The sequence below is a fragment of the Zalophus californianus genome, chromosome 10, assembly GCF_009762305.2.
Source record: "Zalophus californianus isolate mZalCal1 chromosome 10, mZalCal1.pri.v2, whole genome shotgun sequence".
In the NCBI taxonomy this organism is placed as follows: Eukaryota; Metazoa; Chordata; class Mammalia; order Carnivora; family Otariidae; genus Zalophus; species Zalophus californianus.
In genome coordinates this window covers 12,591,264-12,735,442 of record NC_045604.1, presented here as the reverse complement: position 1 = coordinate 12,735,442, position 144,179 = coordinate 12,591,264, and the positions used below count along the sequence as shown (strand labels likewise).

At 41.7% G+C, this 144,179-nt stretch overlaps 2 long non-coding RNA genes across 4 annotated transcripts; one reads left to right on the top strand and one right to left on the bottom strand.

Moving 5' to 3' along the window:
• Positions 1-30,344: 30,344 nt before the first annotated feature.
• Positions 30,345-102,326, bottom strand: LOC113933021. Of its 3 annotated transcripts, XR_003523213.1 has the most exons (5): positions 102,128-102,326; positions 90,844-91,087; positions 89,787-90,041; positions 30,932-31,019; positions 30,345-30,475 (listed from the first exon to the last, which is right to left on the bottom strand). It is a non-coding gene; the product is annotated as an uncharacterized LOC113933021 (long non-coding RNA). The 3 variants fall into 3 exon arrangements; XR_003523212.1 differs by lacking the exons at positions 30,345-30,475; positions 30,932-31,019 and adding an exon at positions 87,315-88,616; XR_003523214.1 differs by lacking the exons at positions 30,345-30,475; positions 30,932-31,019 and adding an exon at positions 87,315-88,616 and having other exon boundaries at positions 102,161-102,326.
• Positions 102,327-133,365: 31,039 nt separating this feature from the next.
• LOC113931756 lies at positions 133,366-142,943 on the top strand. The gene is made up of 3 exons (XR_003522857.1): positions 133,366-133,480; positions 136,956-137,128; positions 142,795-142,943. It is a non-coding gene; the product is annotated as an uncharacterized LOC113931756 (long non-coding RNA).
• Positions 142,944-144,179: the final 1,236 nt, after the last annotated feature.

The following is a 144,179-nucleotide window of genomic DNA, read 5'->3' as shown; positions in this document are numbered from 1 at the left end:
TCCTCATCCATAAAATGGGGGTTATATCAGTACCTCCCTCTTGGAATAGTTGTGAAGATGGGGTTAATGCCTGCAGAGTAACTAAGCTTTATGGTTGGGACACAATTGTTAACCTGTACTATTTCTACAAAAGAGAGAGAGAGTGAGAGGAAGGAGGAAGAGGAGGAGGGAAGAGCAGAAGGAGAAAGACAAAAGAAGAGAGGAAGAGAGAGGGCGAAGGGGAGGGAGGAGGGCGGAGGGGGGGGGAGAGAGAACTCTCCTCTTCATATTTCTGTGATGATGGAAGAAACTTGAGCTGAACATCTTCAGCAGTGTCACAGCCAGGAAAAGTGAGATGTGCTTTCAAAGAGGGAAGAGGGAAGCTGTGCTCCCTGAATAGTGATGATGTACCAATTGTTGCACGCAGCATCTCACTTTCCAAAGAAGCACACACTCACACTCACAAGCTCCGGTGACCTGCCCCCATGTCACTTTGGAACTGAGATTCACACTCAGGTCTACTCCTGCCTACAATCCAACTCCTTTCCGTGCCACCACTCTAAACCATTCACCCGCAGCTGGGGTGGCAAATTGGATCTGAAAATCATGTGCACTTTCCTTTCCTGAGCATGCTCTCCTGCCAAACAATGCCGGTGAAGAAATATTTAAGCTGCAATATTAGTACCAATTAGTTGTATGATCCCTACTTTTAAACTCAAGCTCTGACATACTAAGGAGTTAGAGATTTGGGTGGTGGTGATGGTGGTTTTAACGTCAGATGCTGATCAAAAGGAGGAACTGAGCTTCTTGGGAAACATTCTGATTAAAATTAAGTTTCAGATAAGAGCTGTCTTTCCAAATACCTCAAACTCTACAGGTTTCAAATTAGTCTAGGCATTTGATGGCCTGCAGGCAGAAGTCCAGAATCATGGGCCCATTTTTGTGGATCTGATGAAGCATGGAAGAAAGACTGTCGGAGAGGTGTTTGCTGCACATGAGGCTCATCAGTGGGTCTCTTCTCCAGCTATCTTGCCACAGATTGAAAGAGCCTCCGAGCTGGTCTCCCAACCTCTACTCTGACAGATATTTTTCCATGTTCACTATTTTATCCCTAGTATCTAAAACAGGCCCTAGTATGTAATAGGCACACAGTATTTGTTGAATGAATGAATGTATGAATGAATGAACGAGTACTTGTATACTTAGGATCAAGGGCAGTGTCTAGGTCAGAATAAATACTAACCAAATGGAAATGTACTCTCATTCCTTCTTATAATTTAGTAACAATCCAATTTTGACCCATATAGTGATTACATTTAATTTTTCATATAGTTCACTTTCAGGGACAGGAAATATCTTTTGCATCACCAAAGCTTTGTAGTGGTCATCTGCTACAGGTTCTGAATTGAAAACTCTTCTCTTGGTATGGGTCACTTTTGGCTTAACTGTCCTCCACCACCTTCCATTAAGGCCAGTGAAAATCAATTTTGAGAGAGAAGAGCAATGTGCCCTTCAAACAGCTGTTTTCATGACCAAATCCCACTTCAACTCTTTCAAGTATTGTCTATAACACTCACAAAAGAAAACAAATCTGTCTTGACACAACATTTTGACCAAGTTCAATGTGGTTATTCATGTTATTCCAACTTTTTTTGGTAGAAAAGATAAACATGGTCTCTGGAAAAAAAAAAAAAAAAAACATAATCAAAAATCACCACCCAGGGCCTTCCAAGGCCCAGCCCTGGTTTCCAGATGCTCTCTGTTTTCAGCTTGGTTTAATTAAAGCTCCACATGTCAGCAGCCCATCAGCTTCAGGTGTGATTCAGATTGCCCCAAAGCATCAGAAAGCCTGCCAAACTACCCAAGCATGAGAGCAAAGTTGAGAAATGTACTCCCTAGAACAAAGCCCATCATTACAAGGGGAAGGCTTGTTGGGAGGAGGAGTAAAGTGATTATCTCCCTCCCTGCTTTGGATTTTGAAACAAAACAAAGAGAACTTGGTTCATATTCAGCCTGTGTCTTAGATCAGTGACAATGCTCTTGAGGGAGGCATGAGACGTCTGAAGTCTAACTCCTGGTCAGACTTGGCTACCTCTCAAACTATGGTCATGGTATGCAAAAGATGCTAAGAACTCGAGTGCATCTGTACCCTTCCACAATAGAAAGCTCACAGCACACTTGTTTATTCTTCTTCTTTTTCCCCTTGGTCTGTCAGACCTGAGCTTTTTATAGTGCCTCTGGGTCTGCAGGGAGACCAAAAAAAAAAAAAAAAAATGCAATTAGCTAACAGAGGTTTCTGGCTGCAGTAGCCAGAAATTGAAAGATAACTCCCAACATGATCCAGTCATAGATGAAAACCAAACTCTTGGGGGGTGGGGGGGGGCTCTTTTTGAATAAACAGGGCCCTTGCTCAAGACCTGAAGCCCAGAGAGCACAAGCCTGGCAAAGACAGCAAAAGAAAGTATGAAAAAACTCCCCCAGATCCATGATATGGAATATGGAGCCCCAGGTTACATGAATGGAAAGCTTAGCCACACTCTTAAGAATTTTACTTCATGAGGCTAAAACAAATGTAAAACAAAAGTGGTGCCTATGCAAAACCAGATAGACAATTCCATCTCTGTAATTCTAGAAATCACCAAAAATCTTTTCTCCACCACATTTCCAAGAGCTGTACCCAGAAGGGTCAGGTACTGTGTGAACACGGAGTAGCTCGTTAACATTATTTGATCTACAGACTTCCAAAACAATAGATTGGAGGGGCTCATGCTTTGGACGTAGTGAATTGTCTTCTGATCGTGAAGAGAACAGCTGAGCCTTTGGCAGCTCACAGTGATTCATGTAGGTGAAGAGGGGTCTCCTTTGCCACAGTTTTTATGGGATCAGTCACATCTTGAAACATGTTGAGAAGAATCTAAAAAACAAACACACAAACAAAAACCTGAAACTCCTAGAGTGGCCTTGAGGCACAGAAGATGGAGCAATATGCAGCTAGGTAGGATTGCTTATTATGGGGATGTGGGATGCAGTTCCTCAGAGAACCCACAAAAGCTACCATACTAATCGGTGTTGAAGTATTGGCTCTTCATTGCTCTGCAGCCACCTCTCCTTTGCACCCAAAAGACCATGCTCCCAATCTCTCTCTGAGCTGCAACATATTCTTGCAGAGTCACTGGCCTTCTTCCCTAAACTTCATGCCCCTCTGTGTGAACCATTGAGATCCTCCAAAAGCTTCCTTTTCTTCCCCAGCACAGCTTTATAATCCCTTTCTGTCCCACTGGCTCAGATTACTTTAGCAAGGCCCCCACTAATCTCCAGGGGAAATGTGGGCACCTGACTCTTAGTGCATAACCCAAATCAAGTACATCTGAGCCTCAAGTTCAGCTGCACTCCCAGGGCTGTTCCAGGTGGGGCTCATGGCTCTCCAGCAGAGCAGCAAGCAGCCAAAAAGCAAAACACCAGCCTTTCCCTTGTACGACCCCAATCTCAATGAATGCTCGCCCACCAAGGGGAAAAAAAAGATCTCATCATAAGCAATACCTTCGCATTTCCTCTCTCTCTTCTCCCCTCATTTTTTGTACAGGAGGGAAAAAAAAGCAGCCATGATGGGCAGGGAAGTCAAGGTTGGTTCAACCTCTCCTTCCCTAGGTTCGGTAGTCAGATTGGTTATTGCGTCAAAGTATAAAGAATGTCAATTCAGAGTGTGAAGGGTTTAATTGCTGCTGGTTTTCGTTCTGGGACATTAGCATCCAATTCAGAGTAACAGAAAACTATCTCACACAACATCTTGTACATATCTGTTCCCCATTCTATGAAATCAATAACACAATGTTGGTATTAGATCTATATAACTCTGTCTTAATATAGATCTTAGACTTATTCATCCTTTGTAGAAAGCAACAAAATTAACACATTAACAGACTTCTGGTGATTAATTAACACTGTTTTTTAAAAACTATTATCACTCTTAAAAATGTATCTATATATGTATTGATAAGCATATGTATTGAATATTTTTATGTAAAAAAAAACCATCGTGCAAGATACTTTTTGTTTGACAAATTTTTTCCCAGGTAATTATATATTTAGGTTTAATGTATTCTCCACAAACCTAATAACCTGAGAACTAAACCCAAAAGAAAAACAAAAAACCATATATATATGGTTTATGTGTGTATATATTTATATACATAAAATGGTTAAATTGTAAAACCTTGGCTAACCCAACCAGAAGGGATATTTGACAGTGGCAACAATAATAGTTAAGATAAAGTTGGTAACTGCTACATATGTGGAAAAATATTTCAGACACTGCACAACTGACATTCTTCTTTCTACCCCCAAATCAAAAAAAAAAAAAAAAACTATTTGATTACTTCCATGGTTGCTATACAGGAAAGAAAATCACATTCAGGAAGGGGGAGAAAAAAAACATTTCTGCATACAGGCAGCAGACAATTTGGCAGAATGAGGATTGCCGTAAAGTGAACTTTCTTAAATTTAATAAATGCATGGAATGGACCTTCTTCTTAACAAATTAGGAACCATTAAGACTAAAGGTTTGGAGAGTTGTATTAGAAACAATTCTTCATAGATCTCTTGCATTTCTTCACATTTTGCAAGCAAGTCTACCCTTTATTCTATCTTTTCAAAAGATTTGTATGGTAAATATTCTTGTAATGTAGAGATAATATCTTCCACTGGAGCAAAGAGCAGATTTGCGTACAGTCTTAGACTATAAAGACAGTGTTTCCCTCTGAAGGAACAGGCAGTCATGCTTACTGTCGAGTATAATAAAGTTAATGTCTTCCTTTAGAACAAAGAGCAGCATGCTTACTACCCAATAGAAAAGATTTAAGTTCCCTAAACTCTTGATTTTCTCTTGCAACCCAACCCATTGAGTGGACAAGTATCATCATCTCACCCTCTGGGCATTTCCCTCTGGGAACTGGGGTTTAGGGAACTGTGGCCAAAATGCCGATGCTCTAGATGCTGCTAGTGATATGAATATAATAAACTTTCTTTTTTTTTTCTTTTTAGATTCCACGTTTAATCATATGGTATTTGTCTTTCACTATCTGATCTATTTCACTTCTCAGAGTACCCTCTAGGTTTATCCATGTTGCAAATGGCAAAGTCTCATTCTTTTTTATGGCTGATAATATTCCAACGTGTGTGTGTGTGTGTGTGTGTGTGTGTGTGTGTGTGTGAATGTATACAGACACATATATATATCTTTTCTTTATCCATTCCCCTATTGGTGGACATTTAGGTTGCTTTCAGATCTTAGCTGTTGCAAATAATGCTGCAATAAACACAGGGGTGCATATATCTTGATCTGAATGTTTTCATTCTTTGGGTAAATACCCAAATGTGGAATTACTGGGTCATACGGTGTTTCTATTTTCAATTTTTGAGGAACCTCCATACTGTTTTCCACAGTGGCTGTGCCAATTTACATTGCCACCAACAATGCACAAAGGATTCCCTTTTCTCTACACTTGCCAACGCTTACTATTTTTTGTCTCCTTGATACTAGCCATTCTGACTAGTGTGAGGTAATATCTCATTGTGTTTTTTATTTGCATATCCTTCATAATTAGTGATGTTGAGCATCTTATCATGTGTCTGTTGGCTGTCTGTATGTCTTCTTTGGAGATGTCTACCAGGTCCTCTGCCCATTTTTAATTGGATTTTTTTCTCTTTTTTTGGTGTTGAGTTATAGGACTTCTCTGTAAACCAGCCAAATCTCCTTTAAGCTCATTTCTTTCTTTGAAAAACTGGCTAGGTCAGTAACAATCAACACACACTAGTAACATTCTCTTTTCCAACCTAGAGCTATACACTTTGTCTTCACTGTGTCTGCTTTCCAAACTCTCCTAGGATAATGGTTTTCCCAAATGTTTCACCATTGAATAGCATGGGTCTTTATCTTCCCAGATTTGAATGTCAATTTTCCCACCTCCCATTGCCAGGAAACAAAATGCTAAGTCAGTGTCACATACTTTGATACTGATAAAATCACATCACCTTTGGCTCCAATTTCTACGTTAATTAAGGTAAACAGTAGCTTCTGTGACAGATAAGCCCCTAAATCTCAGTGCCTTCACAAATTTCTCTGGGCTCCAATAGCCGACTGGCTAATGATGGAAGAGAGAGTATATTCTGTGTGGAGAAAGATTTTTTTGTGGACAAAACCTGGATGTTGTACACATCATTACTACCCAAATTCTCTCAGCCAAAATTCTGTTGTGTGGCCATCCATAGCCACAAGGGATACTGGGATATATAGTTCTGGCTGTGTTTCTAGAAAGAATAAGAAGTTTTGATAAAGTTATCAGTTTGTTTATGAATATTTTTATGTTGTGGCCAATTCTGCTTCTACAACCTCATAATTGCTTGGAATTGGGTAACAAATATTCAGAAAATAAGGACCTACTATAAATATTAGAAAATAAATATTGGTCCAGTAATCAGTTACAAACCAAGCTGTGCTGGAGGTGAACTTTTTTCTTTTTCATATTGTCAGCAAATAATTGAGTCTTTATTTTGTTCCCCGAATGGTGAGCCATCTACCATATCTGGCTTCATTCATAGGGAAATCCAAGAGACAGACCTATCCATCCTGCTTGTTTTATCCCCCCCACTTGTTCTCATGCCTTTTCTATTCACCAAAGCTAGAGAAAAGATATTTAAGGTTTACAACTTTCTTCACACTGGGGTGTCAATCACTGAAGTGACTTAACATGTAAACTATCTAGCCAGTATTTACATTTCAGGCAGTATGGGAATGGTTTTGTCTTTCTGGAATTTCAGGAGACCACAGTTTTGCTGTCTGAGAGAGCCATGCTGATCCTGAAATCATATTTTGCAAGATAATCTGGCTTCTTTAAGTATGAATCACATTTCAAGGTTTCAAAGGACAGAAGTAACAGTGAACCGATTTCCCTGACAACCCTGCCCGGCAATCTAGCATACCAGAATTCTACTCAGCGGTCATGTTGGAGTGAGAAGAGTTCCAGTAGGAAAAAAATAACTTTTAAAGGGGCACCTGGGTGGCTCAGATGGTTAAGCGTCTGCCTTCGGCTCAGGTCATGATCCCAGGGTCCTAGGATCGAGTCCCGCATCAGGCTCCCTGCTAGGTGGGAGCCTGCTTCTCCCTCTGCCTCTGCCTCTCTCTCTCTCTCTCTCTCTCTCTCTCTCTGACTCTCATGAATAAATAAATAAAACATTTAAAAAAAAAATAACTTTTAAAAACTCTATTCCTATGCTGCATAGTTTTCAACACCTACTGACCTAACATGGCAAGCCAACACTTTAGCAACACAAGGAAAGCCAGCAGCCAGGAGAGAAGGCAAAGAGACCCATGCATTAAATGAAGTAATACTATTCTACCCAACAAAGGACAACACACAGAAATTCAGTTGTATACATTCTGGGAACGCTGCGCATTCTGAACACAGATGGCCTATAAGCAATTTTCAGCACCTGTTAAGTAGCAGACATTAAAGTCGATGGTAGTATGTATGTTAACTCATTTCATCTTTTGCAGTATACAATATTGGTCTAATTTTTGTAGATACAAACAGAAGTTGAATGAGTTCCTAACATCACAGCTAAGTAAAGGAAGCACCATTTTAACTAAGCAATGGCAGCACCATTTCAACCCTATCCAGTTTAACTCTAGCATTTGTTTTTCCCTCTCTACCATGCCTTTCGTTATCCGACTTTCTAATAAACTTGGTGAGCTCATAAACCACCATCTGATTGCCCCCACTGTTACCTATCCTTAGTATGTAACTGCTGGAGACATAAAAGTCAAAGGCCAGAGCTTTCCCAGAGGATCTTTTGCTTCTTGTCAACTTAAGGTTGAAAATTCAACATCTGGTTTTCCCATCATGACAAAAAGGACAAAGCAAAACCAATATGCAATGAGAAAGGGCAGGAAAAGTGGGCTAAGAAATACCAAAAGGCCATCTGTTTTGAAATCTTCTTCCTATACTTAAATGAAGAAGAGTTTACCTAGATATTTTCAGAGATTGACTCTTACTGGAGGGGTGAGAAGAAAAGAGAATAGCAATGATGGAGAACCATTCAACATCTGATTGTGTATCTTATTCCTTTACCTATATAATCAAATTTGTTATGTATGAAGAATCATCTCCCTCTCTGTTGTAGAAGACATGGTTCAACCATGTGAGTTAAGGACAGTCATACTTCACCTATTTTACTAAAAGCCTTACAGCCAAGATATTCCAAATGGGTCCATTTCTTGCAGTATGAATACAGTGAAAGATAAATGAGGAGCCATTTAAATCACTGGAAATGTATGCCTGATGCCCCTTGCTCTTTAAATATCCAACATCAAGTTTCAATTATGCAAGATGAATAAGATCTAGAGACCTGCTCTACATCATCATGTCTGCAGTTAACAATTCTGCATTGTACACTTAAAGATTTGCTAAGAGGGTTGATCTTATGCTAAACATTAACACAATTTTTAGAAATCTAACACTGGATGACATCAAGAAGAGAAGCTGTCAAAAACTGGTCAGGACATTTCTTGCCTGGAAATTTGAGAGGTCTTAAGATTGTACTTTTAAGGGACCAATAATGGCAGCCTGCCTAACTGGAAATCTTCCTCTCTAATGTGATGATGAAAGGTTATTTTTAAAGAAGCTGGAATTAGATACTAAAGGAATCTTTTAACATCTTTTGTGAAAGCAGAAGAGTTTCTAAGAGGTGAATGTCAATCAATTTCTTTTCATGTCTGTAAAGATAAAATGAAGGGAATAGGCTTAAATTACAGTTTGAAAGCTTTCATATCAATCTAGAGAAGGGCCTTCTTGAGGATGATAAAGCACTGTTTAGAACACTGAGAAATGTAGTAAAGCCTCCATGTTTAGACATCTTCATGAAGATAAAATATCTGAGCTAGATAAGCATCCCTTGCTAACGTCAGTGGAAAAAAAACAAAATGTTTTCATGAGATTCCACCCAGCTCTGACTCCGTAAAATGAGTATTTACCAAAGATCTATCAAAGTAGCTGATTTTGAATATTTTCACTGTAAATTCAGGTTGAAATTTAAGCTAAAACAAAGCAATTCCAAAGCTTATTTTGATTACCCTTGGAAGTGACAAAATGAATATCATTACTTTCAAGATAAACTTTAAAATATAAATATGCCCATCTCACCACTGAAGCAACGGTCACTCATACTTCCCCACTCTGGTGTGCCGCAGACAGGTCATATTGGGTCAGAAAAGCCAATCATGCACATCTCTTTCCAACTCCACATTTCATGACTTCACAATGGTAGCTTGAAATTGGCCATGGTGTATTTATACCATAAAAAAATTAGCAAACACTGCAAGTCAGGGATTTGTTAATTTGTTTTGTTGTTGTTTTCAGAAATCTAATTGTTCAACATTCACCAGTTCATCATTGTGTCCCACTGTTTAGAAAGAGAAACATCAACTTTCTGCCCAACAGAAATTCTAGGTATGTGATATTTGACAAATTAATCACTCTAAATCTCCCTGCTTACTTATCTTTGAAATGAAAAAGATAAGTCCTGCTTCATAGGATTGTTGTGTTAATTGGGATAATTTGTGAGAAGTATCAAGCACAGTGCCTACAATAGGAAACAGTTGGTTGTGGCCAAGATGGGGGTGTACTAGTAATAGGCATTGTTGTGACATTAACAGTAGCAATCTTGATATAGTCTGGATTTTTAAAAATTTCTTTGAGGGTTGAGTTTTAAAACTGTTATTGTAAATTTGGAGACCAATTCTAAGTTTCTGAGATTCAAAATAAAATAGGTAGCACCAAATTCAATAAAAATTCTTTGCTTTTCAAACTATCTGAAATTTTCATACTTCTTAAATAATTGTACCTATTTGCATGGTTTGAGTGTTCTCATAATTACCAAATCATGAGTACCACCTGAAGAATTTCTAGGAGAGGTGTAAGAAATTTTCTTCTTATCCTTTTAAATCTGAGTGGTTTTCAAATTTTCATGAGCGTCACAATTATTTGGAGGGCTTATAAAAAGACAGATTGTTGGGCCCTACCTGCAGAGTTTGTGATTCAGTGAGTCCAAGAATTTGTATTTCTAGTTAGTACAAGGATGATGTTGATGCTGTCAGTTCTGGAACCACACTTTGAGAACTGGTCCTCTATTTGTACTCTAATATGAGTCATTATCCCTGAACCAAACTAGTACATGGCAGTGCCACTTACCTTTAGGATACTTGCTTTCCCACCTCGGTTTCTGTATCAGTTATATAATGCTGCATAACAAACCATCCCAAAACTTAGTAGCTTAAAAAATAAAAATGGATTCTTGTTAATGAGTCTATTGTTCAGCTAGATGGTTTTGCTGATTTGGGCTGATTTAGATGATCTCCAGCTGGGCTTAATCATAAGGCTGGGGTCAGTGGGCTGGAGGTTGGCTGGTCTAGGATTGTCTCACAAGTCTGGTACTTGACTGACATCCACTGTGGTGACAAGAGTGACTGGGCCCTGTGTCGCTCACCATCCAGTAGGATAGGCCAGGCTGGTTCAAATGGTGGTGTCAAGTGTCCAAGGCAGAACAGAGGTATTCACAGTACTCTTGATATCTAGACTTAAAACTGACATAATTTCATTCCCTATACATTCTATGACCCAAAGCAAGTCATAAGGGCAGCACAGATGCCAAGAGTGGGGAACTAGATTCTATCCCTTGATGGAAGGAGCAGCAAATTCACATTGCCAAGGGTGTGGCTGGAGGGAGACACAGAAAATAAGGGACATTTTGTAATCAATCTCTCATAATCCCTTCTTCAAAGAAAACACTGGTTAGCACATTTGGTATTCTAAGAAATGCCCAGACACATCTACATACTAAGGTAACAACAGCTTGGGTTCTCTAGCTGACACTCCTACTCCATAGTATGGCTCTTTGAGTATGCCTTACCTCTTCCTATATCCGAGGATGAAAAAAACACCCCCCCCCAAAATGGAGTTACCCAGAATCACATATTACAGAGCCAAACTTCTGCTTCCCAGGTGTAGCTGGATCCTATCCACTCCCACATGTGCACATCAACCACTTACCAATTGTTTTGGTCTTGGAAGAGGGATGTTACATAATAGGTTTACCACATAATTAAGAAATATTTTTCTTGGATCCCTATATCTCCCTCATCCACTTTGTCCTTAAATGCATTTTATATTTTAATAACATTTGCCCAAGACACTGCACTCAAATAAATTCAGAGAAGTATTTTTAAAAAAACACTTTGATCTAACTTCCCAGATGAAATCTTTTCAAAACCATTTAACTCTAATTTAGTATTAAAATGCCACGTATTGTTTCCTTAAGAGAAATAATGCCAACACTACCTCAGGAAAAGGTCAAAGAGATGAGAAGACCCAGTGAGCCATGTCATATTTATATTGCATATGGATATTTTTTCTTCTTTATTCTTCCACTATTGATATTAGCCTTTGAAAATGCTTGAAGTGATTTAAAATTATAGTTCTTTATTGGGATTTATTAGAATATGTATGGAAGCCAAAACTCATTTCTAATACTTTGTGCTCTTCTAGGAAAAGCACCCCTAAGTTTGGACTACAAATGGTAATATTGCGGGGGAAAAAATCCATAAATAAATGAATTACGAATGTAGCAACCCTGAAAATTTGCTGATGAACATTCCTATAGGGTCTACACCCTGGAGTGAGTAAATCTATAGGGTCTCTTCTCTCTTCTCCCCCACTTCTTTTTCTCTGAATCCCTATTCTCATACAAGTGAATGTCAAGGTACATCTTTGAAGAAAGAAAAAAAAATCACAAAAGAGCAGCGTATCACCTAACACAGGAATCTGTGAAAATGGGGAGGACCAGTCTCTCCCGTTTTGCTTTGGTGACTTGGAAAGGAATATATGAGCTCATTGTATGCATAGTGGATAGGAGTTTCCTTGGCTGCAACAACATTGCGAAACATGAAGCTCTATTTTCTATTACTGATCTCAAATCTGGATCCTCCATTTCAGCTCAGCAACAGAAAAATCTAATTTAGCCCAATATGATCTAACTCAAAACTCAATTTAAACTCAGTTATTTTCTTAAAGGAGTTTTTCCACTGCTTCTGTACTCTCTCACTCTCTACTGAAAGAATGGAGAATTTAGGCAGTCAGATACTAATAATAAAAGTCTGGGAGGGAAGGGCAGGGAGAGGGATATGTTCCCACTTTTGGTATGGCTTCGTTCTCATCTTCTCAGATACGTGGGCATTTGGCTCTATATGAAGGGTAAGGATTTGAGCAGACTTAGGCAGCATTTTAGATGGTCTAGAGCCATCTGAGTAGTTGGATCCCTGTGCAGCTACATGGCCTGAATGATCCCATAGAGGCAGCCCCTACCTGCAGTGAGCAGTCAGTCGTCCATGGAGTGTGCCCAATTTGCCAAATGACCCCTTGGATCATGTTCACAGCTAATATTCTCTATAGTCTGAGCACAGAGGAAACATGGGTCTTTGCCAACCACATAAGGACCTCAGGTTATCCATTGGTCGTCTCTTACCAACTTATACCACCATCTTTGTCAAGCTCCCCAACTTTGTGAGGATCAGTGTTAAGCCTCATCCCAACCCTCCATGGGACAACTGGTTTGTGTGTGAGGACAAGTTTAAGTTTTAACTAATTTTTTTGACATCACATTTATATGTGTAAGCAATCTAAGAGAAGTGAAATTCAGAGGAAAAATTATTGCATATTTATTTACCCAAACACTAAAGAAATCCAAATCAATTAATATATGGGAAAAACTTGAAAAATGAGAATTCACTCTATATACTAGCTATGAAAATGACCAAAAATTGACCAAACCAATGCTTATGACTGAACAAAATGTTCTAATTTCACTTTAACAGACTCACAAATAATTATAAATAATAATGCCAGAGAATTCCTTGACTACTCAAATTCATTATAGTAGGCGATTGAGAGTTCAGTAAAAACTCATCTCACTAATAAAGCTTGAAATGTGTGGTTATGTTTGCTAATTAAATCTAGAGATTTTGCTTTGCTATGAATTCCCAACCCTAAGGTTTATAGGTTAATTTTTATTCTCTGTTTAGTGAGCATTCATGATTTCTCTCTAGCAAGACTATAAGCTCCAGTGGGACAGTAAGATATCTTATTCTTCATATGCCCCAGCAACAAATATAAAACTGTATTTTAAATATATTAATAAATATTGCTAGTTACATGATTAATTAAAAACCTCAGATTCAGAAAATTCCTAAAGAAAAAAAAAGACCTCTTTTGACAGAATAGTCTTATATCTGGGTCATACTCTCCTTCTTTAGTCAACACTTCATCTCTAAATTTATTGAAAAAAATATCTTCCCACATTTGTGGAATTGGATTAAGATAAGAGAAAATAGTTGATGAGTGCAACATTTTAAAAGAAAATACAGTAACCATACAGATGTGGAAATCCCTATTCATGACTACAGGCTGATTAGACCATATCAGCTTGCTACTTGGCAGGAAATAATAAGTAATAAAAATAATAAAGACTCAACGAAACAGAGAACTGCAAATATACAGCAATGCATAGTTTATTTCCATCATGTGCCAGAAGCTCATGAAATAAATGACATAAGTTTTGTACATGGAGAGGGTTGCAAAGGAGAAAGGAAAACTTTTCATTGAAATCACTATGAATTTTTAGCAAATCCTGGAACAGTATTTCCCAATGAGTCTCATTTGCAAAAGTCATTATATGTATTTTAAAAAAGCTATTCATGGTCAAATGAGTTAGACAACATTGCATTAAATAAAAGTAAACAGGTTTCTTAACTATGAGACTTCCCAAAACCTTAAATATGCTAATGACACAATGAACCTAAGAAGGAATTATAGTTGTGTACATCTCCAAAACTTACTTTACTAAGAAACACTTTTCCTCAGAGAAGAAAGGTCTCTGTTTGTGAAGAAAAAAATCTAATCTGTGAAACCTAGACATTAAAAATAGTGTATATGTTTCAAACATGCACCATTTGTTTTAATGCTTCTAAGTATGTATTAAACTGATCCAAAGAGTATGAATACATGTGTCAAGTAGCTGGGTCTACATTATTCTTAACATTAAATCTTTCCAAATGTCTGGATGTTTGCCATTATTTAAATAAAAAAAATTTAGATGGTAAATTGAATTTTTCACTTCAGTTGTAGACACAACCTATATAATATGTACCATTTTTTTAAAAAAGAGGGAAAGAAAGGTAAGGTAGGGGATCTATTTAAGCCTTCGTTTTCTCATCTAACGCTTATGATTATAATAGTTTTTACCACATCTATTTTAACTCATTCATTCATTCATTCATTCAACCATCATTTAGGGCCTGCTATATACCAGGCATTATTCCAGGGCTGAGGGAAAAGGGATGAGCAGGGAGAGTGAGGTAATGCAGAAGGGAACAAGGTAAGTTCAGATAATGATATGTATGACCCATGAAGACAATAAAACAGCTAGAGAGAGGGACTAGGTGGATACTCTAGTTTGCATGATCAGGGAAGATCTCACTGAGGAATTCATAAGCAACATGAAAACTGAATGATTACAAAGAACCAACCAGTAATAATCAGAGGAAGAATGTTCCCAGCAGATGAAACAGATACCAAAGCCCTAAGATAGTAACATGCTTGGCTTTTTCAAGGATGGAATAACCTGGCCTGTGTGGCTGGAGCATAGTAGGGAGAGGCAGATGGAAGGTCCTAATTCAATGAGCTCCGTGTCAAAGCCTTAGGCTACTACCTGACCCATAGTAAATGCTCAATATATGAAGGTTAAAGTGATAAGGATGATGATAACAATGATGTTTTAGGAATAGAAATAGAATAAACTCCCAAATGTCAGAGTCAGGAAATTACGCTTTAGAGTAAAGGTAGGTTGCAGTATCAGCCAGTGGCCCTTGACCTTCCTGTCAAGATGTAGATGATGTAAGGATTAGTCAAGGTAAGTAATGCTAATAACAAACAATGCTGAAATCTCAGTGGTTTACAAAAATAACAGTTCTTTCTTAATCACAATCTGCTTTCAGTTCTCAGCTCTGCCCCAACTGGTACTTCCGTGATTCAAGCTCTTTCCATCTTACTGCTCCACCATCTTGGAATCTTTCAATTCTTGTGTCAAGCAGATAGAAAGGCGAGGAGAGAGTAAGGAAGCTACATTTCGTACTTCACCTTCTCCCAGAAGCGACGACCATGACTCCAGCTCATATTTCACTGGCCTGGATTAGTCCCATGATCCTACCTAGATCCAAAAGGGCAGAAAAACAGGGTCTTCCTGTGTGCTCAGGAGGGAAATGGAACAGTTTAGTGAGCATGATTGCATTGTCTCTGCACAATATGCTTAATCTCATGAGCATAGCCAGATTTTGGGGGAGGGGGGGAAACCTTCCTTGAGTTGGCCGAGAAGTAAAATACTGCAGCAAACTTGAGAGATTCAAAAATCACTCACTTCAGGTTATGGAAGGACTAAGCAGATTCTGGGTTATCCTACCCTTTTTCCCTTTTCTCTTTCATTCAAGAAAGTGCATCATATTGTCAGTAATGGCTTTGAATTAAGCTATAAAGTCTATTTTTTAATAAACCACTGGAAAACGTTCTATAACAACAAATTATTGAACAACCCTCATGACAGATTGCTACACAGTGCTGCATCTAAACATTATGGTTAGGAACTGCTAAATGTACCGTATCATAGTATAATATACACAACAAACATAAAAGACTGTGCTGGTCATTTTTCGGTTCATTTGGCCTTTCCTTCAGTGATTATTTACCGAGCACCCATTATGTGCCTCCAGCAGCCACATCAAAACCTTCATACTTCAAGAACATTTTTATCATCCCCATTCTGAAGGGCCAGCTGGAGTCTGTCCCTTCCCTATGGCTTTCCCTGATGACACTTTGACTGAAGCATAGAGAATTATGGGAGGAGTGGGAGATGAGGAGACAGAGGGCTCTCCAGACTTTCAGGTCTAAGGTGACTATGGAGAAATGAAGAGATCTGGGCACCTTTGCATGAGAAAGGAGGTAATAGAGAACAGTGTTTAGGAGCACAACAGTTTTTCAAATAGTGAGACATTGCACAAGTGACTTTATCTCCTTCAGCCTCAGGTTCTTTACCCATAAAACAGATGACAGGGTTATGGTAAGGATTCAATGAGAAAATGTGTGCAGAACACTTAGCTCAGTGCCTAATTTATAATAAGAGGTAAATGTCAGGACATAGTATGGTAGATGGAGGATAGATGTACATATCCATGAAACATGATCCATGGGATTAGCTGAGGTAACCGATGAACTTTATCCAAGAACAAACTAAGGGAAGGATGACTAACATGATAAAGAGAACAGACTGTAAAGAAACCACAGGGAGATAACTCAGTGAATGTTCTGCCTTGGACGAGGGCAGACAGGGAGGGAAGAGAGCAGCATGCGCAAGGCTGTCCTACAGGAGAGCTTAGGGTGTGACCTGTGTGTGCTCTATCCCAACCATGCTGCTGAAAGGAACCTTCTCTGAGCTCAGGCCACCCACTCCCTAATTTGGCCCAGTTCTGCCAGGATTCCTGATACAACACAGCAGTGACACCACCCACAGCCTGTGGTTAGAGCAGCCCTGAAAGAGAAGGGACAGACCTAGCAAAGAAAGGAAGGCACAGAGGAAAATAGGGTGCAGGCAGAAACAAGGTGTATTGGGGGCGCCTGGGTGGCTCAGTTGGTTAAACCACTGCCTTCAGCTCAGGTCATGATCCCAGGGTCCTGGGATCGAGCCCCACATCAGGCTCCCTGCTCATTGCAGGGAAGCCTGCTTCTCCCTCTGCCTGCCGCTCCCCCTGCTTGTGCTCTCTCCCTCTCTCTCTCTCTCTCTCTCTCTCTCTCGCTCTCTCTGTGTGTCAAATAAATAAATAAAATCTTTAAAAAAAAAAAAGATTGTGTATTGTTGTATTGATCTTAGCTATATTATTAGGTGCTTATGCTTGGAAGGGATAGGAAGCTGAAGTCTAGACAGTCTGCAATTAAACTAAATGCAATTAGTGTAATTAGATATATGTGAATATATAAATACAATTGATTTGTGGTATATTAATTTAATTACAGTACCATAAAAAGCCTGTGGTGATCACCTGACCTAATGGGCCAGGAGTCACAACTCCGGTGATCAATAGGAATCAAATGCTAACAAGCAAGTCAGATGGTCTCTAAAAATCAAGCAGGTATTCTTCCAATACTCGGAATCTCATATTGCCAAATTTATTTTAAAATCTACTCACTAATTTTTGACATTCTAAATCCGAGAAAACCTATAAAAATGTGTTCATTGCTCAGGAAACATGAGCCACAAAGAAGAAGCCCAGCATTCCATCCTATTTCCTCGAGTTCCTGAAATGATGCTTGTTTGTTTCACCCTTTCACTTTAGAGCCCTGTAATTCCAAGCATGTATGTCCCAGGGAGAGGTAACATATTAAACTGTTCTCAGTTGTTAAAAACTAGGTATAAAACTATTACATCAAATAATTCGAAACCACCTTAGAAAACAGAGGATAGAGTCCTGAGAGAATCTGCAAAAAGAATGGCTGCAGAGATTGAACCTTAGTAACCCAGAATCCACAGGAAGGCATCAACACCCGGGGAAGAGAGAAGAGCATAGAAGATATGGAGAAGAAGATCCAAAGGCAAACTTCTCTGTAACTTTGTGTGATCCAAGCCAGTACAAGAGAGAGGAATGTGTCTGTGAAAGCTGTGAAGGCTGAGCTCAGATCCCATCACAAAAACGGGATTATACAAACAGGAGAGGTATGACCCCACACACAGGTCTAAGAATGCTCTATTCCATTGAGAAGGTCAGTATTTTTATTCAATTATATGAGAAGCTTTGGGTCCTAGTTTATAAATACATAGAATTCTCCTGAGTGTTATAAACTTTTGTTATCTTTATCGGAATGCTTCCAGGCTGGTGGACATTTTGGTGAGTCCAGATCCTTCTAAAATCTTTCTGCAAGTCTGATTAAATCCATCTGGCTCTGATTAATTTACAATTAACCTGCCAAGTACTGTCTCAGAAGAACGGCAGAGTCCAAGCCTCTCTGAACCCTCATTTTGCTAAAACTAGATCTTAGAAGAGCGTGTGAAGCCCAACAAGAGTTCAAAGGAGGGTGATGTCAGTGGGGGCTGGAGGCATCAAGAGGTTCCACAGAGAAAAGGGAATGTGGGCCAGGCTGGAAGGAAGCAAGAATTTTATTCCCCTTTGTGGCCACCCCAGTGTTTAACAGTGTCTTACAAATGATAGATAGGTAATAATTATGTGTTGACTAAAAAGGAGGCCAATAAGAACTAATATACTTCTCAATAAATCACCAACAGAACATCTCCAAGATTTCAGTTAAACATCATCCCAAGGTTTCAGGACCCTATGTGACCCCAGTGAAAAAAATGTGCCTTCCTAAGCATCTAGCACCCTGCTGGGGAGGTCCATGGGGGCACTGACATTCCCAGTCACATCTGAGACTTTCGCCCAAATCAATTAATCTACAGTTTGAAAGTCAAAAATCCTCTCTTTATAGGGGATGGGACAGGGAGAAGAAAACATACGAATTGGTTGTTTGATTAAATTCATTAGGTATATTGGTGGGTTCTTGTTTTTTCTTCTCCTGATTGCAGTCTAACCTATTATTTCTCCGGGAGGTTTAGTCTCAGTATTCTATGCCCAAAATGTTAGGGGAAAAGAGGGAAAGTGTGGGGCAAACTCTCGTTTGTCAGGGATAAACATGAGTCCAGCAGACCTCTGATGTTGTCTAATGATAATGTCTACTTGCTCCTTTTTAAGAAGCTATTTTGCTCTGGTTTTGTAAAGATAATATGTTTCCTGAAGACTCAACGCTCCTGTGATTATCTCTTTTTTTCTACTGACTGTTGACAAATATGTCTAGTTTCATGTCCTCAGTGGCTCTGACTGAAGACTATTTTCTTCCCCAGCACTTCCAAGATGGCTCCCCATCCTTGGCCCTTTCCTTCTGCACTGGCACTTCCCAAACTCCTGCTTTCAATCCTCTTCTTCTCTTACCCTACATAATCTTCCTTATCATATATACTCTACTTTTACATTTGAGCCATAACTTATGGGCTGATGACTCCCAAATTATAGCTTCATGTAAATCTTACTCCTGAATTCTGGATGCTTAGTGGCTATATCCACCTGAAAGTTTCATAGGCCCATGTCCAACTTGAAGTCACTAATATTGTTCCTTTACCTACTCTTTTCCCTGTGTTTCCTATTTTAGAGAATATGAATCATCTAACCATCCCACAAACCAGAGACTTATGAGGACAACTTTCTCCCTTTTGCTCCCCCTTCCCAAGGTATCACCAAGACCTGCTGACTAACAGGGGACTACCTCTCAGAGCCACCCACTTCTCTCTTTAATGCCACCTCATTCTGGCCTCTAAGCTGCACCCTGACTATTGCGATAGGCTTGACTGACCTCCCACATTTCCACCCCCATTCATCTCCAAGCCATTCTCCACATTGCAGCCAATGTGATCTTCATAAAATTTATAAAATTCAAATGTGATTAGATCACACACACACATACACATGCACACTTTGCTTAAAATTCTCTTTGTTCTTCTTACTCTGAGGATAAATGCCAGAAGCCTCTGCAGAACCTTCAAGACCCTGCATGGCTGACTCCTACCTTCTCTCTCCAATCTTATTTCATACCACTTTCTACCTTTACTTTACATTCCAGCTACACTGGTCTTTCCCTATCCCTCTCACACTCTTGTTACCCACAGGCACAAGCCCTTTGTGTAATGCTGACTCAGCCTGTGTAAGATTCTCTTCTCTACAACTTCCCCTCCAGCATCTGGTTGATTCCTGTTCACCCTTCAGATCCCAATTCAAAGCCCTCTTCCTCAGGACAGCCTTCTCTGAACTACCGACTAGATTAGGCTATTACACACACAAACCATACATCCTGCTCCTGTGTTTCAGACCACTTATGATTTTATATTTGTGATTACTTGATCAATAAATAAGTCCCCTATCAAAACATCGTATCCATGAGCAGGGACTGGATCTGCTTTACTCACTATTATTTCTCCAGATCCCAGTACAATGCCTAGTACATTGTAAGCAGTCAATAAATGTGATGAATGATTCAATGAATAAGTGAATGGATTCTCTATATTCCTCCAAACAATATGTAACCAATTTTTTTTTCAATTCTACCTCTTTACCATCTCTCATCTTCATCTCTGCCTCTTTATCTCCAATGCTACTCATTGAGAGCTCAATAACCTCTCACCTCATCTATTACAGAAGTCCCCTAAATGTCTCCATGCTTCCAGTGTTATAGCTTTCCAATCCAACCTACATACTTTGAAGAGAGTGAACATCCTAAAATACAAATTTGAGCATGGTTCTGTCTTATTCAAAATCCTTTGGCTGTTTCCAAAAATGGTGCCAATTTCCATCTCAGTCTATTTGCCCTGGCACCTCCCTCTACTTCTTCCCTATTCCCATGTGTCAGCTTAGCAGTGATCCTCAACATTTTTCATGCCATGGCATGCATTTAAAAATGGCAATATTTATACAACATGCTGGAGTCTATAGAGGAGTTTCCAAGAGCCCGAAGGCTAAGGAACTTGACAACCTAACACACCTATAATCCCTGTGGCCTGTCACCCCGAATGGGAAGCTCTGGTTTGGGAATACCAGTTCAACAGTCAAGTCTTGCTAAAGAGTGGCTTTCTCTATCACTTTTTCTATCACTTTTGTGACTCTACTATGCCTAGCAGACTTTTTAATAGTACTCTGAGTGTTTATTCTGTTTACATTCCTGTCTTTTCTGTGAGACTGAAAACCCTTTTGGAAAAGAGAGCATATCTCACCCATCTATGAATTCTCATAATACAATGGTTGGGCCCAGGTGAATGAAGAATGAACAGAAAAAGGGACTAGAAAGATCCAAGAGTCCAAGAATCCTGGATGGCCATTAGGTTAATTTCCTTCAATCATCACTTTAATATATATTTATAGATAGAATTAAAGTGATTTCTTTCCCTTCCCCCAAGCTCTTTTTTCCTAGAGCCAAGCTTCCAAGCTACAACTCTGACTAAATAGAGTGCTGGCATTTTAAATTATAGATATCCCAAAAAGCAAAATACAGCTACTCTGAGAAATTGAGTCCTAGTACCCAATAGGTCATTGTGCTTTTTACTGCGAGAATATTTTCTATCAATTAATGCTCCTAAATTCAGATGTTTCTCATCAGCAAGAAGAACGAGATTTCAGAAGGTGAAGATTTTATAAATGCATTTAAAAAAGTCAACATTTTTGGTTTAAGTTATGATTTAAATAAGTATAACCTCATATTTTAAAATGCTAGGAATGCTCTCAATGTGGTGAAAAAGCAAAGGGAGAGCTGAGGCCCCCAGAACAATGTTTTCATTTCTCAGATGGACCTAACAACAGAATGAACATGGCCAGAAGCTCCTTCACCTGAAAAGCTCACAGGTGCTTACTGAGAAGTCAATGGACATCATAAAGCTCATCAGTTCCATCCAAGAAAGGATGGCTCCAATCAACATGCCCAAACTCACCAATTTCCTTCAGACTTTACTTGGGACACTCAATTTATTGCTACTGACCTAAAAACCAAGGAATCATTTCTTTGTGGTAAGAAATATCCCTGCTTCTCTCTCCCCCTCAGGTTCCTGGTGAATAAATACTCTGGTACCCTCAACTGTAAAATGAAGAGGATATAAGTTGGGCTGCATTTCTCAGAACTTCCTTCCCTGCATGGTGCCAGGTTAGGATTGGTGGGAGAAATTTCCCTAAGTCTTGTAAGGCAGCACAGAACCAGCAGCCTTTATACTCTGAAGGTCGGTAAATGGCATGAGACGCAGGTGCAGCTTGTGGATGTTGTCACCCATGTCAACAAGGTGAGCTTGTTGACATGGGACTCTCTGGGCCCACAGCAACTCCAGTTCTCACCACAGAGCTTCCTTCATCTTCCTCGAGTCCAAGGCAATTTGTCCTTGAGTCGAGTTGAATCTCATAGGTTCCAGTTGACTTTTATTCTCTCCCATTTCATGTGCAGCTTCCGGACAGCAGTCCTACAGACATAGCAACTTCATGCCCACATCAGATACATGAGAGCAAACAGCCTTCTATAAAATTCTTTACCAGATCCCACAGCTGTAAAAAGTCTAATCCCTATCACAAACCCCTTACTTCATATCACTCGTTGTGGTTCTCCGTCTCAAATCAAACCTGATACAGAACACCTTCCCATCTTACTTTTCCCTCTAACTATCTTTGGAAAGTGAAGGGAAGCTTCCTAAAGAAGTAGACTATCCTCTGTTACAGGTAAGCAAGTTACCTTCATAGTCACATGCCTCAGGAATGCACACCAATGCCTCATCCACCTCATCCCCAATAGCAGGGGATCAGAACAAACACCTATGTCCTTGTAAAACAAATACCTTAAAAGAAATGCATGATCTTCAATCTGAAGCATCCAATGGACTCAGATCCAAAGGAAGCAATTCTTGATTCCTTTAACAGCGATGAAATGAGGGAGGGAGGATCCTAATGCTCCTCCAAATTTCTTAAGTTCCTAAACTACCTAAACTCGACATGACCAGAGTAAAAAGAGTTTTTCTGCTATAAAATGAGTATTTTATAGTATTTCATCTTAAGGGACAGCATAGGGAATAGAGTGAATGGTATTGTAGTAGCCCTGTATGGTGACAGGGAGTAACTACATTTGTGGTGAGCACAACATAATGTATACCCTTGTCAAATCACTATGCTGTATACCTGAAACTAATTTAACATTGTGTGTCAAATACACTTCAATTAAAAAAAGAGGCGGGGGGGGGGGGGGCCTGGATGGCACAGTTGGATAAGCAGCCAACTCTTGGTTTCTACTCAGGTTGTGATCTCAGGGTCATGAGATCAAGCCCCACATCAGGCTCCACACTCAACGTGGAGTCTACTTAAGACTCTCTCTCTCTCAAATAAATTGATAAATTCTAAAAGCAACAACAACACCACCTCACCTTCACAAATAGCCCTTTCAGAAGCAGAAGATAAAACACATATCCTCTGCATACCATGGATTGGTGTGTTTGCCAACTTCCCCAGGCAACCGGAACCACTGCCTCCAATACTCTGTCAAGTTTCAGAAAATACATTTTTAGCTGAAGACAACTTCCACGATTCGGCCTTGCTTCAGAATATCATGGCCAAAGAGCCATTGTGTGATCTCATAAAAATCTGGTGTGCTGAGAAAATGGGGCGCACTGTCTGTGTAAGCACTTAATTACTGATGGTGCCTCGTGTGGCTAGAGCACTTGCCAGTACTCAGGAGGCTCATCATACCTCATCTCATCTGAACATCACAATCATCTTATTGAACAGTTAGTGATTACGATACTCTAGTGGCCTTTTTACAGAGGAGAGAAATGACCACTCGGTACTGACATGACTTTCCACAGTCACATAGCCACTGAGGGTAGAGTCTGAGCAAAAGCCCAGGTATTCCAAGTCTTTGCTCTGAGGGTGTCTGCTAATGTCACACTAACTTGCACAGAATTATCAGTTTACAAATAGACCAGGAGCTTTCTACCTTCCCCAGGTGAAGATTACCACATCTGCTAAAGTGTTGGAAGCACTGGCCAATTATCAGGATGAGCACCCAGGCCCAAAGAAAAGAACAAAATGGCTTCCACTGATTCCATATGTCAAAAATGCTCATTTTTAGCAACAGCTCCTCTGTTTCCCAGCCTTCAGAAAATTTCAGGCTGTTAAGCAGGGAGAAGTAACCAAATAGAACTTCTCCAGAGAAAGAAGAACAGGAGGTACACTATCTGCCTCACCCTACCTGCATACCCTATAAGAGGAGACAGAGAACCCTTTTTAACTGGCTTCCATTCCCAGCCTGTCTTGGGAAAATCCCCTTCAGAAGCCTCAGCTCTCTTGTGTATAAAATGAGGGGTTTGGAGGAGATATCCCCAAACATCCCTTCCAGACATTATATTCAATGTTTGGTGGACAATGCCCAAGGGAAACAATGTGTCATGGGAGAGCACTGGATAAGGAGTCAGAGAGTAGACTCAGATTAAGCTCATTTGTACCTCTTGCTGGCTACATAACATCAGGCCACTTGGTCAGCCTCTCAGAATTGAAACTGCCCGTCTCGTAGATTGTTTGTGAAGAGCAAATATACACGTGACAATGGCTATTAGTAATTATCACAGAAGAGTTACCTTGCCAACCCCAAATGGAGATTCAGGGTTTGGCTCAGTCAGGTGAACCTGTGAGTCAGTGGGGCTCCAAGACCTATAGCCTGAGGTGATTTAGATGAAGGAAAGCAGGTCTGAAGGCAAGAAGTTTTACTCATGGTATCTTGGAGAAAGACAGAGAGATGGCTATTGGAGAGGACCAGCATGGTGCGTAAGTATGTGTCCCCTCCCAGGCCTAGGGGGCTACACCTACCTCCAGGAAGCTGCAGATAGGACCCAAAATCATTTCCCTGAGGAACTTATGTCTCAGGATCCATCAAGGTTCCTTTTAGGATCCAAGAGACCAGATTCATCCAGTTGAAGAATGGGGACATTTTTGCAGGGGAACACAGCATTGCTCTGAGCACCAAGGAGGACCCAGAAAGAGCAATATTTGGCACCCCCTAAGGGCTCCCACCAGGGGAGCACTCAGCCTCAAAACAGCACTGTTTCCCAGAATGCCTACAACTGTGTCTACCCACATATTTTCTTCTAGTAGTCAGTGTGGGGGCAGGGAGGATAACGGCAGAGTGTAGGATAAGAAAAAACCATACATGAACACATAGAAGATGCTTCAGGGATTCCCAATGCCTCCACATTTGCTAGGGTGAGGGACGGGATGTATATTTATTTTAATGCGACTCCATGAGTGCCCATGAATAGAAACGTAGGGGCTATTTGAGTTCTAGTCCATAGACTAGAGTGGCATAGATGAGAAAAATACTTATCCCAAAAGGCCATTCGACAAACAAACTACCAAGTAAAAATTCAAACTAAACCTTCCTTACTTGATATTTATACTTACCAGATACTTTAAAAATATATTTTTAAAAATTCTCCCCAAATGATATATTCCTTTGCCACTTGACAATACAAACTGACTCTCAATGCACTGTTCACGGGATAGTATCGATTAACAAAGAAGCTGGTCCCTGTTTTCCAAGCCAGACGATTTAATTTTGTTAATGCCACCTTGTTCAGAGTTTCTTCTAGAAGTAATGAATTTCAAGCCATCCCATTTAGAAGAGGAAAAACCACACAGGGAAAATATTTTTGAATGTCAACTGTGCTACTATGAGTCATATCATATAAGACTTTCACAGGGGGTGACATCATCCCAGAGTATAACATTTGGACAGTGTCACATAGAAATGCATGAAATTTTAAGCTTTCTTATTCACCTGTACAACTGAGTGCACTGCCCAGATGTTCTTAAAGGGCTCATCTAGCTTCAAAATTGCATCTCAGCATTTCCAGCATGATGGGACCTACAAACTCCAACCATGGGCATAAATCTCCTCAAAACCCTTTAGAACGTTTTTATCTAAGTACTGAATAGTACATGATACATTTTAAAATAAAGACTTATTTTAGATTGGAATAGTACTGATTGCATTATAAAGTCCCATTATCAATAATAATCATGATACATGACTCCTTTTGACTTAAGTTCCATTAAATTTTGTAATATAAAACAATCTACCAAAAAAGGTTTTTTTTAGATTTTATTTATTTATGAGAGAGAGAGATTGAGAGAGAGAGAGAGAGCAAGCATGAGCAGGGGGAGAGGCAGAGGGAGAGAGAGAAGCAGGCTCCCCATTGAGCAGGGAGCCCAACACGGGGCTTGATCCCAGGACCCTGGGATCATGACCTGAGCTGAAAGCAGACACTCAACTGAGCCACCCAAGCACCCCTTTGGCTGATTTCTAGTTACCAACATGCCATTGGAAGAGAAACTGGGAAGAGGTGGTACTCAATAACAATATTTTACAGTATTCTCATCATACACATGCAGTAGATGTGTATAACTGTGTAAGTGATTGTAAAATGTACTAAAATAAGTGGGAATTTTGAGTACTTATTACCTTTGTTTTTCAGTATAATTCATTTAAATTTTTATATAGTTGAATTTTTAATAACACCTATGTTTAACACAGGCTCACAAAAATCCCTGATACTTTAACAAGTGACTCCACAAACCTGTGGACCAGATGAATCACATTACTGCTTATGTCACCTGTCAGAGACAGAGTTGAAGGATGTTGATTGAATATGACACCCCAACCTATGCCACTTTGGCATTAGGATTATTTTGAGCTGAAGGCCATTATTAAGAAAAAGCAGACATGGGAAGAGCTATCTGCTCTTCCCTCATCTGCTTAAAAGGAGGGCATACATTTATCTTCAGAAGTTGTTCCCATTTTCCTGTATCAGGAAGAGGAGAACAAACTTTATCATTGGAGACAGAGATGGCATGGAGATGAGTCTTCATAAACAAAGCTTACTAAATAACTCTTATCTACAATGAGTTTCCTCTGTATATTTCCCAGTTACCTTCCCACAATTTATTGCCCCTAGAAACCCAAACCCCTTTCCTTTGTGTAGTCATAGGTCATAATTTATCACCCTTTGTTAAAATGGTATATAAAAACTCTGAGCCTAACTGCTTTCTTTTATCTCTAGCTACATTTTTTTCTGTGAAGCCACTGTGCATGTAAAATTAACAACGTTAACACAATTTGTATGTTTTGGATCTTTGTTAATCTTTTGTCAGTTTAATTTATAAGCCCCAGTTATAGAAGCTAAGAGGCTAGAGAAAAAAATTTTCCTCCCCTATAGTTCACTGGGCTAATTCGGGTCCATAATGAGATTTCAATTTTCTAAAGCCAAATTCTGAAGGATAAAGAAGACTATATATAAACCCATGTGTTGGGGTTTATTCACTCTCATGGAGGTTTGCATTAAGTGTATGTCATTTTTTTTTCTCCAATCCCACCCCCAACTTACACTTTACATTTTTTATTCTTTGTGAATTTTTTTTCTGAAATAATGAGCTGTACAAAGGCACATGAGCTTTATAATGGCTACTTCAGGGGCAGAAGATTATGGTAGTGTCAGAGAAGAGAACTCTTCCTGAGAACAAAAACCTTCTGCTGTTCCTTGCAATCCCTGATTGGAGTTAGGATGGCCTTTTGGATCTTGGATAATTGAACCTCTCGGAAGTGTGGCAACGTGTTTCTCCAGTTTCCTTTCAGCAGTGGGGTGTTCCTTCTGACACCTTGCAATGCCAAGGCCATGACTGCCCACTCCATGAGAGGCCTCTAATTGAGTTTTCTGAGGCTCTCCTCTCATGAATGCTTGTCAGAGTAGGTACAGACTGCTGAGCGGGACCACAGTCTTCTGCCATATCGATGGCTTGAAGTTACTTTCTGAGAGGAAGAGACCACTATTATCAGCAGCCCTTACTTTTTGCTGCCTTCTTAAAGGGCTAGACTGCCCCATGCCCACTTAGTTGCAAGACAACCCCCTTCTCCTATTGCTAGTGATGACATCTGTGAAGGACACGATAGAGGTCAATGTGAAGCGTGCTTCACATGGGCAAGATGCTTTCATTCCATCAGCAAAATTTGTTGGGCTGACCCCATTGTCATAGGCAAAAAGGTCAAAAAGAGTGTACTGGAAGTAATAAAAAAAATAGGAGTGATATGAAGAGGATTTGCAAAAAATGTTTTCTGACAAAAGTAAACAAGCACCATCAACATTTTTCCTTTATGCAGCATTGAATTTATGACAATTCAGTGAAGGTGTTTTACTGTTTTTAAAACATCAATGACAAGAAAACAGCCTCAAGAGATTTCTTTGATTCTTTTTGATCTTAAAAAGAAACACAATTTAGAAATGAAAAAATAGACCTAATTAAGAGAATGTATTCTATTTTCTCTTTCATTCAAATGGAAAGATGTCAGCTGTGTCTAGAAAAGCAGTTTGATGAATTCTCTCTTGTCTGCCTTCCATGGATATTGTCCCATTGTCTTAGAATTTGCCACCTTTCGCCTGAAACTCTGAAGCCTTGTTTCAGAGCTGTCATCTCAGAGATGAACAGTAATACTGAAAAGGAGCAAACAATTGCTTTTTGTTTTGAGTGCTGAGTCAGGGCAGGTAAGGTCAAGAGAAAGCTTGAGAGCTAAATCCCAGATCAAGCCACATAGGTAATTCAGAACCAGGAAGAATGAAGAAGTTGGCAAAGAATTTGCAAAAACCAAAGAAACAATCCACAAGAAGCAGAGTCAGAGGAGATTTATTAGCAAGAAAGGGTCTTTCCTAGGAGACAAAGCCTGCCTTTGATAAAAAACCAGGTGGTTTTAGATGTTTCAATGATGTGTCTGTCTCACAGAGATGTGGCCAATCCCAGGACTGCAGTGGGGAAGCGGTGTCTCTGTCTTCCCAAATTCTGGTGATCTTGACAAACAGAACTCAATTACAGCAGAACCTTTTAGAAAATGATTCAATATTATGACATTTCCTAACTCAAGGCTATTAGTTTTGGGGTGTGTAAAGTATTTTGTGGGTTAAATAACTAAAGACAGGAATGCCATCTGTTTTTTAATCAATAAATATAAGTCATTAATTTTTTCCCCTTCAAAACAAATCAGGGTGAAAGACTCTCAGGACCTAGTGAACATGCGAGCTTGTGGGAGGCTGCTCAAGATTCCGTCACTCAGCTAATTTATTTCTCAGCTGAACACTCTCTTCCCTTGTGGTCCAGTTAAAAATGACTGTTACTCTTATCCATGTATCTTAAAATTTGTACCCATAACAGCATTGTTAGATAAATACAGGATCATAACACTGATGCTGAAATACGGGTATAATTCTATAAATTAATCTCAGGACGCTCTTCACTATATTTGTTTCATTTATCTGATGGAAATTATTACACAATTCATTGAGATGTTTTAGTACTTTAAAAAACTGTTTACAGAGAAACTATAATTGAGAATAAAGACTATATACCAGCAGTGTATGTGGAGAGGGTTTACAAATAAAAATCTAAAATCTTCCTTCTGAATTTGGAAACAAAATGGTGAAAAAGTCTAATTTGTTGCCAATATTTGGTTAAATTTTAGTGCACATTTTATTGTATATATAATTCTTATATCTACATACATATTTACATGTATAAAATTATGTATATCCTATGATCTCTAAATATGACATGCCATGTCAAATAAATAAATCTTAAAAAAAAAAAAAAACTAGAAAACAGCCATGGTGGGAGTATTTACACCACGGAAATCAGCAAAAACTAAACATCTGGGTTTGATTTATTGTGTTATTCTCTAGTCTTAAGAAAGATGGAGACAATGTTAGTAATGTAATTTAAACTTTAAAGACAAGGGTGTCCTATCTATAGCCATGTATTCTCAACTATGCAAAATACTGAGGAAATATTCTTCCAGTATTTGAAAAGTAACTTTGTCAGCAAAGAGTCACTCATGTCATCAATAAAGAAGTAAAGTTGTGACATACATAGTACTGAAGCTGAAAGAAATTTCTGTTTAATGAATGTGATTTGGGCAAGAATGAGAAACAGCTTAATCATAGGTCTTATAACATGTGTGATGACAGTAAGTTTTACTGGGAAAAGAATTAGCAGATTGAGATGGAACTCCATTTGTCAGGTCATGGTTGACCTGCAATCATAGGTTGGCCACAGACATGAGTTCAGCAAAAATGAACAAAAGCATTCCCTACACATCCATTGGCTATATGGAATTTACAATAAGGAGTATTGTACGTGGTACTATTATTTGTAAGTTATGTGCTATACATCTGTATATCTGTAATATTTATAACAAAGTACGTATATGGATATACGTACCTAATGCACACATCTTTGGGGTTTTTTTGGGTTTTGGGTTTGTTTGTTTTTGCCACTGATTAAACATTTACCAGAACATCACTGGACATTAGATGCAGGGATGGTTATGGGAAACCATGGGAGCTGACCTCCATTTATTAGCTTCGAATGTGATGAGCCCTGAACATTCCTATGCTCTTTTTAAATTTCTTAGATGGATCTTTTATCTATGAATTTAACTAAAACTGACTTGAATGTGCTCATATTTTTGGCCTATATGATCTCAGGGGATAATGAGTTCCATATTTCTTATTCATGCTTCATAAGATTTTAGAAAAAAATTCTCTTTAATCAAGCAATGTTCAGGCTTGTTTTAAAATTAATTGCCCAGCATACATAAGATGCTCTCAATGGTCAGTCCTGGGAAGTAAGATTGAAGAGTCAGGAAAGGTGAAAGGGTGTTTTTATTTTCATTCTCTCTCAGTCTAAATTGGTTTCCTGAAAAAGAGTAAATACAAGATAAGAGAGGAGGAAGAGGTTCAGAAATGTGCTATGTGTCAGGGAAAGGAGAGTTTTATTTATTTAGATCCCACCATATTCAAGAAATATTTAAATGGCTTATAGAAATTCATATAATGCAATAGGATAAAAATAATGACAATAAAACCAAGGTCACGGGATAATCATGGTAGCATAGAAGGGGGAGCCGTAGATAAAGTGAGAGGACTAAAATGCATGCCCCAAGGTTTTGCATTACTGTTATGGGCAAACAGGATTCACCTCTACACATGGGAAATTTAGAGATCAAAAAAGAAAGCTATAGAAACCAGCTTTTTCACAGACTTGGTCACAAAGACTTCTGGGCACTAAATAACACTTGTATTGGAGAAGGCAAAGAGCCATTTACAGAGTAGCCTGAGGCGTAAGAGCTAACTCATCGATTGAGCTACCTACCAGTCCTTCCCTCTGGTGATGCTTCTTCCTCCTATCAGCTGAACAGATTAGCATTCCAACGCTTCAGGATTCCACACTGAAGTGGTCTCTGTGGAAACCAGAGAGCTAAATTAGAGGAGCCTCTAACCTCTCTTGACCTTCTATTTACTTCAATGAGTACTTCAAAGGGCACTCCAGAATGTTCCCTTCACTCCAGACTGGGCTGTCACGTAAGGGTCATTCAAATAGTTCCCTAGGCAATTCTTTAAAACCTAGAAATCTATCTTTTCCTCCACCCTTCATCAAATTTTACCTCAGTCAAAGCCCAGTTGGAGTCCCAGGTGCTCCATTTTTGAGTATGCAATAATTGACTGAAAGGCTTATCCACTTTCCATGAATAAAGCTAAATATTTTCCTGGCCACTTCCCAGCCAGAATTATTTGAGATGGGATGCCTATTGGCAATAGGCAGTCCTGGGTAAATGACTAAAATGACATCACTGCCTTATATACATAGAAAGGAAGTCTGAGAGCCAAGGCAGAAGGGGGTGGGGGCGGGGATCAACAAGGCAGCTTTTTAAAGTACTGGTATTTTGCATCAACATCACAGTCAAGGCACTGGGGCTATTACACAGAATACATTTCCATTCAGGTCTATTTTCTTTAAAAACTACACTACAGCTGGAAAAAAAATAATTGCACCATTCTTTTGGAGAAATAACTGTCTCAAGAAAGACTTCCATTTCCAGACAGATGGGAGTAGATTATTTTCCTACTCCTTCCACTAAGTACAGCTACACTTCTGTTGGGATGGTGTCAGAAAAAGCCAGCTGTGGAGCCAGGATTCACAGCCCCACAGCTAGTAGCAAGGTCCTCTCTCCACGGCCTCAGTAGGAATTATATGGGGAGCTGGAGCTCCCACCACAACCCACCGGTAACAAGGAATTTCCCTCACTTGAATATCAACAATGAACAAATAAATTGGACAAAATTGACTAATTCCTCCAAAAATATAAGCCACCATAAATCCTCCCATATTGAGAAAGGGACAGGAAGGGCTAGGTAGGGAGAGATAGATAGGGGGCTCCATAATCAGGCTCACAGAAATCCCAAAACTGTGAAGGTGTAAGGAAACCAGAGATAAGGGAACACTCCAGACCCCCATGCCCTGGGTGTCTGAGGGGGGAGTCTTATTTATGACAGTCTCCTGTGGTCAATAGAAAATAAACAGACCCTAAAAAGTAAGCCATTAAAGATGTTATCACTAGTCCTACTTAGAAAAAGATGCCGTCAAGTAGAGAAGTCAAAAAGATTTAAGTTCCCTGGTTAACTTTCTATAAAAGACCAACCCTAAAGCCCCTCAGTGGCAACCCTGTCGGGACTCCTCTCACTCCTGAGAGTTTTTTCTGTATCCTTGCTTAAAAAACTTCTATCGCTTTACTCACTCTCCTTTGTCGGAGAGATTCATTTTTCAATTCCGTGAGACAAGAACCTAGCTCTCCCGCATCACTATGAAACAGATAATAGCTCTCAAAGAAAGAAGGAAATTGAATTTATAATTTAAAAACTCCCCAAAATGAAATCTCCAGACCCAGGTGGTCTCAATGGAGAATTCTACCAAATGTTTGAAGAAGAATTAACACCAATCCTATACAATTCCTTCCAAAACATAAAATAAAAGGGAACAGTTCCTCCAACTAGTTTTATGAAGCTAGTGTTACCCTGATACCAATATCAGACAAAGGCAATAGTAAAAAAGAAAGACAAAAGGAGGGAAAGAAGAAGAAACATTTATAAACCTACTATGTCCTCACTAAATAACTATTTGTTATGGAATGTAAATCAATAACAGGACTCTTCCCCTAAGAGATTCAGGTTGGCATTATACACTCAGTAAACTTCTTTACATTTTAGTAGTATTACAGAATCAAAGCAATAAAGCAGAAATCATACAGGATCTGGATTAAGAGGATAACATGCAAGTTCTCCCTCTACCTCAGTGTTTCTCCACCCTTTAGAATGCTTCGGGATCCTTGGAGCAATTATTAAACAAACTTCTGGACCCCACTCAAAGAGTGTCTGATTCCAGATATCTGGGTTGGAGCCTGAGAATTCACCTGCCTAACAAGTTCCAGGGGACACGGATGCTGCTGGTCCAGGATCTACACGTTGAGAACCACCGCTTTACTACTTTGTAGCTCTAGGACTATAAGGACACCACCTATCTAAGTTTAATGTCCTCCTTTGTAAAATTCATACGGCAATAATATCGATCCAAATTATCTAAAAAAGAGTCAGCTATGAAAATCAAAATAAGAAAATGTGAAAAATAAAATAAGAAAAAGTATGTGGAAAAAATATATATTTTATCAATTAGGAAGAATTACATGAATTCCTTCATTCAAAGAATATCTTTTATAACACATATTATGTGTAATCATTGGAGCTCATAGTCTAGTATGGAAGACAAACATTAAACAGATATTTAATTTTGAGTGTAAATGTTATTTGTCATTAATAAAAATATTTGAACAAAGTTTTAAAAAACTTGAAATAGGAAGCAATAAAGTAAAAAAAAAGTGACTAGAAAAATAAACCAAGTTAATGCCAAAGAGTGAGGTCAAAGGAAGGTTCAAGATAAAACCCTGTCAACCCATCCCCAAACTTGAGTGTACTGGATTCCTTCTCTAGAAAAATTAATTAAGGAAATAATCTCCAGCCCTCCTAAATTACTGTCAAGCAAGTTGAGAAAGTTTTGAGGTATGTGGAGTATAAAAGGTACAACAATCAGACCCAGTAAAAAGAGGCAATTGAAGAGGGGAGATACATCCAATGTCCAGCCCCAGCACCTTCAGGAAGCAGTCCTGACCACTCACTTCAGCCTTCAACAGCACTTTGTGTCTTGCAAGTTACTACTCTGAGCATGCTGCCTCTTACTAAATCTGAATGGAAATAAACTGGATGTTTTCCTCAATCAAGCCCACACTGCAGCTTGAGTCACCTTTAGGCCAAAATGTATTCTCCTGTGCTCATCAGAAGACTTTCAAGGAGGGCTTTATTTTGGGGGGAATGATTTCTTAGCTTTTTCAAGCGGGCAGTGAACAGGGACTCTGTCTGCCCCCCAAGAATAACCAGCAAGCTGGAAGAGCCCAAAGCTACCCATCTGCTTTTCGTGGCAAATTGGTGATTTGCTCACAAACTTGAAAATTCAGACAAATAAAAGCAGGGTTAGATTGGAGGTCCCTTTTTTTGCTCTGCTTTATGTCCCTTTAAAACTAAAAATTATACTCTTTTTTCTGCTCAGTACTTCAAAAAGGCAAAATATAGGATTTCCTCAAAGAGCTTTCTATAAATTATGGAAGAAAGAGTTTTGTCTTCCAGAACTCACTTTCCAGGAAGAAACCAAATTTCTAATTTTAAAATGTAAAATTTACACTTGCTGCTCCCGTGTCTCATTCACAGCAGAGGACAAGTCTATAGTCTCGATCAGACAGGCATTCGTAGGTGATAGGACAGTGTGCCATCAACTTAATTTAGTATCTTGAATCTATCTTGGGATAGTTTATCCTTGAAAAATATCTCCAAAGGTCCATTCAACCACCATCTCTAATTTACTTTATCTTTGTCATTGTTATTCCTCTTTCTTCTCTCCACACTGATCTAGGAATAGAATTGTGTATCTTGATTTGAGAGACCCAAAGAGACCCAACTGGCCCAGTTCACCACATGTTTTTTCCCATTTTTTTTTATTATGTTATGTTAATCACCATACATTACATTAGTTTTTGATGTAGTGTTCCATGATTCATTGTTTGCATATAACACCCAATGCTCCATTCAGTACATGCCCTCTTTAATACCCATCACCAGGCTAACCAGTCCCCCACCCCCTCCCCTCTAGCCCCTCAGTTTGTTTCTCAGAATCCATAGTTTCTCATGGTTCATCTCCCCCTCCGATTTCCCCCCCTTCATTTTTCCCTTCCTGCTATCTTCTTCGTTTTTTCAAGCCTAGAATCACCACCATCACTCATCCCTCATCCCAGTACCACCCTCTCCTTTGTGTTAGAGCTGCTTTGAGAGGGAAAACTCCCAGGTCTATTTGCATATGTAAGAAGTAAGGGCAGACAGACCTATAAAGAGAACAGTTGTGGGGGGAAAAAAGCAAAGTGAAGACTGTTACAGGCTGGACTCTCCTGAAATCAGACTCTGACTCAGATTTGTGTACAGGAAGCTAAATAGTCACAACGTTCAGGATGAACACCTGTTGGAGAGAGAAGGATGCAGATTGGACAGAGAAGTTGGCTGTTACAGCAAAGGTGTCAACCAATCTCATGGAGAGCTCTAGAGTTGGCACGGCCCTGCACAGTCTTTTTACCCTACGTTGTACTTGACTAGCCACTGGATTCCAGATGCCCCCCAGGAAAGGAGAATGATCTTGATTCAGGTGGCTCTCTTCAGTGGAGGACGAAACACCAGATGGGAACTTAGCCACTAACACTTCAGGCAGCTGGAGGAAGGAGTATATAAGTCTTAAGAGAGAGCTGGACAACACACCAAGCATCTATGACAACGACTAAGCTATCCCACTCTTTTTATAATTTTGCCTTAATCTACCAAACTGTAGCAGCTCAGGCTCATTGTTAACAAGAGGAATGGGGAGGATCAGTCAGGACCCCAATAGGAAACAGATGACTCACTCATGATAGGACAATGTAAAGAAGGCTTAATTACAGTGGAGCTATTTGCAAAGATTTAGGTCAAGTACAAAGGAATAACAAGGAGGCCATGTAGACATTAGTACTCCTAGGCCAGAAGGAAGAAGAAGAAGGAAAGAACACTGGAACACAGAAGGCAAATACCATGTAAGGGCAGCCACATTGAAAGGAGCAGAGACATTCAGTTGAGGTTACAGCCAGCTCAAAGTCCTCACAGAGAGGAGCCAGGGGACTGAACACATCAACCTTACCTTCTTACTAGGGCTCCCAACTGGCCCAACCCAACCAAGCAAGGGAGCCTATTGCTGCCACCCACTTAGGTCAGCCTCCTGGGACAGAGAGCTAGAAGACAAGAGTAGAGAATGGAGGCACAGATAGAAACTATGACAGTGACTTAAAGGGACATTTATTTGCTCCAAACACACAGCTTCATGCTAGCTCCCATTTCCAACAGTGAATATATAAGGTAATGTCAATCAGTTTCCACAACTGAGGCCACACCTTAGAGAACAAATTCATAATGCAAAATACATTAGCAGTGGGGGTCCATGAATGTTGAGAGATCAGGAGAGGTCTGTCTTTCAAAAAAATTTTTTGAGCCTTTGGAATGTGCTGATAATGAAAGTCAATGATGTGGTGTGTTTAGAGGTTTAGGGTTAAGAAACAGAAAAAGAACATAACAATAATGAGAAGGTAACACCTGGGAATATACCAGTGACCTGAGAGCCTAAAAACAAACAAGTTGAGGTTTATGGACACGGAGTTAGAATCAGTGCAAACTTGGTATTTGTATCTTTAAAAATTCCACAAGTGATCCTGATGCACAGTTGTGGTTAAGAGCCATTGTCATGTCCCTGAATGGATAAGCTCATGGTAGAAATACGAGGGACTCCTGCAAAACACTGAAGAAAGAAGAAAGAGAAAGAAGAAAGAAAGAAAGAAAGAAAGAAAGAAAGAAAGAAAGAAAGAAAGAAAGAAAGAAAGAAAGAAAGCAAGCAAGCAAGCAAGCAAGCAAGCAAGCAAGCAAGCAAGCAAGCAAGCAAGCAGGACATTTTAGCCTTTGACTGATTTAAAGAACAAGAAGTTATAAAGTATTTGGAGACTATTTTCTTAAGGCTAATGCCAAGCAATTTGAACATAAAAACAACTTGTCTCTTTCTCATCTGATTAGTGTTTATTATTCATATCAGGCTATTCACAGCTATCTACTCTTTGTAAATATGATCTCCAGAGCACATAGAGGAGAGGATATTACTGAGAGTTTTCTCAGTATATAACTCAATGAAGCCCCATATATGTCAAAACCGTAAAAATAGGTGGCAGAGTCTTAGAGAGATGTTAGGAAAATGGCAATCTCAACTCACCTAATAATCCCTCCACTCCTGACTCCACTCTGTATATTCTTGAGCCAAACTGCTGCTGGGGTCCATGGTCACATAGGTATAGTTAAGACCCTGGCCTCTGCACAGAATCAAGTAGAGAGAAATGACACTAGCATTTCTCTCTGGGGAGCTGGCCCAATGGAAGCTAAGAAAAACTAGCAGGGTGGACTGAGTCCTCCCTACCTCCCGAAGCTAGAAGAATGCAAGGAGTCGTGGGAGAAGGGACAGCGCAATAGCCCCTCTCTACTGGCAGAAAAGTAACCATTTGTACTTGGCACACCCACAACCAGACCTGCATGTCCGTGAGCACAGCATAGAATAACACCTAAAGGTGTTCAGCACCCAGAGAAGGGAAGAAGTAGGAGCACTGAGCAAGTATAGAAGTTTCATAATCAATGAAAAAGGATAAAATTCCCTCATTTAAAAAAGACTGACAGATTAAGCTAAACAACAAAAATAAAGCTATATTCTATTTATAAGAAACACACTATGAAAAAAGAGATGAAGAATGGTTGACAATAGAGCAAAGGGCAAGAAAATACCAGGAAAAATCAAGAAAAACAACAGTGGCAAAAAAAATACCAGATAAGGAGAATTTAAAGACAAAAACATGAATCAGAATGAAGAACATTATATTAGTAAAAGGCACCATGTATGAAGATAAAATAGTGATAAACCTAAAGGCATCACATGACAGTTAAATATATAACACACATAAAAATAAAAGAAAATTTGGCTAAAACACAATTATAAGAAGTGATTTTAATATGTTTCTTACAGAATTAAACATATCTAATATACAAGTAATAAGTAAGTCAAGGGTAAATTAAGTAACACTTGATTCTAGAAAGAGGACCTTAAAATCCTTGAATAGAGTATATATTTATTCCATACATTTATAAGATATTCCCAAAAGCAGGGCACCTGGGTGGCTCAGTCAGTTAAGTGTCTGCCTTTGGCTCGGGTCATGATCCCAGGGTGCTGGGATCTAGTCTTGGATCAGGCTCCCCGCTCAGCAGGGAGTCTGCTTCTCCCTCTCCCTCTGCCTCTGCCTCTGCCTCCCCCACCATTGTGTTCTCTGTTTCTCTTTTGGGCGTGCGTGCACACACACGCTCTCTCTCTTGCACGCTCTCTCTTTCCCTCTCAAATAAATAAATAAAATCTTTTAAAAAAAGACATTTGCAAAAGCAACTTATATATTTGACCACAAAAGAAAAGTTTAAGAAATTTAATGTAATAGAAATCTTACAGGTCATGTTTTCTGATAATAAAATTACAAATGAGAAAAAGTTGATGCCAAAAATATTAAATACTTAGAAGTGCATTTATAAATATCTAGATAATCCTTGGTTCAAAAGGTGAAGCTAATTCACAAGCTGTCTGAAGATCTGAAGAGTAATGGAAAGAGGTACACTTCATATCAAATCCTATGAGACTTAGCAAAAGCTAAAATTACAGCTTTAAATGCCTTCATATTTGAAAAACAGAATGTATGAACTTAGTTCTTTTGTTTTAATAAATTAAAAGTAAACCATTAAAATAAATGAAAAAATACATAGGAAGGGGAGCCTGGGTGGCTCAGCCGGTTGAGCATCCAACTCTTGGTTTTGGCTCAGGTCATGATCTTACAGCCATGAGATCAAACCCCGCCATGGGCTATGCACTCAGCAGGGAGTCTGCCTGAGATTCTCTCCCTCTCCTTCTGCCCCTCCTCTCTTTTTCTGTCTCAAATAAATAAATAAATCTTTTAAAAAAAAAATACATAGGAAGAGGGAAATAAATCTAAAATGTGGTTTTGGTGAAGTAGAAAATAAAGTTAATAGATATGATAAATAAACCCAAAAGTTTGCTTTTGGGAAAAAAATAACAAACAATAACAAACAATACCATTGTGTACTTGATTACAGTACAAATAGATCTGACTAAGAATGAGGAAAGGAATAAAATCAGATTCAGGAGAGATCAAAAGAAGTATAAGAAAATATTTCATACTAATCTGTGACAAAAAATCTTAAACCCATAAGAAGGAAATGATTTGCTACTATTATAAAAATAATTTTTACAAGATGTGGAGAACTTGGATAGACCAACAACTACAGAAGGAAATGGGAAAGGTGATTTAAATCTACTGTGAACAGGACACAGGACAGGAGGGTCAATGGCTAAGTTCTACCCAATCTTTACAGAACAGATCATGTCTATGTTATTGAAAATATTCTGGCCATAGGGGGCACCTGGGTGGCTCAGCCAGTTGAGCATCCAATCCTTGATTTTGGCTCAGGTCTCAAGGTCATGAGATCAAGCCCTACATTGGGCTCTCTGTGCTCAGGGTGGAGTCTGCTTGAGGTTCTCTCTCTCCCTCTTCCTCTGCCCCTCCCACTGCTTGCTCACTCTAAATAAGTAAATAAAAAAATAAAATCTTTGGGCGCCTGGGTGGCTCAGTTGGTTAAGCGACTGCCTTCGGCTCAGGTCATGATCCTGGAGTCCCGGGATCAAGTCCCACATCAGGCTCCCTGCTCGGCGGGGAGCCTGCTTCTCCCTCTGACCCTCCCCCCTCTCATGCTCTCTCTCTCTCATTCTCTCTCTCAAATAAATAAATAAAATCTTTAAATAAATAAATAAATAAATAAATAAATAAATAAATAAAATAAAATCTTTAAAAAAATATATTCTGGCCATAGAAATTATGGTTCCCAATTCACTCTATTAGGCCAGAATATAACAAGCAAATCAAAATAATCTCACTCTTAAATATAAAAGAAAAATACCCAAATAAAATAGAACTCTAGCAATCAAATGAATAATACACTATGACTAAGGAAGGCTTATTCCAGAAATGCAAAGGTAATTCAATAGACAATAACTATAACCCCTCCATGAATTCCTTATCATACCTTCTACTCTCTTACTGCTATCTCGAGCTTTCTGGCTCATTTTCTTTGGTACTCAACTCCTACAATTATGTCCCCCTGACAGGATCTCCAATCCATTGATCATACAACAGTATCACTGGCCCCACCCCTCCCCCAACTTTACTCCATGATCAGTCATTATAATCAGGTCCTTACATATGCCTTGGACAGTCTTGCCATCTCTAGCTTTACACCTTTTGGGAAATAACAACCCTGGCTACATCTAGCACCCCAACCCTCATGCCCTCACGGAGGTATCCGAACATGACTAAGGAAAACACATAACAACCTTGAATGGTCACTGAAGTTTGTTACTGACCCTCACAAAAACACACATACACTGTCTCCAAATCCTCCTCTTCTATACTCAGTGTTTCTCTTTTCAACTTTTATTGAAAAAATGTTAAGCATACTTAGAAGTTACAATGGCAGAATGAAGATCTATATACGCTACCCCTAAATTCACTAATTACTAATATTTTTGTCACATTTTCTTGATACATGGACATATATATAAAAATAAAATGTATGCATGTGTTTATTACACACACATGTGTATTCTTTTGGCTGAAGCATTTAAGAGTTCATCTTTTTCATTCCTAAATACATTAGCATGTATACCCTAAAAATATTTCCCTATAGGACTGCAATACAATCACACTCGGAAAATTTACCACTACTACAATATTATTATTTAATAGCCCATATTCAATTTCCCCATTTCTCCTATAATATCCTTTACAGATTTTTTGATTATTGATAATGGTGGTAATAGCCGGGGTGACAGTATTATTTTAATCTAAGATTCAATCAAGGATCATGTATTACATTTAATTATTATTCTTGAACTCTGTATTAACTTCATTCCAAGCAGACTTTCACCACACACTGCACTCCCCTGGGGGCTTCTTGTCAAGGTCACCAATGTCTTCCATGTTACTAAGTCCAATATCCTCTTACTTGGCCTATTACTAGCATCTTGACATGCCTGATCACACCCTCCTCCTTGAAAAATGTTCTTCCCTTAGTTCCAAGACACCATACTCTCCTGGTTTTCCTCTCACTAATCTTGCCCTTTTTCATCATTCCCCAGTATCTTAATGTTAGTTCTCTTGTTCTCTTCATCTGTGCTCACTAGCAATCTCAATCTTTTGGCTTAAATATTCTATATAATGACTCCCAGTTTTGTATATCTAGCCCAGACCTCTCACTTAAATTCCAAATTCATATATCTGTCTTCTGAACAGAATTTCAGAAAGATACTCTGAATGTAAAGGGAAAGGAGGGGGAGAAATCTTTTATTTTCAACAGACATTTAAGTCTCTTAATTTGTATTTGCCCCTTATACTGGTTCCTAGGTAAGAAAATCTATCATTATGAAAAATTCAATTAGCCAAAATTAAAATGTAAATATAATGCAGTTCCAATTAGAATCTCAATGGGTGGTGTTATTTTGGAATTTGATAACTACCGAAGTTTACATAGATTAATAAATGACTAAAAAGAACCAAAAGGAGTGTATGAAAGGAGACACAAGATACAGGGCACAATTGAAAGCCACTGTAATCAGATCAATGCAGTAATGGTAAGAATAGACTTTTCAATCACGGAAAAGAATGAAATACAGAAAAAGATCACAGTGTATATGGGGTTAAAAATAAAGCAAAGGTGGAAAAGAGATAATTATTACTTAATGATGCTGCCATAGCTGACTATGCATCCAGGAAAAAAAATAAAACTGTTCCCCTATTTTATATAATATACAAAACTGAATTTTAAGCAATTAATGGCTTCAACATACCATGAAAAACAATTAAAATCTTGCAAAAAAGTGCAGTCTACAACAAAGTAAGGCTGGAAGATACCATTTTAATAAGACTGACAACCCAGAAAGACAGACTCTGTGTTTACAATGCAGAACACATCCAAAAATGAATGTGCAGAATGTGCAGGAAGAAATTTGCAAAATTTTATTCTTTCTGAAGACTTTTGGGAACTCCTTTAAAGTGATTTGTTACATCCTCATAGTCTTATGAGCTGTCATTTGGTAAGGATACAAGGAATGGGTTCCTAGCGGTTCAAGGCAGTTAGTCTTTGGGCTGGGACAACAGATATGCCCTTTACCAGTTTACCCCTTGGCTAACAGTTACTGCTAAGATGAAGTCTTCTTTACCTTAATACTCCACAACCAACCCCACCCCAAAAAAAACACCACATGAAAGAAATATGAACTCCCAGGTCTCCCCAAGTGAAGATTATTTTTTAAAAGTTCCTTCACATTAGATTCCAAACTAATAGAAAATGTCCAAGGGATCTATAGATAATCTAGAGAAGAACAATTCCAAATAACCATCAAATATGTGAAAAGAGGTACAAACTCTTGGTGCAGCCACTATGAAAAACATCAAAAATGTTCCTCAAAAAGTTAAAAATAGAACTACCATAAGATCCAGCAATCCCCTCTGGGTATTTATCCAAAAGAAATGAAAACACTAACTCGAGAAGATATCAGGGGCACCTCGGTGGCTCAGTTGGTTAAACGACTGCCTTTGGCTCAGGTCATGATCCTGAAGTCTCAGGATCGAGTCCCGCATCGGGCTCCCTGCTCAGCAGGGAGTCTGCTTCTCCCTCTGACCTTCCCCCCTCTCATGTACTCTCTCTCTCTCATTCTCTCTCAAATAAATAAAATCTTAAAAAAAAAGAAGATATCTGTACCCCCATGTTCATTGCAACATTATTTACAAGAGCCAAGACATGGAAACAACCTAAGTGTCCATCGATCAATGAATGAATAAAGAAAATGTGTATACACACACACACACAGAAATATTATTCTTTAAAAAAAAAAAAAAGGAAATCCTGCCATTTGTGGCAACATGGGTGGACCTTGAGGGCACTATGCTGAATGAAATAAGTCAGGCAGAGAAAGCCAAATACCATATGATCTCATTTATACATGGAATCTAAAAAACAAAAAACTTATAGATACAGAGAAGAGACTGATGGTTTCCAGAAGAGGCAGTTGGGTAGTGGGTGAAACAGATGAAGGTGGTCAAATGGTACAAACTTCTAGTTATAAAATAAACATCATGGGGATGTCATGTATAGCATGGTGACTACAGTTAATACTGTATTGTATATTTGAAAGTTATTAAGAGAGTACATCTTAAAAGTTCTCATAACTATGTGAGGTAATGGATGTCAACTAGACTTATCGTGGTGATCATTTCACAATATTTATGAACATCAAATCATTATGGTGTACAACTGACACTAATGTTATATGTGAGTTATATCTCAACTTTTTAAAAAGGTACAAACTCATTTGTAAGGACATGAAAACAGCACTTGAGATCTAGCAGACAGACAAAAACTAAAAATAACAATAATACCTATTACTGGCAGGGATGAGGAGGAAATGGTAGAAATGGGAAATGTTGCAACCTTAACCTATGCATGGACAGATGGGTTACTGTAAAAATATTTCTTTAGTAAAATTCTTGAATTAACATCTTTTTTAAAAAGCTGCATGAAAACAGTAGCCCCAAATGGAAGTATATACCTTCCAAGTAGGTTCGTTTACCCAGAGAAATGCCCAAGATCCTGGGAGAGGAGACAGAAGATAAAGATGAAGAGTTAGAGAAGAAGAAAGAAAGGTCAAAGTGGCCAAGAGCTCTCTCTGTTCTACCCCGAGATTGCCTCCCAGCCACTTAGCCAAAGCACTAGCAATTTCCTGAAGGATTAAAAACAAAAACAAGGGTGCCTGGGTGGCTCAGTTGGTTAAGCGACTGCCTTCGGCTCAGGTCATGATCCTGGAGTCCTAGGATCAAGTCCCACATCAGGCTCCCGGCTCAGCAGGGAGCCTGCTTCTCCCTCTGACCTTCTCCCCTCTCATGCTGTTTCTCTCTCTCTCTCTCTCTCAAATAAATAAAATAAAATCTTTAAAAAAAATAAAAATAAAAAAACAAAAACAAAAACACATCTCACCAGGAGTAATGAGTACTGATTTCCAACACAATTAAAATCCTTTTAACCAGAACTGAAAGCCACCAGCACACAAAATAAGTTATATTACAGTTGTTTGTAGTTTGGAATTTATTTGTCCGTAAAAACAGTATGATAAATCTCCTAAAGCAGCTCAAACTTAAATCACTTTAATGGACAATGAGAAGAGAAAATGTAAAATCTTGTTACTAAAGTTCATTATTTCAACAACATTCTGTGTCGACCTTGAAACCTAAACTCCATTTGTAATAATGTTTCTGGTCTTGGTCGTCTCCTAAATCGTGTATGTGCTCCTGATCCTCCCCTGACTCTTCAGTTGGAGAATAATGAGATCAACATCTACTACTTAACCCTGGTCAAGTTCAGGATAGTTTTTGCATGCATCATTTTTAATTTAATCCTCACACAACTCATGATATAGATATTATTATCCCCTCCCTTAAACAAGGTTCTAAAATACCTGTCTCTGCCATATAACCAATAGGTGGCCGAGGGAGACATATCTGACTCTGAAGCCATGTTCTTCTTACCTACTACACCACCAAAGTTCCAGTGTTCTGCCCCCAGAACCCTAGGTCACCCACCACTGGCCCTGGGCTCCTAGACTATGTGCCTAACCAAATTCTAGAAACACTAGGCTCCCGGACCTTTACCACCACCCATGTTTTGTTCACAACCATTGACCCAGAAGAGAGTGTGTGGGCATCCGAGTAACACATCTTGGTTCCTGAGAACATTCCTTGGGGCAAAATGGATCTTCCACTCCAATGTACGGAATAATTCTAGATCCATTGGTGAGCTCCTGTCTGGTGTTTGGTTGCATCTGTGGAGGTTATAGACATAAGGATTGTGTTTTAATTCCTGCCGAAATTTAACCAGGGTCCAACTGGCTGTAGATACTCCACATTCGGGAACGCTTTGACTCATGAATGTCTATGATCTTGCATGCTAGCCCCATATGAATCCAGCACACGAGGTTCTTGTTTAATAGGTGACCTTCTCAAAATAGCCTCAGATATTAGCTCTCCCTGCAAGGTCTCTCTGGGGAAGCTTAAGAGACAGATTTGCCTTTCAGCTTTCCAAATCCTCTGTTTGGGATTTCAGAAAATAACCCACAATCAGCACTCCCTGTACCTATCATCGCTTTACTTTTTAGAGAGTTGAATCACTTGGAGCTTTGTACTATATTCATTTTCACTGATCTCATTTTTTCCCCTTTCTTCATTTTTTCCACTTAAGGGGCCATTTTCCCACATTTTGTCTAAGGCTCTGTCTCATGAGAGGTGATAATAACTAAGTTAAGTGCTAAAAACTTCCAAGATGTTTCTTGTGGATCATTTTGGGTGGTTGCTTTTCTTCTTCCTAACACAAAAGGCAAAAGAGATGGAAGGACAGGATGTTGTCGAGATACTCTAACGCGTCTACAGCTGAACCGACATGAGCTCACTTCCTGTCCTGGGAGAAATGGAATTTTTAAGAACTGAATTTCTCAAGCGATATCATCATCCTGTGAGGGGGGCAAAGTCTATGAGACCAAGGACTCCAAGGGAGCAGGATGCTCTTCCAACAAAGAGTTCTGTAAGCACAGAGGCAGACGGACCCGTGTGAACAAGCAAAGGAAGCCAGAGTTCAAGTTGGCCACACCTGAACTCTGGAGGCTTCTAAGAGGAAGAATTGTGCCACAGCATTAATTCAACGAGAAAACACATTCATTCATTCATTCATCTACACCAGTTATTGAAGATCTACTCAGTTCATGATACATTATGCTAGGCACTAGAATAGCAAGATAATTAAGACTCAGTTCTTACCACCAAAGAACCACCACCACCCCCGACCCCACTCAAGGGCAGTGGCTTCTAGTGTTTTCTGTCATGTTGCTTCTGTTTTAATATCAAACCTTTGGTAAGAGTAAGGATAGTAACTGGTATTTACCCCAAAGATACAAATGTAGGGATCCGAAGGGGTACGTGCACCCCGATGTTTATAGCAGCAATGTCCACAAGAGCCAAACTGTGGAAAGAGCCAAGATGTCCATCGACAGATGAATGGATAAAGAAAAGGTGGTATATATACACAATGGAATAGTATGCAGCCATCAAAAGGAATGAAATCTTGCCATTTGCAACGACGTGGATGGAACTGGAGGGTGTTATGCTGAGCGAAATAAGTCAATCAAAGAAAGACATGTATCATATGATCTCACTGATATGAGGAATTCTTAATCTCAGGAAACAAATGGAGGGTTGCTGGAGTGGTGGGGGGTGGGAGGGATGGGGTGGCTGGGTGACAGACATTGGGGAGGGTATGTGCTATGGTGAGTGCTGTGAATTGTACAAGACTGTTGATTCACAGATCTGTACCTCTGAAACAAATAATACATTTTATGTTAAAAAAAAAAGAAGAAGATAGCAGGAGGGGAAGAATGAAGGGGGGGAAGTCAGAGGGGGAGACGAACCATGAGAGACGATGGACTCTGAAAAACAAACTGAGGGTTCTAGAGGGGAGGGGGGTGGGGGGATGGGTTAGCCTGGTGATGGGTATTAAAGAGGGCACGTTCTGCGTGGAGCACTGGGTGTTATGCACAAACAATGAATCATGGAACACTACATCAAAACTAATGGTGTAATGTAGGGTGATTAACATAACATAATTAAAAAAAGAGTAAGGATAGTAAATCTACTCTTAACATCCATTGATTGGGAAAATACTTGTGCTACGGACTTACAGATTCCTTACAGTAAGTCAGGGCAGTACCAGGGTGCGGAGAAGCACTGGGTCAATGAGACGAACAATAAAAGCAAAATGAAAAAAGGTGAACCTTGCTCAGCTAGGCATGAGACAGGACTTAGCTTCTAAATTAAAAACTGTTGATGTCTGGGCCCACTGCACCCACACAAACATCTACTAATTCTTTGCCTGATGCCCTAAATTCCTTATTAGTAATAGCTCTGTGACATACAAAGTACTATCAGAATCATCATCTTGCATACTCTTTCCAGTGCCCCCGTGAGATAAGGATTACTAACAACTAGGGGACAGACCGCTGAGGTGGTCTGCACAAGATCCCTGAGCTAGAATGGCAGAACCATTCCTCCACTTCACCCATGATCCTTGCAATTTTGATGTGCTTTTTACAACATCAGGCTGGTTCTGCTAATAAAGGCCATGCATGATCCCCCCAAATGTACTACGTATGTCCCATATTACAAATGGGAGGAAGGAAGAAAGGGGGGAGGGAGGAAGGAAGGGGAAAAGAAGAGACAGACACTTAGCTAAGTGTTTTTTATAATTTTATCATCCCCCTCACCTGCCTACTGATGTAATTATTTTACAGATAATTTTATATATAAGGAAACTAAAACTCAGATTAAATTGCTTGCCCAGTGTCACACAGCCCATAAGAAATGAAGCCAGATTTATAGCAGCAATGTCCACATTAGCCAAACTGTGGAAAGAGCCAAGATGTCCATCGACAGATGAATGGATAAAGAAAAAGTGGTATATATACACAATGGAATATTATGCAGCCATCAAAAGGAATGAGATCTTGCCATTTGCAACGACGTGGATGGAACGGGAGGGTGTTATGCTGAGTGAAATAAGTCAATCAGAGAAAGACATGTATCATATGACCTCACTGATATGAGGAATTCTTAGTCTCAGGAAACAAATGGAGGGTTGCTGGAGTGGTGGGGGGTGGGAGGGATGGGGTGGCTGGGTGATAGACATTGGGGAGGGTATGTGCTATGGTGAGCGCTGTGAATTGCACAAGACTGTTGAATCACAGACCTGTACCTCTGAAACAAATAATACAATATATTTTTTTAAAAAAAGAAGAAGAAGAAGATAGCAGGAGGGGAAGAATGAAGTGGGGGGAATTGGAGGGGGAGACGAACCATGACAGACGATGGACTCTGAAAAACAAACTGAGGGTTCTGGAGGGGAGGGGGGTGGGGGGATGGGTTAGCCTGGTGATGGGTATTAAGGAGGGCACGTACTGCATGGAGCACTGGGTGTTATACACAAACAATGAATCATGGAACACTACATCCAAAACTAATGATGTAATGTATGGTGATTAACATAACAATAAAAAAAAAAAAAAAAAAAGAAATGAAGCCAGAACTAAATCCCAAGTCCAACTAAATCCACAGCCCACACTCCTAGATCCTTACCTCCCTGTCTAGTATGGTTCATGTGGGCAACTTTTGAGGAGCTCTCATAACATCTGAGGATCATTTTTCTCATCCTTCAAATGGGACATTAACAGAAACTACCATTTTTTAAAGATGTATTTATTCACTTGAGAGAGAGAAAAAAAATAAAAAAAACATGTGCAGGCAAGGGTGGGGAAAGGGAGAGAGAATCTTTCAAGCAGACCCCCGCTGAGTGCAGAGCCACCTTGGAGCTCCATCCCAGGACCCTGAGATCATGATCCGAGCTGAAGGCAGATACTCAACCAACTGAGCCACCCAGGCGTGCCGAAACTACCATTTTTTAAGCATACTTTACCTACTTCCTTTTCAGATCTCACAAATGGGCTGCATGATATGTACTTTAGCCCCATTTTATTGGAAAAGATTGGATCTCAAAACAGCAAAGGCAGAGCCCAGATTTGAACCCAAGACTCTCCCATACCACAACTCAAGCACTTTCCACTATCCTGTGCCATCTCTCCAGAGCACGGGCACATGGTGGGGAACAAATGAGACGATGAATTTGAAAACCCTTCATAAAGCATACCCAAGTACACTAATATTATCATTGGTATTAGTAATAGTTACGTTCCAATTATTCAGCTGAAATGTTAGAGGTTGGAGACTGAGTAACTTGCCCAAGATTACACTGCAAAGAAATGACAGTTGGGTTTGTAGTCCAAGTTTTAAGTCCTAGCCCAGTGAACTGTTCACTTCCTGCTGTGACTCAATTTACTGGTGCCTCAGCCTCCTCGGCACTAAAATGCAAGCAATGCTAACTGGCTGTGTGAGACATCTACTGGATGCCCCGGCAAAGGACTTTTCTTCCTTCCCTCCACTGGGATCACAGAGCTGCACAAAACCGCATTTTGAAAGGTCATCTCCATGCTCAGTGGCTACTTATGGAAACACTGACTCCAATAAGATCTGTGAAAAGTTACCTCAGTTGTGCAAGCCACTTGTGGTGGTGCTGTGGTAATCATAGATTTGGGGCAAATGGTGTTTTTTTCATGTCATCATCCTTTCAACAAATGTCCCACCCGCTCCTTCCACAGGGAAGAACTCTAATGACCTAAGGCACCGGAACTTCAGTACTACTAACACCATCTTCATAATCAATTCATGCTGTCAAGATGCTTCCAGGAATTGTACAATTCAGCAACTGAGGTTCTCAAAACAAATAAAAAGACCAAGTTCTCCAGGGTCGGATTTTCCCATGGGAGCATCTAATTCAGCGGATGTTTAACTAGTGCCAGATTTATCAGGATACTTCCAACCCTGCATCTGATAAGAAGTGTCTGGAGAATAAAATCTTCTCTTTCTCCTCCTGGACCTAAACAACTGGAACCTCGCTACTCCCAGACGCCACAGAATTAGCATTAGCCTCTGCTACTTGCAAGGAGGTCACCCAGATAAGGCTGTGCATGGTTTATACATATATTTAAAAATGGAATTCCTCCAGCAGTTGTAGTCCCAACATACTTTTTCTCAGGCAACTCCTTCATGGGCATAGATCTTCCTAGAACACGTTTATTTCGATTTTCTAGTGATTACTGTGATGGTAAAGTTATAGGTGCCCACAGCAGACTATCCTCACAGTGAGGCTGTTCATACAGTTCATTCGGGGTGAGGCAACCCCATGAAGCAGGTAGGGCACATTCCACTGATTCTTAACTCATAGGCAGTTTTCAGGAATGGCGCACATATCTGGTCAAAGTTCTCCTAGAAAAGCGACAGCACAGTTCTCTCTCTGCGCTCCCATAGCACTTTGTTCTTCATATGTAGAAGCTTGTGGTTTATCTGTGTGTATGTCTTTCTCCTTCATAGCCTGTGAGTTCCCTCAAGAGCAGACCAAAGCCACAGATAATTGATTTCTTATATTTGCATCATCAAGCACAATGCCAGGAGTCCAAAAAATGTCAAATGAATAAACTGTTAACTAATTAATATGAGCCCAAGAATATACACTGTTGCTGTCTTTTGATGGACAGGGTTCAGTGAAGCAACAATCTGGATGGACTATGTAGGTTAGGTCAATTTGTGTAACTTGTGTTCCTTTGATCTATCATTAACCAAGTGGCTGGATCTCTTAAGTGACGGACAGAGCCATGGTTCTGAAAGAACACTTGTCAGCAATGCAAACCACTCCATTTGCTCTGGAGTCAGTTCCCCAACCTCAGCTCTGAGATGAGCTCTCAAACAAAACCCACTAAAACTCTAGAGTGAAGTCCCCTGTGTTTCTCTTTTAGCCTAGAATAGAGCACTTTAGTCAATGGCTCATTGCCAATCTTTCTCTCCATTGAAACCCCACAGAACATCGCCTGTCTCTCAGCATTGACACATCCCTTTGCTTAACAAACTCCCCTTCTTCCAACAGCTGTGACTCATTCCCCACCAGTGTCACATGAAGATGACCAATTGTCCTAGGCTCTGTGGGTTATGAAAAAGCAGCTTGGCACAGAGACAGACTGCTCTCCCAAACCCCAGTCACAAGCCTTTTTGGCTGTCTATCCTCAATTCTGCCTTTTAATTGCTCATCACCCACTTCCCATTCGCTCTTCTCTGTGACCCTACACAGAGGTTCAGAGTTGGAATCAAGGGAGACAGATAAAAGAGTCCACCCAAGCATTTTATAATCACTCAGAGGCTGGCAACGTTGGCCTCTCACCATGTTCCATAGTGAAATCTTGTCTTTTGAAGAAAGATGAGGATGAAGGAAGATTTTTAAGTAAAAATGAAAATTAAAATGAAAAAAAAAAACACAGCAATCATCATTCTAGTAGTTCAATTGGCAGAAATGCACCAAAATTTTTTAGAAAGACACCCAAAGAGAAAGATTCATCTACGTGGAGTCAAGAGAATGAAGGGTGCTTTGGATTATAAAGCATTTCATGATGCTTCCACTGGTTCTGAAACACTTGTGAATCCATATGAAAGAAACTTTTATTTTAAGATTTTATTTGAGAAAGAGAGCACAAACCAGGGGGAGGGGAGGGGCAAAGGGAGAAGCAGACTCCCCACTGAGCAGGGAGCCTGATGCAGGACTCGATTCCAGGACCCTGGGATCATGACCTGAGCCGAAGGCAGATGCTTAACCAACTGAGCCACCCAGTCACCCCCAGGCACCCCTAAAAGAAATTTTTAAAAGTAAAGAGAAACAGGATGCTGTGACTCAAATATAATTTTCTATTCCACAAAATGAAAGAACAGATTGCTAGAGATATTAAAAGAACACTTTTTAAAAAAACAAACAAAAACCCCCTGTTTTCCATGCCCAAGTTCTGAATCAATTAAGAGGTGCAAAAAAGAAGTATATAGAGATTTAAAAAATCATCTTTTTCATCAATCTCTTTTTGGAGAACGTGGCTTACAGGCACAGTAATGAGCCCTTTGTTACCGAATCCTAGAAGCGGGCATACGTAAGTATGAAAAAACACAGGCTTTCTAGTTAGGAGCTTTTCCCTGTAAAACTTCCAGTGTGAAGAAGCAGGTCAGAGTGTGTTTATAAGCTGCCAAATCTCCTCTCTACCCCCATCACTCCTTCACCTGCCCGCCCCCCACATACACAGTGGTAAACAGAGACTGACCTACTTCCTCCTCCCAAACTTCCTGACCCCAAATGTATTCTCCCTAAGACACTCCTTCCCAAGAAAGATGGGTGTGAGGCCAGGGTGTTCTGCTAATAGAAAACACAGAAGCAAACAACCATACTGAAGAACCAGTTCTTAACCATATGGGTGTTATAATCATTCACCCCAAAAGAATCTGCTGATTGCCTCATTGGCAACAAACTTTGCCTTGGGCATTAAGGGGAACAGCAAAGGGAGAGGAGGAGGCTCCCATTTGTTGAGCAGCTTCAAATGCCAGGCACCATGTGAAGGGCCCTTGGGTATCTATCATTTCATTTAATCCCTGCGGTTCTGAGAGTGTTAACATCCTCTTTTTTCTTTTTAAAGATGAGGAAACAAAGGCTTGGGAAGATTGTAGAGAAGAAGACATAAGTTTACAGCCAGTTCACAATGCAAAGTGAACACGAACGAAACAATTACAAGGCCAACAGCAAGATCAATCATCCATACCAAACACACAGTGAACGAAAAGTAAACACTACAGTGTTTAGAAGGAGAACATAATATATGGATCAACAACCTGCAAAGCCAGAGAACAGAGCGAAATGGGATTACGAACTGTGTAGATAGCAGGACTGGAAATGGGCATGGGGAATGCAGAGCGGAGAGAGGCTCCAAAGATAAGGGAGGAAGTCAGACATCTTTGAACTGGATCACAGCTTTGATGGGCAGGAAGCGTTCCCAGTGACATGCGCCCCTGCATTTAGGCCCTTATCAGCACTTTTACGCCAGAGAGGTTGAAGGAGGAAAGTCAGTCTGAGAAGGGGACTGGGTGGGGCAGGCAAATGAGTGTGGAGAGCTTCCCTTGTTTCCGCTGCCTCAGAAACCACACGAATTGATATTTTACTATCGTCCATCACACGGGGTGAAAATCAGCAGGGGGATGAGCATACACTGTTGCCATGAGTCCAGTGTTAATGCTAAACAATTATTCATTTCAGACTCAAAGAACATTCTCTGCAACCGTTCAAAAAGGGAAGAGTTTCGTCAACCAAATATTTGGCTATTGTAGAAGACCAAAATAGCTTAAAAAAAAAAAAGGCACACACTTGTTTATCCTAGGAAAAAGTAAACTGGTCCTTAAAATTTGACCACATAGATCTAATAACAATACTACTACCAACTAAAGGTATTTGGGTAATGAAAGCAGATTCCAGCTGTAGAGTTCTGCAAAGCTGCCTCACATGTAAAAATTATTTTTATTCTAATTTTATAGGTAATGAAACCAAAGTGTGAAGAATCAAATTCATTTGTTGTCATGTGTCTTGAAGTCAGTAGGTTAAGACTCCAGCCCAGGATTCCCTGACTTCAAATACTCCAAATATTTCATCATGCGATCTCAAAAAATAGGACACAAAGATACCTAGAAAATTCTTAACTGACTCTTAAGACCTTTGATCAAAAGCCTCTTGTTTTGTGAGTAAAACTGAGCAACCATCCAAATAACCAAAACTTTTGGTAGCTGTTTTTTTAAGCCATCTGTGGACCCATAAAAGAAATATTTTTTATTTTATATTTTCTTCTATTAACAGTGAAAAAAAGCACTAGGACAAAATTGTGCTGATAAATGTTAAACACTCAGGTCTTTCAGGGCCTTTCACAATTTGATGGTTTCTGTGACACAAATACACACACCACAATTTCCAGCTATGTCTGTGATGTCCTTGAGTGAAGAACTGGGTAGAGATACGCATCATCAGCTCCTGTGAGCCACACAAGGGGGTCCCCACACACCACTGCCCACAACCATCAAACTGAATTAATCAAGAACCCTCGTGATGACGTAGCCTGTGAAGAAATACATCACTGACAGAGCACCGCATACAGATAATAAGCTCCAGGTGTGTCATTTATCAAACTAAGGATTGGAAATGGAATTGGTCTGACTTGGAAATGAAGATATGAGCCCTTAGAAAGGAATCTCAGCTTTCCCAATCGAATTAGAGTCAGAACTGCCAACTGGGGGTTCTTAGCTTGAGAAAGCAAGTCTCCAGGTGCAAAGAGGTGAATGAGCTGCAGCCTTCATCTGACCCTTGGCTTTGCCCCTTTCCCTGCAAGGCCTCGACTTGAATCCCCACTGTTACTACTTCACTGGCCCCGGTGGTGAGCTGCCTTCCTTTCAACACTGTTGGTTCCCACTTAGCATAGTTCAAATTTTCCAAATCCTTTCATTAACAGAGAAAGCAAGAAACACAAAGAAGCTGGGTTTTGATCTTACCGTGGTTTGCTTGGGCAAACCAAGGACTCAACAGACCCTGTCCCACTGTACACTTTGTCTGAGATACTTACCCTCAAGCCCAAAGGGCCATACAACTGAACAGCCTCCTCCCTGCTCACTTTTAGCCTATTTTAGCCTATTTTCACAAAGAAGCTACCACGCTAGGCCCCCCACCTGGCAGACCCCTTTGAAAGGTCTCAATATCTTCACCCATGCTTAAGACCAAACATTAGATTAATTGAATTAATTCCCACCTGAAATCATTTCACGTTCTCTCTTCTTGTGCCATTTTCTGACCTAAACCATAACTCTTCCTCATATCAGAAAAGCCATCACCCCCTCTGAAGATACAACCCCACCTCCTACAGACTCACAACATTTTCTTTAAAATACACAAGAGCAATAGCATTCTAATAATGAGAAATGCACAAGTACCACAGTGGAGGCATTGTTCCCTCCCTCTAGCTGACCTGCGGCCTAAGCTGTCTGACCCCTACTTCACCACCTCCATGTTTTAGGAAATCAGGATGCTGTAAGTACTCCAGGTTTGAAAGGGAGACGGTCCTCCCTTCGATGTTCAAAATTAAAAAATTTAAAATTAAAAAATGCTTTCCTTCCTTGAGGATCAAGTCAAGCTCCATAGCTTATTGACCCCAAATCAGTAGTCTCCTTAAAGTAGCCCCCTAGGCAGCGGCATACATACTCCCTAAAGTCCCACTGATGTTAAACTTCACTTGGAGAATTGGAACTTCACTTTGAGAATTGCCTTCAAAGTTATGGCTGACCCAAGATTGTCAGTTATATTTTATTTTTCTCACCCATCATATACACTGTACTTGGATCTTGAAAGAAGGCCAAAGTGTTGTCATTACCGAGCATATTCAGAACAGCTGCCAGGCAAGAGTATCTCCTCCACACACCACCACCCCCCAAACCACCCCATCTCACATAGCCCCAGAAACAACTTCTAAGGACACCCGAGCTTAGTTTTGCAACTGAAGCTTCTATCATTATTCACTCTCACCCAATTGTACCTTAATGAAATGGCTGGAGAATGGAGTGTAACACATGGTGTGATCAAAGCACAGGCTAGTACTCTCCTCAGAGGGGCCCAAAAGCCAGGATACTAGAGACTGAGCGGGACCTAAAGAAGACATCTAACCCATCTTGTGGTCTCAAGCCAATTTCTTCCCACATTAGGGCTATCAGACTGAGCTGGACTGGACCAGCTCATAGTATCATAGTGCTAGCCACTTGCTTCCTCACACATGCCAGGCAAGATTCCACTTTATACCATTCACACTGGCCAAAACAGCTCTTATGCATAGCTAACTCTCTCCCCTCCTTCAAGCTTCTGCTTAAATATCATCCTGTATGCTGCAATCCTTATTTAAAATTGTAGTCATTCTCCACTTCCCTCCAGATTTCTGCCAACAGCACTCTATTCCTTTTCTCCATATAATCGTTACCTTCTACTATATAATGTATTTATTTATTACATTTATTATTTATTCTCTGCCCCACCTGCTCCCCTATGAGAAGATAAACTTTTAGAAGGCAGGGATTTTTGTCCCTTTTGTTGACTGAATATCCAAAGTGGTTGGCATAGAAGCTAGCACATAGTTGGCACTCAAAAATATTTGCTGAATACATGAATGCTAACAGAGACCTTCTTATCCTCACTGCAACCCCCTCCCCAAATATGCTCAATGGATGGTCATAATGTTTTTCCTTGGCCACCTACCCTCTGTTAGGTTTCCATTGCCCTAGAGATGATAGACACTAAAGCTAAGGTGTTCTCATGAACACATGTATAGGATTTTTCTAATCTTGCCTTTTCTGCCAGAACCACACACAGAGTTAACGCCTACTGTCTGCAGCATCATCGACACACACATTGAGCCAGGAACGATGGCGGAGAGGAGCGTGACATAGGGAATGTGGAATACACATACAGGTCAGAGAGATTCTGCAGGTAATACAAGACAGTGCATATGTACAAGTGTGAGGGGATGAGGTGAGGGGGGCAATGTTCCATGGTCCCTGTGCCTACACCACCTGGGAGGGGAGGGATTCCACCCGTCAATTACCATACCCCCCTGAGTCAGCAAAAATAAATGTACCAAAAGCTCAGTCTCCACGTGAGTTTTCACCATGTGGTTTAGCTCCCTCTACAAGCTTCCCCACAAAGGAAGAAAAAAAAGAAGAAGAAAAGAAAACTTTCATTTTTATCTTAAACCTCTAGGACTGCAAAGAAAGGATAAAGATGAGAAAGTACTATGGTTGGGGTTTTTCCCCCTATTCTCTTTTAAAAAAGAGTCTAAATTTTGAAATTATCAGTGAATTGAAAACCATGATTTGAAATGCAGACTAGTACACCATCGTCTATCCAGGGTTTTCCTGTGATTTGTAGAGTTATTCCAAGTGCACATGAAGTAAGACTATAAAATGGAATCTACACTCCAGCACCACCCTGGGCTGGAGGAAGGGAGAGAAGGAGATCATCCACATTTGGGCAGGGAAACCAAAGGCACAGGATCCATGTGTCTGCCAAGGACCCTCTGTTCCACTCATCACCTTCCAGTACCTTCAGGACCATCATCAGAAGGAAATTGTTAAAGCACTCACATTTCTCCACAAGCAGCTTTAATGGAGTTCACATATTCATGTACCAAAAATGCTGGGGTTTTTTTAAAGATTTTATTTATTTGAGAGAGAGAGAGCAAGAGAGCACGAGAGGGGGAGAGGGTCAGAGGGAGAAGCAGACTCCCTGCTGAGCAAGGAGCCTGAAGTGGGACTCAATCCTGGGACTCCAGGATCATGACCTGAGCTGAAGGCAGTCAGTCGCTTAACCAACTGAGCCACCCAGTCAGTCGCTTAACCAACTGAGCCACCCAGCCAACTTAACCAACACCCACCCCCCCCAAAATGCTACTTTTAAAGTTGTATTCATCTTGATGTCTTAGTATTAAAGGGGGTTCTAACAGCATGATTGTCTATGAAAAAAAATCTAATGGCCTCTATAAAAATCTACTAGATATAGTGAGTTTACCAAGGTCTCAGGCTACAAGAGCAATGTACAAAAATCAATTACATGTCTATATGCTAGCCACAAGCAATTGCAAATTAAAATTTTAAAAATACTTCTTATAATAGCAGTAAAAATATGGAAACTTAGAAATAAATATCACAAAATAGGTGCAAGACTTGAAATCCACAAAACACTGCAGAGAAATTAAATCAAATTTAAGTAAATGGTGAGATATAATATGTTCATGGGTTGAAAGACTTAATATTAAAATGTCAGTTCTCCCCCAATTCATCTATAGACTCTAATACAATTCCATTCAAAATCCCAGAAGTTTTTTTATTTGCAGAAACTGGCAACCAGATTTTAAAGTTTATCTAGAAATGAAAATGACCTATAATACCCAAAACAATTTTGAAGGGGAAAAAAAAAAGAACAAAGTTGGAGGACTAACACTCTGATTTCAAGCCTTGTTATAAAGTTACAGTAATGAAGACAGTGTGATATCAGCCTCAACAGAGACAAACAAGTCAATGGAACAGAATAAGTTCCATATCTGTCTTAGATATAATGACAACTGATTTTTGACAAATGACAAAAACAAAAAATTCAGTTGACATAGAATACTATTTTCAACAAATGATGCTGGAACAATTGGGTATTCACACATAGAAAAATAAACTTTAATTTATACCTTACACAATATACAAAATTAACTCAAATTATAGACCCAAATGCAAACCTAAAACTATAAAACAGAAAAAAAGCATAGAAAAAAATCCTTGTGACTGTGGATCAGGCAAAGGAACCATAAAAGAAAAAAATGATAATTTGGACCTTATCAAAACTTAGAACTTTTTGAAAGACTGTTTAGAAAATGAAAATACACATCACAGAGTTGGGGAAAATATTTTCAGATCATATGTCTGATAAAGGACTTGTATCTAAAATATGTAAAGAACTCTCAAAACTAAATAACTGCTTTTTTTTAAATAGGCAAAGGATGTGAACAGACACTTCACCAAAGATATATAGATGACAAATAAGCACAAGAATATGCTCAAAATCATTAGTTATTAAATACCAATTAAAACCACAGTAAAATATTAATATATGCATATTAAAATGGCTGAATTTAAAAAGACTAACTATACCAAGTGTTGGTGAGGATGTGGAGGAACTGGTAAAACTATAAAATGGTTCAACCATTCTGGAAAACACTTTGGCATTTCTTTAAAACCATTCAGTTCCATTAAAAGTCAAGCATTTACTATGATCCAGCCACTCCACTCCTAGGTTCTGGCCTAAGAGAAGTAAAACCATATGTCCATGAATAGGAATGTTCATAGCAGCTAGTTTGTTCATAGCATAATGCAATGACCAAAAGCTGGAAACAACCCAAACACCTATCAACAGGTGAATGGATAAACACATTGTGGCATATTGCTACAATAAAAATGAATGAAGTATTGATATAAGCATAACATGAATGAATCTCAAAATAATCATTCTGAGTGAAAGAAGCCAGACCCCCCCAAAAAAAGTACGTATTGTATTCATACAAAATTCTAGAACATGCGAACTAATCTATAGTGACAGAAAGCAGATCAGCTGTTGCATAATGATGGGGGGATTTAGAGAGGTGTGGGAGGGAGAGATTACAAAAGGGCATGAGGAAATTTAGGGGGATGATGGATAGGTTCATTATTTTTATTGTGGTGATAGTTTCACAAGCATATACATGTCAAGACATCAAATTGTGTACTTCAAATATGTGTAATTTACTGTATATAAATTATATCTCAATCTGGGTTTTTTTTATTTCAAATTTTTTTTAAAAAGAATGATCTAAAAAGATGTTAATATCCATAAGCCTTAAGATGTGATCTCTTTTATCAGCTCATGTCTTACTGGGGAAAGAGAATGAATGATTTTTAAGGACAAAATTCCTAACTTTTCCAAGAACTTACCCTAATGACACACTTACTAGGTAACGCAAAGCTCTGACAAAAGTTTTAACGATGGTGTGTAATACTGAATCCACTCAAGGATACTTTCTTTTTACTCAAAGTTGCCATGCAAGCCCATATAAAATTAAAGGATGGGTACTATCTGGCCTGGAGCAGTTTTTCTATTTATGCCCCTTATGCCTTTATTTCTCTCCTCTACCCAGGTCCCCAAGAAGTAAGAATCAATCAATTCAAAACAACAACAACAGGATAATTTTCTGGATCCCAATTAGCCATCTTAACCTCTTGATGCTTCCCCAAGGCCAAGAGAGGGAACCTTATGTAGTCAGGACCCTGGCATGCTGTGTGGATGTGGTCTCATCTTTAGATCACCCCCAGCTTACTGAACTACAAAGAGGACATCTGGTCCTCGCTGAAATTCTTCGGCTTGAGAAAGTTCAGCTCTACCATTCGTGTCAATTAGAACAAGTACTACTGATCATAAATGAAGAGAGTGCTCTAGAGAATGGGGAAATAGAAATGTGTCATGTCCTATAATTTTCTAAATAGCCTTCTAAAGATTCCCCATCCCATGAGCTGACTAGCATATGAGGTTCAGCACTGCACGGGTGCCCAGTGCTGGCACCCGACCAGCTCAACTGGGAGCGTTCCAAACACCAAGCTGAGTGAGCGAAGGGAAGGACACTGAACCTCTCTGTGCTCTTTTCATTAACAAGGTGAAGGGTTTCTGGCAGAGTCAGATTTCTGGAGAGGAATCATCAGTTAGCCAGCAGAGACCATTTCAAATCCTGCTTCCTGTCAGATAGCATCCTAACTCATGATGAAATCGAAGGCGAGCTCCAAAGCTACAGAGTCGGCCACTTGGCTGCCGGCAGAGTGTGGGCAGCCCTCAGCAACTTTGACCTCCTTGCATTGAAATGAGAGGAAACTGTGATCCCGGGCTGACATTTCCGCAGAGCATCGCCTAACTCTCCCAAGAGGGGGACCACAACTCACTGATAATGGGGCTTTGAAGTATCTGGCCCAGGGCCAGGAAACATTGGAAGTGTCCTTTGGAGAATATCTGTTTTAGATTACTCCCAGTTTATAGGAAGCCACACATGCTAACTTTAGCATTTCTCCTGCCTTCAGAATGCAGGGGCTTTAGAAGATTGATTGCAAGCCTGCTCTTTTGGCTCCAACTTAAATGGCAGGCCTACTGGGTTTGGGTGGTTTGGTTTGGAATTTTTTCCCCTTCTGTGCTGCATTCTAACCCTACATATACTTCGCCTCCAACTGTCTTAATCCTCATATCACATGGGACATTCTATTTCTCCTATTTCTCTATTTCAAAAGGTGTTTCCACAACAGAAACCTAAATCTACCTGACAGTTAAATGCTAGCCTAAAGTGCCTCCTTATAATACCACTTCGGGTGTGTGATGACTCAAATGATGTGCCCCAAAATATGCCAAAGCAGCTCTCTCATTATAACTTAAAAAGCCCTATAATGGTATTCTGCCACTCAGGTCAAAACAATCAGAAATTGGTTCTCCTAAAACACGTGCTGTTAATTCTTCCAACAAACCCAAATTGATTTGGCCTTGATTGCTTCTCTCTGTAGCAATTGGTTCTGATAAATACAAATTGTAATCTAAACCCTCACCCCCAAAGTGTGGTTTTTGAGCTGGCAGCATCACCATCACCCTGGGAGCTGTGAGAAACTCCTGCTGCTCTATTCCACCCGAGAAATTAGATTTTCTTCTAGTCTATTCTAATCTTTGGGTCTTAAACTAATACTCTTATCTGCCCATTAAGAAAACAACTTTTCCATCAGGTTAACACTCTGAAACCCAGCCCAGCCACTTCCCGGCTTCCTTTCCAGCTTTATTGCCCAGGCCACTGAAATCCCAGTAAACTTTGGGTCAAGCCTCTTTGTTATAAGGGAGGTTGCCAGTGTCTATGTGCCTGGCCACCCACTGGCTTCGGCAACTCCCAGTGTATTACACACAAATGCAATATGGGGCATGGAAAATAGTACATAAATGTAGCAGACCAAGGGCCAAGCGTGCTGGGAGTGTGGACACTGGTCCCTGCTAGATCACTGTGCCCTAACCCAGATGGCAATGGGCAACGAGCACCTGCATTTGTTCATTTATAAATTCAACAAATATTTACTTAAAGTAAGCTTACCAAGCATTTACATGTGCTTTTGGAGGCCAGGTACTAGTCTAAGGATTTTACCTTAATTACCCGATTTAATCCTCACAGCGGCACTGCAAGGTGGGTATTTGTACCCCCATCACCCACTGAAGCATGGCTTCAGAGAGTCTGAGCTCTTTATCACTATTATCTTACTCTACCAAATGCCACTGTGTGCTGAGCTGTGAATCCTTGCCATGTGGACTATACTATCTGGGAGATGAAACATACATTAAAGATAATGCCTGGTTAATCAAGATTAAAAGCACTGCAAAGGAGAAGTGTAAGATGCAGTAAGAACATACAACAGGGATGATTACCTATTCTGGGGGCTAGGGAATGCTTCCCTGAGAAAATGACATTTAAAGTTTTCTATAGACCTAGAAATTATAGATTCTACCCTGAGGGACACAGAAATCCGAAAGGTACAAGCATCCTTGATGGTTTCTAAAACATTTATACTGCCTACCCCCAATGCACAAGGGTACTGTGTAGAGAATTTTGTTGAATACCTACTATGTTTACTTGGTTCAGAGCTACAAAGAACAGTCCTGTTCTTTGCACAGCATAGTTGATGAAATAAGATTCACATTCATTCATTGATATTTATCACACAAATTGAAAGTCTGACTCTGGAGACAAGACAAATAAAGCAGAATTCCCAAAATAATAATGACATATCTAAATAGCAGGTAACACTGAGTGCTTACTATAAGCTAAGTGCTCTGTGTACATTTTGTCATTTAAAGTTCACAAAACCATTTAGGGCATATTCTACTCTTAGACACTTTTTGGAGTTGAATCAACTCAAGTTCAAAGAGGTTAAGATACTTGCCCAAGGTAACATGATCCACAACAAGTGGGAACGTTGGAATTAAAACCCAGGTCAACTCCAAAGCCCCTACTCTCACCACCTCAGGGTTTCTAAACTCCAGTGCCTCCAGCCAACCTGATATGGAATATAAATCAGGGAAGCAAACCTGAGAGCACCTGCCTTGCTCCAACCGATAGTAGCTACGGAGCAAGGAGGGCCCTGTGATGCCGACCTTCTGATTCTTGAAGAAAAGCCAGAAGTTTGATTTCTACATGAAATCCCTTTCCCAGGTTGACAACTAATTGTTTAAAGCTTTAAATGCTATGAAAGGCATATCAAATACCTTTGTAGAACCAGACCTGGCCTGCTGGCCACCAGTTTACCCTCTCTGCACTTCCCCATATCACTCCCGATGCCTAAGGAAGCCACAAACTCGTGGAGAAGACAGGTGCATAAACAAAGGCCAATTAGACTTTCTAAGATGAGTGGAATAAAAGCTAAGTACTGTATCTGAGATGAACATAAAAGGATAAATATATTCGAAGCAGATAGAGGCACAGAGAAAGCTCCACCAACAGAAGCATTTGAGTTGATGTGTTTGGGGCTGCTGAGTAGCAATGCAGGTAGAGAGGATAGCACATATGAAACCTCAAGAAAACACCACATTCTCAAGAAATTATAGCAGCTTGAAGTCCGTAGCACTAAAAGGGAGCTCAAGAGTATTAAAAGGCCAGGTGGATGTGGTAAGCAGAGGCAAGATCTCAGGTGATTCTGTGTGCTCCCCTGAAATGGTTGCTCTTTATTCAATGCTTTCAAGCACACGAACCAACAGGGCATTACATAAATCTATCAGATAGACACTTTACAGAAATGCCTCTGGCAAGAAGAAAGTGACCAGAAGCTGTAAGATCAGTAAGAAGGTAATTGCAATAGTCAAGAGGGATGGCAAAGGCCTGAACTGGCGAAAGAGGAAGGGAGACACAGAGGTGATAAGAAAGTAGGGTCAAGAGAGCCAGACGACTAATTGCGTATGGTGGCATGAGGTGAGGAGAAGGGTTGGCTCTCAGGTGTCTGGCCTCTGGCTAAATGGAAAGTTAAATGCAGTAAGAGGCAGCACCTGGCAAGTGAGTCCCCAGGTAAAATTCAATTGCAGCAAAGAAATTTATTAACTCTAAATAAGGAGCTGAAGATGGGACAACTTTATCAGTGACTTATTTATAATAGAAACTCCAAAGGCTCTCTAAAATAAGTGGAGGCATTGGAGGCATATTGCAATAAAAACTCCAAACAGATTCAGGAAGTGTTACAAACAAAAATCAGAAAGATGAGAAATAATCTAAGATAAAAGGAGAGAATTCCACAAGAACCATAAAGACAATGATTACTACCTACGAACATTAAATGAGGCTATGGTATATTGGCTGCTAAGGCAGGAGAGGGAAAGCCAGAGAGTTTTGTTGAGAGACAGCTGGTGGTTCCGACCTGGGAGGGAATGCACGGGCTTCGGAGTCTGAGGGACCAGGGTCTGAATCCCAAGTTAATTACATACTGTAGGACCCAAGATTCATGGTTTATGTATTCTGAGCCTCACTTCCCTCTTATGAAAAATGAAGAGAATCATCTTGGGGTGCCTGAATGGCACTGTCAGTTAAGCATCTGACTCTTGGTTTCCACTCAGGTCATGATTTCAGGGTCGTGAGATCGAGGCCCATGCTGGTACTTAAGATTCTCTCTTCCTTCGCTCCTCCCCACCCCCTCTCTAAAATAAGTAAATAAATCTTTAAAAAAAGAAAGTCATCTCTGTACTGAAGATGTGTAAAGCATCTTGCTCACCATAGGTCCTCAAGAGACCCTTATTTTTCCTCAGAAGACCTTTCACTGGCATTAAATCCTCAGGGGAACTGAAGCTTGCTCAGCACGGAGACAGGCAGACAGATACACACTTTTACAAGCATTAGGTCACCCAAGCAAATGACAGAATAGACTGTGCCTGAGCAAGTCAAGAACAGGAGGCTCCCTAAATCTGGAAAATCTTTCTTCTTTCCGGGAGGTCTCAGTGGGGTGGAACCAAAAGTTTGCAACCCTCCTGTTAAATAGAAGGCGGAGAAGGGTCAGAAATGTATCCTCCAGGCTGAGAAGGCACTTTAAGACTAAAAACAAGGCAAGCCACTCCATACCGTTAAGTTTCATTCAAGATAACCTATGGATGAGAGAAACAAAGATCCAAACTGTACAACTATCCCCTGCAAGATCCAGACCTTAATCCCCAGCTTTTATAGACCAAGGGGTGTTGTGGTGAGGTCAAAGGGAAGTTATCTAAAGTGGCACCTTCTGTGTGTCAGCCATCTTTACTAATCATCTAAAGTGGGGCCTTCTTTGCCCATCCTCTCTTCTAGTTAGCTAAAGTAGCGACTTCTGTGCACCACTTTAGGGAACATCAGAACAAGCCTCTGGTCAGCGCATACATTGCGTTCCCAGGGACCTAAAACACGTAGCCTGGAGGAAGGTCACTGGGCAGGCATGAATAAGATGGAGGGCCAAAGATGACGTCAGTGTTGCCAGCACTCCTGCACCTCCCTACAGATGAACCGTGGATTTTTCTCAGTTTAGAGTCCTGTGGGTAATGTCAATGAAGTGCTGGGAAAGTGTCTCGCAGATAAAAGGCTCCATCCCAGAAGCCTTCCATGGGATTCACTGATGCCTACCATCTACACGTCAACCCCAGGGCAGGACCAGGAAAGATGAAAGTTTCTCACTCGAGCCTCTTCCTAAGTTATGAAACCCTCTCCTCCTGTAGAAGTTTGGTCCAGGGGAGTTTTTAAGAAGACATGCAAATACCGGTCTTGAAGTCATCCTCCCTCCTCACCAAGCTTTACTGCTTCTCTTGTTACCCAATTACCTTATAAAGTCATAGACACATGTCTCTGATAGAGACAGACCTATGTGTCTCTAAATGAAAGAGGGCCACCCTCTCTCTTCAGAAAGGAAGGTGCGGGGACAAAAGGTAGCCATGGTTTTAGAGGAAGTTGGAGATCTAGGGAAGTGAGAAAATAAAATATGGCCTTCTAGCCGGAATTTGAACCAAGCTGCACCCCAGCTCCATAACTGGATCTCCAATATAATCATTATCACCATGGAGTAGGAGGCCTAAATACCCTTCTAAAACCTAAGTCTCTTGGGAATAAGAAAAAAAGGTAGAGGGGTGAGAAGGAGAGGAGGGAAGAGATGCAGAGTGAAAAAAGATAGAACAATAATTAAAATTTGTTTTCAGAATGAGTACGCAAACAAGAATTCCAGAACAGATTGGAGAAATGCACTGCTGAGAGAGCAAGCAAAACCAATAATTGGAACATGAATTAAGTCCAAATGATATTTTGTGGAATAGTCTGAAAAAAATTATATGTGAGGGTTAAAAAGAGATCAAAAAAGGCATAGTATCCATTTTCTTAAATAAGAAAATTTTTGTAAGAGACAAAAAAATGAAATAACAAATAGCAGTAAATAAGAACCCAAGAGAATTTTTGGAAATAAAAAATCTAGTCATTAAAATAAAAAAATTCAAATGATGTGAATGACACAAGTTCAAGGGTTAATACGCAAAGATTATCAGATAGCAGTTAGATTAGAAATAAAAATTCAAAGGTAGAAAAATATGTTGGAGAAACTTTAGAATACATTCCTAAATAACTCATGAAAAATCACAATGAAAGTTATGAAATCTTTAGAAATGCAAGAAGACAAAAGTACTGTATAAGTGGAAAAAAGCTTGTGGAATATAACTAAAATCATATTTGCAGGGAAATTTGTAGTTTGAAATGTACTTATTTAAAATAAAAAGGAATAAAATAATGCATTAAGCATCCAACTCACAAATCTAGAAAAAAAGAGAATAAATCTAAAACCCAAAGCAATAGAAGGAAAAAAAACTCTGAAATAATATGTAATGAAGTAGAACATAAAGAAATAATAAAAAGTAGAATAAAAAGTAAAAATTTAAAAAATTAATAATAAAACAAAAGAACAGCAAAACTAAAGTTCATACTTCCAAAACAGACAACAAAAGAGACAAGATTTAGCACAATGGATCAAAAACGGTAGAGAAAAGTTATAATTAAACAATATTTAGAGGAAAAAAGGACATATCCATAGATAAAGCAGAAGTTTAAAAGAGGATTTATGCATTAAGCTTTATGCCAATACATTTTTAAAACTTAGCTTAAATATAATTTATATATATGCTATAAATATTATATGTAATATATAATAAAAATACATATAAGTAACATATTTTACATAACAAATAATATCTATTATCTCCAAGATTTGCTTAATAGAAAACCTGAATAAACAAAAAAACACATGAAAGAAATGGAATTGGTCATCTGAAGTACTTCCCTTCAGTGGACACCAGGTTCAAGGGTTTTTATGGGACAAACCTACTGAAACTACAAGGAAGGGAAGGTTTTATAGATTGGGTTTTATAAAATAAATGGAGATATAAAATATCACCTTTGTTTCTGATGAAGCCCATTAGTGGCTTTGATCTGCTTCTACAATGTTTTCATGAAGCCAACCTCCCACATTTAAACTCACCCACTAATTACAGGCACCACTCAACAACTTCAGAGAGTCGAAAACGTGTTCAGTTAGCAAGAGAGCTGTTTGAGATGTTTCAGCAGATAGGTGTCATGACTGATAAGAAGATTAATTTGGCACCCATGTACAGGACGAGTTGGAAGTCATAAATACCAATGGCAAGGAAAACCTTTTAAGAAGAGATAAGGGCATGAGTTAAGCAAGAGCAATAAAAACACAAGGGATGAATGCAAGACACTGCATGGACAGAAGCAACAGGACTGAGTGATGGATACAGTATTTTTAAAAACAGGGAAAAAGGAGGATGCAGAGAAAAAGAATTTCACTATAAGGCAGTGGTTCTCAACTGGGAGTGATTTTGTCCCCTAGAGAATATTTTTCAATGTCTGGAATTAGTTTTGAATGTCACGACTGGAATGCTGGAGGTACTACCGGCATCTAGTGGGTGGAGGCCAAGGCCACTGCTCAACATCCTACAGTGCGTAGGACAGCCTCCTACCGCAAAGAGGTATCCAGCCCCCGCTGTCAACGGTGCTGAGGCTGGAAAACCTCAGAGTGATGGGAAGGAAAGTAGTACCTTTAAACCAAATTATGGAAGTTAAAAGGAGATGAAGACTTTTGAAAAGAATAGGACAAGCTCTGTGTTACACGCATTGCATTCTAGGAATTCGTAATACGTACAGGTTGGAACGTTCAACAACCAGTAATGCAACAATTATGTAAACATAAGCTTATCAACTTGGTTGGCTACAGCACCATATTGGCAAGACCTTGGATTTTGAAACCTTACCTGAACACAAAGTGGGGCTCAAAAATTGGCTCCGTGGGTGGTGATATTTTCAGAAAACATTGTAGATTCTCCGATCCGTGGCCTCCTCAGCACATTATAATTATTCTCAGGGAGTTCTAGTGAGGAGTAAATGAAAAATACATGGAGGTTCCAACACAGTGTCTGGCACAAACTGGCTGTTCAATAGACATTATTTTTCTTTACTGTTTTTGAAATTAATGTTATATATTTCTTTCACAGTATATATTTATTATGTGCCTAGTATGTGCCAGAATAATCCGGAAGTGGGGAGTATCCTGAAATGGGTATAACACCACCAAGTAGTCCTTGTATTTACAACTGCTATTATCAAGAGAAAATGAATAGATAGGGTATCCCTTATTAGAAAATGAATCACTCAGGGAGCCTGGGTGGCTTAGTTGGTTGAGCATCTGGCTCTTGATTTCAGCTCAAGTCATGATTTTGGGGTCCTGGGATAGAGCCCTGCATGGGGCTCTGCTCTCAGGAGGGAGTCGCTTGAGGATTCTCTCCCTCTTCCTCTCCTTCTGCCCCTTCCCCCACTTATGCTCTCTCTCTCTCTCTCTCAAAATAAATTTAAAAATCTTTTTAAAAAATCACAAAATTTAGGGGAGCAAGAAAGGCAATTACGATTACCTGTATATTTCTCAATTTCAGGTCATGCTTTATGGCCTTCCCGGGCAATTGTTAATCCTTGGGCATTCGGCAGCCATAGATAAGGCCCTGGGAATAAAACTAGGAGGCAAGGCCCCTACCACTGAGAAGCTGAGCACAGATTCAAGGACATAGGACATGGAAATCAAAAACCATGTAGGTTGGACAAAGTGTTGTGTGCCAAGTCTGCTCTTCTCCCGTCTACTGCACACCCACCAGCTTTCTCTGCATCACCACCATATTCAACCTCTGCCATGGTCCTGGGGCCTCTGCACTGCCGGACTCTGTTCATCAAACCCACCAAGCACTGAGTTCTCTCTTCACAAAATGGTTGAGTAAGAAATGCTACAATCTCTGTGTACAGAGAGTTTCCAATGTTGGGACTAAAAAAGACAGATGATGAGCACACGCAGAGAAACATGTCATGATCGTGGCCTGGATGAGCTACTGAGTTAATACATGGGCAGCAGAATAAAAGTCCCTGTGCCTTTTTCATGCTCTGCCTAATTGATTCTTCCCCCGGTAATTAAGGAACTTCTTTGAGATCATGTTGGATTCACAGGAGAACAGTTCAAAATCACCTAGTAAAAACAGTAGCAAACACAGCAGCTTCCAAGACACACAAACAAGGCTCTTTCTAACATATATATATATATATATATATATATATATATATGTATGTATGTATAAATTCTAGCATATATATATATATATATTCATATATATATATATATATATATATATATATTCTCTGATTCTATGTATTTCGTCCCATGAATTAACAACACAAGCATGTCTTCTGCCTACTGGTTCTCTTAGGAAAAGTGTTCTTGGAAGATTTGGACTCATCTCCGAGTAAGGCTCCATATGTTGGCCAGTCTCATCTTTAATCAAGCGTGTGACCGCCCTGACATGCACCCCCTCGAGGCTCCCTCACGAAGAAACTGTTTGGCTTGGCTGATCTTCACCAGTGGCTTAGCAATGCAAATCACCCACTGTTCGTGTCAGCACTGGGCTAGGCTAATTGTTTTACATGCTGAGTCCTTCGGGGCAGCCAACTCATTGTCATCTCTCCTACCTGCCACCGGCATCTACAAGTCAGCTCTCCCACATCTGGTTCTTATTCCCCGGCTGATGCCAAGTGTGCTGGGTGATTTTCGCCAACCTAGAACCTCCCTGAACTTCTGCATTATCACCAATAAAGGGTAATAATAGTTCCCTCTTTCGAATGTCAGGGTCTAGCATTTACTTAGTGATAAAGATTACAATTTGACTAAGGACTTCAGAATTAATGACAAAGATCTCTATAACAAGGTGATCTGCAAACTGCGGTATGAACTGAACTTCGACCCAGGCCAGCCCAGCCATCTGTTCTCAGATGTGTTACCCACCTGATTCAGTGGCTTCAGGGTTCCTATCAGTTAGAAGTTTCCTGTGCCTTTCAAGCACCAGCCCTAAATCATGGACATGACCTAGTGTTGGGCTTTTTTGTTCCAGTTCTCTGTGGGTTTGTTGCTATCAGTTTGTTCCTTTTGCCTATTTCTTTGTATGTGTCTTAGTTCAAAATGTCTGTTAGTGCTTGTTTATACTACATAGGAGGGTTAGATATAAGTCCGGTCAGTATTTCATTGTTTTGGGTCAAGGGACTGAAAAAGGATCAGAACAAGGCCTAGGAAGAAAACTATCATCAGAGAAGATCAGAGAGTCAAGACAGAACCACTTTTGTGCACATATTTCTGAATTTGAAATCAAGCTCCTCTTTATGTGAGTTTAACTTTTGGATTTAAAATCACTTGAACTGAACGATGTAAAAAGAGAGATACTAGCAGTCATGCATCTTTGTCTCTTTGTCCAGTCTTTGCTGGAATGGTTCCTTCTGTTAATTCCCAAGAACCTTCCTATGTATTTTTACAAAGGAAGAGCACATATTCCAATGAAGAGTCCAATGGCATCTGCTTCCCATCAATACAATGGGAAGTGGATGGCCAGAGCTTGGTTGGAGACAATTCATTTAGGGGTCCAGTAAACCCTCCAGACGACAGCAATTGTCTGTCTGGCCTGCCTCATCTCACACCACTTGGCCACACATCCTTTTCGTTCCAGCCACACTGCACTGCTTCCAATCCCATTAATCTGCTGTTCTTTCATATCCCTGGACCATCGTATCAGAATCACTGTCCAAAATGCCTTCCCCTTAGTCCCCTTCTCTGCCTGGTTAAGTCCTCTTTGTCTTTCATCTGTAATAATGGAGATAATATTCACACATACTTCAGGGAATTATGAGAGTCAAAAGAGATCATCCATGCTACATTCTCAGAATGGTAGCTTGCCTGTTGTAAGTACTCAGTACCCTTTAGCTGTTACCATTACTCTTCTTTCTAGACTCAATTCAAGTATCACCACTTATAGGAAAACTTCCATGAATCCTGCCTATTAGGTGCCCATCCTATATGCACTCTTTGCACACTGAACATGTCTCTATCACAATGAAACAATAACAAGATTAAGAATAAGGAGTGCTATGTGCAGACACTGCCCAAATTTCTTACAATATTAATTCTCACAATAACACTATGAAGTAGTGGTACTATTATTCTCATTTCAGAAAAGAGTGAACAGGTTAACCTATTTTTCCAATGACTAACAGCTAGAAAATGACTGAATCAAAACCTTGAATTCTCAGGACACCTGGGTCACAGAGTCCACTGAGCATCTGACTCTTGATTTTGACTCAGGTCATAATCTCAGGGTTGTGAGATCAAGCCCACACTGGGCTCCACACTCACTCTCCCTAAGCCCCTCCGCCCCATTCTCTCTCTCTCTCTCTCTTTCACTCTAGAGAGAGAGCACAAGCAAGGGGAACAGCAGAGGGAAAGAGAGGGAGAAGCAGCCTTCCCACTGAGTATGGAGACCGACACAAGCTCGATTCCAGGACCCTGACACTATGACCTGAATTGAAGATAGACGCTTAACAGACTAAGCCACCCAGGTGTCCCAACAAATAAATCTTAAAAAAAAAAAAACACCTGAATTCTCTGGTTTGACAATCAATGTCTTATGCTTTATCACACTGAATTTTGTTTGCTATTTTTTGTTTTGCTGTTATTTCTCCCCATCAGATTGCGAGTTCTTCAAAGACGGAGATGTGTTTGTTGTTCCTATCATTGTTTTTACCAGACCCTGGCTTTCTGCCTGGTACAAAGCACATGCTCAGTAGACGTCTGATAAATTAATATATATCCAAATTCCCACCACACAAAGAGAAAATGAAGACTAGAGGGTCTTATCAAAATAAGTTGATCTAGGAGAGCCAGAAGCTTGTAGCTCCCATTTCCTGCCTCCATTTTATGGTGAAGATCAGGCTCTGGACCCTGAGAGTTTTTGCCTGACAACAATTCAGCTGCATACATAGCCTTATACTTCCATAAACAAAGGCACGGGTGGTCCACCGTTGCATAAATCCAACAGGGGAAAGTTGTTGGACGGGAGATGGCCCTTCCCTGTGAAAAATCTATTTAGCAAGGAAACCAACCAGAGCATGATCCATGCCTGGACTGCCTTACCTCTCCCTCCTGCCAATCCGTGTACTCCGCTCCCCTGAACTCCAAGCGGCCCTCTGGGTGCCCCCCACCCTCCCCACACCCACATGAGAACACAGCATGTCTGTCTCTTTGTTCCCACGATCCTCAGGGAGACTATTTAAACCTTAGTGTGTTCTTCTTCATAGGTTAGTTGTAGTTTGTCCTTTCTGTTGCATGGTTGGAGTTTGTCTCCTGGATTAGATTTAAAACAGCAAAAACTCAGTTGCCTAGGCTGGCACATGAGAGACCCTCAGCAAATACTGGATGATTGGTTGAATGGGTGAGTGGATGATTGGATGAGAACAAAAGAATAGAACCACTTCAATGAAATGCCCACCTTCTGTTTCCATCCTACCTAGACTCTGGCCCATCAGAAGCCTGCTGACAAATCCTGGGACCTATATCCATCCTAGCATCGATCACTCTCCCCTATAACTGCTCAGTATCCTATAATGTATATGTGATTGTGCCTTAGTCTTTTTTTGTCCACCACAGCTAACATAGAGCTGGGTACATAACTGATTCTGAATGAAGGGTAAGTGAAATCATTCATTCATTCAACAAATATTTATTGTTTGAAGCTTTGCACTAGTATACTGCAAGACCTACAATGACATTTTTTTACAGCTCCAAGCCTCCCAGGGCCCCCAAAGTCTTAGTTATGGTTCTCCTTCTCTCACCAAATATGCCCCCCACCAGCAAGAAAGCCCCCCCTACCCTCCACGTCCTCTATCAGCCAGACCAGCTGCATTCCACCCAGTCCTCCACCTAACAGGCTTCTCCTCTCTGCTAGCCCGTGAAGTATTCAAGCAAGCCAATTGCATCCTCCTGGGGAAAACAAAGGTCACCTCACCTGCTTGCATGCCTCTACAAAGCCTGCCTCCCATAGCCCCTGCTGGTTCCCTGTTCCGGATGCAACCCCCATGGGGCCCTGCATGGCATGTAGTGTCCTGGGCCCCCAGAGTGTGAATATATGTAACTAATAAACTGCTGTCAGTCTCACCTGGCCAGTGTCGGGGTTGAGTATATGACTAGCTCATATTATTTATGGCAGGCAATCACTCCTTTATTAACTGAAGTGAATGGGATGTGATTAGAATAATTTCAGCCATGATTAAGATAAATCCCTCCTCACTGAAAACTGGGATCCTTATTCCAACCAGATGCCAAATGTACTGGCTCCCTCTCCTGAGATGAGCCCTGACTTCCTAAGAGGGAAGCTATCAGCATGACAAAGGAAGGTATTAAGCCTTTGGAGAAACAGGGTTCTGGGGAGCAGACAAGGCCTGCTGAGGGGAGCTCTAGCCTGGGTGGGAGTTAGCCAGGCAGAGTTCTAGGCACTGAGGATGGAGTTCCTGCTCTCAAGGTGGCCATGTCCTAACAGGGGAAAACAAAGCACAAAAACAAATGAACAAAGAAGACAATTTTCAGCACTGTAATGATGAAGGAGGGAAATAAACTAGAGCTGCAGTTAGCAAGTTATAGCCTTTGGGCCAAGGCCTATTTGGGTGCAGCCCACATAACCTTTTAAATGAATGCAAAAAATCAAAAGAACATTAATATTTCATGGCATGTAAAAATAGTACAAAATTCAAATTTCAATATCCATAAATAAAGTTTTATTGGAACAGAACCATGAACATTCACGTATGAATTGTCTATGGCTGCTTCCACACCACAACAGCAGCAATGGGTGGACAGACACTGCAGGGATTACAAAGCTGTCAATAGTTACTATCTGACACTGTACAGAAAAGGTCTGCTTACCTCTGTATTAGAGTCACGGGGGTGGAGACAGGGAGCGGAAGGTTGGCAGGAACAGGCTGCTCTGAGGAAGTGCGTTGAATTAAAACCTGAAGGACGATAAAGCGTGGCCAAGTGGAGGTCTGGAGGACAAGCATTCCGAACAGAAGAGAAGCAAACACAGAGATCTTGACATGGGAACCAGGCTGGTGAGCTCATTCATTCGACAAAGCATTTCTGAAGCCAACTCTGTGCCCAGCACTGTTCTAGCTATTGGGGATGAAGCAGAGACTAGATAGCAAATAACCCTTGCCCTTGTAGCTTAAATTCTAAAGGGACAAACCATAAATAAATCATATAATAGAAATAAATGAATGTATAATTCCTTTCAGGGAGTGACAAGAACTCATAGGAAAAATAAGACAACAGGTTACAGAGTGAAGAACAAGGTGGCTACTTCATATCTGTTTATTGGCAAAGGCCTGTTTAAAGCAGTGTCACTTGGGATGAAGGGGAAGTGAGGGGGAAAGACGAGTCACGGGCTACCCAAGTGTTCCAGGTAGTTGAAACAACAAAGTGCAAGGGTCCAGAGGCAGGGATGGGTTTAGCATGCTTGAGGAACAGCGAGATCAGCAGGACCCATATGACAACAACAGTGGGGAGAGGGTGCCATAAAGAAATCAGAGAGAGGCAAAAGCCAGACCTGGATGGTTTTGCACATCACTATCGTGTAATCTGATCACTCTGGAAACTGATAAGTCAGCCATGGGAGGGCAAGAGTGGCAGCAGGGAGATGAGAGAGAACGCTGGAAAAGCAGTGAAGAAATGACACCATGAAATGGATAAGATCTTGGTGGTGGTGCTGAGCAGTGGCTGGATCGTGATGGTTTCAATGTAGAACCACCAGAACCTGATGAGAGATTGAGTTTTAGCCTTCTGTTGCTACATAATGAGCTGCCACACACCTAGCAGCTTAAAAGCAACATACCTATTTATTATCTCACAGTTTCTATAGGTCAGGAGTTCGAGCACAGCTTGGCAGGGTTGTGAGCCCAGGTCCTACAGTCAAAGTACCAATCTGGCTGTATTCCTTTCTGGAGGTCAGTGTCCTCTTCTACCATGTGGTTGTTGGCAGAATGTGATGCCTTGCAGTTATAAGCTTGAGGTCCCTGTTTTCTTGCTGGCTGTCCACCAGGTACCTCTCTAAACTCATAGAGGTTTCTGCAATTCCATCACATGGCCCTCTTATGATACCATAGTTGACTTATTCAAGGGCAGCAGGAGAATCTCTTGCTCTGGTCTGCTAAGTCAGAGGTACATACAATGTAATGAGATCCCAGGCATGACCATCACCTTTGGTATATTTCATTGGCTAGAAGGAAATCATAGGCTCCACCAGCACTTGGGGGAGAGGGGATTATATAAGGATGTGCTTCACTGGGACTCATCACAGAATTCCTCCAACACAGACGGGTTGTGGGATAGAAGAGAAAGGGAGACCTATAGGGTGACTACTAGGTCTCATGTGCTGGAGCATTTAGGTAGAAAGTGAGTTCATTTATTTCAGTGGAACAGGCTTGAGTATGAAGAACAGATCTGGTGGGGATAGAGAAGGGCAGGGTAAATAGGTAGTTCAGTTGGGACATATTAAGTCTGAGATGCCTACTGGACACCCAATAAATAGGTCAGCTAGGCTATTGGATATATAAACCTGGAGCTCAGAGAAAAGGTCAGGCTGGATATTTAAATTTGAGGGTGATTAGCAAATGTAGATGGCATTTAAGGCAATATCTATACACATAAATTGAATCATCCTTGTGGTTGGGGGGCTGGGGGTGGGTAAATAGAGAAGAGAAGCAAAGTAAGGAAGATACCAGAGAGGCTTCAATATTTAAAGGTCAGAAAGAAGAAGAGTGTTTTAAGGGCACCCTTATTTTAGTCAAGTATAAGACATATAGACACGGAAATGACTGTCAGGAAGAAAGAATTTTGTTACACTCACAGATCCCTAGAAACGGGAGGTATGGCCCACTGTGCAGGGCCACATGGGAAGTACCAGAGTCAATCAGGAGGCAGAGGAAAGTTAGAAGGAAACTGTAGGCAAGAGCTTTTCCTATGGGAAAGAATGGGCACAGCAAGGTAAGCCAGTTTAGGATTGGCTAGTTTGAATAAGCTCAGTAGGCTCTGGGGTATAGGTGCTGTCCCTAGTTGTCTGGTACGTGGCCCTAGGTGATTATGTCAAGGGAATATTGCCCTGGAGTGTAAGGGCTGTGTGAGACCCCAGGAAGGAAGTTGGTTGGAGGGCATGGGATTTGGATGGGGTGGTTTGCATTTGAAAGGCACACTCAGGACTGAGTTGTTTATTATTGAACGCTGGGAGGAAGAGTCCCTTCATTCTCAGCAAGACCCTGAATGTCAAAGCAACAATATAAAAAGACCTGGTTAATACAAGGGACCATCCAAAGAGAGGAGAAAAAGTCACCAACAATGTGGGAGAAAGAGGGGAAGTGTGTGGTGCCCTAGAAGACAAGAGAAAGTAAACAACCACATTATAAGCTAGTGATAAGCAAAGTAAGGTCAAAACAGAAAATCAACTACTGGATTTAGCCAGATGGAGTCCTTTGTGACTTTGCCCAGTATCACATCTGCTTAGAATGGGTTGAGGGGAGAACAGGCAGATGGCAAGTATAGACAGTGATTTCAAGAGGTGCTCTTAAGAGTAGCGGACATGAGACAGTAGGAAGAGGAGGGAGGAGGGTGCTGGGAAATGGGAGGTCTTCTAAAAGATGGATCTTATTAAGACCAGCTTATGTGCTGATTGAAATGACACAGAAGAAAGGGACAACTGGTGGTGGAGACAAGGAAGGGCTAAATGAGCAGCCAAGTCCTTTAGAAGGCAAGAGGCAATGGGATCCAGGAGGGAAATGGAGGGAATATTACCTATAGTAAGAGAGCCATTGTTACGCGATGATCTGCATCACTGTGTAGATATGGATGCAGGCACATGGGTAGAACTGAAGTAATTTTCACCTGGTTCCTTCTGTATTGTCTGTGAAATGTGAGGTGGGATAGCCACAAGATGAGAATGGGAAAGTGAACTGAGCAGATATCTGGCAGGACGATCAAGCAGAGAGTGGGGAACTTTGGAGATTTGTCATCATCACAGATACATGATTATCTCCAATAACATTCAGGGGCTAAGATGCTGGGGTGGTAGCATTAGATAGTTGTGACTCCAAGCTCTAGGTCCCACACTACAAGCCTGAAATCCAAAAGAAGCAATAAAGCTCATCCCTACCTTTGTGGAACTTCGGAAGAGCTTGAGAAAGCAAAATTAACAAACAACTGGAAACAAACACAACAATGTATAAAATAGGTGGTATCGTTCAGGTCCCTTCACTCATGATTGCCTTTACTAGTCTTCTAATATAAAAATGGAAGTGCAGACAAACAACAAAAGGACAGAATCAACAAAATTATATTTGACTTTATGCTTTATATTTTTATTCTTTTCACAATAACTTTTGTTATTGAAATGAGGTTGGAATCCAATCGAATGCTAATGAAGAGGCAGGCTAGAAGTATGATGGGTAGAAAATTAAAAAGGAACCTTGGCTTTAAGTTTTAGAGCAAATAAATCCTTAAAAATGAGCAGACAACATCTTCTACCTTCTGGATAAGGGGTCCGCGAGCTTTTTCTTTTCTTTTTTTTTTTTTAAGATTTTATCCATTTATTTAACACACAGAGAGAGAGAGAGAGCACAAGCGGGGGAGCACCAGGGGGAGTGGGAGAAGCAGGCTCCCCACTGAGCAGGGAGCCAGACATGGGGCTTGATCCCAGGACCCAAGACCATGACCCAAGCCAAAGGCAGATTGCTCAACCAACTGAGCCACCCAGGTGCCCCTCCACAAACTTTTCCTGTAAAGGGCCAGATGTAAATATTTTAGGCTTCACGGGTCATACGGTCTCTGTTGCAAGTGTCCCTCTCTGCCACTGTGATGCGAAAGCAGGTTTGGGTGGTACCTAAGTGAATGAGCATGACTATATCCTGATAAAACTTTATGTGTGCATACTGAAATTTCAATTTCATATCATTTTCACATGTCATGAAATGTTAGTCTTCTTTCGATTTTTATTCAACAATTCAGAAAATGTAAAAAACATTCTCAGCCTGCAGGCCATAGAAAAGCTGGTGGGAAGCTGGATTTGGTCCATGGTCCATAATTTGCCAACCCGTTTTAGACCATAATTAGGTACTCCAAGCTGGAGGGGAACCCTATAGCCAAATGAAAACAAGCATGTTCAGTTCACATCAGCTCCGTAATTATTGAGCACCTGATATGTACACAGGCAGTGTGCCCAAGGATTCTAAGTTATTTGGAAATCATGTGAATTTACTGAATAAAAGCTGAAAAGACAACCCAACCAGATTCCCATGTGACTTATAAAATGATCTCACATTTGCATCAGTTAAGTATATGCTATTAAATTCTCCCACCCATGAAAGTTACCGGCTTCACAATATAGAGCATGTTTCAAAGGCAAAGGAAAATAACACAGTGTCTGCTTAGTGCAGTATTTTTAAACATCCATAACTTTGTTATTTCAAAACCAAATTTCTTCAAACAAGGCAAAGCACACATTCCTTACTCAGGGTTCTGTACCAGAGATGCCAAGTTTGAAATTTCCAAACAAAGCTGCTTTTGAGTAATCCAAAGACAAAAAAGTATTTGAAAAATCTCTGAACTGCTGAAAAAATAGCATTTTTTTTCACCTTTAGATAACTCTGAAATGGGTAAATGGACTTTCATTTACTTTCCAAAGTAAATCCATTTGGGAATGAAACTGAGAAAGAGAAGCCAGAGTAATCTTCCATGGATTCCAATAATTACTATTGATGCCCAGAACTTGCGGGGGGCGGGGGGGGGAAACACCGGGAATCAGAAGATTTGGATTTCTAACTCTTAGTTGTCTGCAATCCTTTCTCAATATCACACATTCCCTATAAAAATGGGTCCCAAACAGATTCATGGTAGGATATAGGAATATCACCGTGCAGGCTTCATTGATAATGCACCATCCCCATTAACTCAGGATGGGAAGTCAAAGCTTAAGCAGCAAGGAAGGTGGCTTGGCACAGTGTTGGAGGCCAAGCGGAGTGGGGAAAGTACCCACACGGGAAGGGGTTGGGACAGGACTCATGAACTAAGTAAATATACGAGGATGAGAGCCAATGTTTTCAATGCAGGAGAAAAGATTTATAAATACAAAGAGAGAAGAGCAGAATATACTCTGTGGTGTTGAACTGGAATTGGAGATATCAAAGTAAACTCATGGCGTTCGATATACACAGTAGATACGGATACAAGTAGAGATGTGAGTGTGTGTACGCACGTGTATGTGTGTGTCTGTATATGTGTACGTGCATACATGTATCCCGTCGCTCTGTCCACTGAGAGGGCCTATTCGCCACTAAAAACAATCAGGGCTCCTTGGAGAAGTGACTGATTCCATAGCTAGAGTAGGAGCAAGCCAAGTGTAAGGTGAGCCTACAGCCAGAGGGAAGGAAATGCTCAAAGAATGCAGGAACGTGCTAAACAGACATGGAAGCAGGATTGAAGGGGTTCCCACTGGCCAAATCTGGAACAATTTGAGTGTGAAAGGAAATAATTATAGTAATGAATGATAGCCCATTGAATAAAGAGAAAACCATGGGTCCCTTCAACCTTCTTTTTTTTTAAAGATTTTATTTATTTATTCAGAAGAGACAGAGAGAGACAGGCAGAGGGAGAAGCAGGCTCCCCACTGAGCAGGGAGCCTGATGTGGGACTCGATCCCAAGCCCCTGGGATCATGACCAGAGCCGAAGGCAGATGCTTAACGATGAGCCACCCAGGCGCCCCGGGTCCCTTCAATCTTAATTAATTAAAAGCTTAATGAAGAATGGGATATTTACATAAGTTCAAAGTAACTCCCTACAATATATTTATTAATTACAAAGGGAAAAAAGTTTACAGAGAAGTCTGGCAGATATCAACTTCATCAAGTTATCAAAACAACTGCCATCAGTAAAGGACAAAATGAAATTGTGTCCCACCTGATAGGATACAGTAAAAAGAAGAAATCAGTTCTCTTCCTCCCTTCCCAGCACATAGTATGATTGTCCTTCCTCGGTTTCTTGAAGTTAGGCATGACCCTATGACTTGGCCAATGAAATAGTAGCAGATGTGACACAAATCATTTCCAGACAGAAGATTTAAGAGCCAGATTCATTATTTCTTTCTCTCTCTCTTTTTTTTAACTCTGTCTTGGTGGGTAAAATCTTGTGTCAAGATGGAAACTCTGTTGGCCTCAGTCCGCTGATTACAATGAGAAGAGTTCCATGCTTCCCCCCAGTCGACCCCACCCTGTCAGCTTTGGACATGCAACATGACAGAAAAATAAATCTTTGTTGTATTAAAACACTATTATGGTGGTTGTTAGCACAGCAAAATTTACGGACTAATACACATTGGTTGATAAAGTGGCTTTATTTACATGTTTGTCTCCTCAGTAGAGTATAAATTTCATCAAGAGCAGGAATGATACCATTTAATTTTTCCTCCAAGAAAAAAATCTGTTTTTCTTGTGTCTTGCCCCCCAAAATTAATGCCAACAACATCCACCCAATTCTTGAAGTCAGAAAACTGACCACACATGCCTGTGTCCTTCTAGATCTTTCACCTGTCCACCTGATCCTGTCCATTATACCTTCCTAATACCTATGGAATCTCTCCATTTATTTCCGACCTGCTGCACTATCTAAAAGCTGAATAACACCTTCTTTTCTTGCACCGATCTCTCTAGTCCCCTGGCCTCTAGACTGCCCTGCCGCAACCATTCTCCACACTGCTCTCAGAGCTGTGATTTCTAAAATGCAAATCCAACTATGTCACTCCCCAGCTTTGACCACTTCAAAGGCTCCCCATTGTCTTTACCCTAAAGTCCAAACCCTTTATTATGACAAATGAGGCATATTATGACCAAGTCCACTCTAAAGCCTCTGCTCCCTGGGGGCAGAGGCTTTTCTCTGTCTTGTTCACTGCTATATCCCTGGAATAGCACAGAGCCTGGTCCCTGGAAGGCTTTGCATGAATGGTTGCTAAGCAAATGGTCTTCGCTTATCTCCAGCCTCACTCAAACTGTTCTCCCTCTCCCTCTCTACCTCCTGAGCCCCAGTCACACAGTCTTCTATATTTAAGGTGCACTTCCTGTTCCCTCTGGCTAGAGGGTACTTTCTCTGGCCATACCGAGGACTGACATCGCAAGTTTCAAGTCTCAGCTCAACTGTTCCTTCTTACAAAGGTAGGAAGCAATCTATTCCTTATCCATCTTATCTGGAGTAGCCCCCACCCCACCTAGTTCCTCACTTATCATGCCTTCCTTTTATATCCTTCTTAGCACAGTTCACAATGTATTATTACCTATTTATTTGTTTATTTTTATGTACTGTTTATCCCCCCCCCCCGCCCACCCCCCAAGGTAAGCTCCTGAGGACAGTCTGTCTTGCTTTTGCCTGACCCATGAGAGGCACTGGATGGATAAATGAATGAATGAATGCCTATTTGGCTCCCATACCCTCTTTTTTCCTATCTAATTTAGGGTTGCACTTCCCTTTTGTACTAAGCAATCCGTGCGCAACTTCAGATTTTAAGAATTATTATTGGCTTTTCTCACCTTACTACCAATTACCAAGCAAAATAGGTGTGAATGGGATTTCATTATTAAATATCACTTTTAGTTATCTTGAATTTTCTACTGACCCTGACTTTGGCCCTTTACCAAGCCCTTCTCCCAACACGCAAAACAAAGCTTTTACTATGAACACCACATACTATAATGGAATTCAAATGCCCCCAACATAAAAAAGAAGCAATATTTTAATGAACCATAAAATTTTCTGACAAAATTTTGAACTGGTTAGTCATTGACAAATCCAAGAATCAACTTAGAAGAGTGCTGGGAAGACTCTCCGCCCACGCTTACTGCTTGAGGCAGTCAGATGCCCCATCATCCCCTGGGGGCTCACCCCACCCTGCCATGTTTGCATTTGACTCTTTCGATCCCAAGGAACAGAGATCTACTCTAGTTGCCTCGGGACATGAAAGTTTATTGTAAGAATGTACACAGTAATAAAGAAAATGGGAAAGTCAGCCAAGAAGCTAGCCCTTCAGGACAATTCTGGAAAAGATGAACCACCAGGCCCCTTGGGAAAAATGGAAGTGGAGGCAGGAACTGAAGGATTGTTCTAGATCCAAAGCAATCCTACAGAGCTCGGCAGAAAGATTTCTGGATTTTTCACTCCAAGGCTCTGCCCTCAACCCACCTCAGCTCCTTGGCTTTTTCTATTTCTCTGCACATTGGTCTGCCTCTCTACCCACAGCAAGTGACTTATTAACTCTCTTCTCTCAGCAGCTCTGCCTATTCGTTGACTCAGCTTCCTCAGACCCTCACCTTGCTCTGGACATCTCATGACTACATCGGGGTCTGCTCTTTGCTTTTCTTCATCTTCAGTTCCCAGCCATATCTGAAATGGGTCCTGCTTCCCAACTGCACATTCCTAAGAATGACCTCCTGCCTAGGCCAGCTCTTTTGGTCAGAGCACCTCAGTTGTTTGAACAGCGGTCTCTAGGTCAGTGCTTCCCTGTCTTTTTTCAGCTGTGCCTGGGAGGACCAAGACCTGTGGTTCAAAGCCTGGCTGGCTAGAAACCCCCGCCCCCATCTCCAAGCAGCAGCTGAGATTGGCACAGGGTCCCTGAGGAGGAGCTATGAGCAGACATGGACCATGGGTACATGTTCCATGCTTAGCACTTAGCATGGATGTATTTGTTTACTATTTTGACAACTGTATTGTATTATAACTAGCTTCCTTTGTAATCTCGCGTGCTCATTTTAGACATCTCAAAGTGTTGCTCTGAGAAGCCTTCCATAGACTTCATGAGACTGCCAAGGGAGTCCATGGCACAAAGGTTAAGATCCCGTGATGAGATGATGAGTGATGAGTATCTCATTCTCTGCTCTGCCCTTTGGGTCCAGTAGAATGCCTCTCATGGAATAGGCCTGAAAACATGTGTGGAAATAATGAATACTTATATCCCCAGTATCCCAATCTGTGCCTGGCCCACGGAAGGCACTCGAAGGAAGTTTTTAAACGAATAACTCAACATCTGAAGCCTCAACTTGCTAGCCCTTGGCCTCCCCACTGCAGTCTCCTGCGGCTGACTCTGCATTCCGGCGTGCTGAAGCAAGGAATCATTTATCAAGTAGGCTGGTACACTATCAACAATCAATTTTTACAACAATGCAAAATCCTCAGTCACTCATAAATTACTTCAAGATAAACACCAGGCCTTGAAGTGAAGTGGTGCCAGATTAATGAACAATCCCAGAATCTAATGAGGTTTCTAACGTCTGGAAGGCCTCCTCCAAGGAGAATTCTCCAGAACTAAGGATAGGCCTGTTATTTAGCCATCCATGCCCCACGCCCTGGTGGAGCACAGTTTTTCAAGCCAGCTGGTGAGAGTCAGTAAGGCAATCTGAGGACTTGGACAGATTTCTTTGTCTACAGAGTTAATTGGCTCATATGGAGACCAAACCTGTGACCTTGATTTCCTTAGCCCCATAGCCTAAACTGCTGAGCTCATCATCTTGACCACCTGAATGGCTTCAGAACCTCACAGAGAAGGAGCATAGCACAGAAGAGATACACAGGAAGCCAGAGTGAAACAGAATTAAGCAGAGAGAGAATTCTTGAATAACATCCTTGATATTTCACTTCCTGCTCACAGTAATGGCAACGGGCTTCAAAGCTACCACTTCCTTCCTACACCACCCAAACCCTGACCCTTGAGTGCATGACAGCAAAGAGCAGTGAAGGTCATGTCCTCAAGTATCTTGCAAGATTGCTGGCAGTGATACCACAAAGAACTAATCCAGATTTTTTGCTATGATATATTTTGAGTTTTCTTTTGCCAACTTTTTATGAGCTTTGCTTTTGATCCACCCAGAATATAGGAAGATCAGGGTTCACATCTTTCTCCCACCTCCCCAGGAAAGCCCTTCCTGACTGCAGGCAGGGACTGCCCACGGCTATGCTGTGCTTCAAGGGATGGGAACTTACCAATGGCTTTGGATGCACCAGAAATAGTACTGGGTGTTCTACAGCTGTTATTTAATTTAATTCACAGGGATGGATGTTTGAAAACTATTTTAAACACTGTCCTAACCTGCCTTCAGAATCAGTCCTTAAAAGTTAAAGAATAAATGAGTTGGATACATTCGTTAAGTGAGGAGAATGAATAAGTTAATAGAATAACGCATCTGCTATGTAATTCTTACTAGGGATTGATTTATCAGGATACCCATTGTCATTCCTGCCATCCAGGAAAAACCGTCAATGGGATACTGAGATTTTAGGGTTTTCTTTATGGAGATATTTCTGCCAGGAATGTAGTTAATACTGTTAGAATCATAATAAATTTTGAAGTTGACAAGAGTAGATGAGAGTTCTGGGAACAATGCCACCAATAGGATGTCATCACGGGGGGGTGATGAGAAGGCACACAATAGGATGACCGTACATCCTGGAAAAACCCTGGTTTGTCCTGGCTATCCAAGCATAATTTTCCTACCATCCCCTTTCACTTTCAAATGTGTCCTGGTTTTTATGATCCTGGGCCAGAAGACTCAATTTTGTTAAGATGTCAGTTCTGGGGCGCCTGGGTGGCTCAGTTGTTAAGCAACTGCCTTCAGCTCAGGTCATGATCCCAGGGTCCTGTGATAGAGCCCCACACTGGGCTCGCTGCTTGGCAGGAAGCCTGCTTCTCCCTCTGCCATTCCCCTTGCTTGTGTTCCTGCTCTCGCGTGCTCTCTCTCTCTGTCAAATAAATAAATAAAATCTTAAAAAAAAATGTCAATTCTCCTAAAATTGATGTATGAGATCAACAGAATTTCAATCAAAATCTCAGCAGGATTTTTTGTAGAAACTGTCAGACCAACTGTAAAATTCATATAGCCATACAAAGGACCTACAAGAGCCAAAATGACTTTGAAAATTAAGAACAAAATTGGAAAACTAACAGCACCTTAGTTCAAGGCTTATTATAAACCTAGAGCACTGTGCGGTATTGATGTAAATATAAACAACAAAAAAAATGAAAATAACAGAAAGTCCAGGAGATCCATACATGTGGACAATTGATTTTTTACAAAAGTACAAAAGCAGTCCAGCAGAGAAAAAGTAGTCTTTTTCAACAAACAGGTGCAAGAACAGTTGGCTATTTATATGTTAAAGAACCAAACTTTGATCCACACCTCACACCGCATCATATACAAAAAGTCACTCAAAATGGATCACGGGCTTAAAGGTAAACCTAAAACTGTAGAACTTCTAGAAGAAAAAATAAGAGAAAAGGTGATTTGGGGCTAGGGATAAAAGAACAAATTGATAAGTCATATTTCATCAAAATTAAAAACTTTTGCTCCGGGAAAAACACTGCCAAAGAATGAAGAGGCAAGCAACAGAAATGAAGAAAATACTGACAATTTTGTATCTAATAAAGGAGTTGTTATCTAGCACATATAAAGAACTCTCAAAACATAAGAAAACAAACCAATTTCTTTTTACTGGGCAAAAGTTTTTAATAGACACTTCATCTACGGAGATACATGATGGCCACCATGTACATAAAAAGATGCTCATTATCATTTGTCATGAGGAAAAAAAAATAATCAAAACCACAATGAGATACTACTACACACCTATTTAAAATAATGATCATGCCAAAATAAAATAAAATAAAATAATGACCATATCAAGCCTTGAAGGGGATGGGGAGGAGCTAAAACTCTTATACTGTACACTAATAGTGGAAATGGAAAATTTACTTTAGAATTTAGAATGTAAAAATACTTAAGAAAATAATTTAGCAGTTAAAGTGTTAATATATATACGTACGTTATCTCGATTGTAGTCATAGTTTCATGGCTTCATGAGCATATTCATATATCAAAACTTAAAAATTGTACTTGCTAAATAGGTACAGTTTATTATATGGCACTTGTACTATGGTTACACTGTTAAGAAAATTGATGAGTACCTTGGCCCAGATCTCACTTTAGTAAGTGGTAGAGCTGGGATTCAAACCCAAGTTTCTGGCTTCAGAATCCATGCTCTTAAGTCTCAGCCACTAAATATACAGGAAAGCATGGCTGCTACTATTATTATCATTATTATTTACCCAATCCTAGGTCTGTCCTTCATACATACTGACACTGCCCCCAGAGAAGCAAAAAGACTTGTCAAATTTCCCCCTAGGAGTGAGCAACAAACCCGAGACTCTTGCCTGCACATCCTGACTCCCACCCTGGAGCCCCAGGCCTTCTTCTCTGCCATGAAACCCCTGGCCAGTCAATATGGGACAGCAGGTGGTGCATTAAGGAAGCACACCACCCCCCACCCTTACATCCTGGCACCATCACCTGCTGAGTGAGAATGGATTGCTTATGTGACACCTTAGTTTTCTCATTGGTCTACGAGGACGTAAGAACAAAAAATACCCCAATGTGAATGACAAAGTATAAGGTCACTTTAGCATTACTTGATCCTGGGACACAGGAGATCACCAAAAAGGAATAGAGGGCATGGAAAGCAGAGGTGAAGAACCAAAAACCAGTGTTACCACTTTAGGACTGTCCGAAGGCACTTCTGGAATCCCCACCAAGAGGTGCTGAAAAACAGAGCACTCCAGCCACCCCAGCATTCATGTTGATGGGCCGGGAGGTGCCCACCTTAGAAAGCCTTTGAGAATGTTTCTCCCCGGGACTTTAGGAAGCCAATACGGTAATAACAGGATCCAGGCTTTATGTTTTTAACAACCCATTTATAGGAGAAAGTCTTTCTGGCATCTTAGGTATTCTCCTTCCCCTCCCTTTCATTCCTCTCACTTCCTTCATTCCAACTACCTAAGCACCTCAGATGGAGAGAGTGAGGAGGTCTCTCTTGTGCCCATCCCAAATCAATACTATGTTCTCTCTCTCTCTCTCACACACATACACACACACACACACATACACGCACAAACACACACACACAGAATTTGAACTATTTAGGCAACTTTTTATTTTAGTTTGGAGTTCCTCCTTAAGAAGATCCTAAAACACAAAATCATGTGTAAATAGTTTATTTGAGAGGAAATCCCAAGAAACACTGTCAAGGAAGTAGGGAAGTGAGATGGGGAAGGGAAGACGGCTGATAATAGGTTTGTTATCAAGCAAGTCATCGCTGTGGACAATTAGAGCTTCAACCTGCTGTTATCTCTGGGAGCCAGTGTGGAAAATACACCTCAGGGTCCTGCCATCTGAGCAGTGAGAGAGCTGAGTTATTTATACACTAATTCCCATCAGTCATTGATCGAGTCAATGCTGCCTTTAACAAGCTGTACCTAGTGAGGGAGAAAAATTCAAACAGTATAAGCTCCTCGATGGCTGCTCTATGTCTTATTCAACCTTAAACTCAGCCTCATGTAGGGTGGTTTCCCGACACTGGGAGCCCCCTATGCTGAAGGCAAAGCAGGAAGCCAAAGCAAGCTCCGGCGACCCAAGACAGACTTCAGGCAAAGAAATGCAGCTGCTGGCATTGGGAAAGCGGCCGGCATGCACTGAAGGGGTCAGAGTGAGGGAGGGACATCAACACTTGCTTTCCTAGGACATTACAGCATCCCTTAGCAAGCCTGACTAACATACTTAGTGGAGCATGCTCACTGGGGATACTCTGGGCTCACCCACATTTCCCAGCCACGTAACCAAAAGACCATGAGCAGAAAGGACATGTATCATTTCCAGGTGAAAGTATTTATGAGTCAGTATGCAACCCTTCCACCCTCCCTACCCTATAGGAGCAACCCAAAAGCTATATATCCCATCCTGGATCCTGGCATTACCACCAGGAAAGGGGCCGATCCAGAAGGCTGAAGGACCCATGGCCAACTCTGCAGAAAAGAGAAACAAACCTCTTTGTTCAACCCCTGAAATTTCCAGATTTACTTGTTACTGCCGCATAGCTTAACTGAACCTGTCTAATATGTTAAGGTCTTTTGTCCTTTTAAGTTTACATATTCATCCAACAAATAATTACAAATAAGCTAACATGTACTTATGATGTCCCAGACAGTATTTTTGGTGCTGGCGAAACAGCAGTGAACAAAAGGATAAAAACAGGTCTGCCTTTATGGGGCGTTGTACATACTAGTGGGAAGTCACCCTTGCCATAAAGGGAAAAAGTTTGTTTCTCCTCACAGTCATTGTAAGAGGTGCAATAGGAAATAAGCATCTTGAGAGAAAGATATTCTGGTATGTTGATGGGAGGAAATCCATTGGTTGACCTATATAAGGCAAGGATGTTAGACAACAAGAAAGGAAAATAGCAAGGCGAACTGCTCTTTGCATATCGTTTCAACATATGGGCCAGGCTCCGTGCTAGATGGCAGAGATCAGAAGGTAACTAAGAATTATGCCATACTTCACAAGCTGAGTCTAGTGAAGGGAGAGAAATATACACCAAGTATAAATTCCTTGATGGCTGCTCTGTGTATTATTAAACTTTGAGTCTCAGCCTGATGCATGGTAGATGACCAACAAACATTTATAAAGTCTACTAAGAATTACATAATACTGTTTCACTTGATCTGAAAAGAAAAACCGCATTAAAAGAACAAATCAACCCATATCTCTGCCTGTCTTCGCCCTCAGCTTTTGACACCAGTGCCGAAGGAGACCAGGGCTAGGACTTCCTACATCACTCCTGGAGTGCATGGCACATGGCTCTGGAACAAGCAGTCAACTGAAAGATTGGCCTCTGGGGATATGAGCATCAAAGAACCAACAGCTGTCCAGAGCTCAACTTGAACTTGAAAGCTGGATAGAGTAATCCGTAAGATGGAATGTGAGCCCTTGGGACTAGAACTCAGTCAGCAACCTTCCATTTGAGGTATGTCCCGTCTACATACCTCAGTGCAAATGGCAGCAGTCCGTTGCAAGGACTTGCAAACGTTTCAAGAAACTAATACCTCTAGCACTGCCCCAGGTTTAGAGGGAAGTAAAGGTACCATGTGCATCCAGAAAAGAAGTCAAATTGGTGCCTTTGTTATGTCTTGGGATCTCTTGTTGCCATATTCTCACGGCCAGGGATGTCTCTTCTACCCACTTGCCTCTGTCCTGCTGGGACTCTCTTGGTGTCTGTTGAATGTAAGCAGATCCTAAGGAAAGTCTTTGGCAGATTCTGCTCTGGGAGAACTGACAAACTTAAGCACTACAACATCTTTCATGAAGTATCACAATCACAATAAATCAAAGTTGTAGAACTGCATACACATTTACCATTTAGCAACACAATTTACAGCAGGGTTATCCTTCAACTGAACACAGAGCACCCTCAACCTCTTCTCTAGGAAATATTAAAGGTTCAGGACATCTCTGACCTAGGAGTCACCACTCATCCAGGGATCTGTGGAGAAGAGAGAGCACTAATTCCCCCTATTGGACCATTCGCATTTGGGAATGGTTCGCAGGGTGTCACCTCTGCGCATCCTTGTGCTCACTAGCTCCCATTTCTTAATGACTGTTCAATTGCTGGTAGATTAGCACTACCTAAAATACAGAATATCTGCAGTGACCACTACAAGTTACCAGCCCCTTTTATCCTCAGGTCAATTCCTCTTACTTAGCTAACAGCTTTGTCTAGCCGATAAAAGCTCCGTGAAATGTAATCCAAAGCACTGCGAAGTTCAGCAATCTCTTTCTGTTAGATCTACAGCCTACCCCATAGCTTACCCCAGCAGTTGGAAATAATATTAACTGACACCCTCATAAGCGTCAGAAACCAGTTGCTTCTCACTACCAATCATCTATTTTTGGAAATAACTGCAAAGCAAGCATATGGCCAGTCCTAGCTCTGACTCTTAAAAGCAATGCCCGTTGATCTTTCGTCTGCCCCTCATTATTTGGTTCTCTTTCCTATCCACCCAGCCCCTCCCATGACTTTAGTCCTAAGGACTGTTTTTCCTCTCTTCATTCCCTCCCCACCCCAATCCTTACCCTTGTACCACAGCAAACCACATCTTACCTATGTGGAATGCAGAAGAAATGTTTTCCTTTTGATATTAAAAAGTCCTCCCACCAATTAAGTAAACATTGGCCACACCACAGAGCTGGTATGTTATTGCAAAGCACAGGGGAGCACAAAGCCAGAGTTTTTGCAGAGCTGTGTCAAAAGGAACCTCAGGCTTTGGCCTCACCTCCAGGGAAGAGATGAAAACATGCCATGCACGTGTCAGAATGCCAAGTGCAACCATATGCGTGCATCGCTACGGTGTCAGAGGACATGACTGAACAACAGGATCTTCTTACCTATTTATTTGCTCAGGGGATTCCCTCTCCTCTGCCCAGATGGGATCCAGGCTCGGGATCAAACACGCTGCTCTTGGAGGTTTGTCTCTGGTGACAATAGGTGGACCCTGGAATCCTGTGGTCAACGGGGCACTTTCATAGTCCCAGGCCTCAGGAACTGCGGAACAGAAGGCTGAGAGCCAGACTGTGCCACAGGCATCGGCCAAGTGCACATCTTTCCCGAATTTCTGAGGGTCATGGTGTTCTTAACCACAACTGTAAAACAGGAAGGTGGGACCAAGAAACAGTTAGATGATTCTTTTCAGTGCACCTGTGGGTCAGTATGGACAATTTGCAATTGTCTGAGATGAAGTTTCAATATTCAGTCATGCATCATTGAGCCAAGACTATTCTCAGGCTTCACAGAGGGAATGTGGCTGCTGCTCCCGCTCTCTGTCTGATGTGCCTTACGGTCCAGGAGGGCTGTTTCAACTCCCTTACTCCATCTCCCCATCCCTTAGAAGAGACAATTCCAATTCTTCAATAGAGCCTCCAAGAGGACCCAGAAATAATAAGGTTCCCATGTGAAAAGTCCCCTATGGTACCCGTAGGGATTCCATCAGTTATTAATAAAAACACCGCATGGAAGTTTTCCATTTTTCCCCGGGTTCTCAGTATGTGGTTACTTTTGTCCACGGCATCCAAGGGCGAGTTAATTTTATTAAGAACATTATGAGATGGCTAGCATGTCAGAAGTTGACACTACTCTCTCTCCAATCCTCTATTCTTGGTAACATGGTTACATATCGGCTGGCCCCAAAAGCCAGTTGTGCCTTTTTTCAATCTAACAACCATTCTGTGGATAGCATTTGTTTTCCATTGCTGCCAAGGAGACAATCTGGCTCTCATTTCCTTTGAAGAAGAGCCCATTCTGATGAGTCAGGTCTACAATGGGAATAATTAGGTCAAATAAATGAGCCCTTCCAGCTGCCTGTGGCATCACTCAACACCCCCATGTTGCAGATAATGGAGACAACGTGGGAGCAAAAGCAGAGGTTATCTGTTGAGTTATACCTACCTCTTGCCCAAGGGACGTTATCAAAACGTATGCAAGGTAATTATGGCTCCTCTCTGCATCTGGAAAAGTGAAAATGGATCCATAAAATCATGTGGTGGTCCCACTGCCTTCCCAGCCTACAAGAGAGGGCTCCTATCCCATGAGGAAATGCAAACCAGCTGGAAGTTCTCAAGACAGGCTTCTGCATTGTGTCCCATTTGTCCTCATGGGCTCCCAGTCACCTTCTCCTGGGCTGTCATGTCCACTGGCAAGAGAGAGAGGAAATTCAGCGAGGTTGGAGTCATACACCAGCTCTTGTTAATGCTCTGCTCAAGCTGGTATGTGCAGCTCATCACTCAGGCAAGACACTCACATAGTCTATCAGTTTGCTCAACAACCCATACACATGGCAGGAGATGAACCTGGGCTCGGATTAGAAATGCCAACCTGTTACCCAGATTCGGGAGCTCCCCCACCCAGATCTGGGTGGCAGGAAGCGGGGAATGGAGAGAAAAACCTTTATAAGGTAGTCTTTCATCCAAGAGGCTCATTACTCAGGGCAGGCGGGGAGGAATCTTTGTTTCTCCCTCACCTCTTTTTTTTTTAACTTTATTAAACCATCTGGAAATTACTATAATGTAGGAGCTCTCAAAAGTTGCACCACCAAATCCCACCAACCTGGGATGTTGTACCTAATGTTGATGAGGGTCATGGACCTCAGGCAAGGGTTAATGACACATCTCACCCTACATCAGCCTGACCAGACCAGGTGCTCTTTCCAAGCAGCATGTTCTCGTAAAGATCCCACCACTTACTTTTTAAATCAAAACCACCATCTGAAGCCTCTCATGCAAGTGATTATTTTTAGTTGTGGTTGATTTGTTTCCCCACAGGTTCCATTATTTTGGATTATGCCAGCTCTACAAAAAATTAGGAACTTCCTCTCTGAAAAAATAAAAAGTTAGGGGCGCCTGGGTAGCTCAGTCGGTAGGCGTCTGCCTTCAGCTCAGGTCATAATCCCAGGGTCCTGGGATTGAGCCCCACTTTGGGCTCCCTGCTCCAAGGGAAGCCCGCTTCTCCCTCTCCCACTCCCCCGGCTTGTGTTCCCTCTCTCGCTATCTCTCTCTCTGTCAAATAAATGAATAAATAAATAAATAAATAAATAAATAAATAAATAAATAAAATTAATTAAAAATAAAAAGAGAAATTCAGCTGACATTGAAGTAATAGTTAGGAACAAAACCACCGCTTCCCAGTCCTTCATGCGTACAGGGATGGATGCATCTCACGCCTACCAGGTGGTAGGTGATGCCCGAGTAGAAGCCCAGGAAGGACAGGACAGCGGTGAGCCTCAAAAATGAGCCCATTTTCAATTGTTCTGGGGCAATTGACTGTCAAAGTCAGTGTGTACCATAAAATATCTTTCATTCAGTCACCTAATAATGAATCACTGAGTGACTGCTGGGTACAAGGCACTTTTCCATCCCTGCGCCCCGGCCCCTGGTGTGAACACCAGTCCTGCTGTCCCTCCATTGTCCAGCAGACCCTAAAACCAGGAGGCCTCCCAGATGCCAGAGTAACTGGCAGTTATGGGAGGTGGGAAGGCTTTGCCCCAGGACACTCAGATGAAAGGCAGCAATGCTGACTCACAATCCAGCTCCTATGTAGATCCCCCCCATCCCCATCTCCTCTGACATGAAATCTCCACGTCGAGGCTGGGAGCCCTAACCCCACACTACCTGCAGAGTCACCCAGGAAAGAGGATCTCATAACCCTAAATGAAGAGGAATTACTTTTCTCTTTTTTTTAATCTCCTTCTAGCCTTTAAACAATCTCATTCACTTGTCTTGCCCTAATCTAACTTCCTCTCCTGGGATGTGTCTGCAAGGCTCATTACTAAGAAATGCTGGCATCAGCCACATCATAGGCTTAAGACTCCAGCACCTCTGCTTCCATGAGCAAACCTCAGCTGTTGCAAAGTGAAGCCATATTTCACCTCCCCCAGGAGGCCAGATCTAAGCTATAGCACAAACTCCAGAAGGATGGGCAGATGCGGGGTGAAGAAGGGAGACTCCCTCACTGGGTCAGGGGAGCTACTGCAGGTCCCCTGCCACCCCATGGAGCACGCAGCTAGCTTTGTTCTGCCATCCCAGGCCAGAGGTGCAGCATGGTTCATGCATGCACCAAGTTCAGTACGTGCTTTAGGTCAAGGGCAGGAGTGGTGTGCTCACACGTGCAGCCACTGAACCCTGGGATGGGGCTCAGTGAGGCGAGGAGAGGGAGTTGAAATCGAGCAGGGCCCATTAATTCATCTGAGCCTTGTCTGAGCTGGCTGGACTAGAAATGAATTCCCAGCAGGGCGGCCTCATGGCGCTGCTGCTATAATCGGGGTGGGGACCTCAAAGAGTTTTAATTGCTGGTAATACAAATGGAACAAAACTTTAAAATGCAATTTCCTCCTGGTTCCCTCCACCACCACCACCCTGTGTCATCTTTAATCTGCATTTGGGAGGATATTAAGATTTTGGGTGTATCAAGAGTACAGAGGAGAAGGAAAATCCTATGATATGAAATATTCTTTAGCAAGAAAAGCAATCGGAGAACTGACTGTAAATCCACTTCCGCTGTTTGCTCTCTTTTCTCTACCTCTGATTCCCCCCAGTAAACAGTAAAAAGATGATGGCTTTGGAATTCATGTTTTTACTGGAATTGGAAGGAGTTTTATCAAAAGAAGTCCAGAACACTCCCTTTTCACCTGAAGGAGGACAAGGCACACGCCCCCCACCATTGCAGTACCAGGTGGGGGGGGAGAGGTAGCACAGCTGATAAGCTCTTAGCAATTCCCCTATTTGCAGACACTGAAGGGCCTTTACTTGAAAACTGATGAATGAGTTTTCTTTTGTGTCATAAGAATAGGTGACCTTTTCCCCCTGAATTCCCATCCTGGGGGCCAGGGAAGAGAGCCCAGGATCCTTCTCTTGGCCTTCACACCGTGGGAAAGAGTATCTAGAGTTTAAAAGCCTGATAAATGCCCTCGAATAGCTTTGAAAATCACTCAGCGTGAGCACTTGCCCCCTGAACAAACATCCACGTTGTATCGCGACAGGCATGCCTCGGGGTCTTTGACCCAGTCACAGACACAGAGCCAATTTCCTTTGTCAATAGGTTCATGCCACTTGTCTCGCTCCTGAAAACAGTTTCTAAAGAATTCTCCAGTGAAGTCAGTTTCCTAGGAGAATCCACCACATCACCCCAGCAGATATTTCTACCCTTGCAAACCATTAGATAAACTTAAAGAACAAATTAGTCCCCACGGTCGGCCTCCCCAGCCCTTCCCCAGGTCACCACTTAAATCACTCTACTTTCTCAGAGGATTTGAAGCAAGCTTTCAGATCAGAGCCCTCCAACCAAGAGCCCGAGTACGTAACTCATAAGAACAATCGCCCAACAACTGTTTCTTCAATTTCTCACATCTGGTATCTGCTCCCTTGTGAATGGGACAGCCACCAGCAGGAAGGGTTAGGGTGGGAGTGAGTTAAGTCTCGAAAAGAAAGAGGCGATGGAAAAGCAGAGAGATCAGAACTATCCCAGGAGGCAAGTGTCGGTCAAGGGCTCTGAAACCCTTTAAATAGCTCTTTCTACTCTGCCTTGATTTTGTCCATGTCTCCAATTTTATGTACTGGCCACCCTAGAAACTATGAGCTCTGCCTAGCCAGTTACAAGCAACTGCTAGTTACTTGAGAAAAGAGTCTGTTCCTCGGCAGAATCAGAACAAAATCTACTTTGATTTGGTTGGTATCCCTAAACTGAATTAAGCATCGTTAATGGCACGATATGATAAAAAAAGCACTGACTTTGACGTTAGGGAAGCCCGAGTTGTGTATTTTGCCTCTGCTGCTTGTCAGGCAGTGTGGCTACTCACCGAGTCTCTGCTTTCTGTTTTTGCAAAACTGAAAAGATGACACCACTTACCTTGTATGAGTCAAATAAGAATAAAATGAGAAAAAAACAAAATGACAGTAGGTGTTTAACACACTTGATACAGTGTCATAGTAAATAGCATCTAGTTTCCTCTATCTTTGATGCACATACAACTATAACCAGGACCCCATCATTAAACTGGTTCTGACATCTTGACTTGTCGTGGTTTCCTTTATAAGAGTTAACAAACAATGCCAATGGCCAAACCTGTTACCCATAATCGTTGTAATACTGATGCACCAAAATAATAACATGGTAAATTATAAAGGCAAGTCATTTCACACAAAAGGGGGAAAGGAAAGGCTGGAAAGAGATGAGAAGTAAATTCACAACTTTAGCAGTGCATCCTCTCAAAGAAAGAAGTTTTCCTGTATTTTAATATGTCGCTTTAACGTAGAGTATAATATTATAGAAGAACATTTTATTAAATTATAGAATTTCAGGGTTATTAAAGCCCAAATCCTTCACTGATACCTGAATACCATGTGAAATACTTTTTACTTTTAATTTACTCTTTAGAGTACTTTTTTTTAAAGGCTATTTGAGGACTCCCTGAGGTAAGCAAAATGGTCACAATCCAGGAATAAGAGTTTCGAAGTCATGAAGGCAGGTAACTTGAGACAATCCTCTTGGTTCATATGTACTGAGCTGTAACTGGATATATGCCCTATAATTTCTCTTTGGAAGAGATGGAGGGGATAGAAGAAATTTACAAATCTAAATGTGCTCCCTCGTGGGCAAAGCCACTGTGGACTGCAGACCGACCATGCAGTGAAGGGTGAAGTTCAGCTAGTTCATGTGGCCCAGAGTCCATGGCATCCAAGTCCCCTGGGGTAGGTGGCTTGGTGGTGGTGGGTATGGAAAATGGGGCCCCAGCCTGAACTCCTGAATAGAATCTTTGAAGACGGTTCTGAAATTAGCATTTTGCACAAAAATTCGCATTTTTCATAAATTCTAAAAGTGGTGAAACCCTATTTGTAATGTGAAAAAAAAGTGATGAGACAAAGCATTTTACTCATCACTGAGAAGAGGCAAAGGAGCTTACGTATCAATGGAGAGAAAGAGAAAAAACAGAAAGCCAGTCATCTTAACGTGCAGATGTGTCATAATGTGTCATTTAAAAAGCACCCATGTAACTCATTCCCAACTCAACTGCCTCTGGGAGAATCCAATTAGAAATATTACCCTATGACTCTAAAATGAGTCTCAAAGTTTAGTCACATTTAAAATAAAAGAGTAGAAGCAGAAAATATTCATTTGCCTCAGTATATTACTCAAACACTCAATACTACCTTTTTTTAAGAGTCCAAGCATGATGTTCTTTAGCAAAAGAAAAGCCTACTGGGAAAATAATATTGTTTTGTTGGGTCTGAATGCTTCTTTCTAGAAAACCAACTATGCTGCACTCAGCCACAGGAGGATAAATTCTTCAGAAAGAATCTCAGCGAGTTGCTTAACTTAAAATCACAAGCAGAAAATTTTTTTAATTTCCAGGAAAAAGAATCAGCACCCTCTTCCAGTTCATTGAGAGATGTGGGAAGTGTGTGTCTTATTTACCAAAGGGTAAATGCTTCCTAATCATTCTAATGAGAGCTCCTGAGAACCTAGCTTTCAGCTTTATCACAAGTTAAAATAAAAAGAGTAAAAACATACAGGAATCCAAATTCACACCACCCATGAAATGAAGTTTGTAATTCCACCTTGGCCACTAGACGACAAACCCTTTCCTTATCAACAGTCTCTTCCACCTTCCTCATTCCTAAGTCTTCATCACACCCTTAACAACATGCCATCCATCTAAAACCAGACTGAGGAGATTATTGTCCTAAGATAATGAGATAAAAGTGAAGATAGAGTACTACAGAATCCTTAGAAATTAGAGGTAATATCTACCTCGGGAGATCAAAAAAGAGTTCATAAAAATAATATTTTTAAAGAGTCCTGATAAGAAGCATGAAGTTGAACAGAGATGACTTAGAAAAGACATTACAGAAAGAGAGACTATGAGACAAAACATGAAGGTCAAAGATGAGGGACACGATTAAGGGAGGCCATGGCTCTCTTGCCACTTGCTCTCTACATATTTTATCAACCCTCATATCTTCTATTAGACTCCTTCCATCTCTCTCCAATCTTCACTTGACATTCAATTCTCTTTATCATTGTTCTAATTTATACCCTCGGTACCTTTCTCCACCTAGTCTGTTGTGACAATCTTCCAACCATTTCTTCATCTTCGGATTCACCTATTTACTCCTTAGTTTAACAAAGATTAAAAGCAGGATTGGGTCCCCCAGTGTCTATTGTAGAAACCCCTACATCCTTACTCTAGCATTTAATGTCCCACTCTGTCATTCTAGTTTTTGGTCTCAAAGTTTCCCTTAACACAGATACACAGCAGTCAGGGAACAAGCGAAGACGTCGGGTAACAAGAGGACTGAATCTCAATTAAACAGCCATGGATGACCTTTGAGAGCCCAGTCTCAACAGAGTGATGGGAGTGAGCCACAGTGGATGTGGAAAAGAAAAGGAAAAAATGAGGGATAAAGGTGAGCCAAAGAAGTGAAAATAGCTAGTACAGATAATTCTTTGGGGGAGTTAGACAAAAAAAGTAATATGAATAATAGGATGCTATGCTAGGGGAATTAGGAGGGCCAAGGAATGACTTCTTGGTGGTGGTGGTGGTAGTGGTAGGTGGCATTGATAGTAGCAGATGGAGGTGGTGCTGGTACTGTTTGTGGTGGCTGGGATCAGGAGAGAAGAGAATGAGTCGCCAGATTTCCTATCTAAAATCACAGCAAAAACAAGAGGTGCTCACCCACAACCAGAGAAAAGTGAAGGACAAGTCAAAAGCCCTTACCAAACCAACAATCTACAGAGAAATCTTAAAAACATTTATAAGAACCCCAGCTTTGAGTAGAAAAATTTTTTTGGCATATTTTGGGGGAGGAGGGGGCAATATCAATTAAATATAAACCTATTTATGTATTTGTTTATTCCCCAAACTTGCTCCAGAAAGAATCTAAGGCAGCCACAAAGTGCTAGGTGCTGGGTAAAAGCCACCACATCCTGGAATATGAGCTAAACTCCCTTGGCCACCAGTGCTATAAGACCCAAGCAAATAGATCGTAAACAAAGAGCTCAAAGCACCAAGCTCTTAAACAGAAGGAATAAAACTGAAGGACCATGATGAGGAGGGGCAGGTCCCCCAGGTGTACCTGAACGCTGAACTGGTTCCCACCACATCAAAAGCCATGGCACAGCCCCTAATTCCAATTGCTGAAACATTTTAACAGCTGGGAATTAAAATAAGCTGTCAGCCAGCTCAAAAAGATTTTTTAATTCAAAATAAATCAAGCTAACAACCTGCAGATGTTTGGAAAGAAAATGTTTGGGTGACTCATTTTCAAAACCCAATTCCCTAACTTTGCCATTTCAGGGTTTCTGAATGACTGCTACCTGCCCTTCGTGTCTAATCATGAGACACACTGCTTTGCTGGCATTCTGAGACTTAACACTGCTCTAGTGCGTTGATGGTCATGGGTTCCATCTGGTAAACTAAGCTGAAATCGGAATTCAAGGGCATGGAGTTGGTCAGATTACTGAACGTGTTGCTAGGTCTCGGGATCTCCAGAAATCCTTCCATCTCTAACAGGAGATAGAGATACTCAAAAGTTCTGCCCAAAAGTCTCTGTGCTTAGATTTGCATTAAACTTTGTGCCACATTTCTTAGGGAAAAAATGGGATCATTTCAGAATGGGTCGAACGACAGAATAGGAACAAGGAGAGAATAAAAGAAGAGGCTGCAGAAGCAATGAATAATATCACAGACTCAAGATAAATGGCCAAAGAGAAATCAGCACCTCAGAGCCCCGTCTGAGGACAACGTGGGAGGTGCACACATCAGTGGAGGAAGAAGAGGAAAGCTTCAGCTTCTCCACCTGAGAACCATCTGGGTCAATTCCAGTCAGCCTTTTTCAGCTGGTAAATATAGAACAAACCATAATAATACAGTACTAAATCTGATCATAAAATCTGGGAGCTGTTGGTCATCAAAGCGATGAGGTAGAGGTATGAGATTACTGCCGGGGGGGTGGGAAACTCTTCATCCATTCATATTCAGCAGGTGGTTTTGTCCCTTCCAGAAGGACTTCCCTTCTTCTTTACCTTCCCAGCAGTTCAGGCCGCTATAATGCAGTGCCACAGATTGGGTGGCTTATAAACAACGGAAATGTATTTCTCGTAGTTCTGGAGGCAGGGAAATCCAAGATCAGGGTGCTGGCATGGTCAAGCTCTGGTGAGGACCCTCCTCTGGGTTGTAGATTGCTGGCTTCCCATGTATTCTCATGTGGGGGAAGGGGTAAGAGAGCCCTGTGGGGTCTCTTTAATAAGGGCACTAATCCCATTCATGGGGGCTCTGCCCTTATCAGAACCTGGTCCCCTTACCAAAGTTCCCACTTCCTAATTCCATTACAATAGACATTAGGATTTCAACATAAGAACTCTGGGGACAAGTTCAGTCTATAGCACTCTCCTGGCCTCAAGTCACCAATGATGGGAAGCTATCTGGGGCCTCGGTTTCCAACTTTCCTGTACATCCATTGGCGTTTCCATGTTCCCCCACTGAGGGTCTCAGGTGGCCTCCAGGTCTATCTCCCACTTCATTTTTTGAAAGCAAGAGCTATGTCTTGTCATCTTTGCATCCCCAGCACCCAACACAGGACCTAGCATTTAGTAAGCCGTCAGCAACTATTTGCTGAATTATTCAGTCCAGTTCATTAAGGAGAAAATTATTATTTTTAAAGAGAGTAAGCTGAAAAGTCTCAAAAAAATGTTCTTTAGGTATGTACATTTTCCCAAACTTTTGATGACCTGCCCTCAATTAAAATGACTTCCAAGACCAGAAGCTGATCTTGGAATCAGCTTTGTGCCACATTTCTTAGGGAAAAATTCTTTTTTCCCATTCTATTATTTAGAAAATAATAGAATGCCATGAACTAGAGGTTGTTTAGGAATCAGAAGATTTCTTAGAAACATAATACACTTATGTCTACCTTTGGAGCTTCCACATTCTCACTGCTACAGCGAACAGCAGTCTCCCTGAATCCCTTTCAGCCAGAATTCAACACAAACGGAAGGTAAAAGGTCATAGTTGCTTAGCTCTAAGAGAAGAAAAGGTGAGCAGGAATGATGTGTTCCCTACTTCATCCTATTTGCTTTTCTCATCACACCGATCTCATTGAGAAAGGGGTAAAGAGTCCCTACTCAGCCAGCCATCTTATGTAGGGCTCAAGCCCATCTCACCAAAGAGTCAACATCCTTGATGAATGAAAACCAAATGACTATCAAGAGTGTATTCCTGGGCGCCTGGGTGGCTCAGTCGGTTAAGCAACTGCCTTCGGCTCAGGTCATGATCCTGGAGTCCCGGGATCGAGTCCCACATCGGGCTTCCTGCTCAGCAAGGGGCCTGCTTCTCCCTCTAACCCTCCCCCCTCTCATGTACTCTCTCTCTCTCTCATTCTCACTCTCTCAAAATAAATAAATAAATCTTAAAAAAAAAAAAAAAGAGTGTATTCCTTTCCAGCAAGGGTCTATGGCCAAAAAGACATATACTGAGCTTGATTTGCTTCCATATTACAGAAAATAGATTTTCTCTAGCCATGATTATTTCCAATCTAAATTGTCAAAATCCAGTACTTTTGTACTTGACTCCACTACTTACTAGTTCTACCACCCTCGACAAGTCATTTCATTTAGTTACTTAGGAAATATCACTTAAATTCCTGCTATATGCCAGGCACCATGCCAGAGGCTAGAGATATAATGGATAGATGGATAGAAATGTTCTTTGACCTCACAGAGCACAGATCTGTTTCTCCCCCATATTAGCACCCCCTGGTGGTAAACTCGGGTTCCTGATACAAAGGGTTCTAATTAGGAATAAATGAGGTAACGATGTCAGGTGCCAAATGCAGTACCTGGTAAACAATATGGGCTCATTAAATGCAAGAAACATTATGATTAACCAATAAGTTGATGTCAAAGTTTTATAAACTGTAAAATATAATACAATTATTCCCATTGTCATTTCTATAATAGAGAATTTTTAGAACGAACTGTTAAAATAAAGCCAGTATTATATTTCCAACAACTAAAGATGCAGCATTTTCTACACATTGAAGCTTCACATGTGGCTGTTTTGATAGCCTAGGCACACTCCAGACCTAGGAAATGTTTTCAGGTTGCCCCGTCTCTTACCACTCTACATAGGGCCAGCTACACCCAACGGCTTGCAAGTCCCTGCTGTAACAGGCGTGTCCACCCTGTACTCCAAGGGCACCCCGTGCAGACTGCAGTTTTGTGGCCCCATCACAGTCCGCCTCCTCACCCAGAGCTCAGGTCTCTGAGGACAGGATTCATGTTCTATCTTAGCTTTCTTTCCCTCACGGCTTCTCAGTCAGTTCCTGGTATGTAGTAAGGATTTGCTCCATAAATGCGCATTATCTTAAAAGTAATGATTAAATGAGGGGCGCCTGGGTGGCTCAGTCGGTTAAGCGTCTGCCTTTGGCTCAGGTCGTGATCTAAGCCCCACATGGGGCTCCCTGCTCAGTGGGGACCTTGCTTCTCCCTCTCCCTCTGCCGCTCCCCCTGCTTGTGCTCTCTCGCTCTCTCTCCCTCAAATAAGCAAATAAATAAAATCTTTAAAAGTAATGATTAAATGAATCAACAAGAGGGAAAAAATAGAATATATTATTTATGCCTTAATCATCTACTTATCTGTAAAATAAATCACATTAAAAGAGTATATTTTCTATTCAGTTCGAATTCAAAAAGCATTTAATAAACACACAATTAACTATTGTGTGCCCAGCCATGTGGGAGACCTTAGGAGTGACATAAAAATGACAGAAACGCTGCACACACAGTACACAAAGTCTCCAACTTCGGAGGCTACAAAAAACTTTGGAATTCATAGGATTCAAAGCTCTCATTTTGTGGGTCATGAAACTGAAGTTCACAGTGTTTGACTTGTCCAAGATCAAAAACAAACAAAAAAAAAACAATGACAACTAACATATCTTGTATGGTTCCCAGGTGCCAAACGCTTCCCTGGTATTATTTCCTTTAATTCTCAAAACCACACGTTGAAACAAGGGCTATGATTGTCCCCATTTCACTGATGAGGAAACTTAGTATTAAGGAGATTAAGCGACTTGCCCAAGACAAAGCCAAGTCTCAGAAGGAGGCTGTGTGACCCTCTGTCCATTTCTCATGCCACCTCCCCACATTGACTGAATAACCCGAAATGATCCAAAGGCCATACGTGAGCAGAATTCCAAGCAGGAGTGCCGCTAACCTGGCACCTCCCAGCCCTGTGGAGGGTGACGTCAGCAGTGACAGAGGCGGCGGGTTTCTGCAGTTCCTCACGCGCAGGCTTGGGACTTCTCATCTGTCTTGTTATTTATTAAATGAGATTCTGGTTACTTTCATAAAAGGAAAAAAGAAGGTGTTCTTCCTCTCTCCCTGCCCCCACTTCCCTCCCTCCTCTCTCTCTCTCTCTCCCGCCTTCTTTCCTTCCATTCTCTCTCTCTCTTCCTCTTTCTTTCTCTCTCCCTCTCTCTCTCTCTTCCTCCCTCCCTCTTTCTCTTTCTCCCTCTCTCCCCACCCCGCCCCCGTCTCTTTCTCTGTCTCTCTCTGGCACAAAAATAGAGACAGAAAGAACATGTGTGGGGCCACAGGCTTAGAATCAGACCATCCCCCCAAGCCACGCATTCACTTACTTCACCAGAGCAGGACCTGCCAGAGTCCACTGTGAAAAACTGCCTCACTACCCCCCTTCTCCTCCCCCAGAGGCCATCAAAGCCTTTTGGTTAGGGAGTTAAGCTCCTCTATGAGCCACTTCTGCCACCTAGTGTGAAGAGATCTAGAAAAAAATAATTTGGGTGGATAGAAGAAACACACTATAACCCCAAATTGCAAGACATTTTCAAAGAAATACCATCCACTTGCCCCAGACTATTTTAGAAGCTACAAAACAAATGAGCATTTATAGGTCTGATGCAGTAGATTGAGGCCATGATTTTAAACCAGCCGAAAGCTTTTTGACAATATATTGCAAAAGAATGTACCATGAGCCTAAGTTCCAAGATATGCCACAGTCACTTTGAGATCAAAATCATGTGTACGAACTACAAAAAATTTCAACTCAGCAGGGCCCAATCCAATGACATTGTACTGATATCTACTACGAAACTGTTTTTCCTAAGAAACCATAGTTCAGGAGAAGCACATTTTCCCTAATGCTGAGGCACGAGAGAATCTCTATACTTGTTTGTTCTGTTGTTGTTATCCTGATAAAAAGGGTACTCTGTGATGTAAGATAATGTTTTCAAAAGCTTCCTTACAATAAACCTAGTATGTTTCACACAGCTTTCCCTGTATCATCTGTCAGCATAGGCTGGAGACAAGCTCAGGGTGAAATTCAGTGCAAGCATCTATTGCAAGGGGCCAAAGCACATCCCAAGCACAAAGCTTTCTGGCAGGGTGGTTTTTCTCAAAGGTAAAGTGAGGTGTGGAAAGCCTAATTCTCTCATTCAGAAAATCTTCAATAAAAACTTTCTCGGGGCTGGGTGGCTCAGTCGGTTAAGTGTCCCACTCTTGATTTTGGCTCAGGTCATGATCTCAGGATTGTGAGATCGAGCCCCGCAACCAGCTCTGCGCTGAGCACGGTGGAGCCTGCTTGGGATTCTCTCTCCCTCCCCACCTGACCCTCCCCCCCCACTCCTGCTCTCTCTAAAAAAATATAAAAAAAACAACAAAAAAAATGTTTCTCACAACTGGCCATGGAAAAAAGACTGGACAGAGAGAGTTCAGGTTTTTATAATTTCTGGAAAACCCTTGGAGTGCAGACAGTCTGTGATTCTGATTACTGAAATACTGATTTCCTTCAATAATCAACCAGGAAAAGCGGAGGGCTACCGTTCTTAATGGAAATTGAAGAGCCAAATAAATAAGTAAGCCCCATGTCAGTGTGGAGAAACAACCTTCTCCAAAACAAAGGCGGGGGGGGGGGAGGGTGCCTAGTGCAGTCACTCTGAAATCAGAGTGAAATTGGGCAGTTGAAATTCACAGCATTTGAACCCGTCTCAGCACCTGCCCCCTCTAATGCGCAAGCATCTACCACGCACAAGGGGGGGGGGGGGATGTACTGTAACCTCCATCTCTCAGAGTATCTAGTGCAGGAAATGTAGACCTCAGGGAGAATCGCTGGAAACCAGAGCGGCAGTCCAATCAGGTTCATGGGCTGGCAACACACCGGTGGCTAGTGTGGGCACAAGGGACTATGAGAAACTGCCTCTTTAGGCCCAGCACCGGGGATCCAGTTACATTACAGAGGGTGAAACCACTTCAAAGCCCAGATATTGGCAACCTGAAGCCCATGAAGGACTGAAATGAAATACTATTTCACCAGGCCTGGAGCGACGAATCATACAACTTAATTCCTCCACCGAGCCTTGGTTAATGATCAAGAGGCTCGTCTCTCCCTGGCCTGCTTGGCATATTGAATGTAGTTTGTCTTTTTGTACGTGTTTCATTTTTTGGAAAGCTATACGAGATGATGGGAAGGCATAAATTAAAGAGGTATTGGGGGGGAGGCATTTATTTATTTTATTTATTTTTTATTTTTTTTTTGGCCTGCCACCTGCAAAGTCCTTTCAGAACCACAACCAGTAGAAGCTGACATGCTAGAAGGGAAAGAAGCAAAAAGAGAGAGTCTGCACCGTTAAAATAGGAAAGGCTCTAGGAATGTGGCTCTAGGCCCAGGAATCCAAACTGGTTATCTCGGACCATCATTCTTTAAAAATATTTTCCAAGAAGAGAGGCTCGTAACCCTAGACTGAGATTGTGCCAGGGAGCTCCTAAACTCCGGTCCAGCATCTTGCCTTAGAAGGGTCTAGAAATATCGAGGAAAGATGAGTTTGAAAACACACAGAAGTCCTATTAGCCAGCTGCCCAGCATTCCTGTGACATTTTCTTTACTCACAGTAGTCCCTTGGGGCTGTTTCCACCCCCACCACCCCCACCCCCACACACCCACTTCTTTGCACTCCCACCCCTGCATTCCCATGCCCAGAGTGCTATTCCTCTTTTCTGACAACTGCTGAAAGCCCAATTCCGTACCCAACACCCACAAGCAAATTTCTCTGCAAATCACATAGATTTGTAAAGCACTTTCCTGAAGCCCTGCCGGGATTATAAGCCACCTATTATGTCCCTTTGTTTCCTCATTGTTCACGTATTTGTTCTATTTCCAAAAAGATGATTCATTCTTGAAAAGTCTTATGGTTGGTTATACTTCAGGATTCCCCAAGCACCTTTTCAGCCCAACAATATAGTAGCTACTCAGTAAACTGTTGAAGGTTGACTTTAAGCTCTAGATGAACTATCGTAAATTGGACCTCATAGCTCTAAGGTCTTGTGTTGTGACGAGGATGAGATGTGCATAGGAAAATGATTGTTTCATCTGACACAGAAATGAGGGTGCATAGTTATCACTTACCATGACCTAAGCTAGAGATTCTTCTTGTCTTGTGCTCAAAGACTACAAATGACATCTTATACCTTTAGAAGGAAAAGAACAGCTGCTTAAGGAAAGGGCACAAGAAATTGTAATGAAGGACTTCCCACCCCGTTTTCATCAAGTCCTCAAAATTGGAGCCACCAGTCAAGCTCAGCACAAACAGCATGTATATGGGAAGGCCTGGCAAAACTGGGATGGTTTTAAGAAATCGGTGCTTAAGAAGAGAGAGAAGGCTTTTCAAGGCACAAGTCTGTGTCCCAGAGAGCCTTGGGCTCTAAGATGACACTGCCTCTTGCTATGAGTCAAAGAACCTTGCCGCAGAGGAGAATTCGCTCAACAGAAAATATTACGTGGCTGAGAAACCAGATTCAAACTGAGTCAGAGCCAGCATGAGGCACGATTTGCAAGCAGGTGAAGTTGGCCGGGGCGCTCTTGTGATCCCCATTTCTGCACCTGTCTTCCCTCTTCCCCTCAACCATCCTCCAGGTAGGTCCTCGGGCAAACTGCTGGATTCCAAAACTCTCAGTCCTGGGACCTCAGCCAGCGCTGCTTTTCATAATGATCACTCACACTCTGGGATTCTCAAGTACTTGGTTTGGAAAGCAATCTGATCAACTCATAGAACTGCAAAATTTCTAAGCAAAAACTTACTTTGCAATTATTTCATCTGACCCCCTTACACCAAACGGAGGCCACAGAGCTGAAGGGATTAACCCTGTCCCTCACAGCTAACTAGTAGCCGAACTGGGACCGCCCCAAAGCTTCCTGATTGGCAGTCCTTTGTTCCTCCTGCCATACCGTTCAGTAACTCATCCAATAAATATTCACTGAACACCAACCATGTTCTAAACCCTGTGGGGTTAAACTGCCAAACTGAGATCACCAAAATGTTATAGACTAAAGCTCAGTATTATTCTTTAAATCATTTATTCATTCAATAATAATTCATTGAAACTTCTAGAAGAAAACATAGGCAGGAAGCTCCTTTACATCGGTCTTGGTGATGATTTTTTGGATTTGACACCAAAAGCAAAGCCAACAAAAGAAAAAATAAGCCAGTGGGACCACATCAAACTGAAAAGCTTCTGCACAGCAAAGGAAACCATCAACAAAATCAAAAGGCAACCTGTGAAATGAATGAAAGGCAATGGGAGGAATTATTTGCAAGTCACATATTTGATAAGGGGTTAATATCTAAAATATATAAAGAATATATAAAGAACTCAAACAATTCAATAGCAAAAAAAAAATCTGGTTTTAAAATGGGCAGAGGATCTGAAGAGACATTTTTTCCAAAGAAGACATACAGATGGCCAGCAGATACTTGAATAGATAGGTACTCAACATCAGTATATACACTTATCTGTATATACCACTATATAGATGTGTAGACACATCACTAGATAGATAGACCTACACACAATGGAATATTATTTAGTCATAAAAAGGAATGAAACATTGCCATCTGTGACAATATGGATGGAACCTGAAGGCATTATACTAAGTGAAATAAGTCAGGCAGAGAAAGAGAAATACAATATGATCTCATTACATGTGGAATCTGGAGGGAAAAGCTAATAGATACAGAGAACAGATTGGCGGCTGCCAGAGGTGGGGGTGTGGGGAATGGGCAAAATGGGTGAAGGGGGTCAAAAGTTACAAACTTCCAGTTATAAAATAAAAAAGTCATGGGAATGTAATGTAGAGCACTGTGACTGTAATTAATAGCACATTGTGTATTTGAAAGTTACTAAGAGAATAGGTCTTAAAAGTTCTCATTATCAGAAAAAAAATCCTACAACTATGTATGGTGATGAATGTTAACTAGTGGTAGAAGACAGCTGTGGGTTCTAGACTTACCTTGTGAAAAAAAAAAGGCATTTGTCCTTTTCTCCTGAGCTATTTCGTGCCCAGCTGTCTTCCCCAACTTCCAGCCCTGCAGAGCTATAGGCTGGCCATCAGACCAGACGCAGAGACAACGCCTTCCATAGACTTCTTCACCAGCTCCCACAGGTGAAGGTCAAGTCCCTAGAAAAAAAACAAAACTCCTTATTCCATCTCACTCATGGTGGTTCTCCTTCCCTAACTGAACCCTGCTACAGAAAAGCATTCTTAAATCTCCTTTAATCCAGTATTTCTGAAACACAAATAATGTATAAACTCTTAAAAACAAATTTGCAGTTTCCTATTGTTGACAAATTCTTTTTATTATGACCGAACCATATACAAATATTGATCAAACATGTACAAATACTGATATATAACTCTAAACTAAAATAAACTTTAAGTGTTACATATAAATAAAACTAAAAACCAATGAAATTGAAATCAGTTACATTAATGTAATGTGCCCAGCAATGTCATTTTGCTGAAATGAAGTCACGAACGAAACTTCAGTCCAGGTGCTTTTCAAATCTCAGGACTGTACCACTGGCTGCTGTGTGATGATATAATATTTGTGACCCCTTCTTCTATTCGGATTGTTACAAAGCCCTCTTTTCTACAGTTTTCTGAGATGTCATACGCCTGTCACTTGGCGCAAACACATCACCCAGTGATAAATGTAAACTCGAGACTCAGGAGTAAATAAGAAGTTAACTTTGCCACTGTCCACGCCTCCTGCCTCCATCCCTCCCTCTCCCTCCCCTTCCTCCCCGAGGACACCATCCTGTCTGGGCTTAGCCGGATTCCAGCTAAATCAGTCCTCCCCAAGAGAACAAGGCTTTCAGCCTCCTCCAGACAAGACCTTCCGGCCAAAGGAGAGCTGCTTCTTTATTGAAGATGAGAGCAACACAGCCAACTCTGCCAGAGGTTGGAAAATTCCAGTGAAAGGGGCAAGGATGTTTTCTCTGCTTCTTCAGAATAACCCAGAAGAACTCGTGTTATTGCCACTGCTACACAGCTTTCATCTGGAAAGGTCATCCTGGAAGGCCTAACCCTGGCATAGTCCAGGACCACACTAAGAATGAAAACTTAGTGTGAATGGGCATGAAAACTTCAACACCTGTCCCCGCCCCCTCTCCTGCCTGGAAAGCCACGACACACCTAAGGGCGTATCAGCCACACAGAGGCGCGTGAGACTAGAACTTCGAAGTTGTATTTAACCTCCAGGCGCCGCTGGATTCATATAATTCTAGCGGAGACTCTCACAAAGACTCAGACACACAACACATTTGTGATAATGCTTATTGCTAAAGGCCGGTTTATTGGTTGCATTTCTCTCTGTGACGTAGGGTTAGAATCTGTGCTTAGACCTAAAAATCGTTGCTTCCTTTGTCTCCCGTGGTCCGACTGATCATCGGTGAACCAGTGAAACAGCTTATGGGACACTGCCACCTCCCAAGACAAAATTTTAAATAAGAGCTAATCTGCTCAGACAACGTAATGGATGGCAGACTCATCATGAATTTTTTAACAAAAATTAGAATGGGAGGAGGACAGCACCCAATCCGATCTTCTAGTCTCTCTCTCAGACACAGGAAGGCACTGGGCTAGGATGTCCAGAGCTGCATTGTTAGCTGCTCAAAACAAACATGCATGGCTGTTTCCCTGGAAAATCCACTGCCATTCCAGGGATGTCCAGGCACCTTTTCCAAGACTTGTCCTCACCGGGGGAAGTTACTGGACTTGAACAAGATGAAACGAAACAGAAAAAAAGGAGGACGATGATAATCACTATGACAGCCGCCGTTCCCTGGGCCTTCTCCTGGGCCAGATAAGGACCCCACCGTCTCCTATCTAATATTCACAGAAACCCTTTGTTTTTCAAAGAGGAAGCTAGAGCTTAGGAAGGTGAAGGATGTCGCCTGCCCGCCTACATAGGTAAATGAAGAAGCTAGCCCCACCTGACGCCAAAGCCCAGCCCTTGACCACTACGGCACCATCCTGCACTTAGCAAGACTGCACTTGGCACCATTCCTCGTAGAATGCAATGTGAGCTAGACCAGCAGAGAGACAGACACGAAGCAGTGTGAGACCAGGATCACGGAATCTGGAAGGCTTCTCATAGAAGCGACGTCTGGCATCGAAGAACGAGGGGCAGCGGGCATCGAGGACCAGCTGCTGAGGAAGGCTGGAAGGAAGCCAGGGCAGGTGCTTTCCCGTGCTCTTTGATTGAAGTCCCACAGTAAGCCTGGGCGATGGGCAATATCAGGCCCATTTTACAGAGGAGAAAACCGAGACCCTTTAGGAGGGTTAACTGATTTGCCAAAGACCGCAGCTTGTAAATCACGAGCCCCAAAAGCCCTCTGCTTTACTGCGGATGGTCAAGCTAGCAACCTGGCCACTTAATGCATAACACTCTTCTATCGTTCTTAAAAGTTGCCAGGTTTTGCAGATCATTTGATGATTTTTGGCCTCTCGGTGAACAAAGGGGAGTTTGTTTTCAGGTGCCTTTTCTTTTCATTCTTTAGCCTCTCCTGCCCTCCTGTGGTTATATAGAATTATAGCCGCCTGGGCTTTCAACTCACACATCACAGTGAGCACCGCTCTAATAATGAAGAGGGGAGGGCGGGGCAGGGGTATAGTAAGTATTTATATACAAAGAGGTAGTGCATGTCTGTTTAGAAAGCCCAGCTCGAGGGGAATTTAATGTCAAGGGAGATCGTGGAAACTCAGGAACGAAAGAGTAGGAAAAGGATTGCTCTAGACAAAGCTATTTCGAGTTCTGGACCCCAACTGACTTGTCTACGTCCCTACAGTTCTGCCAGTTAGAAACAATGTCTTCAGCCAGCGGTGAACAGACAACGGCCTGTCCCCAGAGAGGGGACATCTGCACGAACCCCGCATGTGAGAACCAGACCTCGTCCTTGGTCTCAAGCATTTGAGAAATGCCTGCAAACAGCAGTAACTACTGGTTTTGCCTTTCATTCTTCAGAATGCTTGCTAGTTTCAGATGAGTGCCAGTGTGAAATGGGCATGGTCCCATCCCAGCGGAGGAGAATATGACACGCAGCCAACAGAGAGCATTCCATTATTCAAGACAAAAGACCTTTTATTGCCAGGAAAAATGGCCAACCCTCACCGCTCTTAGAGAAAATGGTGGGAAACTGGAATTAGAGCACACAGTGAACAATTTAAATCAGAGGCAAGGAAGACATTTCCAAAGGAAATGCGAATGTCAGTGTAGTATGTTGCAAAGAAAACTGAACTCAAAATCTAGAGGGCTGGATGTCAGTTCTCACCCTGCCACAAAGCAGCAGGGTGACCTTGGGAGAGTCGTGTCCCTGGAGGGTTCCCAGTCCCCTCCTCTGCAAAGAGAGTGTCACACTCAGCAATCTCTAACTGTCCCTTCAAGCCTAAATGTCCATAAGCCTGAGATTCTATGATGCTTCCTTTTGGAGACTGTCAAAGGGAGGCAGGCAGTGGGGGCGGGGAGGAGAGAAATATTTTGAACTGTTTCCATTGGTTTGGACACAGATGTACTTGCCACCAAGGCAATGACTACAATGACCTTTTCAGATGACCTTCTATTCCAAAATCGAGGGAATTTAGGGATGCTTCTCAAAATAGAAGCATTCTGCCTGATGAATAAAATCCTAGCATCTCAAGATTTTAAATCTTGATGGTCCCCTAATGAAACCCCCTGATGTTTGAATCCTGCCACTAGTATTCAGGCTCCTTAAATACTTCTAATGCCAAGGAACTGGTTCTTTTCAAGGCAATTCAAGCAGTCTTTGAAAAGCTGGTCTTTAGAGGGTAATTCTGCATCCTTAGCTGAAGTCTGTCTCACTATAGCTGCTAATCATTGGTCCAAGCTTTGTCCTTGGAGTCAGAGAGAAAAAAACTAATTCTTCTTTCTCTTAATAGTTATTCAAAGATTTAAAGGCATTTTTAAAAGTTATCATATGTGTAACCTTGGGCAAGAACTTACACTTTCCTGTGTCTTCTTTTTCTCATCGTAAAGTAGGGGTTAAATGAGTTAATATCTGTGAAACATGGCTTCACAAAGGAGAATTAGTCAATCGCCTCCTTCACTGTAAATATTATGCCTTTATTAATAAACCCTTAAGAATTCATTAGGTTTTTTAGTGTCCACGGGTACACTAAAGGAGGTACAATGAACTTCCTATCAATTAAATCAACTATCACGTAAAACCTTTAAACCACTTTTACACTTTTCCCATATTATACTTGGCCAGAAGGGGCTCTAAAAAAGATGTTTTCAACAAGGTAAATATGAAAGAATACCTTATGTATTTCAACGTACTGAGAGGTTTTGACAACTGGGGTAAATGTTTGGGGTTGAACTGGTGATATGTAAATAGAAAGCTAAGCAAACAAAAAAAAAAAGAAAGAAAGAAAACCCCAATTTCATTAAATCTAGGAAAAACAAAACATTGTGCAAGAAAGGAAAATTATTTGTATCTGCTACCATTATAAGACCAGTCGCTCTGTTTTGCATTTATGTTGTAACCAGTGTATTGAGGAACTGCAATTTCAAATCAGTGGGAAACAAACAAAAACTTTTTTAATCCCTGTTTTTATTCACACTCTGTCAAATCTTTCTTCCCTGCTTGATAATAAATCCTTTCACACCTCGGGCAGGCCCCATAACTTCCCAGTTATTTGCAGTCATTAAAACTCAGTCCCATCCTGCAACAAGTCTGGGCTCATAACTGATTCTAACTTGCCCTCTCCCTCATTGCAAGTCAGACCTGCAGTGCAAGGGACTGGAGTGGGAAGGAAGACATGGTTTTATGGCCCCACCTCCTCCATGCTCAGACTCCAGATCCTTTGGGGGAAGGGAGGCGGCGGGGGCGGGCGGGCGGCGGACATCGGTAAAAGACAAACACTTCCTTACTTCATTGGAGTCACTGCAATCCTCTCTCTGGCCAATCCTGACTGACCAGTAAGGCGAGGCGTGCGGGGCAAGTGCCCAAAGTGGACTCTTCTATGGGGTTCATGAGTATATGGACTGGAGGATACAAGAGGCTCCTCCTCACTCTATGGGTTATACCACATGGATCCCCTGATGTGGGGGCCCTGCTCAGCTCCATCTCTCCTATCTTCCCACATCCTGTCATTAGAGGTCCATCCAACCACTTTGGCCCATGGGGTCCCCGCATCATGTGGGGTAACCCACTTAGGCGGCGTCTCAGCAAAAGGGCTCACCTCACACCGAGTGCACTCAATCCACTAGAGACCCAAGGCCCCCCTCCCAGGCCGGTCAGTGGTTGGCAGGCCAGGACCCCGCGGCGGCCCCCTTCTGAGCCCTGCAGGCTCCCTGCCTGCTGCTTCCCCCTTTCTCAGGTACTCAGGGGCCGATCAGACAGTGTGATGGCCAGGGTGTGAGAGGCCGATCTCCCTGTCGTGCAGCACACACAGCCCAGCTTTACAAATGATCGTCTGAGGGCTCCTTTCATCTGGTGGGAGGGAAGGAAAAGCACCCTTATGCTCCCTCCGGGGAGGTAGCAATCCCCTTTTACCATGAACATCACACTCCCGCAAGGCTAATGACTAAAAAGTCCCTGTCTCTGGGCACAGCATCCCCCTTCCTACCCTCTCCTCCTGTGTAGATGGGGTGGCAGTGATAGCCGAGAGGTTCTACCACCTCCTAGGAGGGCCTGGAGGGAGGTGCCTGCCTGCTTCCCTCTCTCTGCCTCCTCTTTAAAAAGTAGGAGTCTTTGAGCCTCTTACTTTTAGACTGGGGTTTTAGTCACAATTCTGGGACAGCAGATGTTCCTGTATCTGTCTCCCCGATTCAACTGTGTGCTCCTTAAAGACAGAGGCCATGTCTAATCCCTTGGTGTATCCCAGCCCCTAGCATGGCACTGGGCATGCAACAGGCCCTCTGTAAGTAGGGACTGAATGAAGCGGGATCGAAAGAATAATTAATGGTTGGGTGGATAAATAGACAAATGACAGATTGATAGATGATAGATAATGGATGGATAGATAGATTGATTGATAGATAGATGATAGATAGAAAGACAGTAGGACCTCTTTCCAGCTCCCACTGATATTCACAAGAATAAACCACCGCTGGCTGGTCCGGTGTGTTCGTCTCAGCCTGAACCAGCACAGACACAACCGTGAGAACTTCGCTGAAGAACCCCCTGCAACTGGTCGTTTCAGGCTCTGTCTTCATCCTCTTACATCCTCTGCTTCCTCTTCCTCTCAGGCTTTATTAACCTCAGATACAAGGATATTTGCACTATACTAGGAAGAAGAAAAAACAAAATACTCTCCTTTTCTCATCTAAAAGATCTGAATGGGAAATGTGTTATATATCCCTGGTGTTTTTAAGAACCGAGACTCATCCAGAAAGTCTCAAAAACGTCCAGCATGCTGGGATGGTATAAAATAACCCTTAAGTAACTGTCAGAATTTCACCTTAGAAATGCTTCCTAGAACCCAGAGAGGGAGGAAACAGAAAGCCTGGCCTGCCCATGGCTAGGGCTTCTCATTTATTTCTTCCTGAAGACCCACCTTCCCAGGAACATAATCCATCCCGAGCCATGAAGAAGGATCAGAAATCAAGAAACACGGGATGCACCCCTGACCCTCCCACCAACCTCTATTTGGTGTCCTCATCTGTGAAATGAGGAACTTGAACCTTATGAATCTTAAGAAGCTGTCCACCTTTGGGGTGCCTGCATGGCTCAGTTAGTTAAGCATCAGGTCATGACCTCGGGATCCTGGGATCGAGCCCCACATCAGGCTCCCTGTTCAGCAGGGAGTCTGCTGCTCCCTCTCCACCCTACTCCTGTTCTCTTACTCTCTCTCTCAAATAAAATAAATAAAAGCTTTGAAAAAAAAAAAGCTGTCCACCTTTAAAATTTAAACTCTATTTAAGAGCCATGAAAAATCTGACAACAATAGAAACTCTTCCCAAAAGAGAAGGAAATTTCCAACCCAAGTGTGGTAGGCTGAATGATAGCACCCTCCCAAAGATGTCCGTGCCCTCCCCCCTGGATCTTGTGAATATGTTACCTGAGCCCTTTAAAGCAGAGAAATGTCCTCGGCTGAGAGGTGGCAGAAGGAGAAGTCAGGGAGATTTTAAAAGGTGAGGGGGGCTCCACCCACTGCTGAGCCACATGGAAAGCATGAGGAGGCGTGCTGGCAGCCCCTAGGAGCACACGGAACAGCCAGCGAGGAAACAGGGGCCCCAGTCCTACCACCACAAGGAACTGAATTGGGTCAGCAACCTGAATTAGCCTGGAGGCAGATTCATTCTAAAAGTCTCCAAAAGAGGAATGCAGCCCAGCCAACATGTTAGTGCTTTTATCTTATTGACAACCTTCCTGCCACTCTCTTTAAGAAACTTCTGGCGTTTTATTACAACTTCCTCTGACCGAAGAATTGGGCCTCAATTGCCGATTACATGACATGACCCCTTCCCAAGTACAATGCTTGTTCCTTCCAGGCCAATGACCATGTGCCCATCACTGTGCTAAGTGCTAGATCTGTATTTTTCAAACTGTGGATCACAACCCACTGATGCACTGTAAAATTAATTTAGTGGGTCCTGACCAGAAATTTTAAAAATATGAAATAGCATAGAACAGATAATATCAGTGTATCACACATACATAGGAAGGATAACTATTGTTTCATGAAGTCCTGTTAAAGTGATGTGTCTTTCTGTATATATGTAGGTATGCCAACCAGTAAAGCAAAAAAATAAATAAATAAAATGTATTTCCTACTGCAGATTATGGTTGAAAAAATTGACAGTGCTTTTGATCTATCTTATCACTTAATCCTGACAACTCCATATCAGGTAGGTAGGGTTACATCCTCAGTTTGAAGATAAGAAGACAGACTGGGGGGTGGGGGGGGGGGAAGCTTGAGCAACATGCTCAGGATCCAAGAGCTAATAAAGTAGTAGATTTGGGATTCAAATCTAGATCTGTTGATTCAAGTCCATGCTCTTAACCATATGCTGCCTCTCTTTAACAGGACCAAGAAACAAAACAAGAGGTCTTGTTCAAAGCTATGTTCACACCTGTTGACAAACAGCCTACTACAAACGGAATATACCTAAGTATCCTAGACTAAGCACCCGCTTGCATAGATCAGCTTTGCTTTCCACTCTTGAAATCATTCTGCATAAATCAGATTTGGGATGAAGACTGGCTCATAATATTTACAGAAACTGGATGCCTGTCGTGTTCAAAATGTGCACTCACAGATCCCCTGAACTCACCCACACGTGCAGCAGTGGACATGGAGACACGCACTCCAAAAGGCTTCATGGTGTCTTTCGTAAATCGTACACATCCTTAGAAATAGCACAGAATTCTCTAACATCATCCTCTCTGCCCTATACTTACGTGTCTGTCTCCCCAGTTTGCTTCTGGAGATCTGACTTCAGGAGAGTATTGTGGAGCAAACCCAACACATAAAGCCATCAAGCCATACTTGGATTTCTTCCTCATAATTTCTAGTATAGGCATTAGAAATGTAGGTAGAAAACTATTTTAAAGAAATGTGATTTCTTTTTCCTGATATTATCTTCTTAATCTCTCCACCTTTTTTGTGGAGAGAAACATAACTACATAGGGACATACTACAAAGAAATTTCTGAGCATCGTTTGAAATCATCCAGTCTCAACTGGGAAATGATACGGATTGCCATAGGAGTAAAGACAATTCAGGGCACCTGGGTGGCTCAGCCGGTTAAGCATCTGCCTTTGGCTCAGGTCATGATCTCAGGGTCCTGGGATGGAGCCCTGCATCGGGCTCCCTGCTTCTCCCTCTCCTTCTCACCCTCATCCCCCCATCTCTCTCAAATAAATAAATACAAATTTTGTAAAAAGTAAAACCAGTTCTTCTCTGTGTGCTGTGCGGCAGGTTGAATGGCTTATTGGCTTTTCGAGTGCTTTTGCAGATCTGACCCAGGTAGATAAAAGTGACTATAAGTAGGACTCCCTTTATACTCCAACATGAGTTCTGCCACTTCGCCACGATTAAAGAAAAAAAAAATGACAAACTTACTGTGCATGCAGGGCTCGGATCAAGGTGACCAGCCAAACGACCTCACCCCTCCAATAACAAGTGAAAACTTGCACAGGAATATATCAAAACACCTTTGGAGTACTTTAGAACCCAACAAATGACGTGCTTACATTGTAACTAAAACCTCTCCCACATTATCACTGTAATTTTCATAGTCATTACTAAATTATAAATTGTTCTTGAGCACACATAGTTTATTATAATGGTAATAAATTCCTTTATCCAGGAGTAAAAAAAAACGGATCGACTCATAGTACAGCATTTGGCAGTTGAGTTCTCCAGATGTAAAAGGAGTAGACAGTGTTCCTTTAAATTACATTATGTTAAATGAGCCCCCGATTCCTCCAAATCTTCCCACGGATGGGTCACAGGGGACGAGCAAGCCCCTTTTATATAAACTGAGGATGTCTTCATTCACAGCCAGACACAAAAGTCTTCATTCCCCATCGCAGAACCAAAAAGCCTCACTGACTATAGACAGGGTTCACTGTCTGGAGGCCAAAATTCACCACCTCCCCTGTCCCCAAAGAGCCTCAGAACTGCAGCAATGAGGTCGCCATCAAAAACATCCAAAAAATCATTACAAGTCCTCACGGGCTTCTCCCCTGAGTTGAGTGTAGTCCTAACACGGAAGGCCCCACGAATGCCAAGTTGAGCAAAGAGGATTCTTTCTGGGCCTCGGAGCTTTCAATCACAATCCCTGAGTGGCCTGGTAACGATCTGGAGTTACCATCAAGCAACTGGGGTTCCATCACTTTGACGGGCACGAGTTAGATTATGTGGCCAAGGAATAAATCAATCAAATCTGTTGTTCAAAATGGATCAGTCAGTTCAACCAACCCAGCACGAGCCGGTTGAGAGCAAAGCCTCATCCTTAGTGGGATTCAGAAGGATAACAAATTCCTCGGGTATGGGACAAAAACCGTTTCTGATGCAAAACTAATGGAACAGTTCTGGTAGCCAGACAGCCCGTAACCACCAACCTCAAGACCAGCAATCGCTCTAGCTGCTGTTGCCTGGGGATTCCTCGGGCTCTGCATTTAGGGAGCTGCCACCCCTAATGTACTGACCGTCCTCTGACCTCACCCTCAGGCTGCCTGGACCACTTCCTTTGTTAAAAATACCCCAGAACCGTCCTCATTGCAGAAAAAGCAGCACAGCTGTGGCCAGTGTTGATGTTGCTGAAGAAGCCAGCAAATCTGGCCACCCAAGATCCCAGTCCAGCCACACAAGGAACTGGGAGGTCCTTCTGCCCCTGGAAAGCCTTTCTGGGCATCTAGTCCTAAGGGAATCTGCCGTGGGGACTTTGTGGGGGACCATCCAACCTCTTGGTAGCAACAAATCTCAAAAAAGGAGAAACAAAATGTAAATACATCTAGGGTTCATCCGCTGACTCTCAGCCTGCTTCTCTCCACCAGCTCCCTCCTGCCACGTGCAAATGAAAACCAGAAGCACGGGCTTTCTTAAAGAAAGAGTGAAAGCTCCAGTCTTACCCATCACCTATCATCTTAACACTACCCTAATTCTTCCCGAAATGAAGCATGACAGTTGAATCTGCCAGCAACGTTACCCTCCCCTGAACTTTGGCAGCATGGAAAGAGCACCACTTTCCCACTGATCTGAGGGTCACGATTTGAATAATTACTCTGGATAATCACCACAAATAAACTTTCTCTCTATAATAGGAGCTATTCCCCTTCTGGCTTTAATGTGATTCACCTTCTTCCAAATAAACATCATTTCCCAATGCCTGGAAAGTTCCAGTCTTGTTCCAAATTTACATATTACTTTTCCATTATTTCAGGGCAGCAATAATAATAATGCTAACAGTTACAACATCTTCCTTCTCCTGGAAGAATCCTGGCCACTTCTTGCACTTTTCTGGTCTGGAATTCTCTTATGGGCTTATTTTTTCTTTCTCTTCCTCCTCCTTAGTGGAAAATGTTACTTCTAGCTGCTGGATTTAATTTAATTTAATTTAATTACAGCATTTTCCACACATGCCCACAGGCTCTTGGTAATAGTTGCATTTTTAATAAATCTAATATATAATAATGACTTTGTTTTTAATTTTCCACTGAGAGTTGGATCCTAGGTTGAATACAGAGCTCCAGACAGGGGCGTCTGGTTCACTCCATGTGATTGGGTTTCAGGCAACTGAGGGGCTCCTAATTGGAAAATGGCTGGCCTTCACCCTCTATCCCCACACACCTGTGTTTAATGTCCTCTGCAAACATCCCGTAGGATGTGAAATGACCAGTCGTTTCAGTCAAAATGACCAAATAGGTTGTGCAGGCATCCCTCAGGCTGGACGATGAAAGGCAAAGAGAGGTGTGTAAGACAGTCCCTGGCCAAGACCATTACGCACAATGATTTTGTGAGCAGCACTCCTCGATGGAAGCCTTTACTGAGGGACCGGCTGCTCTCCACCTGTGGCCACATCACCGGGCCAATTCAGAGATGTCATAATCCAACCAAAAGATGACTCCTATGACCATTGATCTCTTCTTTACAAAGACCGCTCTATAACCATTGTCCGTGTTCATTGACTGGCTGCTTTATGACTGTTGGTCCATGCTCAGTTAATTCAACTATATGGTAAATTAACAAAGCTCGGGGTTTTTCTTTCCTTGTCCTCCTCCCCTATCCCAAGTGCTCAGCAGAGAGCGCAACACCCCAATATGTTCTCGATAATTTGGGGGTCACCTTTATTGGGTGCTTACCGTGCCTCGGACACCATTCCAAGCATGTTACCCATACTACTTCGTACAAGCTTCTCGTGCTATTGTCCCCATTCTGTAGATGAGGAAATGGAGATATCCAGAGTCTAGACAGCTTGCTCAAGGTCACCCTGCTAGTCAATGGCAGAACCTTCCAACTGCAGCATCTAAGCTGGTCACCACCAGGCTGTGCTTACCAACTGAAGCCCAGTACGGCAAAATACCCGGAAAGTCCTCCACTTGCTTAGTAAATCGGGCACCCGGGGCGCCTGGGTGGCTCAGTCGTTAAGCGTCTGCCTTCGGCGCAGGTCATGATCCCAGGCTCCTGGGATCGAGCCCCGGACCGGGCTCCCTGCTCCGCGGGAAGCCTGCTTCTCCCTCTCCCACTCCCCCTGCTTGTGTTCCCTCTCTCGCTGTGTCTCTCTCTGTCAAATAAATAAATAAAATCTTTTAAAAAAATAAATAAAATAAATAAATCGGGTGCCCTCTCGAGGTCAAGCATCACAGACCAATGCTCTCCTAGCCAGCAACTGAGACCTGCACACAGAAAACATCGCTGTGGATTCCAAGCAGCTCTGAGGAAACTGGACAAACAGGACACGCCGGAGCTTCAAAATGAAACCGCAAAGCCTGCTACAGTCCTTCTCACGTGCCCATTGCAGGGGGCAGTTTTCAAAAAGATGGTGTAGGGGGGGGACGTTCCACCATGGTGCCGCAGCAGCCTTCCACGTATCCCCTAGACCATGCAGGCAAAGGCTTGAAGCACAGATCACCCGAGTCATCTCAAAATGTCTCCTGCCTCTCCCAGAACGCAAGCGCATCGGACGCCCTTGGGGAGCTGCTGTGAGGCCATTGCCCGCTCACCTCCCTGCCTCCCCTGGGAGGCTGTCACGACACAGCTCAGCATCACCTCCCAGATTCCGATGAGGTATGGAGTCCTTGGCATGCCTCCCCCACCGCAGAAATGCAAAATATAAATCTCCGCAGCTGCCATTTAGGATGGGCTCTTCGGCAATGGGGAATCCATGAGTCGTGGTGCGGAGATCCAGCCCCTTTGTCTGTGTTGCCCTCTCCGGTGTGAGAGATAAGGACCCCAGGGAGCTGCACACCTGTTGCCCCTTTTGTTGTATATGTACCTAATAAATGGTCTGAGTCTGAAGGTGGCTTGTTTCATCCTTACCAGCCTAATCAGTCCGGCCTTCTCGTGTGTGTGTGTGACAAACTGCCCATCAAATTGCTCACCTATTCAGACAATGTAATGAAAATGAACCAGAGAGAATAGGTTTAAATAAGAAAACTCTCATTTCAATGGGCAGTGTAAACTGATACCCCCCAAATTAACACACATATATATCAAACACACACACATTTCTATTAAAAACATCCCCGAGAGAAATAAAAAAGTTGCTAATCTAGGAAATTTGCCTCTATTTGCCTTTTGTTGAGCAGGCTAGTGGTGATTTGGGGGGAAAAAATGCAAATGCATTCAGTTTAACAAAATTAATATTTATTTTCTATAAACAAAGCTCAGTAGAATTCTCAGTGGGCACATATTTCCACATCAGACCTTAAAATTAATTATCAATTCTGAACTTCAGAATCTGTGTGAATCCAAATGCTAAGATGTGTCTGAGGATGGATACCATTTACTCATCAGGTCTCATATGGGCCATAACAATAAAAAGAAGGCAGGGAACTCCCTGTTATATGGCAGGATTTGAGAATGAACTGTTCTGGCTAATAAATACAAAGATTGCCAATTTTCAAACAGTTATGTTCAAAGAATTATGTGGAAAAAGGATTAACATGAAAAGTACCATGAACTTATTTTAAACCACTGTTGATGATTCAAGAGTCACTTACAAGACAAAGGAAATGAATAATTATTAAGTGATCCAATTACCAACGAATACAGGAAAAACAACAACAACAACAAAGTGGAGGAGACAATCCTTGTCCTAAAGACCCAGACTCTCTGTTGGAGACAAGATGTTCCTTAATCGCACTAGAAAACAAGGCAACAGCATCAAGAGCCTCAGGCTGCCCTCTGGGAAAACCCGTTCTCCTACGTCAGATTGGCAAGGGGCAGTGGAAGATCACCCACTGAAGGAATGACAACCACATTTTTACTTTTTAACTTTTTTCAAGTGCCTTCCCAGTTCACTAAATGGATCAGCTGTTATAAATCCCAGGTATAACTGGCTTCGTGGACAGCGTATACAAAGGAAAGCTAAATCACTCCCTTCTGCAAAATATAAATGTGTCCGACACACCTAATCTCACTGGTACACTCACACACAAAAAGTTACTACAAAGTCATCAACCTTTCCAGTTGGACTCCTTAACTCTGTTTTATTAAGAATGATGTCATGCACTACTCCTTAGTTTCTTAAAAAAAAAAAAAAAAAAAAAAAAATTCTACACTTCTTTCCCCATAGAAGCATCTAACCATACAGATCGTCTTCAGACTGCAGCCATTTGAAACTCAACCAGGAGGTTTCAAATACATGAGGGGGACAGCCAGAGAGGGGAGGAGGGACACAGATGCTAATGACCGTAGTTCTCATTAGGAAGCCTTTCGGTCTGACGGCACTCTGGCCAACTCTTAACAGACATCTCAGGTCATCTCATTTCACAACCAGTTCAAGGCATAGAGTTCATCCATGTAGGGATTGGGAAGCTAGGCTGGACGGTGGAGTAACTGACCAAGAACCCAATGGAACGTTCACACGGTGGCCGATGTCTCGTGGCCTGACCCCAGCCGCTGTGCACCGGTACCCAGAGCCCGGCGAGCAGTTTGCGGACTGCAGATGGTGCCAGGGTCTTCAGGCAGGCGGTCACCACCTCTGAGCTCATAGCTCTCACGGCGGCACAAGGGGGCCTGAGGTGGGGAGAACCCAGCAACAGGGAGACCTATAAGAGGCAGGCGGCTACAAAGGACCAGCCTGTTTCTCCCTCCCGCTCAAGCGTGAACACTTTAAGGACAGATGTCCTGTCTACTTACTTATCATCCCCCAAGTCCCTGGGTTGCTGCTCGGGGCACAGGAGGCTTGAAAAAAACTTTTGACAAACCGACCTTCATCACTCTTTCTGCTCATACGACAGGTTTATCGAAGGAGTTGGAACACGATCGGATGTAACCAAAGCACGGGCTTATCCGCTTCCCTATTGCCTCCAGAAACCGGCCCTATAACCAAGTCCTTTCTCTGCCCGCAGATGACACCTTGGGGAGATCCCGCAGCTTTCCCAAGCACTCTTAGAAAATATAACGTGTAACTGGTAAGCACCCAATCCCTGTCCAGATTAAAATTACATCCAAATTCCTATGCAGTGGGAAACTTGTCCCCCTCCTCACGGCCCCCCAGCTCAGGCGTAATCACTGAGGCCATCGGGGAGGAGGAGGTGCTTTCCATTGTTGATCTACCTCCTCCCCAATCTGGTACCTGCTGTTCCTCTAGTATTGGGCCCAGGAAGAAGCGAGAAGAAGGGTATAGAACTGTCACATTTGACGGGCACAGTTATATATTTGGCATCCAGCATGCTCTCTTGCATAGATTTTTGTGTGTTCTTTATTTTTTTTTTAAGGTTTTATTTATTTAGTTGTGAGAGAGAGAGAGAGAAAGCTTAAGCAAGTACACAGGCGGGGGAGGGGCAGAGGGAGAGGGGGAGAGAATCCTGAGCACACTCCACCCTGAGCACGGAGCCTAACTCAGGGCTTGATCTCATGACCCTGAGATCATGACCTGAGTGGAAACCAAGAGTCAGATGCTTAACCGACTGAGCCATCCAGGTGCCCATTTATGGGTTCTTTAAAGGCCTCTCCTTAATAAGGGCCATGCTTCTCCTCCTGCTGTCCCCCTAGGACACTTCCACGGGTATGGGGTTGCTAGCACTCAACCCCTCTGTGCTGTTCCCATGCCTCTGCAGGAGGCTCTCCTGGGAGGGATACCTATAAAGTCCCTTGCATTGACTCCACACTGAGCCCCAGAAAAACCTGCCCATTTTCCCAGTGTTTATGCAAACAGAAGCTATTCCCAGCACATCTATGTCTCCCACCAAGCAGGTGCAGATCCAGTCTCAGCCTGCTGACTTCAGACTTCCCCAGGAGGGGTATTAACCTTGCCTCTCATTTTCTGTTGTCTGATGCTTGGACATCTGAGCACTTCGTGACCCTTGAGAGACTGCGCCTCCTAGGGCTAGCCAGTTCCTAGAGATCATAAACAATTTACCTGGGAGGGCACCTGTCACATGCAAACCAACCCATCGAGAGCCGACATCCCCACACACCTCCTCTATCGGGCCCTTTTCCTCCAGACCACTGCCCTAATCACTCCAGGACCAGGTACCAATCAAGTAGGGACAGCCCCCATGCCCAGAGCCCACTAAAATTATTCATACAGGCTAATTCCAAATCTGCTTACTCTGCCTTATCATTCCTTCCTGAAGAAACCATAATAAAGCCTCTTACCCGTAGTTTGTCCCTCTGCCCAATGACTGTCCTGGTGCTTGGCTATGTGCACCCACCCCCATGGTGTGGCATGCCCCGTCCCTCCTGGGAACTGCGAGTAACAACCTATCCTTTTAATGACAGGAGTCTCCTGATCTGTTGGCCTTACTATACCTCACATTTTCTATTAATACCCTATATTTTACACAGGAGGGCATCAAACACCAGACCCTACATTTCCCAAGCTCCTGGGAACATTTACTCGACCCTCTGAGGCTGTGTGCTTGGCTGATGTTGTAGGGACTCACGTTCCACCCATGCCGCTGGAGAGGAGTAGGGATAGGCAACAACCCTCATCAGAGGAAATCCATGCCCTCGGTCTGTCTCTGAACAACCTCCAACATCTTTGATAACCTTGAGGTAAGTGATGAGTGAAAGGGAACAGAACCGTGTTGACAGTCCTTCACACGTTCTATGTGGGTGGTATGCCACCTATGAAACCATTATCAGCTCTGGGCATCAGCTAAACAAGACACAGAAAGAGTCGCATTTTAATATCCCCTCACATAGTCCTCCTGGATCCATGCGTCTCTCCATGGAGACTTGGGAGAGTCACGAAGTTGTCAAAGTTGTGTCTAGAAGGAGCTTCAGTCAGCAGCTACAAACTCACTCTCATTTGACACATGAAGACATTGAAGCCTTCAATAAGTGAAGCTTTTTGTTCCAAAGCCTCATAGGAAATTAGAGAGAAGAAAGCAAAAAGAACAAAAAAGATAGGGGCGCCTGGGTGGTACAATCGGTTGAGCGTCCAACTCTTGATTTCGGCTCAGCTCATGATCTCAGGGTTGGGAGCTCGATACCCACATCGGACTCTGCACTCAGCACATAGTCTGCTTAAGAATCTCTCTCTTGGGGTGCCTGGGTGGCTCAGTCATTAAGCATCTGCCTTCAGCTCAGGTCATGATCCCAGGTCCTGGGATCGAGCCCCGCATCGGGCTTCCTGCTGTGCCGGAAGCCTGCATCCCCCTCTCCCACTCCCCCTGCTTGTGTTCCCTCTCTCGCTATGTGTCTCTCTGTCAAATAAGTAAATAAAATCTTTAAAAAAAAAAAAGACTCTCTCTCTCTCCCTCCCTCTCATAAATAACCAAATCTTTAAAAAAAAGCAGGGGGGGGTGGGCGGAGAGAAAGATAAAACCAAAGCAAAACAAAATAATCCAATGGCAGCAATGATAAAAAAATCTCACCTAAAAGGTGGCCAGTTGCCAATGTATCAAGGTAGACGTCAGCTTCACTGAGAAGGGACCCAGTTTCTGTGTTCCAACACACCCCCGTGCACATGTCACTGTGACCCTGTGTTGTCACTGTTCCTTGCTCCTTGTCTCCTCCCCAGACCCTGAGCCCCTTGAGGACAAGATCTGACTTAGCTTCAAAAATCCATCAAAAATTACTTCCACAGTCAAAAGCCTGGAATAAAAAATATGAATAAGTTGTGGTTCCTGCCCTCCAAGAGCTTACAATCTATTTTCAGCAGGTGGAGGATGGGGGGGTGAAAATAAACAGATAATTTCATACAGCAAAGGTAATCACTGCAGGCGGTCCAAGATCATATAAAAGAATAAGAGGAAAACCAAACAGGCAGCGTAGGTCTTCCTGCAGAATGACAGCTTTGTCTTGAAGAATGAGGGGGAATTAACATGTCACACTTGGAAGGAAGGAATGACAGAAGGGTGCTTGCTGCAGGAGGCAGGGCCTGAGCCTAAGGTCATGCTATGTGCCCAGAAGCACCAATCATCTGGTCTCCTGGAGAGTCAAGTTCAAGGCCAGGAGCAACGGGAACCAGGCTAAGAGGCAGCCTGGGTAGAGGAAGGGAGTGGTGGGCCACATGAAAGAGCTTCGGTTTACTTAAACTGAAGTTCCTGGAGAGTCACTGAAAGGTCAGGATGTGATGGGGAGATTTGTAGGTGCTCAGAGAGAGAGCGGCAGGAATATGGATTTGAAGAGAGTGCTACAAATTGGAACACACCTGTTCAAGCGTAGAGTCCAGACAAGCTATGCTTTTCCAAATGTATCAAGTCAAATTCCCATTCTCTGTCCCGTTTCATTTAGCTCCATGGATTCTAGGACCTGCAAAACCAACTTGATCTGCCAGGCTTAAATTAAGGCAATCTCTGACGAATGAGGCCAATTGGTAACCCTAGCAACGTTGCCTATGTTGAGAGTATTGCAACCAAGTGCTGTAAGTGAGCCACCTGAAGGCACCAAAACATAACCAGGAAGGAGAACTCTTTGCTGAATGGAGATCTTGGCGAATCCTTTCTATGCTGTTTTCTATGTGGTGAAAAATAGAATGTTTTTAATTACTTGCTAACTATAGTGTCTCCTCCTTTAAAATATTATGAAGGTTTAATCCAGGAAGTTCAAGCGGGCCTACGTTGATTTCATTACATTCCATAGGAATGGATTTAGGGAGTAATTGTACTCAGTGGTAGAAATGAAAAAAGTGTGCAGGCCCAAAAATTCAAACCCCATCGGCCAAAAGGCATTGGTTTATTGGTTTACAGTATGCAAATGTCTTAGCAGGCACCCCCATGGAAATCATTTTCCCTTCTCCACTCTGACTTAGTCCTTTGGAGCTTGAAAACTTAAAATCAGAAGTTTCCTTTCACCAAGGGTCAGCCCTGGAAAATTGCTCCCTACCCCACCAAACATACTCCCTTTTGGGACTCCCAAGCTGAAGTTGATTTCCTGAATTTACCAAATGCTTATTCTCATTACTGTTTTATGTCCTCTAATTGAGGAAATTCTCTCTTTCCAAAGGCGTAACTATTTCCAACAAGATCCTCCTGTTTCTCTGCAAGAAGCACGCCAGGAGAATTACTGCTATACATTTCAATCCTTTCTTCTTTCTGCCAGCCAAAGGAAGGAACTTCACCAACAGCATCCCCTCCCTCGATCAAGATTTATTTATTTCCACATCGTCACAGGAACCAACAGAGAATAACCTGTTGATTCCCTTGGAGCAAGAGGCTTGCAGGCCAAAGTTTTAAATTACAGCTATTTATTCCTTCTTCCATCTATTATAAGACATCTCCGCAATGATCCCTATCTCCTCACCCACCCAAGTAAAAAAATTCACTTAGAGCCGAGGATTGGGGGTGGAGGGGTGGGCAGGGTGGGGTAAGCTGTTGTAAAGGAATGCCAAATAACCAAAGCAGTGTATCTAAAGTGAGGAGATGCTTCTGGACTGGTGTCATAACTACAGCTATTATTATCTTATTAGATCCATATAGAAAACACCATGCTTAAACAAAAGAAAAGCTCAGCAGTTGAGATGACTTCCCCACGGTTATACGGCTAGAAAGTAGCAAATTATGGAGCTGCAGGCTTGCAGTCTTGAAGCTGCCTGACTCCACACCCACTGTTCTTTCCAGTGTGTCTGCCATACTAGAGAGGAATTGAACATCTCCCATGCTAAGATCTGATGGGACCCATGGCTGCATTACAATAATGTATGGCCTTCAAGAGTTAACAAATGGTGGCATAGATACAGAGAAAAGGGACCCTTGTGCACTGTTGTTGGATTGTAAATTTCTACTATGGAGGATCCTGAAAAAATTAAAAATAGAACTACCATATGATCCAGCCATTCCACTTCTGGAAATTTATCCAAAGGAAATTAAAACACTAGCTCGAAAAGCTATCTGCATCCCCATGTTCATAGTGGCATTATTTACAATAGTTAAGACATGGAAACAATCTAAGTGTCCGTTGATAGATGAATGGATAAGGAAGTTGTGGTGTATATATACTAGGGGATATTTTTCAGCTACAAAAAATGAGGACACCCTACCATTTGCAACAACATGGATGGAGTTTGAAGGCATTCTGCTAAGTGAAATCAGACAGACAGAAAAAGACAAATACTCTATGATCTCGCTTCTATGTGGAATCTAAAAAAATAAGACAAAACTCATAGAAAAAGAAATCAGCCTTGTGGTTACTGGGGGGCAGAGGAGGAGAATTGAAGGAAGGTGATCAAAGGTATAAACTTCCAGTTATAAGATAAATCAGCACTAGGGATGGAATGTACAACATGATTACCACAGCTGGGGGGACACCAATGTATGGTACATGGGAAGTTGTTAAGAGAATAAATCCTAAGAGTTCTCATCATGAGGAGAATAAATTCTTTTAATTTCCTTCTTCCTTTCTTTGTATTGTACCTATAGGAGATGATGGATGTCAACTAAATCTGCTGCAATAATCATTTCACAATATTTGTAAGTCAAACCATCATGCTGTATGCCTTAAACTTATATAGTGATGTATGTTGATCATTTCTCAATAAAACTGAAAAAAAGATACAGTCCTTAATAATCAGTGCTATTAAAACTATATAAACCCCAGATTTATAAAAACCATCCCAGCCACTGTACCTTAGGATACTGCTTTATTACTTGCTAAATAAATCCTTCCTAAACTGAAAGGCAACCCTCTATAGCACTATTTCTCTATTCAAATAATTTCACTGACATCCCATTTCCAAATGTTAAAGTGAAGAGCAAATTCCTTGGTGGGTATGAAAGACTTTCGTTTTGAAACAGGGACTTTGGGGCGTTGAATCCCTATGGGTTCTTCTGGTTCACTAAGCTGGAGCAGATTGTGGTGGACCAGAGGGCAAATCTAAGCAATCTGCTCTATCATAGTTGAAGCTGAATGATAGATACCTTCCGGGTACTTCTGGTATGTTGGAAATTTTACCATAATAAAAAGTATTTTCTTTTATGACACTCTTAGAGTACAGTGTTTCCCAAACTTCAGGTTCCGTGGAACACCTTCACAGTTTTGGCCATCTCCTAGTTGTACTATTATAAATATTATATATAATATTTTTCTTTATATTAACTTTAAATTGATCCATGTTTTTAACAGAACTTGTGCTAATAATAATATTCATGAAATCCTAGGTTTACTAATATCATTTTCTAATATACATTAAAATCAATATATAACTATCAAAATAAAAATATTTCTACAAATGCCATCAACAGCATTCATACCAACAATGGTATACAAATCCTACTTTGGGAAATACCAATAAGAGAAAACTATTGAGCCTTGGCCCTTCCTTATCAAGAACATCAAGTAGTCGCGGCATCTGGCTGGCTCAGTTGGTAGAGCATGTCACTCTTGATCTCGGGGTTGTAAGCTTGAGCCCCACGTTGGGTGTAGAGATCACTTAAAAATAAAATTTAAAAAAAAAAAAAAAAGACATCAAGTAATCCTATTACATTGAAACAAAAGGGGTGTGGAGGAGAAGAGTAAGTACTACCTTTGTAAAGACTGAATGTGGCCGTGCTGAGAAGTTCTTGAATGCTGCTCCATTCTGGCAATTTCTCGGTTATCCCATGTCTTTCATGACCTCAACAGTTTTGAGGAGTACTGGTCAGGTAATTTTTAGAATATACCTCAATATGGGATCCTTGGATGTTTTAATCCTAGTTAGACATGGGTTGTGGGGTTTGGGGAATCCACAGAGATGAAGTCCTTTTGTCATTACACAGGGGGTATATCACAGCAATATGACATCATCAGGGATGTTCACCTTGATCATTTTGGTTGAGATTTCTCTAAGGTAAAGTTACTATTTTTCCTTTTCTATATTCTATGCATTGAAAATGAGTCACTGAGTCCAGCCCACAATTGATTGGGGGTGGGAGAATAGCTACATACATTATTTGGAATTCTTCTGTAAGAAAGATTTCTCTCCTCCATTTATTTACTTATTTGCCCAATTATTTCTAGCAGTATGGACTCATGCATATTTATTTCATACATTGGGTTACAGTTCAATACTATATGTATTTTTTAATTATTCAGGTTGTTCCAGCTTTGGCCTTAAGGAGCTCTTTCCAGTTGGTGTTTGTGTCCCTTTGACAAGCCTCTATCCTTTTGCTCTTTGAGCACTTCTCTATTTCCTGCCACTACAAAATTCTCCGGGCAAATTTTGTATTTTCCCTGCGCTATCCCCAGAATGAGCCATTGCTCCAAGGAAGCCTTGTTCATTTTATTGGAGAACAGCATTTAGAAAACAAGATTGGGGTGCTCTGTGTGCTCATGTTCCTGGAGTGTCACTCCTTCTAGACCAAAAGGCTTTCCTTTAAAACACAAATAAGAGAGAGGGACAGGGGCAGGAGAAGTGACAGTCACCAGGTTTTTGTTGTGCTGATCCCAGAAACGGGCAGAGCCATGATTTACATTCTGACTCCTCTTGGAAAACAAAATAAATCCCACGGATTAGTTAGTGGGGAGGGACAGTGAAGGTAGATGACCCAGAGGATGCCAGAATTTGAGAGAAATAGAAGATGGAGCAGCGGGACAAGCCATGGAAGATAATTCATCCCAGTTTGCTGCGTACAGGCCTGCTACATGCCTGTTACTCCAGTGTCATTATTCGTAGCACCCCTTTCACTTTCAAAAGGGTCCCAATTTGGATAACAACTAATCTGGCCACCCTAGAAACTGCCTTGAGGATAAGGCTGTGGTGAATAAACCACTGATGAAACACTGAGGGTGTTTTGCTATGTCAAACAATGTAACTGTTCCTTTTGTACCTCTTCCAGAAATTTTCATAAAGATTTAAGCCATTTTTCCATATTCCTTGGATTTCAAACACATTTCTGTTAAAATTTCTGGCACCCAACTGGCCTCCCTGGGCAATGGCCTCCAAAGAGGATAAGAGGGTCCATCTGAAAAGCCCACTGTTTTCTAAGTCAATGAACCCAATAGCTTTGCTAGGTTTATTATCTCTGAGCAGCTTCCATCTAAGGCCCCTTTAGTGCCCTAAGGGCAAATCCCCAAAGGGAAAAAAATGTACCTTCTAATAATCTTCTCTTACCCTCAAAATCCTCCTTGAGCCTGCCTTATGGATTTCGTGTTCACCTTCTGGCCATGCCTTCCTCCACAGTGTGTCCTTGCCATTCCTCAAGGCGCCATCTTGAAGGACACAGAGTGGGGTGTAAGCTGAACTCCATCCTCTACGATTCAGATTTTGAAATTTGGAACTGATGTTTATACAGCAACAAAAATGTTTTCCCCTTACATGAGAAAGGCAGAGAAAATCATATAGTGTAATTTAAAAACTCCAGTTGTCCACCCAACGAGGAAAACTTCCAGTATTTCCTGGCAACTGCAGAATGCAGGGAAAATGCAAAGTGCTAAATTTGGAGTCTAGATGAACACTCACTTTTAAATAGGTTTTATAAAGCAATACTAGCTCCAGGAATTGTGGTCCTAGAAAATTTAATCAACTGCAAAAGAGCCATAATAGTTTGTGCAAGTTTGAGAATTAAATGGTTTGAAATATTTGGACTAGAAGGGTCTCCTGGTTTCTTTCAAACTAAGTTGCTCCAGCAAGGGTTACCTAAGTGCAAGCAAGCCTAGGTGACATTTTTATATTTCCAGGAAGCTCTTGTGCCAAGATTCAGCCCACAGAGAATGATCAGGTCTTCATTAAAACCCCCAGAAGTAGGAATTGAGACCAGGAAATAAGACATGCTGACTGCACCAATGTGTTGAGCACCAGGACTCAAATCATAAGAGCTGCTCAGGAAACAGATCTCAGTCCTGGCAGAGGGTGTGTTATAAAACCCGTAGCTCCCACCACAGCTTCCCTACTTCCTGCAGTAAGGAGAGAGGGTCTGCCTGGAGGTCAGAAGGCAGGTGTGAAACAGCCTTGCTGGAGAGGCTCCCTCAGCCTGGCGTCCTGAGGGACTGAGAATGTGGGCCAGAGCCAACCCCGAGAATACACAGGGAATCGGCCTGAGGTTTCCAAGTGGTGCCTCCTCCCCTCCCCACCTCTTTCCTCAGCCTCAAGGCCAGCCTCCACCCTGGGCTGGTCTTGCTCATGGTGGGTATCAGAATTACCTGCAAAGCCTTTCAGGTTTCCCATGCCTGCTTTCACAACACAGAGCAGTAATTCCAACAAGAGTTTCATCAGCCATCTTCATCACTGAGGCCATCGTTGTTGGGGTTTGGGCAAAGTAAGAGAGGAGCTAGGGTGCCCTTGCTGGGTTGTAGGTCTGGAGGCTTGCGCTCCTGTTCTGATACGACTCTTGACTTACCATGTGATTTGAGACACATTGCTTGGCCTCGTTGGGATCCAGTTTTCTCAAGTGCAAAATGAGAGTTTGCAGTAATTATAGTATAATGGGACGTACGTCCCACTCCTGGACCAGGAGTGACAAGTCCTGACTTTAAAGCCAAAGCCCATAATTTAACCTCCCTGTGCCTCAGTCTCCTTGTCTTTGAAATGGAGGTGAGGGATGACAATGACTTTACTTGAAAGCTATCTTGAGGGTCAAATAAGATCATGTGAGAGGTCTTGAAGAACTAGGAAGTGATGCATAAACATACAGCTGGATTCCATTGTCGCTACTATTCTCATCTAAGCTCTCTGCATTCTAGAATCATGATTTCAAAGATTTTCAAAATGAAACAATAGTTACTATCCATGACATCTCCATGGCCTGTCCATGGTCTTATATCTATTCTTCTCTGAAATCGGATCTTAGAATAAATGAATAAACCAAAAGCTAGCACCAATAGCCACATTTGCTTAAAAAAAAAAAATGCTGATGTCTCAGGTGTGGTCAGGGTGCAGGACAACCTCTTAAATCCCAACTGTCCACCAGTGGCTGGGTGTTTCCAAGCAACTTTCCTCGTGTTAAACCCCATAGAATGCAGAGTGCACGCAGAAAATACACACTCAACAAGTGTGAGAAATGGAATTTGGATTTGGAAATATTCTGCATGTCTTGTTCTTAAAAGCACTGAAACAGGTGAAATATGTTCCATCCTTGTAGAGCCAGACGTCCCAAGTTGGTGTTCCTGGTTTTAAATGTTGGGGGATGGGAGATAGTTCATGTGGTCATCGTGTCACAGGTGTGGGCATTTGTCAAAACCTATCAAATTGTGCTTTTTAAATATATATGCCAATGACATCTCATTAAAGGTATTTTTGAAAGAGGATGGATTGTTGTTCAACACAGACAAAACATCTTAAGAGATGCGTTACAACTGTTAACAGTGGCTGTGGGAATAGAGGGTTTTGTTGGGCACGAGAGGAGCGAAAAAGAAAGAAATGTACTTTCATACACTTCTGTATTGATTGATGCTGTGATCATGATCATGTATTTCAAATTCTGTAAATTAATTTCAAACTTTGTCATTTAGAATTGAGAACTTTTGGGACGCCTGGGTGGCTCAGTCCGTTAAGCGTCTGCCTTCAGCTCAGGTCGTGATCCCAGAGTCCTGGGATCGAGCCCCGCATTGGGCTCCTTGCTCAGCAGGGAGCCTGCTTCTCCCTCTGCCTGCCACTCCCCCTGCTTGTGCTCTTTCTCTCTCTGACAAATAAATAAATAAAATATTTAAAAATAAATACATAAAATTGAGAACTTTTTTTCAAACTGCTTATTTTAACCTAGTACTTTCCAACTGTATAGATTTCTGAAAAGGAAGGAAACATAGAGAAAGCCATTTTGCTAAAGGGTAGAGAGGAAGGAGACATTTTACCACAAGGTGCTACATGGGGAGGCCAGGAATAGCCAAAGAACTGCTTCAGAGGAAGAATTCTACATAGATTCTTTTTTTTTTTTTTAAGATTTTATTTATTTATTTGACAGAGAGAGACACAACGAGAGACGGAACATAAGCGGGGGGAGTGGGGGAGGGAGAGGCAGGCTTCCCGCAGAGCAGGGAGCCCGATGCGGGGCTCGATCCCAGGCTCGATCCCAGGCCCCTGGGATCATTACCTGAGCCGAAGGCAGACGCCCAACGACTGCGCCACCCAGGCGCCCCTCTACATAGATTCTACCACTAACTGCCAACTTGATTCCCAGGTGGGCCTGGGGTAGAGCCCAGGAATTGACATCACGGCTCTCAAACTGATTCAGATGTGCGGCTCGGGTAAGGAACCACTGCCTTACACGGTATCTAATGATATTTTAAGTTCCCAAAAATTTAGACTGGTTGATGCTCCGTTTCATTTAGAACAAAAACTGTCCAGTAGATGGTGCTGCTGTCCCTGACACTGGACTGAGAAACCATCCGATGTAAGTGATTGCACCTTTCCTGTAAAATGAAGGCTTGGAGCCCATAGGGAGGCCAGGCTGTGGAGAGCCTTGATTGGCAATCAAAGGAGTTTGAGTTTATTGTCCATTCACTGTGAGGTCAGTCCATGCGGTGAACAAGAGAAAAGAATGATGAAAGGCGTTTATCGGAAAAGTTACCTTGATAGAAAACCAAAGGATGAGCGGTAGAGGACAGTGATTTTTCAAGGGTGAAAAAACAGATGGACCTTCAGCTTCTAGAGTCTACAGACAAGTCATAAAACTGACGATGATGATGATAAGGAATTATTATTGTATATGAATTATTCCTATAATGCAGTATTATTTGTTTATTATTACTATAGCTACAAGCACTCTGTTCCACCTCAGCACTCTACATAATGGGAACTATTTAGTCCCCACAACAAAGCTACCAAGTAGGAATTCTCAATGTCCCAGCTTTACAGACGAATAAACTGAGGTTGAATAACTTGCCCAGAGTCTCCGGGCTGATACAGGTGGTGGGGTGGAAACTCAACCGCCCAGGGATCTGGGTCCACAGCAACTCTGGTCACCTCCACTGCATGGCGTTATGTTTTCCAGCCTCAGCGGCAAATAACAACTTCAACGACAATAATAATAATACCATGGCACAGAGAGGGTAATCATGAAAGCAAAGATGGGAGAGGAAGTTCTCATAATGAGCCTGGACTTCCTTTCATTGAATGGGATCCCAGGGCACACAGCTTTGGACATTGCAAAGAGTGCAAGGCACTTTTTCTTAAAGGCTAGACTCCCTAGTTGACCACAAGTTGGTAATGCACAGAGGTGCAGCGAATGGCAGAAACTTGACAGCAAGAGGAAAGAGAGAGGAACCACTCGTGAACTGTCACGAAGCTGCCCAAATAACAAGATAGAAACAGGAAGTCTGTGGAACGTCCCAACTCCCAAGAGCTGCTCCTTCAGTAACCATCAAACAACAAGCAAATTCGTGGTAAGTTCCTAAACGAAGATCCAAGAGATCACTAGACTTCCCAGTCTATTTAACTTGAGGATTTTCCGTTGAAAGTTACACACACACACACACACACATCATCATCATCATCATCATGTTAGTAGTGCATTTCATTCAAATCCTTGCTAACTATACAACCTTGGGCAAGATACTTAAAGTTTCTTTGCCTTAGTTTCCTTGTCTATAAAAGAGTATCGCCCACCTCGTAGGAGAGTTGACAAAAATAAATGAAGGAACACAGGCAAAGTGGTGAGAACCATGCCTGATACAGAATCAGTGCTCCATACATTTTAGCTCTTATGTTGATGTTACTTACCTATTATCTCATTTGAGTCCTAACAACCTTACGAGGTGAGATGGGTACAGAGTATTATTTAAATCACTTACAACGAGATTTCACAAAGGTTATGAGGCTTTCCCAGTCACGCAGCCAGCAAGACCCTGAGAGAGGAAGAAAAGAAATGGACGTTGGGTTAGATGGCAGTCAATGTTTGCAGTTGCTGTCCCCGTCACTGTACAGTGCTGGCTTCAGTCACAGATTTTTCTGACTCGGATCCCAAATTGTTGTTTTCTTTCTTTCCTTTGTTTTTTGTTTTTTTGTTTGTTTGTTTGTTTTTTCCTGCAGTTGAGTTCCTATGGTGAATAGCAACATAGTTTAAATCTGGAGTCCTAGCCAGATCATGTGACTCCTTCATTTATAAAGGACTTCAAATGCCCAGATTATTCAAGTCTTAATAAAGCGAAGTAAACTTAATGCCTCCAATTAAAACGAAGGCTTAAAAGTCTAGCTTACACTCACACCTTTGATCAACTTCATTTTTTACGTTTTTTATTTAGAGGCAATGTGGTTTTTATTCTCTAACTTTCAGAAGCAGACCCAAAATGTTCATACTAATAAATAATGCATTGTTGATTTCTAAATTATATTCTTTTAGGGTGTTGATGGGATGGGAAGCAATTAATATTGAGGGATGAGGAGAATGTGGAAGAATGGAGCAAGGGGAAAAAAGCTAAATAAATGGAAGTTGGGTTCAAGACATAATCACTCCTTTTCATAATTTTGAGAGGACACACTGGACTCTACATCACGCTCCACTCAAGGACTCTCATTTTTATAACTCTGTACATCTTTGAAAGTTAGGTACTTTGGGTTTCTGTGAGAATCAAAGGGGAATGCCTATTTATATGAATTTTTATGTTTTAACTTCAAATCAGTTGAAGAATACAAAACTTCCTAAAGTAAGTCCTTTGCTAGACTTCTTAAAAAATAAATTCAATAGGGGGCGCCTGGGTGGCTCAGTTGGTTGAACATCCAACTCTTGATTTCAGCTCAGGTCTTGCTCTCAGGGTTGTGAGTTCAAGCTCCGTGTTTGGCTCCATGCAAAAAAATAATAATAGTAATAAATTAATAAATAAATAAATGCCATAGCATGAAGCCAATACTGCAGTGTATGTTAACCGATAGAATTTAAATAAAATTTTTAAAAAACAACAAAAAGCAAACAATAATATAAATGCAGTAGTAAAATATAAAAAATATCATCTATGTTAGGCATTCCATGTAACAGCGATAAATATTATAGTTTACTAGATACTCAGGGAATACAATCTGACTTGGATCTTTGAGTTTCTTTGTCATGATACTTTAATATATATTTTTAAGTCAGTGAAGAATTTGGTCCTTTAAGCAAAGTATAAATTGAATTTAGAATGAATCTTAAGCAATATATATTTTTTCCTGTGGTGGCAATTTTTGTAGAAAAATAAATCTACATCCTCCATTTTCTCTCATTTTTAAATGCTGGATTATGAGTTTTAATCTATGGGCAAGAATCCACATGCAGGACGGTGAGTGCTCAGGGGACAGATGTGACCTGAGAACTGGGAGTGTGGAGGGTTCAGAGAAATTCCTCTTCTTTCCAGGGTGGTGATGAAGGTGGAGGAAATCAAGGTAAACAGCTTAGAGTACATGATCTGGGAGGGTGGGGCCCAGCTCCCTTGAATGTGACAAAAACCTAACCATGTGCCGTCTGCCTCTTGGGTACAATTTCCCCCCCATAAATCAGCAGTGCGTGTTCAACACTGACGTAAATGTCTCTAAATAGTAAAATATAGACTCACTTCTTTCCCTTTTGTCAAGGGAAGAAGGATGTGTTTGGTCATGTGTTTGGTCATGTGTTTGTTTGGAATTTTCACAATTCAGCCCCAAGAAATGAATTTAAACATCCTTCTGTAAGTAAAGCTAACAAAGTAGCCAATATTTGCATTCTCCCATTCAGCCAAAAACAAATGAGAATATTCTTCCCCTTGTTTCTAGTAACCTCAGAAGCCACCCTGTGAGCAGAGGAGGCCTTGGATCCTACAGGCCCAGACCTTCCCTCCTGCCTGCCCCCCAGGAGGCCTCTGGGCAATCCTGAGCAGCCCTCTGCTGACCTGTGTCTCAAGGTGAAGGAGTCGCAGAAACAGCGTTGTGTCAAGAAACAAAGGCTGGTATGTAGAGTGTAATCTTTATTAATCTGATTTACCAAAACACGTATTTATCCAGAAAGTACTTTTTACCATTTACGAAATGGAATTGCAAATGTATCTCATTCTACAGTTTGAATTTGCAAAGGAGATGTCTAAAAACACAGCCTCGGGGGCTGGGTGGCTCAGTCGTTAAGCATCTGCCTTTGGCCCAGGTCGTGATCCCAGGGTCCTGGAATTGAGCCCCGCATCAGGCTTCTCCCTCTCCCACTCCCCCTGCTTGTGTCTCTCTCTGTCAAATAAATAAATAAAATCTTTAGAATAAATAAATAAATAAATAAATAAATAAATAAATAAATAAATAAAAACACAGGCTCTGGTTTCAAACGGCCTGATTTCGAATTCTGGTTCAGCAAGCACTGTGTGACCTTGGGGAAATTTCTTAACCTCTCTGCTTTAATCTCCTAATTTAAATTTAGCACATGCCTCATGCATAATAAGTGTTCAATAAATATTAGCATCAGTATTATATTTCTATCAATATTGCTTTCCTTCTTATTCTCCTTCCCCTGGTCAATGGGATAATGGCTTATTTACTTTTTTTAAGATTTTATTTATTTATTTGACAGAGAGAGAGAGAGAAAGAGAGCACAGCAGGGGGAGGGGGAGAGGGAGAAGCAGGTTCCCCACTGAGCAGGGAGCCCAACATAGGGCTCAATCCCAGGACCCTGGGATCATGACCTGAGCCGAAGGCAGACACTTAACCAACTGAGTCACCCCGGCGCCCCAGGAATCATGGTTTGAAATATCTCCTTTAAGTAAATGTTGGTCTCTCTAGGAAAAACTGGCCACTTAGATTGCTTTGTCTTTCACACCATCACCCCCTTTCTTCTCCAAGGCAGCCTCACGAAGACGTATGGCCCACAGAGCCTTGGGACAGAAGGGGAGGATCAGGGTCCTAAGGCACGGTGTCCTTTACTTCCTCTGGCCTCCAAGGAGTTTGTCTTCTGTGCAGCGGCCAGAAGGCCTACTGGGCACAATGCCACAGTTAGCAACTGACAAACTCACAGTCATTGTCTTGGTTCAGAGAGTCAGGCCCTGCTCCCAGAAAGCCAGGACCCCCTTCTTTTCATGATCCTATCTCATCTCCATGCTCCCCTAGCACGACAGACCTCCTAGAGGTCCAGATGTGACTTCCATTCAGCTCCAGCCAGGACCACCTGCCCTGCAGGTGTGCCAAAGAGCCACCTTGCACCTGCGGCAGTAACTCCCTCTAGCCAAATCCCCAGCACCCCCTAGCACCAGTGGGTCCTATCCTTGCCCTCTATAGACCAAGGGAAGCTCAGGAAAGCTAAGGCTAAGGATGTTCCTCTGCCTCTCACTACAGTGATACTGAGCTGATAGGGCCCTTCAAAGTTGGATGCCGGAGCAGCCCGTGAGACTCTCCTCTTTCAGACAGGGAGGTCACTGGTATTCTCTTCAATTTATCTAACAAATAAAACCCCACACATCTACCCACTCCCTTCATTTTCTCTCTTCCCTCCTTCCATAATCCTCTGACCTTTGATGTCACCATTATCATGGCAAAGCAAGACCAGTGGCCATGCTGGGTCCTGTTTCTCCTTTGTACTATACAGTAACTCTGGGAGCCTGGCAATTCGCAATTTTAAAAGAGACACAAAAGAATTTAGAAATCTCCGTTCGATATCAGAAGTCGAATATTCCTTCTCCCCCTTGTACTATACAGTACTCTGGGAGCCTGGCAATTCGCAATTTTAAAAGAGACACAAAAGAATTTAGAAATCTCCGTTCGATATCAGAAGTCGAATATTCCTTCTCCCCCAGACAGAAAGAAGCTCCAGGCCAATCAGGAAGGACAAGAATTCTGAACAACATAGGAGAAAAGAAAATAAAAATATTCCAAGATACACTTTCATTTTTTGTGTAGACACAATGTGAGAAGAAGGAGTACATACAAAGATAAATAAGGGATGTTTCTTGCAAAGATTCTGATCACCAATTACAATTCTAGTCACCAAGTTCAAGGCTGTGGGGAGGGAGTCTGCCACCACCAGTCAGTAAGACCAGCTGCATGTCCTATTTAACTCCATTCGGACACTAGTGCAAGTTAATGGTTCAATCCTACACGATTGCCCCCTTCCACCTCAGACACCCATCACAAGCTCAGGTGGTCACCTGTGCTTCTGACAGCAGGTTCCACTGACTCCCTCCTTGGAGCTTGCTAAAGCAGCTCACAGAACTCAGAGAAACATTTTACTACTCACTAGGTTCGTTTATAACGAACCGCTTCGGTTCGTTATAAAAGGATCTAACTCAGGAGCAGCCAGAGGGAAGAGATGCATAGGGAAATGGCGCAGTTTGCACACTCTCAGAATATGCCGCTGCCCCCGCCCCTCCACGTGCTCACCAACCCAGAAGCGCTCCAAGCCGGTCCTTTTGGGTTTTGTGGAGGCTTCATCACCCAGGCACAATTGATTCGATCATTGCCAGTTGGTGATTGAAGTTAATCTCCGGCCCCTCTCTCCTCCCCAGATCGGGGGAAGGGGACAGAACGTTCCAGCCCCCTAACCACACAGTTGGTTTCCCTGGCAACCAGCCCCCAAGCTTAGGTGAGCTCCAGAAGTCACCTCATTAACATAACAAAAAACACCTGCCTCTCAACGCTTAGAAAATTCCAAGGGTTTTTAAAGCTCTGGGTCAGAATTGAGGACAAAGACCAAATATATATTTCTTCTTATAAATCACAGTATCACACTTGCCCTCAAAAATCTCCCAACAAAGTCACCTGCCTGACTCACAGCTGACCTTTGATACTTGAGCCCTGATGAACCCAACTTTGAGCAGCAGAGCCAGCCGACCTACAGAGCAGGAAGCAAAAATACACGTTCACTGAAGTATGTCACTGGGGTTTGATGGTTATTGATCATGCAGCGCCGGTGTGGCGACAGATAACCGATTCAGAAATTGGTCACAGAAGGGCAGAGCTGCCATCACACAAACCTAAACTATGTGACATGGGCTTTAGAGGCTGGAGAGCAGGAAGAAGATAGAAAAAAGCAGTAGGGAACTCCCATAACAGCCTGGGAAAATGGAAACCCATGCTGTGTGTTGGAAAAGCAATGGGTAAAACTGTTGCTTATGGCAATTTGAAAAATGGGAAAAACCTCTAGATTTGAGCAAGATGATTTCCAGGGCAAAATGCTCCAAGTGTCAGCTGGTCATTCCTAGGTGTGTAAGATAAAGTATCGCAAGAAAGAGACAAGCTAACGAAAAAACTGGCCTGGTTGCAAGAACAATGTCAAGGAACTATGGAGAGGTCAGAAGTCACTGAGTTGCAAAATAAAATAAGTTTCTCATCTCTAGCCTCCCCAGCTCGTAAAGATTCTCTCAATAAAAGAAGGCCTGATCGTAAAGCTCAAATGAGGGTTGTGAGTCTAAGACCCTTTAGTAAAACCACTGGAAGATATGCAACTGATGAATCACTAAATTCTGCCCCTCAAAGTAACAACTATGTTAACTAACCTGAATTTAAATAAAATCTAAAAAAAAAAAAAAACACTGAAAGAGTTAAGACAGTGCCAAGTAGAACCCCTCACCCAGACAAAATGACTTGTACGAATCTTAAGGATATTGTCCCGTAGATACTTAATCTTTAAATAACACTAAATAAGCATTCAGAGGCACATCTCAAAAATAATTATGAATATGGCTTTTACTGAATGGAGGCATCTTGAATCATATTCATCAGAAGGCTACAGTATTTTTAAGGGAGTTACACTGGGTAACGTGCCACCAGCCTGAACTAAAAGTGAATGAGGTTGCTCAAAATGCAAAAAAAGGTCTCTGGGACCTAACATTCTTAAATCAGATGGAAAACATTGCTTAAATGGCATATTTTCCACTGCCCTCCTTAGAAGTGGCAAGTAGGATAGGAAAGAAAGTATGTCTCAGAGGGCAGAGCCAAGAGACATTCAGGACAGTGCTCCCTGGGGAAGCCACCCTGAAGAGCAGAAGCAGGGCCTAATCAAGAAACACTCCTCACCCCGAGAGGGTCTGCAGACATCTTCCCGGGGGGATTTCAGAGCTGTCATGGACCATTGGCTACTATGTGCCTCCCCTTTCTGAATGAGAGTTTATTGTAATTATCCTTTCCCTACGTCATTGTTGAATTTGAGGTGGGGTGAGGTAGGCAGTGGGACAATATCTCTTCCTTTCCAACATATCTTTCTGAAGATCTTTCCGAAGATCTTCAGATCAAAAGGAGATACATCTAAGAAAAGAATAAATGGTTATAATGTAGACAATCAATGGCCCAAGTCTATCTCACAGAGGGTCCAGTGAAACCATGGACTTGCAGCTCACAGAACCTTCACACTGTTCCCCTATTTAGAGAGCGAGGGCCATGCTGGTAGGAAGAACAAAGTGAAAGCCTCTGAAACTGAAGGACAGTAAATCAGAAGTAATATCGAATTCCTCGGGGCATCGGAGATTATCACCACCATGGAAAAACCTGAAGGATGCAAGGGCATGGAGCCTCATCATATCCTCCCTCAATTCACCTCTCTGACCTCTAGACTAATGAGATGGATAGTGGCAGACAATGGTGAGCTGCCATACTCTTCACTAGGTGAGAGCCCAAAGCTGCTATGTTAAACACTGTGTCTGAACAGGGACAATCAGCAGACTTTGTCACTCAGTATGTGCCTCAGAGTTTGGTGAATGCTTCATATCAATAGTAACCTGTAGCAAGTGTGGAAAGCAGTTTACCCTAACAAAGAAAGAGCAAACACACTGTCCTGCCTCAGGGTAAAGATAACTCTCCTGCTCTTTGTCATAATACATTCTGCAAGGATCCTGATCATCTGGACATTTTAGAGAACTTCAACTTACTCCAGTCATGTATAAAATTAGGCTAAACAAACCTGGTTAGCAGGAGGTGGTTACTACACCAGTACAGAGTTCTCCGTGAGAGGCTCTCCTTAGTACAGATGTTCTCTTTAGTACAGAGGTTCTCCTTGAGTACAGAGGTTCTCCTTAGTATGGAGGTTCTCCTTAGTACGGAGGCTCTCCTTAGTACGGAGGCTCTCTTTAGTACAGAGGTTCTCCTTAGTACAGAGGGTCTCCTTAGTATGGAGGCTCTCCTTAGTACAGAGGTTCTCTTTAGTACAGAGGTTCTCCTTAGTACAGATGTTCTCCTTAGTACAGATGTTCTCCTTAGTACAGAGGTTCGCAAGTGTTTTTAATCTCAGAGACCTCTTTACACTCTTAAAAATGATTGAAGATGCCAAAGAGCTTACGTGGGTTGTATCTTTCAAATGTTACCATATAAGATATTAACATGTAAAATATTTTTTAAATATTTATTCATTCATTGAGAGATAATAAACTCAATACATGTTAACATAAAAAAAATATTTTTATTAACAATAACCATGTTCTCCAAACAACAACAAAACAGTAAGAGTGGCATTGTTTTACAGTTTTGTAAGTATCTGGCTTGATAGAAAACAACTGGTTTCTCCTAGCTGCTTCTGTCAATACATTGTTTTGGCTGAAGTCTGAAGTCTATGGGGAAAATCTGGCCTCACACAGATATAGTTGGAAAAAGGAGTATGATAGATGTTTCAGATAACCATAGATATTCTTCTCTTTTCTTTATTTTTTTAAAGTAATCTCTATGCCCAACATGGGGCTCGAACTCACCACCCAGAGATCAAGAGTCGCACGCTCTACGGACAGAGCCAGCCAGGCACCCCTGGATATCCTTCTTTGATAACTATACAAAAACACAAGAAATGGTAATTTGTTTAAAGTTAGTTGCAATGTAGAATCTGAAAAAACATCAATGAGCTTTTACTCTGTAACATTAAAAATATTGTTTCACACTTTAAATGAGTCTTTTACCTGTGCATAATTTTATAATATTGATCATTTGGAAAATATTGAGTTATGCAGATACTGCAAATATTGACAAACTTTGTTATGCAATATCAATGAATTGAATTCATTAATATCACCACCATTCTAATCAGGAAAATATTCAAGTATTGGGAAATTTTCACCCCTGGGTAAAATGGTCTTAAACTGAGCTCATTTTGATACCTCACTAAGAAATCTGAACTATCATGGGGTCCATGATCCTCTATAACAAATAGAGGCATTCTTTAATGCAGACATTACATTGCAAAGTTTCTTCATTTTCCCATGGTAATGGTATTTAAAATGGTGGCCAGTTTCCAAGGCTAAATCACAAGAATCTGTTTACTTGAACATCAGCCAAAGAAAGAGGTGGGGAGGGAGGGGTGGGGAGGGATTTGCAATAAAAAGAATACAAAATTGTTATTATGATACTAGCATTTAAATTTAGCATTTAAATGTATTGAGGAAGATAAATTCAATTCATAAATACTGTCTATTCATTTTTAAGTGTCAGTTGAATAATAGAAAGTTTAATTATAGAAAAATAAGACAAATGGGGGTTTTTGTGACCCTCCAGACACTTGCAACCAATCACAGGGGTAACGAAAGTTCTTTATTATGCATATTAACTCTAGGAGTCTGATTTTGCTTTTCCTAGGTAGAGGTGTTGCCTAACAGAGATGCTGAATTGACACAATTTTAATGATACACTCTGATCATGCAAGGTTATTTATGAGACTCTTTGTGTGGCAGCTAATACTCTTTAAACCAAATCCTTCTCAACTTTAAAACACGAATTTGAAAGTCTTGTTAAATAAAGTATGGAGATTTTTAGTAGAGTTCCTACCCAATTACAGTATAGATTATTCAAGCTTAGAAAGTCAAAATTAATTAAACCCATATTTAAAGCATATGTATCCCAAAAGAACCCTTTGAAACACACAAGTGTTTCCCGTGAAAAGGGTATCAAGAAAAGCAAGATCTATCATAGGCTAGTATCTAATATGTTGTAATGCTTTTTCTAAAAACAACAGGAAGTCATTTCCTAACATAATGTTAAATGATTCCTTTTCTCTGACTCCTGTGGAAACAGAAAATAAGGAACATGCCCAGCTGCCAACATTGTTCTTAATTA